The 121,896-nt window shown below is 39.9% G+C and overlaps 1 protein-coding gene across 1 annotated transcript; it reads right to left on the reverse strand.

Annotated features, from left to right (window-relative positions):
* Positions 1–59,238: 59,238 nt before the first annotated feature.
* On the reverse strand, positions 59,239–121,335 carry CENPF (centromere protein F). The gene is made up of 20 exons (XM_043923436.1): positions 121,203–121,335; positions 118,412–118,614; positions 117,249–117,445; positions 110,635–110,756; positions 110,093–110,184; positions 107,804–108,095; positions 106,507–106,709; positions 99,491–99,616; positions 98,241–98,369; positions 96,243–96,365; positions 90,618–90,753; positions 85,327–88,733; positions 80,813–84,100; positions 79,497–79,649; positions 74,657–74,833; positions 74,166–74,327; positions 71,762–71,924; positions 67,853–68,323; positions 65,282–65,460; positions 59,239–60,225 (listed from the first exon to the last, which is right to left on the reverse strand). The coding sequence occupies exons 2-20, from the start codon at positions 118,571–118,573 to the stop codon at positions 60,022–60,024; spliced, it is 9,786 nt and encodes a 3,261-aa protein (XP_043779371.1). The 5' UTR covers positions 118,574–118,614; positions 121,203–121,335; the 3' UTR covers positions 59,239–60,021.
* Positions 121,336–121,896: the final 561 nt, after the last annotated feature.

Genomic DNA, 121,896 nt, shown 5'->3' on the forward strand with positions numbered 1-121,896 from the left:
CCAACCATCTCATCCTCTGTTGCCCCCTTCCCCTCCCGCCTTCAGTCTTGCCCAGCATCAGGGTCTTCAGCTGCTCTCACCGTGGTACCCGCCTCCTGGCCACCACCAACGCTCTGATCAAGGGTGTGCTGCTGGTGTGCAGAGCTAGACCTGCTTGCTCTGTGGGTGCCTAGCCTAGGACTTGGTGCTGCTCGGCTGTGCCACCAACTCCCTCGCCTGCTTCCTGACCACCAGTGTTCTAGGCAGTTCTCTGGCAGGGCAGGGCGGTCTCTCTCTACTGGACATGCTCTTGGGGCCTACCTGATGGTGCTGGCAGTCCTGAACCCCTGCCTGTCCCCTGGTGGGCACCTCTTCCGGGTTGGCCCTTGTGTGGTATTGTGAATTCTGTGTCTGGGCGTGTTTCATGCGAAGGGAGCTGCCAGCTCCTGGTTGCACTGGGAGGCTAGGAGGGGTGGGGAGAGCAGGGAGCATTTTTATTACAAAAAAAAAAAAAATCAAACTCACAGAAACAGAATAGAATGGTGGTTGCCAGGTATTTTCATTATTTCAATGAAAAGAGATTGGTGAAGAGTACAAACTTTGTTATAAAGTGAATAAGTTCCGTGGGTCTAACATATAGCATGGTGACTATCATTGATTAGACTGTACTGTGTATTTTAAATTTGCTAAGAGAATACATCTTAAGTGTTCTCACATGCACACAGACAAAAAACAAATATATAACGTGATGAGGGTGATGTATATGTTACCTTGATTGTGGGAATCCTTTCATGATGTATACAGATATGAAATCATCATGCTGTACCCTTTAAGTATATTTCAGTTTTGTCAATTATACCTCAGTAAAGCTGAGAATGAAAAGGAATGAAATATTGATACATGCTGCAATGTGGATGAACCTCAAAGTCATTATACTAAGTGAAAGAAACCAGACACAAAGGATTACATATTGTTAAATCCAGAGATCAAACACAGAATGGTGGTTGACAGGGGCTTGGAAGGGGAAGGAATTGGGAGGAACTGCTTAATGGGTAGGTATTTTACTTTGGAGTGATGGAAATGTTTTGGAACTAGACAGAGGTGGTGGTTTTACAACATTGTTATTGTGCTAAATGCCACTGAATGGTTCACTCCAAAATGGTTCTTTTTATGTTATGTGAATCTCATTTTCGTAAGTTATTTTTAAAAGCACTTATTAGACAAAAGCAATAGATGCTATGTGTAATCAAGCTTTAGATGTGAATTGCCACTCAGTTGAGCTCTAATTAAGCTTCGTAATAACCAACACAATTTATTTTCTCCAGAAATCTTGATGGGAGGACTTTCAAAAGAGTAAATCCACAGTGAGTGCCAGTCATCATTGCCAGAATATTAACACAAGAAAAGTTGCTAATTTGTTTGCAATTTAATGAAGAAACAAACATTGACAAGAGAGTGGGGAGGATTTGTTGATGCTGAATCTCTGCCACATTTGTACAGGGAAGCCTTGAAGCACCTTTATCTTTTAACAAAATGTAAATTTGCTTTTTGATTCAACACTGCTACCCTAACAAATGAGAAATTTCTCCTACTTTAAATTCAGCTGAAGATGAGAATTGTATCTTAGTGTATAATGAATGAGAGCTATTTAGAAACATAAATGTAAATGTTCTGTGGCTTATGGTCAGTCCTTTGTTTTCAAAAACTTATGCATTTGGCTTCTCTAGCTTGTATTTGTATTCTGATTGTGAAGATTATTTCTGAATCTTTATTTCATTTATTGCCATGTCATTTAACATTTGAAAAGCTGGACGATATGATTGTGGCTCAGCTGGTAAAGAATCCGCCTGCAATGCGGGAGACCTGGGTTCAATCCCTGGGTTGGGAAGATCCCCTGGAGAAGGGACCGACTCCCCATTCCAGTATTCTGGCCTGGAGAATTCCATGGATTGTATAGTCTATTGGGTCGCAAAGCATCGGACACAACTGAGCAACTTTCACTTATGATTCCTTTGGGTTTGGTTTTGTTTTGTTTGAATGCAAATCAAAATGACGTGGAAACATTATGAGCATTTCTGCAATCTGCACTTTCCTTTATTTTTAACAAGATAAATCAGACATTAATTTCTTCCTTTGGATTACAATAAGGAGGCAACATGATGTGGAGTTTTGGGGTCAAGAGGACCTATATTTGAACCTTGGCCTTGCCCCTTAAAAACTTACATTGCAGTGCACATAATAGGTAGCTATAATTATTACCATTACCCAAAAAAGCAGAAGTTTGAAGGAGAAAAGAAAGGAAATATTTGAGAAAGGAAGGAGAAAGAAAAAAATTAGGAAAGGGAAAGTGAGGAAAGAACAAATTAAAATTTCAAGAGAAGCTAATTGGTAATTTATGCAAGAATCCTGAATCTTTGCCTTGGTTATTCCTCTGATTTTACTGTTTGTTCTTCCTTTTCTTTGCTTTCCTCTCTTTGGGGATGTTACATAAAATATCTCATCATTTTCCATCTCCTCTTGGGTAATATTTTATGAATACACAGAATTCATTAGTGGGATAAAGGAGCAACAAGCCAGTGAGGTAAATATAACTAGATCATAACATAATGGAAATCTAGTTGTTCAAGCCCAAAGACTTGACTTTACAACTTTTTTTCTGACTGTTAAAATCACTATTAATACATGACCCCACAGAAAGTTTAAAAACACAGGAAAGTATTATGAAAAAGTTAAAATCACAGTAAATATGCCCACCCTGATATAACACAGGTAATTTTTTTTCCAGTCTTCTTTCCCCCTAGTCTTTGGTCTCAGTCTGTAATGTAATACTGTCTTCTGATGTTTTAGTTTCCATTATGTCATGAGCATTTTCCATGTCATTTTTTCCAAAAATACCATTTTTATTGTGTAGATGTATCTTAGTTCCATTTAACATTAATAAAACGTTAATAGCACCTTCTACCCTAACCCACCCCCTCCAAATGCATCCCCTCAGAATCCTGACAGAGCTGTAAAAGAAAGGTAATACGGGCTTTAAGAGCTGGGTATTGTTATATGTGTCTTAATTTTACAAGTAAAGACTAACAGTATATCTTAAAAATCCAAAAAGTTGGGAAATATTGAGAAATAATACAGCCTTCTTCCCAATTATTCTTTTACTCTTATTTTACTACACCTGTCGTTTCAGCATCAACTTCCATTGAAGCATAAGGAAAACTCTTCCCCTCAAGTTCTTTTTTGACTTAAATTTGTTGCTTGCTTTAGCAAAGGCAAGGCCATGTCCTCCAGAAAACAAAGAGATCATTTTGGCCACAGACCTGCTCAGGCCTTGACTTTTCCTTAGTCAGGGAGGCAATTTGCCAATGAAATTAACTAAGTCATGTCTCAGCTGACTCAAGTCAATGGTTTTCCCTCAAATTTGGTCCAACTTAGCCCAGACCTGACATAAAAATTAAAATGAAAACAAATTCATGTGCTATCTTGATCTTTGGGAGTTTTGTTTATTTCAGAAAAGAAACTGTGGAATGCACATCTTCTTAATTCTCTGGAGACAGGAAATAGGGAGAGGCATCTTAATATTTCAACTCCCTTAACTATTTTAATCTCATAAATACTATGCACTAAATATTTGTTGACAAATGAGTGAATAAATGAATAAATTTTAGCATTAAATAATGTAGAATTTAGAAACCAGGGAATAGGAGTCGATTCTTGTGAACCCCAGTGACAGGAGTGTTAAGTTGAGATAATCATAAATGTCCATGTATGTTGTAAACAGCAGAGTGAATGGAGAACCATAGACCTCAGACCACATTTTTTTAGCCATGCCAACTCAGGCAAATGACTCAAATTCAATAAACCTGTTTCCAGTAAAACTGGGATAATATGAATTTAGGAAACTGCGAGTTTTAAAATGTGGTAACATGTGTAATACACGTTGCAGATTAAATACTCTTTTCCTCAGGAATTAAAATTGTTTAAGTTTGTCAAGAACTTTTAGGTGTAGGTTAAGTTGTAATTATGTTTCAAGAACTGTTGCTGCTACAGTTTAAAAAGTAGCATCAAGTAGCATACTTGTTTGTCTTTAATTTTTTTCCCTATTTTCCCCTTTGCCGGTTTCTTAAAAAGAGAACAACTTTGACTATTCGTGACATAGATATAAGGCAGAATAATAATTGGGAGACTACTAGTATATAACATCAAGGACATTTGGCAGGTGTTGATGAAATTTTGTGTTCAAACATTAATAGTTTTCCTAAGTAAGGAGTCAACTTCAGAGTTAGAATTATGCTTCCTTAATGAAATGATTACCACCAGATAATTTCAAAAACACATTTTATTAATAAAAGTATAATGAACAAAAACCAATTGTAATGCTGAAATTGCTAAGGTGATTTAAATTTATTCAAAATAATTTTGCTTCCATTTACACCCTTACAAAGTGAATTTTTATGTTTTTCAAAATAAAGTGGAAATGAGCACCTAGACACACCCTCCTCCAAGGACCTCACCCATTTTGCAGGCATATAAACTCCTGCAGGAAATCATCTAATATATAGTAAGAAACTATCCCCCAAAGTCTTGCAACAGTTAATTCATGAATTGTACAAAGAATAGTCTTTGTGATTTTTTTTTCCAGATAGTTGCCATCATTTTTTCCTCCTGATGCCATTCCCCCATCATACAATGGAATCGATTTTTTGTGTCATTCCCCCATGGAAAAGTGGAATTTCCCCTTCCTTCCCTTGAAACTGGGCTAGATTAAGAGACTGGATTGACCAATAGAACACAGAGGAATGAAGCTCTGGGACTTTTGAAGCTAAGTAGTAGGTTGGTACACAAGTAACTGTGCTTCTGGACCATGAATTTTAAATCATTATAACCAGGCTCAAACACATCTTTATTAATCAAAATATATTTGATTATGTTTTGATTATCACATTTTGCCAACAAGAAATAAGTTTGTTTATTCCTATAGCATAAAAATCCATGCTTTGGAATTCAACAAACTCTTGGAAAGCATTTTCTGCCTCCTGCTGGATGTGGACATGTTTTCCGTGCAGAAAGTTGTCAAGATGCTTGAAGAAGTGGTAGTTGGTTGGCAAGAAGTTAGGTGAAAATGACTGAAGAGGCAAAACTTTGTAGCCTAGTTTATTCAACTTCTGAAGCATTGGTTGTGTGACATGCCATTGGGCATTGTCATGGGGAAGAATTGGGCCCTTTCTGTTGACCAATGCAGGCTGCAGGCATTACAGTTTTTGGTGCATCTTGTCGATTTGCTGAGCATACTTCTCAGAGGTAATGGTTTCACCAGGATTCAGAAAGCTGTAATGGATCAGAATGGCAGCAGACTACCAGTGACCATGACCTTTTTTTGGTGCAAGTTTGCTTTGAGAAGTGCTTTGGAGCGTCTTCTCGATGATCACTGAGCTGGGAATCACCAGTTGTTATATGAAATCCACTTTTTGTCGCATGTCACAATCTGATCAAGAAATGGTTGATAGTTGTGTAGAATAAGAGAAGACAGCACTTCAAAACGATGATTTTTTTTTTTTCAGTCAGCTCATGAGGCACTCACTTATCGAGCTTTTTCACCTTTCCAATTTGCTTCAAATGCCGAATGACCATAGAATGGTCAACACTGAGTTCTTCAGCAACTTCTCATGTAGTTGGAAGAGGATCAGCTTCGATGATTACTCTCAATTGGTCATTGTCGAATTCTGATGGCCAGCCACTCCATTCCTCATCTTCAAAGCTCTCGCCTCCTCTGCAAAACTTCTTGAACCACCATTGCGCTGTACATTTATGCCAAAGGAATCAAACTTCTCATATGGTAGCTGGTTTCCCCTAGAGCATTTTAAGAGAAAGCAAAAGCATACCAAGCTGTAAAGTTTCTAATTATTAAGTCAGTAAAAAGGTAATTGCAGTTTTGTGTTGTTGGAATTTTGCCATCTGATATTGAAACGCATTCTTAAATAAGTGTGGTTATGTTATACATCATTTTAATGCGTGTTTCTAGCCTTTTGTGTTTTGCTAATGACTTATTTATTACTTGGTGTTTATTTTGTATTTATTTTAGACTATAGAGGGCTTCCCTGGTGGCTCAGCTGGTAAAGAATCCACCTGCAATGCAGGAGACCTGGTTTCAATCCCTGGGTTGGGAAGATCCCCTGGGAAAGGAAATGGCTACCCACTCCAGTATTCTGGCCTGGACAATTCCATGGACTGTATATATAGTCCATGGGGTCGCAACGAGTTGGACACGACTGAGTGACTTTTACTCACTTAGGCCAGTCAGATTCTTTACCAACTGAGCTACGAGGGAAGCCCTGAGACTATAAAAATGATGTGAGCAAATAAGAGTGACTTTTTTATTCAAGTTCATTAACCATTCCTGGGCCAAATGCATTGTTGATGTTGAGAGTTGTCTCTGTTGCCTTATGACCCATTTTGAACTCAAATAAAAAAATGTGTTCTGAGGTAATGCTCAAGTGAAGGTAACGTATATTGTCATGTCTCATAAATGTATTTTTTATCATCATTAAATATTTATGCATTTGTATCTTTTTGTATTGAATTTTTTAGCCTTAGTTGGTGTCAGTAAATTAGAAATTAAAAGTCTAAAATATTTAGACATTTTTCAGCCTGACATGTCACTGATTAATATAAATATTTAGAGTTTAGAAAGCACTAAAAAAATGGCAACTTTATCTAGAAAACAAGGTAAACTACTGCATAGTTACAGTTGGTATCTGTTATAACTAATGTAATTGCAGTCAATTATCCTGTCAGTATTTTTTCTTTTTTTTCTTATGGGAACCATAAGAAAACCATGTGTTTTTATTTTCTGATAATCTCATTTTATTGTTCTACTTCAGAGGGCATTTGACTTCATTTTCAAACTCATATTAAGAATAGATAAGTTCTCAAATAAACCTGAGATTTGGGGACAAGATGGTGGCACAGAAAGAGCTTGAATTCACCTCCTCCCAAATAAACACCAAAATCACAGCTGCCAAAAAACCATTGCATAAAAAGATATTCTATATCTAAAGACAAAGAAGGTGAAGAACAAACCACAGCAAGAGGGTAAGAAGGGCATACTCACAATATTATCAAATCCCATACCTCCCAGGTGGGCAACCCACAGACTAGAGAAGCCCCCAGGGCACTTGACTTTGAAGGGCAAAGGGGCTTGAGTCATAGCTTGAAAGAAAAGCTATGACACACCTAAACAGCATTTAAACACCAGAGACATCACTCTGTCGACAAAGATCTGTCTCGTCAAAGCTATGGTTTTTCCAGTAGTCAGGTATAGATGTGAGAGCTGGACCATAAAGAAGGCTGAGCACTGAAGAATAGATGCTTTTGAACTGTGGTGCTAGAGAAGACTCTAGAGAGTCCCTTGGACTACAAGGAGATCAAACCAGTCAATCCTAAAGGAAATCAGCCCTGAATATTCATCGGAAGGACTGATGCTGAAGCTGACCATCAATACTTTGGCCATCCGATGCAAAGAGCCAACTCATTGGAAACAACCCTGAGGGTGGGAAAGATTGAGGGCAGGTGAAGATGAGGGTGACAGAGAATGAGGTGGTTGAATGGCATCACCAACTCAATGGACATGAATTTGAGCAAACTCCAGGAGATAGTGAACAACAGGGAAGCTTGGTGTGCTGCAGTTTATGGGGTTGCAAAGAGTCAGACACTACAGAGCAACTAAACAAAAACACAGACATAAAAGGAGAAGTTGAAAGTAACACAATAGTGCGGGACTTTAGCATCTCTTTTACATCAGTGGACAAATCATTCAGACAGAATAAGGAAACACAGGCTTTAAATGACACAATAGACCAGCTCTACTGAATTGAATAGTCCATTCAAAGGCAGCAGAATACCCATTCTTTTCAAGAGATCATAGAACATTCTCCAGGATAGATCACATCCTAGACGAAAAAGCAATCCTAGGTAAATTTAGGAAGATGAAGATCATATCATGCATGAATTCTGACCACAGTGATATGAGATTAGAAATCACCTGCAAGAAAAAACTTCAAAGAAGCAAAAACACAGATGCTAAACATGCTACTAAATAACCAATGGATCACAGATTAAATCAAAAAGGAAATCAAAAAATATCTAAAGATAAATGAAAACAAAAATATCACAATCTAAAACCTATCAGTTCAGCTCAGTCGCTCAGTCATGTCTGACTCTTTGCGACCCCATGGACTGTAGCACACCAGGCTTCCCTGTCCATCACTAGCACCGGAGCTTGCTCAGACTCATGACCATCAAGTCAGTGATGCCATCCAAACATCTCATCTTCTGTCATCCCCCTTTCCTCCTGCCTTCAGTCTTTCCCAGCATCGGGGTCATTTCCAAGGAGTCAGTTCTTTGCATCAGATGGCCAAAGTATTGGAGTTTCAGCTTCAGCATCAGTACTTCCGATGAATATTCAGAACTGATTCCTTTATGATTGACTGGTTTGATCTCCTTGCAGTCCAAGGACTCTCAAGAGTCTTCTCCAACAAGTCAGTTCAAAAGCATTAATTCTTCATTGCTCAGCTTTCTTCATGGTCCAACTCTCATATCCAGACATGACTGCGACTTCACTTCGCTTTACTCTGCTTTACTGGAAAAACCATGGCTTTGACTAGACAAGCCTTTGTTGACAAAGTAATGTCTCTGCTTTTCAATATGCTATCTAGGTTTGTCATAGCTTTTCTTTCAAGAACCAAGTGTCTTTTAACTTCATGGCTACAGTCACCATCTGCAGAGATTTTGAAGCCCGAGAAAATAAAGTTGGTCCCTGTTTCCATTGTTTCCCCATCTATTTGCCATGAAGTGATGGGACTGGATGCCATGATCTTAGTTTTTTGAATGTTGAGTTTTAAGGCAGCTTTTTCACTCTCCTTTCGTCTTCATCAAGAAGCTCTTTAGTTCCTCTTCGCTTTCTGCCGTAAGGGTGGTGTCATCTGCATATCTAAGGTTATTGATATTTCCCCTGGCAATCTTGATTCCAGCTTCTGCTTCATCCAGCCTGGCATTTCACATGATGTACTCTGCATATAAGTTAAGTAAACAGCATGACAATAAACAGTCTCAACATACTCCTTTCCCAGTTTGGAACCAGTCCATTGGTCCAGGTCCGGTTCTAACTGTTTCTTCTTGACCTGCACACAGATTTCTCAGGAGGCAGGTCAGGTGGTCTGGTATTCCCATCTCTTGAAGAAAATTTCATAGTTTGTTGCGATCCACAAGTTATGGGTTTTGGCGTAGTCAATAAAGCAGAAGTAGATGTTTTTCTGGAACTTTCTTGCTTTTGCTGTGATCCAACAAATGTTGACAATTTGATCTCTGGTTCCTTTGCCTTTTCTAAATCTAGCTTGAACATCTGGAAGTTCATGGTTCACATACTGTTGAAGCCTGGCTTGGAGAATTTTGAGGATTACTTTGCTAGCATGTGAGATGAGTGCAATTGTGCCATAGCTTGAGCATTCTTTGGCATTGCCTTTCTTTGGGATTGGAAAGAAAACTGACCTGTTCCAGTCCTGTGGCCACTGCTGAGTTTTCCAAGTTTGCTGGCATAATAAGCATCATCTTTTAGGATTTGAAGTAGCTCAGCTGGAATTCCATCACCACCACTAGTTTTGTTCATAATGATACTTCTTAAGACCCACTTGACTTTGCATTCCAGAATATCGGGCTCTAGGTGAGTGATCACACCATCGTGGTTACCTGGGTCATGAAGATCTTTTTTGTATAGTTCTTCTGTGTATTCTTGTCACCTTTTCTTAATATCTTCTGCTGCTGTTAGGTCCATACCATTTCTGTCTTTTATTGTGCCCATTTTTACATGAAATGTTCCCTTGGTAGCTCTGATTTTCCTGACGAGTTCTCTAGTCTTTCTCATTCTATTGGTTTTCTATATTTCTTTGCATTCATCTCTGAGGAAGGCGTTGTTGTCTCTCCTTGCTATTGTTTGGAACTCTGCATTCAGATGGGTGTATCTTTCCTCTTCTCCTTTGCCTTTTGTGTCTCTTCTTTTCACAGCTATTTGTAAGGCCTCCTCAGGCAACAGTTTTGCCTTTTGGCATTTCTTTTTTGGGGGATGGTCTTGATCACTGCCTCATATACAATGTCATGAACCTCTGTCCATAGTTCTTCATGCACCCTATCAGATCTAATCCCTTGAGTCTATTTGTCTCTTCTACTGTATAATCATAAGGGATTTGATTTAGGTCATAATTGAATGGTCTAGTGGTTTTCCCTACTTTCTTCGATTTAAGTCTGAATTTTGTATAAGGAGTTCATGATCTGAGCCACAGTCAGCTCCCGGTCTTGTTTTTGCTGATTGTATAGAGCTTCTCCATATTTGGTTGCAAAGAATATAATCAGTCTGATTGCAGTATTGACCATCTGGTGATGTCCATGTGTAGAGTCATCTCTTGTGTTGTTGGAAGAGAGTGTTTGCTATGAACAAACCTATGGGACACAACAAAAGTAATTCTAAGAGGAAACGGTATAGCGGTACAGTCTTACCTCAGAAAACAAGAAAAAATCTCAAATAGACAACCTAGCCTTACACCTAAAGCAGCTAGAGAAATGAAAACAAACAAAACCCAAAGTTAGTAGAAAGGAAAAAATTCATGAAGATCAGAGCAAAAATAAATGAGGTAGACACTAAAGAAAAAAAAAAAAATAGAAAAGATCAGCAGAGCTAAAAGCTGGTTCTTTGAAAAGATAAACAAAATTGATAAAAATTTAGCCAGACTTATCAAAAAAAAAAAAAAAAGCAGGGACCCAAATCAATAAAATTAGAAATGTAAAAGGAGTAGTTACCACTGACATCACAGAAATACAAAGTAGCATAAGAAACTAGTATAAGCAACTACATGTCAATAAAATGAACAACCTGGAAGAAACAGGTAAATTTTTAGAAAGGTACAATCTTCAAAGATGAACCAGAAAGATAGAGAAAATATGAACAAGCAAGTTACAAGTACTGAAATTGAATATTTGATTCTAAAATTCCCAATAAATTAAAAAAAAAATTCCCAATAAATAAAAGTGTAGGACTAAGTGGCTTCACAGGAGAATTCTGTCAAACATTTAGAAAAGAGGTAACACCTATCCTTATCAAACTGTTAAAAACAACTGCAGAGGAAGGAACACTTCTGCATTAATTCTATGAGACCTGATACTGAAACCAGATAAATATATCACCAAAAAAAGAAAATTACCAGCCAATATTACTGATGAACATAGACACAAAGCTCTCAGCAAAATACTAGCAAACTGAATCCAACAGTACATGAAAAGTATAATACACCGTGATCAAGTGGGATTTATCCCAGGGATGCAAGGATTTTTCAATATACACAAATCAATCAATGTGATATACCACATTAATAAATTGAGAATAAAAAACAGAGATGATCATCACAATAGAAGCAAAAAAAACTTCTCCTAAAATTCAACATCTGTTTATAATTTAAAAAAAAAAAAAAACTCTCCAGAAAGTATGCATAGAGGAAACATACCTTGACATAATAAAGGCCATATAAGACAAACGCACAGCTAACATCATACTCACTGTTGAAAACCTGAAAGCATTTGTCTTTAAAATCAGAATCAAAAGAAGGATGTCCACTGTCACCACTAAAACCTATGAAACTATGCTTTATTCCACATAGTTTTGGTAGTCGTAGCCACAGCAATCAGAGAAGAAAAGGGAATTAAAGGAATCCAAATTGGTAAAGAAGAAGTAAAACTGCCATGTTTCCAGATGACATGATTCTATACATAGTAAAGCCTAAAGATGCTATCAGAAAGCTTTGACAGCTCGTCAATGAATTTGGTAAACTTGCAAGATATAAGATTAATACACAGAAATCTGTTGCATTTCTATACACTAACAATGAAAGATCAGAAAGAGAAATTAAGAAAACGATCCCATTTACCATCACATCAAAAAGGACAAAATATCTAGGAATAATCCTAACTTAGGAGACAAAAGACACACTCCAAAACTGTGAGACATTGATAAAAGAAATTGAAGATGATGCAAACAGAAGGAAAGATACACCATGTTCTTGGATTGGGGGAATCAATATTGTCAAAATGACTGTACTGCCTCAGGCAATCTACAGATTTGGTGCAATCCCTGTCAAATTACCAATGGCATTTTTCACAGAACTAGAAAATGTTTAAGTTTGTATGAAAACACACAAGACCCAAGTAGCTAAAGCAGTGTTGAGAAGAAAAATGGAGTTAGAAGCATCAAGCTCCCTGACATCAAACTATGCTCCAAAGCTGCAATCATAAAAAGCACAGTATGGTACTGAAACAAAAGTAGAAATACAGATCAATGGAAGGGGATAGAAATCCTTTCAATAAATGGTGCTGGGGAAACTGGCCAGCTGCATGTAAAAGTATGAAACCAGGACTTCCTTGGTGGTCCAGTGGTTGAGAATTTGCCTGCCAATGCAGGGGACACAGGTTCCGTCTCTGGTCTGGGAAAATATCACCTGCCAAGGAGCAATTAAGCCTGTGTATAACAACTACTGAACCAGGGCTCTAGAGCCTCTAAGCCACAACTGCTGAGCCAGCACAGCATACAATAGCTGCTGAAGCCTGAGCATGTGGAGCCCAAGCTCCACAACAAGAGAAGCCCGTGGACCACAAGGAAGAGTAGCCCCTGCTTGCTGCAACTAGGAAAAGCCCATATGCAACAATGAAGACCCAGAGCAGCCACACAAAAAAATACCTTTTTTAAAAAAAGAATAGAATATTCTCTAACACCATATACAAAAATAAACACAAACTTGATTAAAGACCTAAATGTAAAACCAGATATTGTGAAACTCCTAGAGGAAAATATAGGCAGAACATTCTTTGACAGAAATTACAGCAATATTGCTTGGGTCCACCTCCTACAGTAAAGGAAATAAAAACAAAAATAAACAGGACCAAATTAAACTGAAAAGCTTTGCACAGGAAAGGAAATCATAAAATAAAAGACAACTTACAGAAGAGGAAGAAATATTTGCAAATGATGTACCTGACAAGGGATTAATCTCCAAAATATATAAACAGCTTATGCAACTCAATCTTTAAAAAACACCACCTAATAACCCAATAAAAAATGGCAGAAGATCTAAGTAGATATTCCCCCAAAGAAGACATTCAGGTGGCCAACAAGCATATGAAAAGATGCTCAACATCACTAATTATTAGAGAAATGCAAATCAAATCTGCAATGAGTTATCACCTCACAGAGGTCAGAATGACTATCATCAAAACGTCTGCAAAAGTAACTCCTACAGCTCAATTCCAGAAAAATAGATGACCCAATCAAAAAAAATGGGCCAAAGAACTAAACAGACATTTCTCCAAAGAAGACATACAGATGGCTAACAAACACATGAAAAGATGCTCAACATCACTCATTATCAGAGAAATGCAAATCAAAACCACAATGAGGTACCATTACATGCCAGTCAGGATGGCTGCTATCCAAAAGTCTACAAGCAATAAATGCTGGAGAGGGTGTGGAGAAAAGGGAACCCTCTTACACTGTTGGTGGGAATGCAAACTAATACAGCCGCTATGGAGAACACTATGGAGATTTCTTAAAAAACTGGAAATAGAACTGCCATATGACCCAGCAATCCCACTTCTGGGCATACACACCAAGGAAACCAGATCTGAAAGAGACACGTGCACCCCAATGTTCATCACAGCACTATTTATAATAGCCAGGACATGAAAGCAACCTAGATGCCCATCAGCAGACGAATGGATAAGGAAGCTGTGGTACATATACACCATGGAATATTACTCAGCCATTAAAAAGAATTCATTTGAATCAGTTCTAATGAGATGGATGAAACTGGAGCCCATTATACAGAGTGAAGTAAGCCAGAAAGATAAAGACCAATACAGTATACTAACGCATATATATGGAATTTAGAAGGATGGTAACGATAACCTTATATGCAAGACAGAAAAAGAGACACAGATGTACAGAACAGAATTTTGGACTCTGTGGGAGAAGGCGAGGGTGGGATGTTTCGAGAGAACAGCATCGAAACATGTATATTATCTATGGTGAAACAGATCACCAGCCCAGGCTGGATGCATGAGACAGGTGCTCGGGCCTGGTGCACTGGAAAGACCCAGAGGGATGGGATGGAGAGGGAGGTGGGAGGGGGTATCGGGATGGAGAATACTTGTAAATCCATGGCTGATTCATGTCAATGTATGACAAAAACCACTACAATATTGTAAAGTAATTAGCCTCCAACTAATAAAAATAAATGAAAAGAAAAAGTCTGCAAATAATAAATGCCAAAGAGGATATGGAAAAAAACAAACCCTCCTACACTATAGTTGGGAATGTAAATTGTCACAGCCATTATGAGGAACAGTATGAGGAACAGCCATTATGAGGTCCCTTAAAAAACTGAAAATAGAGCAACAAAATGATCCTGCAGTCCCACTCCTAGACAAATACCTGGAGAAAACTCTAATTCAAAAAGATAAATGCACCCAAATGTCCATTGCAACACTATCTACAATGGCCAAGACATGGAAGCAACCAAAGAGTTCACTGACAGATGAATGGATAAAAAAGATGTGATGTAAAAAAAAAAAAAAGTGATGTAGATACACACAGTGGAATATTACTCAGCCATTAAAAAGAATGAAATAATTTCATTTGCAGCAACATAGATGGAACTTGAGATTATCATACTAAGTGAAGTAAACCAGAGAAAGACAAATATCATATGATAAATGTTTTTATGTGGAATCTTAAAAACAAATGATATAAATGAGCTTATTTAACAAAAGAGCACTAGACTCACAGACATAGAAAACAAATTTATGGTTACCAAAGGGGTAAAGGGGGGACAAATTAGTAGTTTGGAATTAAAATATACACACCGTGCTAGTGGTAAAGAACTCAACTGCCAATGGAGACATAAGAGATGCATGTTCAACTCGTGGGTTGGGAAGATCTGGAGGAGTGCATGGCAACCCACTCCAGCATTCTTGCCTGGAGAATCCCATAGACAGAGGAACCTGGCGGGCTACAGTCCACAGGGTCACAAAGAGTCGGACATGACTGAAGCGACTTAGCACACATATGTATAAAATAGATAATCAATAGAACCTACTGTATAGCACAGGGAACTATACTCAATGTCTTGTAATAACCTGTAATGGAAGAGAATGTTAGGGTAGCTTTGGCACCTAACGATTCAGATTTTTTTTTAATTAAAATAATATTGAAATATAGTTGATTTATATTGTAAATTAACTATATATATTATACATATATATGAATCCAGTTATATATAGTTTATTCAGTTATATACTTAGGGATTCATATATATAATATAGTTGATTTACAATATTTCAATATTGTTTCAATTAAAAAAATAAAAGCTGAATACTTAGGTGCCAAAGCTGCCCTATGAGTTTGAACTTTGGAGGAAAAAAAAAAGAGAATAGATAAGCCTGGGCTTGATGAGGTAGGTTAATCTAAGTATATTAAGTTTGCATTTTTGTAGTCACCTCACAGTCTTAACGTCTTTCAAATCAAGGTTGAAAACTAAACAGTTGTTTTAATCTGCTGTTTTCCCAGATAGTAGAAAGAACTTCCAAGCTTCCTTTTCTTTTATGTTTTAGTTTTTTTTTTTTTTTTTAACTTCTGCCTCCAAAATCTTAAACCATTTGGACACTGTGCTTACTGCTTTAAATACTTTAGGTCTTGGTAGAGGTGCTGTTTGTCTCTACAAATTTCTTCTCTGTCACGTGTGAAGCACAAGAGAGAATGAACATATAACTCTTGTTTTGAAATCCATCTGAGGGTAGATCCTCTTCAAAAGCTTAGAGTCCAACTTTGAAGTTTACTTTACTTCAAAAGCTTCGCCTTGAAGTGTGTTATAGAAAGAAATGCACACCAAGACATCCTGAATTTTAAGGTTTATTGAGAATTACTTCATGTAGAGAAAAATAAAAACAAAATAATAAATAAGGGAAAACCAGCCTGAAAGTAAACTTGAAGAGATGTAGAAATAAATTTTTTCTTTATCCAAAAAAAAAAATTCATATGTTTAGTTTGCATAAGTTTTAGCATACTTTTTCGTCAAGGCTTATTCTACTAATAATTTGATTTTTCATTCTAAACAAAATAATGTTGTAAACAGTTTGAGTATTTTTTTAATCTAATAAAATTTAAAATAGTATTAAATAGAGACCACCACTTGGAGTCAAGGGTAATAAAGAATAGTGCCATTTCTCTTTGTCATGTAAAAAGTTTAAAGTGTTACTTTATGAAATGAGGAACAGAAAAAGATGTAGTATAAAAGATACCTGTCATTTTATTTTCTTTAGAAGTTTCACTGAAACTAAGGTACTTCCTTAAGGATAAGGTGTTTTCTGTTTTATTCACTGATGTATATATTTCACTAGATTAATGCCAGCCACATTGTAGGTACTCAAAAAATGTTTACTAAATAAATGAATGCATCACTAGTGAACCAGAGAGGATACAAAGCCTCAGTATTTTTTTTCCTTTCATCTGCAAATTCAGATAATAATGCATTTTTCATGTGACTAGCACTTTCATACCCTTCAAACTAGCAGTTCCATTCTTAGACATATACTTTTAACTATAGACAATCTTGCACATGTGAACAAAAAGAATTTTTGTAGCAGCATAAAATAATAATAGCCAAACTGAAAACAGCTAAACCATACCTTTAATGAAGAGCAGATAGATAAATTGTAGTATAATTATATAAATGGAATAATTTACAGCAATGGCAATTAATGAATAAAATCTACATATTTTGGCTAAATTTTTATAATATTAGATTTAGAGATATAAGCAAATTCATAAGGACTACTACTACTTTGTTTTAATTAAAGTTTAAAAGTAAATCAAACTTAAAATATTGAAGTATTAAAAAAAATTGAAGTATTTGTAAGTATTAAAACTGAAAAGTAAGGCAAGGAATGATAAGCACAGAAGTTCAAAATAGTTTCAACAAGATGGGAAGAAACAAATGGAGAAAATAAAGAAGCATAATAATGAAAGTTGTATCATAACCCTTGAATTGAATCCTGGATAGGAGGATACCAGTTATATTATTAAATGAATCCAGAGGCTAATGATTAAACTATGTAATAAACAAGGATGGTCACTAACATCAGGGCTGTACACTGACCATGCTAATTTAGAAAAGAAAAAGAATATTTTAGTCAATTAAATAAAAGTAAATGGTAAGAGAATGAGGGAGTGGAGGAGGGAAGAGGTGGCAGTATCCATAGTGACTTCTTTACTGTGACCAATAGATGTATTTAGTGAAACAGTCATTCATTCTGGGTCACATTCTTTAGACTGTCATCCATAAATAAGAGTTAGGATCAGTGTTATAAATAGCATACAAGCAGAAGTGGAAGGACTGTTAGATCAAACTATTTATGAATGTCCTATGCCAGTAAGTGACTTAAGATGTGTCTATTTGTTCATTTCCTGGTCTCTTTTTTATTTAATTGACTAAAATATTTTAAATGGAAATTTATACATATTTATGCCTTTCAGGCACCGAAAAATAATGACTCTTAGTTTCTCATTTCTAGTAAAGTAATAAATCCCACAATCTATTTGAGGTGGAGAGAGAGGAGTTTCAGATATCTGCAGCTGACAGTGAAGTAGTCATATGCATAAAGCCATGGGATTTTAAAAAAAAAAAGTGGTAGCATCGATAGGTCCTTCTATGTCATTGAGCTTCACTGGGGTAAGTGAACAAATAAATACAGAACTGGAATCAGAGTTGTATCATTAAGTTTTCCACCGTTCACAGCTTTGTGGCAGCCATCTCCCATAGCAAAAGAGGGAGAGGAGTTAGTGACTTAAATCAACTTATAAGTTCTGTCAAAAGTAAGAATATAATCATCTATTTGCAGTCCTTAAGCTTTTTGGCTTGTTCAGTAGATCTCTGCAGCTGGGTTGTTTATGCCTTTCCTGAGAGGACAACTCTTTACAGCCAGGCACAAAGAAAAGCAATTTTAGAACCAGCAATGACAACAATGCTATGTAAACGTTAATTTAGTAATTTTCTCCTATAGATTACCAGTTTTAGCATAGAAATGCATTACGCACTTACAGAAATATAAAATATCTCCACTGAACATTGTAAGGGAAGACGGTAAGGAAAGCACAGAATGTCCAGGGAGTTTACAAAATAGTCCAGAAGTGGTGATACAAAAGTGTGACGGCTGGCATTCATGGAAACTGAAAGATAACCTAAGAGAGAACTCCTGCGTTAAAGAGGAAATCTTAAGGAAAATTTTTAAATGCTAAGAACTGAGTAACACTGAAGACACTGCGTGCCAGTGTCTGTGGGACACCAGTAAAGCAGGGCTCAGAGAAATTCTGCACATGCTGCTGCGTAGCACAGGGGACGCTGCTCAGTATTCTGCAATGACCCACATGGGAAAGGGCATAAAAAAGAATACAGTATATATGTGTGTGTGTGTAACTGATTCACTTTGCTGTACTGCAGAAACTAACGCAACATTGTAAATCAATTATATTCCAATGAAGATTAATTTAAAAAAGAAATGTTATCACTTAAATAAAAATTTTAAATAAGGGAGCTATATGTCCAAATTGAGAAGAGATAAAAAGCAATGAATAAGCCCAAAAGAAAAAGGAATTAATTGACTGCTATAAGGGCTCAATGAATTAGAAAACAAAGGAATCAAAACATAATAAATTACACAAAAATTAGATTCTTTGACAAGTTTAATAAGATGGGACAAAAGGAGTTAAAATATATAATAAAAGGGAGAAATAATGTATGAGAATGTAAAAAGTACTTTAAAATAATAAAAAGATAACATGAAAAAGCATACACTGGTAATCTAGAAGAAATGGACATAATTTTGAAAAAATAAAAAATTGCCAAATTGGAAGAAATAGAAAGCTTGAACAGATCCAGAAAATTGTACAAGTGAATTCCACCCAGCATTAACGTAACAAATGACCTGCTACAGGGAAAAAAAGTTGTTCGGAAAAAGACAGTAAGTAAAGTAGTCCTCTTTATCTTATGAGGTCAAAGTAGTCTTGATTCCAAAATTGAAATATAAAAGCAAGAAGAAATGAAGAGTATAGAACTATTTCACTTAAAAATGTAGATGCAAAAGCATCCTAAATAAAATATTAACTGAATAGAATGGTTTATTTTAAAATATAGTACTACATAATAATAAAATGAAATTCAGTACAAGAACACAAATAAATCTCAAAGAAGTCGATGTGATCCACCACATTAATTATGGAAGAAAAACCACATGATAAACCCAGAAAACTTTCTGATACAACTTAACAAATTAATTTCTAATTATTAGAAATTAGTAACAGAATAGAATTCCCTTGACCTTATAAAGACTATTTACCAAAAACCTCTGCAAATATCATGGGTAAACAGAAACTTCCTATTGATGTATGTTAGTTAATTCTTTGGGTACAACTCCTTCTAGGCATGATAGAGAAGCTGTACTAGACTTGCTGGAGGAGGAAATTGCAGCCCACTCTGGTATTCTTGCTTGGAGAATTCCATGGACGGAGGAGCCTAGCAGGCTACAGTCCATGGGGTCACAAAGAGTTGCACACGACTGAGCAACTGAGCATGTATGCACCAGACTTGCTTTCACAACAAATAGAGCTGTAAGTAAGAAAATTAAAATCAGTAACAAAACAGATAAGATATGTGAGTGAATTCTTTAAGATAAGAAAAAAGAATGTCCTTAGTATACTGAAGTTTTGCTTCCACAGTGGTTAGTATAGCATCTGGCATAAAATACATACTCAGTAAATATTTTTAGAATGTATGACCCATTGGTACTCCAAAGTCTTGGCCAGCAAGGAAAAAAAAAAAAAAGTTCTTGTAAGTATTGGGAAAATAATACAGTTTAGCATCATATGCATATGATTTCATCTTTTTATCTTTATAGAGAAACCTCAAGCGAATCAATATAATGCACAAACTAAGTGTTTAATTGTTGTTCAGTTGCTCAGTCATGTGCCACTCTTTGCGACCCCATGGACTGCAGCACACAAGGCTTCCCTGTCCTTCACCACCTCCTGGAGTTTGCTCAAACTCATGTCCATTGAGTCCGTGATGCGTCCAACTGTCTCATCCTCTGTCGTCCCCTTCCCCTCCTGCCTTCAGTCTTTCCCAGCATCAGGGTCTTTTCAAATGGGTCAGCTCTTCACATCAGGTCACCAAAGTATTGGAGCTGGAGCTGGATCTTCAGCAGCATCACCAGTCCTTCCAATGAATATTCAGGGCTGATTTCCTTTAGGATTGACTAGTTTGATCTCCTTGCAGTCCAGGGGACTCCCAAGAGTCTTCTCCAACATCACAATTCAAAAACATCAATCCTTTGGCACTCAGCCTTTTTTATGGTTCAACTCTCACATCCATACATGACTGCTGGAAAAATCATAGCTTTGACTATGCGGACCTTTGTTGGCAAAGTAATGTCTCTGCTTTTTAATATGCTGTTTAGGTTTGTCATGCTTTTCTTCCAAGGAGCAAGCGTCTAGAACTAATGCAAATTTCTATGATATCAATGTACATAAATTGTGTTCTCCTATGCCAGCAATATCAAATTAGGAAATATAATGGATACTAAGCTACACATCAGTTAGCTTTTGTTCAGCTACATATACGAGAAAAAAAAAAGAGTCACTTACAGCAGTCTAAACGTAGGTTTGCCAGTCCCTTCTCCAGTGGACCTCGTTTTGTCAGAACTCTTCCACCATGATCCTCCTGTCTTGGGTGGCCCTGCATGGCATGGCTCGTAGCTTCCTTGAGTTACACAAGCCTGTGATCCGTGTGATCATTTTGGTTAGATTTCTGTGATTTTGGTTTTCATTTTGGAGGCTATGACACTATAGTTCTTGCTTCCTGATGGGAAGGTCTGTTGGTGGGGAAAACTGGGTCTTGCTCTCATGGGCAGGGCCATGCTCAGTAACTCTACTTATTTAACATATATGCAGAGTGCGTGTGTTAGTCACTCAGCCGTGTGCAGCTCTTTGTGACCCCACAGACTGTAGCCTGCTAGGCTCCTCTTCCATGGACTTCTCCAGGCTAGATAGTGATATTTCTTCTGGAAAACTGGAATCAAGATTGCCAGAAGAAATATCAACAACCTCAGATATGCAGATGATACCACCCTAATGGCAGAAAGTGAAGATGAACTAAAGAACCTCTTGATAAGGGTGAAAGAGGAGAGTGAAAAAGCTGGCTTAAAACTCAACTTTCAAAAAACAAAGATCATGGCATCCAGTCTCATCACTTCCTGGCAAATAGACGGGGAAAAGCGGAAACAGTGACAGATTTTATTTTCTTGGGCTCCAAAATCACTGGATGATGACTGCAGCATGAAATTCAAAGATGCCTGCTCTTTAGAAGAAAAGTTATGACAAACCTAGATACTGTATTAAAAATCAGAGACATCACTTTGCCAACAAAGGTCCATATAGTGAAAGCTATGGTTTTTCCAGTAGTCATGTATGGATGTGAGAGTTGGACCATAAAGAAGGCTGAGCAACAAATAATTGATGCTTTTGAATTGTGGTACTGGAGAAGACTCTTGAGAGTCCCTTGGACAGCAGAAGATCAAACCAGTCAATTCTAAACAAAATCAGTCCTGAATATTCATTGGAAGGACTGACGCTGAAGCTCCAATACTTTGGCTACCTGATGTGAAGAGCTGACTCATTGGAAAAGACCTTGATGCTGGGAAAGATTGTAGGTGGGAGGAGAAGGATGACAGAGGCTGAGATGTTGGATGGCATCACCAACTCAATAGAATTGAGTTTGAGCAAACTCCAGGAGATGGTGAAGGCTAGGGAAACCTGGCATGCTACAGTCCATGGGGTTGCAAAGACTTGGACACGACTGAGTGACTGAACAACATCAAAAGGGGTTACAACTCAAAATCAGAAAAACAAACAACCCAATTAAAAAAGGGGAGGAAGACTTGAGTAAATATTTTTCCAAAGACATACAGGTGGTCAGCAGGTACATGAAAAAATGCTCAATATCGTGTGATATTGTACTTACAACTTGAGATGGTAGCAGGATCAAAGGGAAATACATTGTAACAGGAAATGACATGTTTAGAGGCAGAGATGGAGCAAGCAGAAAAGGCAAAAGTGAAGCCCTAAAAGAGACTGGGACTTTGTGTGTGTGCTCAGTCGCTAGGCCGTATCTGACTCTTTGTAACCCCATGAACTATCACCCACCAGGTTCCTCTATCCATGGAATTTTTGAGTCAAGAATATTGGAGTGGGTTGCCATTTTCTCCTGCAGGGTATCTTCCTGACCCAGGGATCAAACTCATGTCTCCTGCATCTCCTGTGTTGGCAGGAGAATTCTTTATTTACCACTGAGCCACCTGGGACATAGTGTAACCAAGAAGGAGGACACACAAAATGGAATCATGAGTTCAGATACCAGTTTTGAACTTAGCAAGGACAAGGGACAATTCTTACCTAGAAAAGAAGTGGGAAAGCTAAGACATGCCAAGTGATCCAGAACTCAATCTTATCTATAAAATTGAAGCTGAGGTTACTATCAAGAAAGAGATGGACAGAGATGAGTTAAAAACATTAAAAAAGCAGGAAGTCCTTTTGAAATCTTGCTACCATGAATATTTCATCAGCTCTGTCTTGATATTTGAAAATGAATATTATATCTAGGGAAATATTGAGAGGCTGAAATCTCACCCTATGGTTAGGACCCTGCAGTTCCCCAAGTTGAGTTTGCAAACAACCACTTCATTCATTCAGTCTGCATTCTGGCCAATAGGGTTGGATGCCCTTGTCAGGCAGTGGGGGAAGAAACTGTTTTGCTTTGTTTTACTGCTTGTGCTGCCTAGGGAGAGAAATGATTAGTAAAATACGTTCAGTAGATTGATGAATGTTTGCACTTATTTTGACCACATGGATGAGACCCTTAAAAATAAACCTGAACTCTACCCTCAAGGAAATATATTTGAAGCCAATTTGATTTTATCTAAAATAATTATAATAATGTATTTGAATCTTAGTAGTGACAGCTTCCTCAAGATTTCCTAAAAATATTGATGTGCATTTAACCATTTTCTATTAACCAACTCAGTAGCGGAGGACTTTCTGAAGTGAATGTGGTAGTGTTTTAAAGTTACTCAAATTGTGGTAGAATCAGGTTTTTGAAGATTTGCCGTAACTTTTTTTCCTAATACTATCATTCTACACATAGAAAATGTCAGCATCCTGATGTTTGGTTTTGCATTATTTTACATGATAGGTATGGGGGAGTGAAATGTGTGCAGCGTATGAAAATGGAATCACAATCAACATACTTTGATAGTGCATTAAATGCAAAAAATAACCTCAGATTCTTCATGAGGTCTCAGTTAGTATAGAACTGATGTTTTCAGTGGTTGCTTAAATTTTAATTTGAATGACATAGGGTAGGCAGTGAATATTGTCTTAAGGAAAAAGAAGTTGAAATCTTTTAAATCAGTTAATCTTTTTGACAAAAAGCAACTCTGTAGAAATAAATGAGTACCTGTAATGATCCATGCTTCCCCTCTCCTAAGACTCACTTCAGAATTGTTTTCCTTTGTAATAGCTCCTCTTCCCTATGAGTGTTGATTTTCAACTGATTGTTGCTCTCTGGGTGTTCTCTTAAATGTTAGCTCCTGGCATTACTTTACAGTCACTCAGACTCAGCCAAAGGTACAAACTCAACCCCTTTCTAGAGGACATTGTGACACATTTTTTTGAGATTTATAACTGTATGTTAAATTTTTATTTTATTTACCATGTGCAGCAGTTGCTCTCCATGTATGTTCCCTAGTGAACAAGGGAGGCTCTTTGAGAATAACTCCAAAATTCTATCTAGGTTCATGACTTTCATGCATTCCCTCTTTAATTAGAATGAATATAAAAGAGACAATTAAGCACACACAGTAAAAGAACCAAATGGCTGTGTTTGTGCTGCTTTTCCCTTTATCTCCCTTTTGTGTATCGTCAGTGCGCCATTGTTGTTGTTTGGTGGCTACATTGAGTCTGACTCTTTGCAACCCCATGGACTGCCACAGGCCAGGCTTCCCTGTCCTTCACCAGCTCCTGCAGTTTGCTCAGATTCGTGTCCACTGAGTCAGTGATGCCACCTAATGATCTCATCCTCTTCTGCCCTGTTCTCCCTATCCCCTCAATCTTTTCCAGCATCAGAGTCTTTCCAGTGAGTCAGCTCTTCACATCAGGTGGCCAGAGTATTGGAGCTTCAGCAACAGTCCTTCCAATGAATATTCAGAGTTGATTTCCTGTAGGTACTCCTACAGGAATTGGTTTGATCTCCTTGCTCTCCAAGGGACTCTCAAGAGTCTTCTCCAGTACCACAGTTCAAAAGCATCAGTTCTTTGGTGCTCAGCCTTCTTTATGGTCCATCTCTCACATCTGTACATGACTACTGGAAAAATCTTAGCTTTGACTTTATGGATCTTTGTCAGCAAAGTGATGTCCTGGTTTTTAATATGCTGTCTAGGTTTGTCATAGCTTTTCTTCCAAGGGGCAAGCGTCTTTTAATTTCATGACTACAGTCACCGTCCACAGTGATTTAGTGATTTAATGCTCTGTATTCAGTAGCATTTTGTATTATGTGATATACTTCTTCTTAATAATACACCAAAGACATCATATTTAGCAAGAAAACAGCTAACAGAAATTTAAATCCAGAAAGTTATATAATTTTTTTTAAACTTAAATGGGCTGCTTGTGCCAGCAACTAGAACAGCTAATTCTAGAAACCCTGCTACAATTTGAGATAGAGAACTGTGGTTGGTTCTTCACTGCTCCATGTTAGTTCATAAATCCAAACCAGTTCTCAAATAATACAGCAAATGCAGTACACAGATCTATGAGTTAAAAAAACAGAGACTTCTGGGAATTATTAAATTACCAAATAAATATAACCAGTCATATACCAGGATAGGAACAGATAGAATACACTGCTCCTTTTATTGTAGTTCGGTATCTTTCCATGATTACTTTTTCTGTGTTTTCCATGTTATTGTTTCATGCTGTTTCAGCACCATTTGTAGATCCCTATCAGGCTAGGAATGACTGGTTCTTCTTCCTCTGGGCTGATCCAGACTCTCACACTTCTGAACACAATCTGCACAGAGGTGCTGGTGAGGCTGGTGAGGGTGGTGTGGAGGTGAAGGTTTGATACGTGGCCGAGAAGTAAAGTTCAACATTTTAAAACTTGCTCTCCTGTGATACCGAAGAGCTGACTTTTTTGTTTTCTGTGTTATGTGATCCAAACACTACACCTTCTTTTCCTTACCTCAACCCTACTCACCCATCACAGTCTAGGATTTTTTTTTTCCCTTTGGCCTTGCTGGGTCTTCACAGCTGTGTGGATTTCTCTAGCGGCAGCGAGCAGGGGCTGCTTGCCATTACCTCGCATGGGCTTCTCGCTGCGGTGGCTTCTCTTGTTGCAAAGCTCAGGTTGTAGGTGCAAAGGCTTCAATAGCTGCAGCACACGGGCTTAGTAACTGCGGCACACAGGCCTAGGTGCTCCTTGGCAGGTGGGATCTCCCCCAAGCAGGGATCAAACCCACACACCCTTGCATTGGCAGACAGATTCCTATCCACTGTACCATCAGAGAAGTCATAATCTAGGATTCTACTATTTTGAAATCTCTTGCCTAACATATGTGGTCACATTAGACAGTTTGTATAAACTGAGCCATGTGAAAGTGTTCATGTTTTACTGACAAAAATGGCCATTCTATATGATTCTAGACTAAAAATCTCTATTCAAATACCATGTTCCAGTACAGTGAGATACATTGTTAAAAGAAATGTTCCTTTACAGCCTATCATATATCACTATATCACCTTTTCCCACAATTCAATAATTATCATTACTTTTATTTTATACCTACATCATGACATGGTTGGTATTTCAGATTCTATAACTTGAGATGAAAACTTTCCAGTCCACTGTGCTTAATCCAGTCATCTACTTATCTTTATTTCTCCTACGCATCTTTCATGTCACACTAACAACTGTCTCAGAAAATAGACAGGTAGGGGCAAGTATGAATCAAGGTAATTTTCTGGATAGTTTATAGTTCGTTACTTTTTATTATTAATAAGGCTGAAGCTAGGTTTCATGATTACTCTAGTACCTATGTCCCGTTTCCCTGGAGAAAATGGAATGCCAATTACAGATACAACAGTGAAATAGATATCTACATGATCATCCATAAAACTTCCCAGACCTTCCACAGCTATTTTTATCCAGTCAAATACAGTATACGTGATTCTGTGAGGCCTGTAACACAAACCAAGCAATGTAATCCTCCAAAACACGTTTCTGAGGAAACTAGATATGCTGTGAATTCTCAAGAGCATTGTGTTGCAAAATTAATACTACATATTAAAAGCACACAAGTGGCTGAAGGCATCTTGGGAAACAGGAAAAATAAGCCATTATCCTAAAAGGAAACTTATGTCTAGATGTTTCTTTCTTTACTGGGGCCTAATGTTTTGATGCATTTAGTAAATTAGCTTAAAAAGGACATTTAGCTCTCACAGAGACTATTTGTTTTATTGAGAGTACTAAGAATTCTGCACCTTTAAAAGGAGTTCTTATCTAAGTACTTCCAGTGCTTTAATTTTATGTCTCTTGTGAATTTCACAAAAATAACAGAAATGTCATAAAACAAATTTTGTACATTTCTAGTTTTAAGAGAATTTCTAACATTCCCATGATACTCCATGTGAAAATTGATTTATAAAATTTTTTTAACAATTAGAGACATCACACCAGGATGAAAAAATTTCCAGAATTGAATATAACTTTAAATTTCCTTATTAGCACAGGAAATCATGGACTGACTGATACTTCACTGAATTTTTTTCATTAAAACTTTTATATTTTGATCCTTAAAATTTGTAGCATCTCTATAATTTCATAATTTTGCTTCAAATCAAACTCATTGATAAAAAATTTCATATATTTATTAGTTGTTACTCGTATTTCTTTCTGTTTTGTCTGCATTTCTCTTACCCATTGGGAAAAAAAAAAAAAACCGTTCCTTTAAAAATTCCTGTGAGTGAAATGGTCAAAGACTTCAAAAGCAAAATTGAAAGAAAAGTTATACCTGGGAGAAAATGCCTGCAATACAAGTAAGAGAAAAAGTATAAACATTTGGACATTAGAAGAAATACTAAAAATCAATTCCACATTTGGAAAGATGAAATAGATGTACTTTTTCTCTATTTCTCTCACCAAGAACAGTTACAAAAACCATGGACATTATGTATAAAAATATAAATATAATTATATAAATATGAACATATTAAACCATTTATTAATATTATATATAGAACAAATGTAAGAAGACTCTGAAAGATGGAGAGAAGAGAGCAGATTGGCCAAGGACTTGGGACCCAAGGAACAACACACTGGCGGGTTCTTTGGCTTTTCTTTTTGCCTCAGATAGGCAAATGAAGATGAAGAAGCTGCCAACTTAGAAATTCCAGTTGGCACAGACTAGAGAAGTCTCAACAAAAGCCTGCTGTTTCTAGTCAAAGAATCAGGGGACGGACTTCCCTGGTGGTCCAGTGGTTAGGACTCTGCACTCCCAAGGCAGAGGGCCCGGGTCTGATCCCTGGTCAGGGAACTGGATTGTGCTTGCCAAATGAAGATCCCGCACATGGCAACATGGGTCCTCCGTGCCACAAGTAAGACCTGGGACAGCCAAGTTAAAAAAAAAAAAAATCTGGAGAGGAGAAAACCTAGCAATAGAGAAACATTTTGGACAGTAACCATTCTATTCTGAAAACAATACATGGGTGCTAAGTCGCTTCAGTCATATTCTACTCTGTGCACCCCTGTGGACTGCAGCCTGCCAGGCTCCTCTGTCCATGGGATTCTCCAGGCAAGAAAAGGGGAGTGGGTTGCCGTGCCCTCCTCCAAAGGATCTTCCCAACCTAGGGACTGAACCCACATCTCTTTGTCTCCGGCATTGGCAGGCAGGTTCTTTACCGCTAGTGCCACCTGGGAAGCCCCTACCCATGCTAGAAAAGGGCAAATGGGGAGCTCAGAATTCAACCTTAACAAGGCACCCAAACACTTCTCCACTGGCATGGCATCAAAGGCACTCTAGTAGAGACTCAGGACATTCACCATCACCCAGTGTTAATAAGGCCACCATGCCATGGTGTCAGTGGAGACCATGTGGAGGGCAGAAACTTTCATCCCCATCCAGTGGTAATGAGGAGGCACCTCTCTCATAAGATCCAGAGTCTCATAATGCAATACAGAAATGTCTAAGTTTCTGTTGAAAGTCACTTGCCATACGATGAATGAGGAATTATCTCAAACTAAATAAGAAAAAGAAAATTAATAGATGTCATCACCAAGATGACAGGGATGTTAAAAGTATCTTGACAAAAATTCTTAAACAGCCATGATAAAGATGCTAACAATGAGCAATTATGAACATGCTTGAAACAAATGAAAAAAAAAAAAAACCCTCAGTGAATAAGGAGAAAGTCTCATCAATGGAATATAAAAACAATGTAAAGAACAATGTGGAAATTTTAGACCTGAAAAATGCAAATAACCAAAATTCAAAAGTTCAGCTGAATAAACAAGGTCCTACTGTATAGCACAGATGAATAGATATGCATTACTATGTATAAAATTGATAAACAAGGACCTACTAGATAGCACAGAGAACTATGCACAGTATCTTATAATGAAAAAGAATCTGTAATGAAAAAGAATCTAGCCTATAATGAAAAAGAATCTCGAAAAGAATATATATATATTTACATACACACACATACATATATATATAATTGAATCACTTTGCTGAATACCTGAAACGTTGTAAATTAACTGTATTTTCAATTAAAATAAAATTTACATGGAAAAGCAAAGAAACTATAGTAGCTAAAATAGTTTCATAAAAATAATGTGGATGCAATCAGTCTACTTGATTTCAAGACTTATTATATACCTACACTATTCAAGACTGTGTAGTATTGGGAGAAGGATAGATACATAAATCAATAGAATAGAACAGAAAACCCAAAAGTAGACCAACATAAATATGCCCAACTTATTTTTGACAAAGGTGAAAAATCAGTTCAGCAGAGAAAAGATAGCCTTTTCAATAAATAGTGCTAGAGAAAAAAAAAAGAAAGATTTTCAATTTAGGTTTCCCACCTTACACAAATATTCACTCAAAGTTGATCATAGACTTAAATATGGAAGATAAAACTATAACAAAATTTTAAGAAAAATATCATAGAAAAATCTTAGTCTAGGGCTAAGCATAGAGTTCTTAGACTTAACAGGGAAAGCAGAAAAGAAAACATTTGATAAATTGGTCTTCATCAAACTTAAAAACAGTTCTCTGTGAAAGACTCAGTTAAGAAAGTTAAAAGACAAGCGACAGAGGGGAAAAAAATATTTACAAACTACCTATCTATCACAGGACTATCATCTAGAATATATAAAGGGACTCTGAAAACTCAGCATGGACAAAAGATGAAGTGACACTTCACCAAAGAAGACATACAGATGGCAAATAGATATATGAGAAGATGCTCAACAGCATTAGCCCCTAGGAAAATGCAAATTAAAGCTACAATGAGATATCACTACATACCTATCAGAATGGCTAAAATAAAAAGTAGTGCCAACACCAAATGTTGACAAGAATGCAGAGAAACTGGATCATTCATCCATTGCTGACGGGAATGTAAAGGGTCATTTTTGACCCTATTCCCCAAAAAGAATAACCTCCTTGATCCTCTCTGGAAAGTAGTGCAGCAATTTCTTTAGTAAACATTAAGCTACTATCTGACTCAGCAATTGCATTCCTGGGCATTTATTCAAGAGAAGTAAAATTTTATGATAACACAAAAACTTGTACACTAATGCTTATTATAGCTTTATTCATAATAGTCAGAACCTAGAAATAACACAGATGTCCTTTCAGGGAGTAATTCAATAAATTGTGGCATAGCCATACCGTACCTTTTTATTACTCAGCAATAAACTACTGGGGACTTCCCTGGTGGTCCAGTGGTTAAACATTTGCCTTCCACTGCAGGGTATATGGGTTCAGTCCCTGGTCAGGGAACTAAGATCCCACGTGCTGTGGGGCAACCAAGTCCATGTGCCACACCACTCTGGAGTCCGCATCACAGCTAGAGAGAAGCCCACCCACCACAAACAAAAATATCCCACATGTTGCAACAAAGATTCCAGGTGCCACAACTAAGAGCTGACTCAACCAAATAAATAATTTTTTTTAAAAGAAGAAACTATTAACACACACCAAACTAGATGTATCTCTAGAGAATTACGCTGAGTGTTTTTTTTTAATCCCCAAAGATCATATGCTATGTGAGTCCATGTCTCTAATATCCTTGAAATGATAAAATTATAGAAATGGAGAACAGATTACTGGTTGCCAAGGGTTAGGGAATGGGCTTGGAAGGAATGTGGCTGTGGTTGAAAAGGTAATATGATGACTCCTTACGGGGATGGAAATATCACCTGTCCTGAGTGCATCAATGTCCATACTCACTGAGACATTGCACCATACTTCTGTAAGATGCTGCCATTGGGTGCAGTGGAGCAAAAAGTGCATTAAAGCTCTCTGCACTGTTTATTACAACTGCAAGTGAGTCTGCAGTTATCTCAAAGTAAAATCATTAATTAAAAGGAAAAAAATCAATGAGAAATTACTATTAGAGGCAGTTCTGCCAGCTTTTCCTTTAGAATTCTGGTGTTGTCTGCTTGGAAAGTGTCTGCTCTGTTCAAGATTGCAAGAGTGCCCTATTGCATCTAATGCTTTGATAGTTTTATTTTTAAAATTTGGAACTTTCCTCCATTTTGATGTTTTAAAATTCAGCAAGTCATGGCATTCCTCCTTTTGGATCAAACCGCAGGTCTCTTGATAAAATCCTATATGCACGTATGCTGTTTTTACACCACACAGCTTATCTGCATTCTCTTAAGAGACGGGATGACATTGGCCTGTCTGTATTCTTTCTTGCATACCATGAACTGTGCTGTTGGCAACTATGATGGGTTTTATAAATTCTCAAAGGGAATTGCTAATTTTTAAAAATCACCTTACTTTCACACAAGCATTTTCACAAGCAAAACCTAAACACATAGTTAGAAAGTTAGTTGCTGACACTAAAAGTAAACTAGTAGATCTTCAGTTAAACCGCGTTGCACCCGGGTAAGCGTGCCCCATGCAGTAGCACCGTGAAAGTGAGCTACAACCTGCACAGCCTCAGTTGGCTGCACTTTTAGTTCAGCCTCGTCACGCTTTTGTCCATTGGCTCTCTGCCAGTTTACACTCCCAGGTGCTGCAGACCATGGCTCTGCAATGGAAGAAAAGCTTTTGGGCGAAGGGAGGAAGGTTTACTAGGAGAGACGAGAGGAAAGGCTCATCAGGAGAGGAGAGTACCTGAGCAGCTGAGCTTTCTTCTCAAATACCCTGACCACACATTTCACTGTACTGAGATATGGAAAGAAAGGCCCTTTTTCTCATCCACATTCCTCCATCTCCCGAGTTCCAGCCCTCTGAATCTAGAGTAGGACTCCCAGTGACCAAGTGCAGAAAGAGAGAAAGGGTCATATAAGGAAATGGACCAGGATGAAGAGGCAACGGAAGGGCTTGCCCTGCCTGAAGCCACGGGGCTCCCTGACGGTTGGAATAGTTTCTCTGGCACTCTTCAGCCCACAGTTCAGAAGGACAGCCTGGAGAGATCAAAGAAAGTACAAAAACCCCAGGCTTCTAGTAAGCAGCAGAAACATGTGATTGTCATGAGCCAACTAGTGACGGAAGATTTGGAGCCCTGCTAAATGTATTATGGCCTTCAATTTCCATAAGCACTAACCAAAACATCTAAACTCTAGCTTAACTATCTAGCTCCCTTGAGAAAACAAGAAAATGACATCACATCAAGTATGCATAGTCGAAGAGAATAACTGTCTTTGACAAACAGACCCAGAGAGTGTCCTCAAAATGTTTAATCATGAAGAATGATTATAACAAGGAGTCGCGGAATACTACTATCCCCACAGCTCAGTTTCCAAATGATTCTGAATAGAGAATCTTATAGGCGGAATGTCTTTATTCAGCTTCACTTGCCCCCTGCTAAAATGAATGGGTACACAATTTAAACAGATAAATGTCAATGGAAAATTTTCTAAATAAAAATATGGGTTTTTCATCCAGTTATCATAGACCTAGCAAGAAATCTTCATTTCTAAAGTAATTCAAATATCATTTCCGGTAAACCAAACACTGAGAATCTTATATTGATGTTTTGCAGATTTAAAACTAAGAGATTTGTGTGTGTGAGGAGAGAGTATTCCAGAAGTTGAATTTGGTTGAAATAACACCAGCACCTTTGATTTAGATGGTGCTGTCAGTAATAAGAGTTCAAAGTGCCTTCACAGGGAGGTGCTTCACGTACCAGTAAATCCAGAGATTACTGAGGTTCAAGCCACTCCTCACATTTGTAGTTTGATTTATGTCATCCTCTAGAAACTACTTGCAGTGAGTGTTACTTGAAATAAGCAAGGAGTAGAAATATTTTTTATTAAATTTAAGATTGAGATTTGGTGGGGAGGGCAGGTATTTATTTCCTCATAATGGGATTACATCCAATAATTAGGTCCTAGTCACTGATTGCAAAAGTCACTATGTGCAGTTTCTAAAAGTTTACTTCCAAAGTACAAAGTCTTTGTCCACTGTTTTTCTGTGGCTACAGTTACTGTTACTGGTAGCGCTATTAACGATGGCTGCCTTTTTGAGCATTTATGATAGCCAAATAGGCTTCCCAGGTGGTGTTAAGTGGTAAAGAACCTGCCGGCCAATGCAGGAGACATAAGAGACACAGGTTCAATCTCTGGGCCGGGAAGATCCCCTGGAGGAGGACATGGCAATTCACTTCAGTATTCTTCCCTGGAGAATCCCAGGGACAGAGGAGCCTGGCGGGCTGTAGTCCATTGGGCTACAAAGAGTCGGACAGGACTGAAGCAGTTCGGCACACGTGCACAATGGTCAAATAGCATCGGCCTTGTGAGGCAGGTATTATTATACCCACTTTAAATATAGAGAAATCCAAGCCTTGGATAAATTGAATAACTCCTCAATACCACAGAGTTTATAAGAAGTAGTAAGATCTAACCCTGATCTGTCTGCCTCCACAGCCTGTGTTTGAACCGTTCAGCTAGCCTACAGTTCTGAATATTGTCTCCCCTTTCTGTGTGATGCAGGGGCTAGGGAGCACCTCTCAGCACCAGGCATTAGGGATGCCTTCACATTCCCTGAAACACATTACACTGGTGGGTTTTCTCTGGACTGCGGTGGAACGATTGTTGTTGTTGTTCAGTTGCTAAGTTGTGTCCGACTCTTTGCAACCCCATGAACTGCGGATTCAACTGTGGAACAATTACCCTTCCTTAACTGAACATTGCCTGAAAACACTGAATGTATCACTTAGATAATGCATCACCTTTATGGAGTTAATACTCACAGCGAACACTTTTAAGGTACCTGCCAGGCCCTTTTCTAAACACTATAAATACATAAATATCACCTAGTAGTTGGTACCGTTGTTGTCCCAACTTTATAGCTGAGGGACTTTCCTGAGAGCGTGCAGCTAGTAAGTGGCAGAGCCGCGTTCACACAGGCAGCACTGAGGGTCCCCTAGTGAATCTGAGCAGGACCCGGATGCTCAGCTCTCCTGGGCTCCAGGGAAGCTACTATGAACCAAGCAGACTGACTTCCTGGAGCTACTAAGTCTGGTATGAAAGGTAGAAATGGATCCTATCCATGCACGTATGATTACAAACTGTAATAAATATATAAAGAAAATGAAGCAGGCGCTGAGAAAGCATAACAGGGACCTGTCTTGCACTGATCAGGCCAAGCAGGCCTCTCTAAGCCAAGACCTGGAATGGAAGAGGAGCTGGGCATACGGAGCCTCCACGTCCAGAAAGCAGTGTGTGGAGGCAAAACTGAGGTTTGGACATTCTGACAACATCAGCTCATTTCCTTATTATTTTAAAACTGTAAGAACATGCTAAACTGTGGCTTGTTCTATGTTTATTCTCCCCATTAGCTGACAGCAAAATAATAGATCGAAGATGTCCCCACAGAACTTGCCGAGAGGGTACCCAGGCATCCCTTCATCAACCCCTAATCTACCACCCATCTTGAGACTACAACAGGGTTGGAGTTGAAAAGGTTGAGAGCAAGAATTTCTCTGAAGAAGCTGTCATTCTGCATCTACTCCCTCAACCTGTCTCTTCCACAAAGGGGAAGAAGAGGGATCTTTTACCCCCACACTTTGAGATCTAGTGGGGAGATTCCAGGAGACCACTCAGTACACTGCAGTCTGACTCGGCTGAAATATCTGAAGTCAGGCTAACAAGCAGCGTTCAGAGAAAGTGAATGTGAATTGCACTTTACACAGGGAAGGATGTAAGGAGAGATCCTTTTCAACCACTATGGGTCTCCTGGGGGCCAGACTGGAGCCATCTTCAGAGAGACCTTGCTCTCAAGAGGTTTACCACAGAGAGTCTGGTAAGGTGGAAGGCCCAGTGCTCCAAGTCTGAGAGTTTGTACTGTAAAGTGGCCAACCACATCCCACATCACAGTGCTGGTCATTATCGGAGATTCCTGGTGAGGAGAGGGTGGGGGCGGTGAGCATGCTTTCTTAGAAACCCACAAGATGTATTGCAAGAGAAAGATCTAGATCTACATTTATTTTTGCCAAGCCTCATGAACACCAAGGACAGACTGTAAAAACAGCAATCTCTGATCCTGTTTGTTTCCTTAATGCCTTCTTCCCAATTCAGAAGGAATGAGAAGGAGTCATAAGCCTGGCCTAGTGAGCAGCATTTAGAAATGGTAAGGCTATGGAATAGAAGCATCCCTGCTTCCCTTCCCAGTTAGGATTCAGAAGCTGAGGGTGATGATTAAATTGTTTTTCCTCATTAAGCAAGTATGTAGAGTGCTTTCAATGTGCCATGTATCAGTATGATCCCGTGCTTGGAAATATCAGCAAACAGACCAGATCTCTGCATTCTTCTGGGGGTGGGGGTAGGGAGACAGGATAAGAGAACACAGTAATGTGATGAATAGGTAAATTGTATATTATGTTTAAAATGATTAATACTTGGGCTTCCCTGGAGGTCCAGGAGTTAGGAATCTGCCTGCCAGTGCAGGGGACACGGGTTTGATACCTGGCCTGGGAACTAAGATGCCACATGCCAAGGAGCAGTTAAGCCCATGAGCCATAACTACTGAAGCCCACAGACACTAGAGCCCATGCTCCACAGCAAGAGACGCCACCGCAATGAGAAGCCCGTGGACCTCAACTAAAGAGTAAACCCCGCTCACCACAAGGAGAGGAAACCTGTGCACAGTGCAGACCCAGAATAGCCAAAGATTTTTTTAAACAGTGATTAATGTTATGTGTAATTTGATCAAACTAAGGGCATTAAGAATGCTGAGTCAACAAACTATAAATGGAAAGAGTGGAAGCAGAGAGAACTGGTAGGAGGCCACTATCATAAAATGGGAGATCGTGGTGGCTAATAGCAGCAGTGGGGGAGGTGAGAAGTGATCAGATTCTGGAGATATTTACAAATAGACATCCTGACTGGTAGATGTGAAGTGTGGGGAAAGGGGGAAATGGGAGGAGAGGTAAGTTCCAGTTGATTCCAAGGTTTTTGACCTAAGCAGATGGAATTTTGGAATTACCCAAAACAGACACAGGGAAAACTACTAGTAGAATATACTTGGGATTAAAAGACAGTCTTGGGCTCTGTTCAGTCTGAGATGTCCATGGGACCATCAAGTTAAAAACTACCTAGATAATTTGGTACATAGAGATGTAGGCTGGGGCTCCAAATTTAGGGGTAGAGACCAAGAATTGTCTACAACTTGTAATAAGGGCCCCAACATAAGAGACAAACCTAGACAGCATATTAAAAAGCAAAGACATTACTTTGCCAACAAAGGTCTGTCTAGTCAAAGCTTTGGTTTTTCCAGTAGTCATGTATGGATGTGGGAGTTGGATCATAAAGAAGGCTGAGCACAAGGAATTGATGCTTTTGAACTGTGGTGTTGGTGAAGACTCTTGAGAGTCCCTTGGACTACAAGGAGATCAAACTAGTCAATCCTAAAGGAAATCAATCCTGAATATTCATTGGAAGGACTGATGCTGAAGCTGAATCTCCAATACTTTGGCCACCTGATGTGAAGAGCTGACTCATTAGAAAAGACCCTGATTCTGGGAAAGACTGAAGGCAGGAGGAGAAGGGGATGACAGAGGATGAGATGGTTTGATGGCATCACGAACTGAATGGACATGAGTTTGAGCAAGCTTCAGGAGATGGTGAAGGACCGGGAAGCCTGGCATGCTGCAGTCCTTGGGGTCACAAACACTCAGACATGATGGAGCTGCTGAACAACATAAAGAAAAAGCAGCCTATTGTAAAGCACCATGAGTGAATTGTGAAGTATCCGGAACCCAGGTAGAAAAGAAAAGGAAAAGGAATGAATTTGCTTAAAACCAGAACAGAACTTTCTGCCAAGTCTTGTTGTTCAAAAAAAACCTTACTACATAGATACTCTTTAGTAATTCAGAAAGTTTTTTCAATAATTGCTGTTTTTTAAAAGATATTCTGGGTTTCTTTTTCTAGATTTTTGTTTGTTGAATTCTTAAAATGGGAAACACCATGTATCTTCCATACTGGGGAGAAAAGAGACTGCCTAGGGTCAGGGGTGCTTGAAAATGTGATAGAACCTCTCTATTCTCAGCATAGAAAAGGCTCTCCTATTAAACTTCCCTCTCTTGTTCATCTATTCATCTTTCCTCTTGGTTGACATAATAATCTGTCAATCACATAATCAGATGATTGGCCCTGGAAAGGTAAGTGGCCCACTGACCCAGTTCTCTTCCCAAAGAGCACCCAGGACACCAGCTGAGACTCAGCCTGCTTGTCCAGGAGACCTTTTTGCTCATACCTTCCTGATAAGCCTTCATCGGAGCCCAGTTAGCTCTGCACCTCTTGACAACATAACTGGCATGACATTTTTCTGGTGGAAGAAAAGAAATAAATGTCTAAATCAGTGTCATCAATAAAGCCAAATATAATGACTTTTCTCCCTGAAGAGTTGGAGTGAAGTCCTTCTTCAGCAATTTTTTTCAAATTTAGAGTACCACATCTCTCTTAAATATAGACAAAATTATTTTTTATAGAAGAGTGTTCATTTCTTTATGCCAACCAATCAGTTAATATTTTTGGAGTCCCCTCTGTCTGTAAAGTGTTAATTATCTATGATTTCAGAACTCAGAGCTACATTCCTACCGTTGTTCCTTGGTGAACCCTCTAACCACAATAAAAAAAGGAAATTTGGTCTCCCTCTCTGCAGTCCAGACAAAGAAAATTGCAGCCAGAGGTCAGAGGAATGGACTAAATGTCACTCTGACCCGAAAGTTTAGAAAGACTATAAAAATGCCATTATGAAAAATAAGGGGCCAAGAGAAATCATGGTATGATATCAAACTGCTAGGTATAGCCCTGGGATGATCGTGTTCCCGTAATGGATGGACCTACAACACAGATGTATAGACAGTCTGTTCAGCTGTTCAGTCTGTTTCACACTGAAGGTCAGAACTAGACTGGTCAGTCCTTCACACCCTATGGCTCTAACACAGTGAGTGATCAGGTTACAGAAAACAATGGAGTGAACCCCCCAAAAAAAAGATGTAAGAATAAACATAGCCTAATAAAGGAAAACATTTGTAATATACTTAAACTCAGGATTTCGCTTTGACTTAGAAGGCAGTAGAAGAACTAGTTCCAAATCAGGCTGAGAGAGTTGTTTATTTTGCTTTGCTCAAGTCAGAGCTAATGATCCTAATGACTTTAAATGTTCCTAAATTATTCCCCAGACTTGGTTAGATTTTGTGTTGGGGCCATAGTTTAGACAGCAGACACTGATTTGTGTAGTATTCAATCAATCCAGCTCTCAGGTTGCCAACATTCTGGCCCACTGTCCATACAGTGAGGGTTGACATTCATACTCCCACCTCTAAATTATTTCACAGTCATAGCATTGCTTCAGATTTATCAAAGTACATTTTCAGAGTTAACTGTATAGGCTTTTTTTCTTTTTTCATTTCTTTCTTTCTTTCATTTGTACTTTTTGAGCCATATGTAGTATCTTTCTGTAACCCAGAAAATTCAACTGACTAGACCCTCTTTCTCTAGAACTGTGCTGTGCAATAGAACTTTCTGCAGTGAGGGACATCCTCTGTATCTGTATTGTCCAAAACAGTAGCTACTAGTCACAGATGACTTGATGTGTGACTGGCCTGTCTAAGGAACTAAATTCTTAATTTAATCATTTTAATTACATTTGTATTTTAAAGAACCACATGTAACTAGTAGTGACTACGTTACTGGACAGTGCTGTTGCAGAAAAACAGAGAAGGTGTTGTATGTTACTAGCTTATAGACAGAGACTGCCTTTATGTGCAAATGTGTCTGCAAAACACAGTGGTTCTTCCCATACTCTAAGCAGAAGAAACCTATCTTTTATTATATGGCCTGTGGTAAGCCATAAGCAGAACTGATATGGGACTGCTGACAAGGTAAGAAGGAGTGTTAATTATACCAAACAGTGGATGGCTTGAAACAATAGGAATGTATTGTCTTACAATGTTGGAGGCCAGAAGTGCAAACCAAGATGTTGTCAGGGCCATGCTCTCCTATCTCTAGAGGAAAATCCTTTCTAGCCTATTCTGGCTTCTGTTGTTTGCCAGCCATCCTTGGTATTCCTTGGCTTGTAGATGGCATTTGTGAGTCATATGGATAAGGTCCCCTGTGCATCTTCATATTGTTTTCCCTCTGTGTCTCTGCCCTAATTTCTCTTTTTTATATGGATACTAGTCATAGGGACTAGGGCCCACTCAGTGACCTGATTTTAACTTGATAACCTCTGTAAAGACCTTATTTCTGGGTCAGAGACTTTCCCAGTTTTCCTGTAGATACCATGTTTTCCCTAAGGAAAATAAAGGCAAGCTCTGTTTTCTAGTCTTTTAAAAGATTTAAAATAATGATATAATAAAGACCCTATTTCTAAGTATGGGCATATTCTGAGGTACCTGGGATTAGAACGTCAGCGTATCTTTGCCAGAGGGAAACAACTGAACACAGAACATTCACTGTAGCGGTCATTTCTTTGTGTGGATGTAAGTGGATCCCTGAAAGCTGACAAGCCCCCTCTTTCATTCTGATCCTTTAAAGGCAGCAGGTACAGATCCTAGCAGCCCCACATTTCCATGTAACCAGTATTGACCACATAACTCTGAGAAGAAGATATTGAGAAGCCTCATCTGCTCACCTTTAGCCTTCTCTAGTGTCTTCTCTTTTCTTGCTGTGTACAAGTTTCACCCTAGACTAAGGAGAAAGTGACTTTGAATGGAAACCGAAGTGTCATTCCCCAGCTTTGAATGGAAACCGAAGCGTCATTCCCCAGCCTTCAAACGAGACCAGCTCTATGATCTGGCCTGCACTGTGTTGCTCTCTGAACTCACCACTGTTCACAGCTTTCAGGAAGTTTAGATAAGGAAGGCTTTCCCTTTAAATTTTTTTCTCTAAGAAGTGCATCCTTGCCCTTCTCTCTTTTTGTCTGTTGCCTCAATTCCCTCTGTTAAGTCAGTCTGATGTGTCTATTGCTCTTTTTGTGTCAGGCAACATGCTTCTACTACCCCTTCACTCTATACCTGATGCTTCAGAAAACCTGTTAGGTCAGTCAGAAGCAAAGGGCACAAATTTCCCCCAGATTAAATCTGGTCCAGGTGGCAGCTCAGAGGAAAGCCATAGGCTCTAACGAGCTGGGCTATGGAAAATGTCCCTGGTGAAGCTGAAGACCCATGACTGCTAGGAGGGCTGAGGGGGAGGAAGAGGATTTGCATGAACAAGAAAGTCCAAGGGGCTTCCCAGGTGGCCATACAGGAGAGGCAAAAGACCTGGGTTCGATCCCTGAGTTGGGAAGATCCCCTGGAGAAGGGAATGGCAAACCACTGCAGTATTCTGGCCTGGACAATTCTATGGACAGAGGAGCCTGGCAGGCTACAGTCCATGAGGTCACAAAGAGTCAGACATGACTGAGCAACTGAGCAAAAGAAAGTCCAAAAGCCACAAAGGGAGGGAAAGGGTGTGAAGGGATGGGGAGATGAGGCTTGTCGAGGCAGCTCAGTGGGGGCTTTGAGAAGCAGAGCAGGACACGAGGTGAGGTGCTGAGGGAGTCACTGTGTTGTAGCATGAGTGAAAGCTAAAGTGACTCAGTCGTGTCCCACTCTTTGCCACCCCATTCATTCTGTGTACTTCTCCAGGCCAGAATACTGGAGTGGATAGCTCTTCCCTTCTCCAGGGGATCTTCCCAACTCAGGGATCAAATCCAGACCTCCCACACTGCAGGCAGATTCTTTACCAACCGAGCTATCGGGGAAGCCCAACATGCGGAAAGGGAGGTGAAAAAATAAAAAAGAGAAAGGCTGTTCAGTCAGCATCCCCAAGGACCGAGTAAGATGATGTCAACCAGACTCTTGATAATACTTCATCAGTGGATAGTTGAGTTGAGTTAGACAGTAAGCTTCTTGAGGGCAAAAAAGAGAGACTATCTTATGAGCTTTCTATATCAGCATCTAGTATAGTCCCTCGGAGAAGGCAATGGCACCCCACTCCAGTACTCTTGCCTGGAGAGTCCCATGGACGGAGGAGCCTGGTGGACTACAGTCCATGGGGTCGCTAAGAGTCGGACACGACTGAGCGACTTCACTTTCACTTTCACTTTCATGCACTGGAGAAGGAAATGGCAACCCACTCCAGTGTTCTTGCCTGGAGAATCCCAGGGACGGGGGAACCTGGTGGGCTGCCGTCTATGGGGTCGCACAGAGTCGGACACGACTGAAGCAGCAGCAGCAGCAGCATGGTCCCTGGTGCATGGAAATTGTCCATTAACTGCAAATGTGTTTTATTTCACCTGCATGGGGTTAGAAAGTAGTTTCAAAAAAGGCGATTTCCAGTGGACATAAAAGTCATTGGACTGTAGTTCACAGTGGCATGCCTGCTTAGGCTTACCACAGTCTGCACCGCTCTCTGTGATATCTCCAGAGAGTCCATTTTACTCCCCCTCTGTGGCCACTGTCTGTTTTGATCGATAAATGTCACTCCCATAACAGTGAAACATCATTAATAGCATCTCTACATGTAGGTCACCTGCCAATTCCCCACAGGCCTTTGAGACTGCCACCTCTCTCAAACATTAGCCATCTCTCCATCTCATCCACAGGTGCTCATCTGAAGTGCCTGTCTTCTTCTGCTGTCCTGTATATCTCCAAATATTTGTCTTGTTGACATCTTTATGTAACCTGTAGAACATGGCTTTTTTAATAGCCTCATTCCCCTGGAAAGCTCTAAGTAATTTCTATTTCCAGCCTTTAAGCTTAATCATTCCTCTAATCCTCTTCATTGTTGGTTGTTAGTTTCCATGATCTCTTCCCAGAAAACCCTGACTTTGCTCACTTCTCTGGGGCTCCATCCGCCCCCATGGTTGCTGTTTATTACTGGATTTGAGTTCTAAATGTTTGGGTACTCTTTGTTTACCTAAAATTTAGGCAAAATAAAATAAGAGGAAGTTTTATTGCAGAAAAATATTCTATAGATTAAAAAAATTACTCACTTTCCTAAAGAAACTTGAATAATCAGCAGATAAGAAAGAAAATCAGAAACATAAATTTTTGGACCAGTTTTCTAAGGGTTCTGCGTAAGCCAAGAAAATATCTAAAGTACTAGGAGCTCCATCTTAACACTGAACTCCTGTGGTGGCCAGAATTTGGCTGCATTTCAAAATAATAAGCATTTGGTTCAGAAGGCTGTTTAAAGGAAATAAAAAGGCATAAAATCTCAGTCATTCAATATGGTTTGTATTAGAATAAATTGATTACCCAAAACCTAACGTGATTAGAGCTCTGCCAAGAGGCTGGCAAGCAACCGCTGTTGACATAGTCCAAATTCTAATCAGTTACTTGTAATAAGTGATTATTTAATAACCATTCACATTCATCTTTGCTTCTTCAGCCAAAAGAAAAGGAGAAAAAAAGAGAAGAATCCTCAGAGGGAACAGAGTTCCAAGCTCTTTTTTTCTTATCTTTGTGAGTACAAGAAAATGTATCCATATGCAAAGAAAAATTCAGTGTTGTCAGTCAGACCCTACACAGTGAAAATCCAAGTCCCTCTGTCCATCCCTGAAACTCTTAAAGAGCAGTTGACTTACTCAACGGTCCTTAGAGTAGAAATACTGGATGAGGAGATTTGGTGTCATGACGCTTCTCCTAAAGAGAAAATTCTTTTTTTCTTCTGTAACCTGTATAAAAGCCTGAAACTGCAAAGCAAAAATTCAATTTAAAAAATGTTCCATTCTTTCTTGGTACTTTATTGAATGATGAATCCATTTCATCAAGCTTCTGAAATTCCAAAAATGAACTTATCAGGTATACTGAATAATGATAAGCATGGCAAATTTAAAAAGAAAATTCGGAACATGTTTAAGACAGTGATGCTTTACTAATAGACAGTTAACTTAAAAAAAAAAAAAGTTTCTGTTAACCAGAGTCTTGAACAGAAAAAAAAAGCAGCTTTTTTTTTTTTTTTAACTTCATGTTATCACTATAAAGACTATTTCTCCTCATTTCTACCTTGATGAATTTTGGTAAAGACATTTGTAGTTAGCTTTTGACTTCCTAGTATTTTATTTACTTCACAAGACACCCTTCAGTTGTTCAGGTTGCCATCCGGTTGTCCTTTGTAACTGTCTAAAATATGATAGAATTGTCGAAGCTATATGAAACTAGTTATATAAATCTTGAAAGTCAGTATTACTTGCTCTCTGATGGTATATGTTTTCAGCCAAAAAGTTAATATAAAGAAAAGCCATAAATGCCATTTGCTGGAGAGGTCAGACATAACCACGCCTGTTTACCTGCACCAGCGCCGATGACAGCCTCTGTGATGTTACGGAAGTTCCATGGCCACTTGCCCTTGAGCTGAACTGCGTGAGGTCTTAATGTAGACCCTTCCCACCACCCTACAGTACACACCTCTGCCCTGGAGAGCGCTGAGAGCAGTCAGCTACATCTCACCCTTTTCCCACGCTTTCCTAGAAGAGCTGAGCTGGGACAGGCATCTTCAGCTTGGGTCAGGAGAGACCCTGTGAGAAGGACCCTGAGAAGGGTAGCTTTGTCTGGGTCATCTCTGGTATTCCCTGAGAAGAGCTCATGTCTGAGAAAATTGCTTCCGCATCTTAGGTTCCTCAGGTGTTCCTAATCTTCTAGCATTTGCTTTTTCATCGCAAATGGAAGGCCTTGCAGGATGCTATGCGTATCAGCCCATGTGTGCGTGTGTGTGTGTGTGCATGTGTGCATGCATGTGTCTGTGCGCGTTGCTAACTCTGTTTTCAGCCCATACATGTGTGTGTTATTGCTAACTCCATTTTCAGCCCATACGTGTGTGTGTGTGTGTGTGTGTGTGTGACTTAGTCACTCAGTCATGTCCTCATGTCCAACTCCTTGTGATAAATCCATTTTCAGCCCATACCTTCGTGTGTGTGTGTGTGTGTGTGTGTGTGTGTGTGCACGCACTTAGTCACTCAGGCTTGCCCGACTCTTTGTGATACCTTCCTAGCTCTGTTAATTGGCAAGCAAAGTCACCATGGCCACTTGTCAAGGCTGCTGTCAGGACCTTCCGGGTCACACTCCTGCATTGGCAGACTTCTCAGCCAAGATAGGGAATTTGGAACGAGAGACCTCTTTTTTCTTAACTTTTAATTGAGGCTAACTTCCTTCAAAATCTTACTGAGATTCTAACCCATGAAGCCCTCTCCTGGCTTCTAATTAATCCCGTTGACTCAATTAGTTCATCTTATTTAGAGATTATAGTCTTAAAATGTTGCAATGAAAAGGAAAAAATATCCCTGTAGCCTCAAATGCCTTGTCTGTCTCTGCAAGGGTACAAGATTTTAAGAAATCATCTAAAGTTTTGTACCTCAGTGTTCTCAACTGTAAATGGGTATTTGAGTATGTTATTCCTCCTTTATTCAAAATTTATTTCATGCTCAAACACTGGGAATCATTGATGGCTTTTATAAGCTTCTAGGGGCATCTCCAATGGCCCAGAAGGTAAAGAATATGCCTGCAGTACAGGAAACACAGGTTCAATCCCTGGATCAGGAAGATCCCATGGAGGAGGACAGGGCAACCTACTCCAGTATTCTTGCCGGGAAAATCCCATGGACAGAGGAACCTGGTGGGCTACAGTCCACGGGGTGGAAACAGTCAGACACGACTGAGCATGCGTGCCCGCTTAAGCTCGTCTTTCCTTGAGAAGCTGATAGTTCACTAGGATTACCCCAAAGTATCCCTATTTCTCTTTCTTGCTTTTACTCCCTCATTCTGTAAATGTGTTATGAGTTCATATTATATTGCAAGCATTATTCTAGGCACCAAAGTGGAGAGAAGAGAATGAAGGGAGAGAAGGAGAGATAAAATTCCCTAACCTCATGGAATTTACTGGGGAGACATAGATTACTTTTTTGAAAAAGAAGATCTAAAATATTAAGCAGGTAATAGACACTGATAGCATAGACTGTGTTAAATCTAAGGGAATTGGAGGGAGAGAGGCGTGTGGATATCTGGCAAGATTTTCCCCAGCGGCTGTTGCTGCTGCTGCTAAGTCGCTTCAGTCATGTCCGACTCTGTGCGACCCCATAGATGGCAGCCCACCTGGCTCCCCCATCCCTGGGATTCTCCAGGCAAGAACACTGGAGTGGGTTGCCATTTCCTTCTGCAAAGCGTGAAAGTGAAAAGTGAAAGTGAAGTCACTCAGTCGTGTCCGACTCTTAGCGACCCCATGGACTGGAGCCCACCAAGCTCCTCCATCCATGGGACTCTCCAGGCAAGAGTACTGGAGTGGGCTGCCATTGCCTTCTCCTTCCCCAGCAGGGATCATAGCAAATGCCAATACTGAAACAAGAACACCTGGCACTTTAACAATCAGAGAGGCCAGACCAGAATAAGAGGGTGAAACTAGGAGATGAGGGCCAGAGCACAATGGGCTCCTGCTCATGAAGGCAATGGAGAGGATATTGACATTTACTGCAAGGTAGAAGGGAGCTCACTGGGGATTTTTAGCAGAACAATGACATAATTCTACTTTCTTTTAACAGAAAGGCAAGGACAGCATCAGAGAACTTTATAAAGCAACTTAAAAAGTCCAGGTGAAAAATAATGGTATCAGGGACCCAAATGGAAATAGTCATGATAGAGATGGGAAGAAATTTGTTGTTGTTCACTCACTGTCATGTGCGACTCTGCAACCCTACGGACTGCAGCACGCAAGGCTTCCCTGTCCTTCACTGTCTCCCAGAGCTTGCTCAAACTCATGTCCATTGAGTCATTGATGCCATCCAACCACTGCATCCTCTGTTGCCCCCTTCTCTTCATGCCCTCAGTCTTTCCCAGCATCAGGGTCTTTTCCAATGAGACGGCTCTTTGCGTCAGATGGCCAAAGTATTGAGCTTCAGCTTCAGCATCAGTCCTTCCAATGAATATTCAGAGTTGATTTCCTTTAGGATTGACTGGTTTGATCTCCTTGCTGTCCAAGGAACTCTCAAGAATCTTCACCAACACTGACAGTTTGAAAGCATCAATTCTTCCATGCTCAGCCTTCTTTATGATCCAACTCTCACATCCGTACATGACTACTGGAAAAACCATAGCTTTGACTATTCAGACCTTTGTAGGCAAAGTAATGTCTCTGCTTTTTAATATGCTGTCTAGGTTGGTAATAGCTTTTCTTCCAAGGAGCAAGTGTGAAAGAAATGTTTAATTTCGTGAGAAGAAATGGTTGGATGCTTTATATATTCTGGGACCTCTTAGTACACTGTGTATACTTCCATTGTATCATTTGTACCAAGCTGTTCTGTGAATGGTGCATTTATCAGGACTGAGAGCTGCTGAAAAGAGTGGTTTTGTCTTTCCCCTTTGTACCTAAGCAGAATTCTCTTAACTTTATTTATTAATTACTTAATAAACATTTTCTGAAAATTGAATGAACCTGGATCAGAATAGAAAGCTCAGAATTGACCCACACAAATAGAGTCAACTGATCCCTGAAAAAGGAACAAAGGTAATACAATATAGAAGAGATAGTCTTTGCAACAAATGGTGCTGGAACAACTTGGATTCATATGGATAAAAATAAAAATCTAAACACCATACACCTTAACAAAATGGATCACAGACCTAAAGATAAAATGGAACACTATAAAACTTATAAAAGAAAGCATAGGAGAAAAGTCTATGTGCCTTTGGATTTGGTGATAACTCTTTAGGTACAACATCAAAAACATGTCCCATGAAAGAAAGAAGGGTAAAATTAGACTTTACTGAAGTTAAAAACTTCTGTCCTGCAAAAGATACCATTCCATAACAACAACAAAACCTGAGAAGCAGAGTAGTTAGCAAATCAGTAACGGCACACACCAGCACTGCTCTCAGCACAAAAGTTCTCAAGGGAGAAGCTTTGCTCTGACCTCAGAATAGCCAACTTCAAGCCAAAGTCTCTGTTTCTAAAGCCCATCTGCACGCATGCTGAGCAATGTTGAAAGGAATATTTAAATCGATTCTGTCGCTCCCACTGGGGCTTCTCCTTCCATGCCAAGAACAAGAAAGACCCAGGATCACTGCTTCTTGGGGGAGATGATTATCATAATGTCCTGCATTGCCCCCTCCTGTGATTTGGAAGGTCTCACAAGAGTGGAACTGACTTAGATACTCCCATTCCAACTCATCCCCTCTTTCTGGGATGTGAGGAGACAAGGAGGCAGAACCATATCAACTCTCATCTGCTGGAAATGGAGATTGGTGGACTTTTTTTTTGTCTTGAGGTATTAGCATCAAGCCTGGTAAATAGATTGTTGCAGAAGGAAAACAGGATTTCTAGAACATGTCACTAATTCAGACACATTTGGTGGAAATTTTAAAAGGTGGAAAACAGAATTTTAAATATTTCTATTACCTCCATATATACAAGAGAACCTGTGTGGTCTGTCACACAGGGTCCAACCAGGATGCAGAAATGACACCAACTATTTAAACAGAATGAATTTAATAAAGAATTGTTCATTAGATATTGCAGAACTGAAAAAGCAAACAAAAGGACACAAAGTATTTACAGAGGTTGCAAGTGCAATAAGCAGTAATTATTCCTAAGATGAAAGGAACAAAGGAAAGAGGTGAAAATTATTAAAATAAAAATATCTGAAGGAAAGGCCTTGCAGGTGCAGGTTCATTCAGGGAGGTTAATGAGGCTGGTGAGTGTTGGGAATGTTGTAAATTGAATCCATTTGGACTACCTGTTCTTCCCAGATAATGTAGACAGATCTCAACCTAGAGTACGTAAGACATTTTCACAAGTGCCAAATTAATGAAGAATGGATACATTAAGTTTTACTATACCTGCAAAGTTACATAAGGCTTGAAACTTCTAATCCAATTCTCAGAATTGTACTAGTGTGGTGAAGGTGAAAGTCACTCAGTCGTGTCCAACTCATTGCAACCCCACAGACTGTAGCCTACCAGGCTTATCTGTCCATAGACTTCTCTAGGCAAGAATACCAGAGTGGGTTACCATTTTCTTCTGCAGAGGATCTTCCCGACCCAGGGATCAAACCCAGGTCTCCTGCATTGCAGGCAGACTCTTTACCATCTGAGTCTCGAGTAGAGGACTGCAGAACCATTCCAAGTCAATACAGGAGAGCATCGCTGGTCAGAAATGTGAGGGTGGAAGCTACAACCATTAGTTAAATCAGAGTTGGAATTGGAGTAACCGGACTTTAACTCTATATTAACTTCTTTAAATAAGCAGAGGCTTTTTGACTATGCCTGAAAAGTAAGTGTGTATGTGCAGAAGGAAGACTTTAAACACTGGATAGAGCCTTGGAGTGGCTTCCATGAGTTCACAGTTGTAAAATGCATGTTGGCAGCTAATAGCTGTGAGACGGTGGTCCAAGGTCTGCCCAGCCAAGAATTAAGTCCTCTCAGGCAACTGAACTTCCAGTTCTTGAGCTGTAACTGTAAAAACCTCCAGTGCCGTCTGGGCGTGTTCTGATGCCCAGCCTGTATTCCTCTCCTAGGCTTATCCTTCCCCATCTGCTCCGTGTTCCTCCTTGACACCTTTTCATTTCCTTCCCTCACTGTCCGTCTTTCCGCATTTCCTGCTCATCACCGCCAGTAGTACATTCATCATTCCTTAGCAATTACTGGGAGATGGTCGTGGTATCTAAGTCAACCAGCCTTAAATCCCGGGGCCCATTTACTTCACTCACTTAAAAAGTTATTTCAGAGACTAGAAACAGTTAAAGTGGAAATTTAATATGTGAAACCAGAAAACCAAAAAAGACTTATCTTTTTGAACTTAAAAAATCTATAACAATAAAGAACAGAACTGAGAGGAAACCTTAGTGGCTAACTCTCTAGCTGGGTGTGTGGTTAATAACTCTTCTCTGTTGGTGTGTCATGAAAAGTTACATGAGGAAAAAAACGTTTTCTTAATATCTCTATTTCTGTTAAAAATAATTTTTGAGTTAGGGTGAGTTTATAGACAATATTTCTATTTTAAAAATTGTTATTTTTTTATATTGACTTAAAATATACTTTGTAGTATTTCTCTGGTGGTGCATGCTGCATTCCCAGTGCAAGGAGCATAGATTCAATCCCTGGTCAGGGAACTACTACATGGTGTGGCCACAAGAATAAAATAAATAAAAATAAATACAAAAAATAAAATATATTTTGTTTTTGCAATGACCACCATGGATTCTTCATCTGTGTTTCTACTTGATCTTCAGTGGGTGTAACTAACCTCACTATTAAATGTCTCTGTAAACACTCAGTCTGTCAAGTGATTAATTCTCCTCAAAGCAACATAGTAGGGCTCTCACCCACTGTTACTTCAAGGGAATACCCAGGAATGATTTGGAAAGGTTGATATTCATACTCTAATTTGGTTCTGGTTTTCATAAATTGAATCAAAGTTGAGGATATAGGTTGTACACATAAAGAGAAGGAGTCTGGGAGAAGGAGAAGTTCTTAAAATTCTGACAAATTCTATCTGAGGATTTTTTTTTTTTTAATGTAAAGCCCTATTTGTGTAAAAGACACACACAGCCGTGTTTGAGAGCTACTGAGAGAGAAGCCCTTGAGCACACAGAGGCGTTGGCTTGGGGGAAAGCCTGGTGAAGGAGGTGGAAAGCTTCTGTGATTCTGTCACCAGAAACACTTGAGTGTTCATTCTCTGTGTGTCTGTCCCCACAGTGATTCCATTAACACGCACACACATACATCTCTCTGCAGCTGACATCCTAATCATGGCTACCTTACTGGTTTCCCTAGTGAAATTGCCTGGTCCATAAGGCCAGAACAGAGCGAAGGGATATTTGACCCGCGTAGAACTCAAGATCCAATTTTCTGGATGTGGCTCATACTTGCTACTTCTCCCAGGGCTGCAAATGATCATTTCCAGGAAAAAAAAAAAATGTGAAGTTATTATTCACATTGGTCACATGCTTTATTTTTTAAAGCATCATTCTGAGGAGCTGGAATGCAGGTTTCAGGACAAAGTGTGAGATGTAGAGAAAACAATTTCTTATTCAGAATCTCAATGTCTTCATCTTCAAAGTGATAAGGGAGACCTAGATAATTAAACTATACTGTCATAATAGAAGTTATGGATGCCCTCAAAGGGCATTTGACTTTTGGACTTTGTAGCTATTGTAAATACCTGATGTTGAGGGAAATCCCAATAGTCAGAGTAATGAATGACTTTCAAGATGAGCATTAAGAGGCACTGCGGAGCCTTCCCTGGTGATCCAGTGGTTGAGAATCCACCTTCCAGTGCAGGGGACGGGGGTTTAATCTCTGGTCAGGGAACTAAGATCTCACATGCTGTGGGACGACTAAACCTGAGTGCTGCAAGTAGAGAAGCCACCACGGGTCACACCTACCGAGCCCTCGTGCTCTGGAGCCCATGCACCCCAACAAGAGACGTCCGTGCACCACAAGAGAGAGCCCACACACAGCGAGGACCCAGCACAGCCAAAAACAAAATAAAAAGCGTTAGGAAATGATGGACTTTCTTTATGTCCTCCCCGGTGTAATTTAGGTTTCAGACAGGTACCCTATGCCAATCCCAGCAGAAATGCTATTCATGACAGACCTGGAGAAAGCAGGATTGTTAGGCATATGAGTTTTGAAGGGCTCTCTTGCTCAGGTAGCAGACAAAAGACAAAGTATGAAGAGTGCAGGAACTGGCTAACAAAAAATCACAAAACCGGCTTTGCAATTATATCAGGAAGCTTGTGGTTAGAGTAACAGAATTTCCTCCTGAAAGTTACTTTAATAGCTTATTTTCTGACATGATGAGAAGTCCAATATTGGTTCAGAGGCTTGACATAGTTGTCAATGACCCTCCTTTGTGATCTGGCATCTGTGTTTTGGAAATGCTTTATTTCTGGTCTCAGAATCAGTAACTATAGAGTGGTCATCATAACTAATCTCTGGCAAAAAAGAATGGAATGACCATAATTGGCTTATGCTAATTTCATTCCTTTCCTAGGGATGGGACCATATTTTCTGAGCAAATGCTACCCAGTATCTGAACAAAAGTAGGTTACATTGGCAAGAAAGAAAGTGGAAGTGACAGTTGAGTAGGCAATCGACCATCTCTAACACAGCAATGAAAATTTTCTGTCTGGGGCTAATTTTGTTTTTAACTGACTAAATTTGCTTTAAAAATATTAATAATTCTTCATTGACTACAACCTTCATTGACTACAACATTCCAAATATGTTTGGAAGATCAGTGTGAGACTCTGCAAACCAATATATTCTCAATGAGTTTATAACTTCAAGGAGGAAAAAATTCTAATTTTGTTATACTTGTTGAAACAAGATTTAGGATGCTAATTTGGGCTTCTGGTTTTTGTAACAGCAGATTGGTAAGTGGAATCTACAGTAAATCTTCTCAATAAGAACTTGTTTTAACTTCTAGGAATGATGGGTATCTTCCATTTATTTGCTCTGCCATTAAAATCTGTTATATGCAAGCCCATGAACATCTGGCATTTCAACTTGTCTCACAGGTTGAATACCTAACCTCTGAAAGAACCTCATTGGGCAGAGCCAAGGTGTAGCTCGCTTACCTGCTCCAAGTCGTGGCTGTTTCCAAAGAAAAATAAGACTCCATACTCACCACACCAGTTTACAAATCAGCAGTAGCACTTCTTTCCTTCCCCACAGGTCTATGATTTGGAAGAAAATGACCACCAGGGTGCTATGAATGCATGAGTTGTGGGCTGCCCATAAACAGCATGGAGACAAAGCATTGCGGGTGGACACAGGGCACGCTCGTGACCCTCTGCTGGCCCACATCCAGTAAGACGACCATTCAAACAACAGGCAGGTGGCAGCCAGGACAACGGACAGCCCAAGAGCTAGCAAGAAGGCAAGGGCTCTCAGCCAGCACACGCTACTAGATAACACAGCTTCGATTTCAACACCCAGAGAATCAGCTCACGTTTAAAACTCAGAAATATCCCAATATTTCCCTAAAAAGTCTGTAACTGTGGACTGCCATTTTCCTACCTCCTTGCAGAAGCAGCATTGGAGGAAATTTTAAGTGGGAAAAATTGAAATTCACTGTGATTACAAGAGTGTAACTTTTACTAGAAACCATTCCTAACTGAAGCGTTAAAGTTAAATACAGCACATTTTCTTTAGGTGTGTAGTAGTCCTGAGCCCTAAAAAAAGAACTCCCCCACCACTGGGTTCGGAATAGGATCCTAAAAAGAACTCATCGGGATGGTGTTTGACTTCGTGGTCTCCTTTACTGTCTACTAGGGGGTATGTGGTAATATATGAGGAGCTTTGGACTGGAGATCAGTCTAGAACCCCAGCTTTGTTTTGCTACAAACTTTGTAACACTTTTGGCTATTTTGGAGAGTGTCTTCTTGAATATGCCAAAATAGGGCCCACTCCAGTATTTTGGGGCTTCCCTGGTGGCTCAGACAGTAAAGAATCTGCCTGCGATGTAGGAGACCTCGGTTCAGTCCTTGGGTTGGGAAGATTCTCTGGAGAAAGGAATGGCTACCCACTCTAGTATTCTTGCCTGGAGAATTTCATGGACAAAAGAGCTTGGCAGGCTACAGTCCATGGGGTCACAAAGAGTCAGTCACGACTGAGCGACTAATATTTTTCACAAAATTATTAAATATCAAATGAGATAAAGCATTTGAAACTGCAAGGATTCCACTTGACAAGTATGGTTGTTTGTATACATATAAACGTTACCCTCTGATCGCCTTCAAGGTGTCCTAGAGGAGAGGAATAACAAAGGACAGTCATCTTATTCATCTCCTACGGTCTTTGTTTTGAGGGGATGAGGGCTGGTGGGAATTTTGTGTGCTGAAATTCAATCTGCAAGTCAACAAAAATGTATTAAGTTTGGGGATATGTGTGTTTCCTTGTGATTTTCTAAAACATCAATAGAACATGTACATTTACATACATAAATACATCAACATCACGTAGGACGACCTTGCTGCAGCATCGGAATCAACACAGAAGCAGTCCCTTTGGCTTTCATACCAGGAAAGACTGCTGCTAGAGATGTGGCAGATGAGAATCTGCACACCTAGGAGAAGGAAATGGCAACCCTCTCCAGCATTCTTGCCTTGAGAGTCCCGTGGACAGAGGAGCCTGGTGGGCTACAGCCCACGGGGTCACACAGAGTCGCGCCTGCACACGCACGCGCACACGAAGCAGCCAAGCCCCTCGCACGGGGAGGGGCCTGGCCGGCCTTCTGCCTGCGTTGCAGGGCTGCTTCAACGCCAGCTCCAGCAAGAAGAAGCTGGTGTCATCCAGACGGTGAGCACGCGCTACGTGGGGAGCAGCATGCCGGGGCCCCATCCCACCTGGGACCCGCAATAAACGTGTGCGACTCACCTTAAAAAAAAAAAAAAAAAAAGAATCGACACACCTATTACTCTCCAGAAACCACTAGACAATTCTGTCCAACACTACACAGGGTGGAAGAGCGGGACATACTAGAAAAAGAATTGAGGCGTAGAAAAATGAGTTTCTGTAACCCAAAGCTTAAAATACATTTTTTTCCCAGTAAAACAATGCTATGAGTGGAGGTGCGGATAGTTGAAACAAAAGTATTTCTCATTTTTAATTCATTATGTGTGAGCTCAGTTGACTTTCTAAGCTTGAATTAGGCACAATTCGTAATGTTGTTTCTGTAAAGAAATGTATTTGAGTTCCAAATGGTCAATTTATATGAACTTCAGCAGCGCAACTCATTTGTAATTAAAATTGCAGCAACTGTTTTCTTTGAGTATTTTTTTTTCCCTTTGAGTATTTTTAATGAGCCAAAGAAAAACCAAAACCAGTGGACAGTATACTTGCAAGATCAGTAATTCAACAATACGAACAAGTCTACAGTGATTAAACTCATTTGCAAAACAAGCATTAGTGGTTTTGAGAATGGTGAGAATTTTGTAGGACAGAACTTCATCTGAAATTAATGTGTAGTGTTGGATGGACAGATTTATCTAACAGTTGTAAACTGAAATTTTAAAATCACCTGTGTAATTATCTGTATGTATATAGAATTGCTGTTTGATTGTTGTGTCCGAATCTTTTGCAACCCCATCGACTGTAGCCTGCCAGGTCCCTCTGTCATTGGGATTTCCCAGGCAAAAACACTGGAGTGGGTTGCCACTTTGTTCTCCAGGGGATATTCCCAACCCAGCGATCGAACCTGGGTCTCCTGCATTGGTAGGCGGATTCTTTACCACTGAGCCACCAGGGAGCTCATCTACAGAATAACCAACAATTTATTAAGTGTAAAATCATTTGTATAAGTAAATAATAATCAATGAATTTAATTATCATGACAGCATCAGGAGGTATTGTTGTTGTTGTTTAGTCGCTAAGTTGTGTCCAACTCTTTGCGATCCCATGGACTGCAGCACACCAGGTTTTATTCAGTTCAGTTCGGTCTCTCAGTCATGTCAGACTCTTTGCAACCTCTTGGATTGCAGCACGCCAGGCTCCCCTGTGCATCACCAACCCCCAGAACTTGCTCAAACTCACGTCCATCAAGTCAGTGATGCCATCCTACCATCTCATCATCATCTGTCGTCCCCTCCTCCTCCTGCCTTCAATCTTTCCCAGCATCAGTGTCTTTTCTAAGGAGTCAGTTCATTGCATCAGGTAGCCAAAGTATTGGAGCTTCAGCATCAGTCTCTCCAATGAATATTCAGGACCGATTTCCTTTAGGATTGACTGGTTTGATCTCCTGGCAGTCCAGGGGACTCTCAAGAGTCTTCTCCAACACCACAGTTCAAAAGCATCAATTCCTCAGCACTCAGCTTTGTTTATGGTCCAACTCTCACATCCATACATGATAATTACTGGAAAAACCATAGCTTTGACTAGATGGACCTTTGTTGGCAAAGTGATAGCTCTGCTTTTTAATATGCTGTCTAGGTTTGTCATAGCTTTTCTTCCAAGAAGCAAGCGTCTTTTTAATTTCATGGCTGCAGTCACCGTCGGCAGTGATTTTGAAGCCCAAGAAAGTAAAGTCTGTCACTGTTTCCATTGTTTCCCCATCTATTTGCCATGAAGTTATGGGACCAGATACTATGATCTTCATTTTTTGAATGTTGAGTTTTAAGCTTCTTCACTCTTGTCTTTCTCCTTCATCAAGAGACTCTTTAGTTCCTCTTCTCTTTCTGTCGTAAGGGTGGTGTTGTCTGCATATCCAACGTTATTGGGTATTTCTCCCGGCAGTCTTGATTCCAGCTTGTGCTTCATCCAACCCAGGATTCCCCATAATGTACTGTGTGTATAGGTTAAATAAGCAGGGTGACAATGTACAGCCTTGATGTATTCTTTTCCCAATTTGGAATCAGTCTATTGTTCCATGTCCAGTTCTGTTGCTTCTTGACCTGCACACAGATTTCTCAGGAGGCAGGTTAGGTGGTCTGGTATTCCCCACCTCTTTAAGAATTTTTCACAGTTTGTTGTGATCCACACAGTCAAAGACTTTGGTGTAGGCAATGAAGCAGATGTTTTTCTGCATTTCTCCAGACTCTATTACTATTCCCAATTTTACCAGAGGAAACTGGGGCATAGTGAAGGTCAAACTTGGCCCAAGGTCACATGGAGAGCCCAGGCATTCTGACATTTGACTTTCAATGTCTACATTATATTAAACGTGCATTTTAAATAGTGCTTATGCATTGAGTTGGGGCTTCCCAGCTGGCGCTAGAGGTAAAGAACCTGCCTGCCAATTCAGGAGAGAGAAGAGATGTGGATTCCCTCCCCGGGACAGAAGATCCCCTGGAGGAGGGCATGGCAGCTCACTCCAGTATTCCTGCCTGGAGAATCCCCATGGACAAGAGGAGACTGGTGGGCTGCAGTCGATTGTGTCTCAAAGAGTCCGACATGACTGAAGTGACTTAGCAGGCACACATGCATGCATTGTGGTAGTAGTTATAAGTTTTACAAGTTGAAATTTATAGCTAGTCTCATTTTAACGTTTTGAAAATTCAACAGAAGGTAACACAAGCCAGATGCCATCATCCTAGACTGAAGGACAGACATCTGCATTGCACAAAATGGAAAAGCTACTTCTATCACAGGAATATTTGTGCTATCAGAATTATTCTGGAACAGCCTGCTCCCAGAGAGGCACAGTATAAACAAGAGGGTGGCCTCTCTGCTCACGAAACCGAGTTTGAAATACTTCAGCTCTCTGAGCCCATGTCATCTTTTATCCGAGGAGGATGATCCCCATTTTGCAAGCTTGTTGGGAGAGCCATCGTTATTATTATTAACAAGCTCTCTCCAGACGTGAGTCAGAAGCTGTGTCTCTTACTTAATCTTAGCCTATGAAATGGAGATCCTAATGCCTACCTCTCAAAGGTGTAAGGTCTGAGCAAACATGTGAAATCACTTTGTGAAATGAATACAACTTTCCACACAGTGTTTTAAGTAGCTGAGCCATAGCTCAGGTGAATAGTGCCTTTAGACACACAGCTCTACCTGGAGGTAGCATGCTAGTTTCAGGTTCTCAGGCTTTTCTCATTAGAACGACCTGGTTCTTCTGAAGCTCCCCAAGGTCTACCCCCTCAGTGTCCTCTGGTCAGTAAGGCCCATTTCTCTGAAGGGAAGGCAGCTTATGTGAACAGAAGTAGGAAAAGAACATAGCTCAACTATCCTCAATTGTCAATTAATTGGCAACTACCGATTCCAATGTCCTGCTGAAGAAACACTTGTATCCACTTTGTCAGCCACACAAGGGAAATAAAATACATGCCAACGTATTTCATTCAACTCCTGATTGTGGTATAATAAACCTCTGACTTAAGAAAGGACTTCCCTGGTAGCTCGGTGGTGAAGAGTCTGCCTGCCAATGCAAGAGGCGCGGGTTTGATTCCTGATCCGGGAATCCACATGCTGCAGAGCAACTAAGCCTGAGGACCGTAACTACTGAGTCTGTGCTCTGGAGCCCGGGAGCCGCAACTACTGAGCCCACACGCCGGAGAGCCTGTGCCGCCCAACAGGAGTCACAGCAGCGAGAAGCCTGCACACCACGGGGAGAGTAGCCCCTCTCGCCACAACTAGAGGAGAGCCCACACAGCAGCGAAGACCCAGCATAGCCTCAGTAAATACACAAATCTTTGTTTAAAAAAAAATTGGTCATAGTTTACTTCCTACTTAAATTATTTTCATAACATCTTACCCTAGCCTGAATGGCTTTGGGAAAGCTAACTTGGAAATTCTAAGATCAATGTTCTGAGCCATCCTAAGAGTAGTCAGAAGTCTTTTCAAACAAAGATAGTTGGCAAGGGAAACGGATCACTCCTTCTAGAGTTAGGAGCCCCTGGGAAGAAGTATACTACTTTCCAGGTTCAAACAAATCTTAATTTGATAGTTCCAACAAAAGAAATAGATTGGGATTGAATGAGAAAAATCACAAATATTGAGAGAAAATTAGTATGTATACAGAGTTGAGGGGTTACTCTTAGAAACTTGGGCTACAATTCCAATGTTGGTTTTTATTCCCTTTTTATTGAAGATGCAGTCCCTTTGGACTCCTGATAACTCTCAATAATACAAAGGGCCATCTCAGTTCCTACAGAATATTCAGGATGAAAATAATCATCTCAGTTGAGCCTGTCATTGTACAAATGAGAATCAAATACCTAGATCTCTGGACTTGGTCTATTTTCCCTTATGATTTGTCAACCAGATCTTATTTGTGACTCAACTGGTTTATCAGGTACTTCAGGGTTGGGACTGTAGTGTATTGTTTTCATGCTATATGCAATGAGACGGAAATGGCAACTCACGCCAATATTCTTGCCTGGTAAATCCCATGGACAGAGGAATCTGGCAGGCTACAGTCCACGGGGTCGCACAGAGTCAGATACAACAACTAAACCACCACCTATATGCAACTCAGCTCATAGTATAACAAGTATTGTTAGCTTAAGGAAAAAAATATTTAACATCTTGGCTGTCCATGTATAAGACTGTGAACAAGTCTCTACAATTATATAAATGGAAGACATGCTGAGAATTTTCCGTAACAAGGAGCAGCAGCTACAGTCCACCTGGGAAAAGATCAAGATGCTTTCATACCATGGAATATTACTCAGCCAGAAAAAGGAACTGATTTTGTTTAATCGGGTCATTTGTAGAGACATGGATGGACGGAGATAGTGTCATACAAAATGAAGTCAGTCAGAAAAATACTGTATATTAACATAATATATGTGAAATCGAGAAAAATGGTATAGATGATCTTATTTGCAAAGTAGAAATAGAAACACAGAATATACAGATACCAAGGGGGAAGGCGGGAAGGGTGGGAGGAACTGGGACACTGGGGTTGACACACATACACTATTGATATTGTGAATAAAATATAGATAACTAATGAAAAACATACTGCACAGCTCAGGAAACTACTCAGTGCTCTGCGGTGACCCAAATGGAAAGGAAATTCAAAACAGAGGGATTATGTATATACACATAGCTGATTCATTTTGCTGTACAAAAGAATACTACATTGTAAAGCAAATATACTCCAGTAAAAAATAGAAAAAAAAGAAAAAGAAAAAAAAAAAAAAAAAAGGATGCTTTTAAGAACCCACGGAACCACCCAGCCAGACCTACTGAGTGGAATCTTCCAATAACTGCAGACAGCCAATAAAGTTGATGGCCTGATATTAGTAATATCTCCTCTGGGCCATGCCCTTGAGCACATGGCAGCCTTGGGATGACTTATGATAAGGATATTGCACCAGATCACAACCCCGAGCAACTGAAGAATCAGGGGGAAAGACAGGATATCACTTTCAGTAGATGAATACTAAGTAGCTTCATATTATTGAAGCATTATCCAACATAGAGGCCACCTACCAAAGGACAATTTTAAAATATAAATGTTAGTATTTGTCAAAGTTTATACATAAATCTGAACTAAAAGTCAACAGCAAATTATCTTTTACAAGTTCATGTCCTGGAAAACTTCTTTACCCTGATTCGAGGACACAAGGACTTGTTCCAAAGTTTTTGAAATTGATATGGCTCAGAATGCCTGCATATTTACAAAACTCTGTCATCCATAAATGAGCTGGAAAATACCACATACTTGTAACCTTGTTGATGAGATTTAATGAGTACACACATGTGCTAGGCACTGGCTGGACGTATTATATGCCTACATAATCTTCATGACCCACATTCCAAACCATGTCTTTTTAATATAACTGAATGTGTTTTCTAAATGTAGTAGTATCATTTGTTAAAATATGTTTACTTTTACAAGAGGCTGTTGAAGTTAACAAGAAATGGTACCAAAGTTCATAATATATTTATATTTAGAAATCATTTGTACATAAAACAAAGGTGAATTGAATTTTTTATTAGAAAAAATGCCATATTTTATAGATCACCATTTATGAGAATCCTACCAAAGCACTCCAACAAACTGGCCTTGAAGAGAAACAGCACAATGACAGAAAACTCAAGATACTGTACCTTTGAGGAGCCTGCAGCCAGGCTGACTGAAAATCAACACACAACTCCCACCACACCACACACAAGTATGAACAGGTTATATAAGTAAGCCAAGATTTAGAAAACAGTGTGGAAGAGGAGGAACACACCCACACATGTATCTGTGTGCATGTTTTCCTTAAAAACATGTAACAGGATTTCCTTCATTTTACTCAACTCAAAGAAATTCTTGATCTAAAATTATTCCATGTCTAACATTATACAAAAGAAATATCATAAAGCAAAAGTTTACATTTTCCTGGGAGCTGTCTGTTGCAAGTAAGAAAATGTTACTTGAATTTTTTAGTGTAAAATCCACATAAAAACAGGAGTTGTAATACAGTGCTTGCCATTTAAAGTGTAACATTGCCAAAATGCTTTATACGGGACTATTTTACATTACAGAAGAGGAGTATCAATGTAGAGGTAATCAGTGCTTCCAAACTTTTATAATTCTTCTACAGGGGAGATCTAAACAGTCAAATGTATTTCGATTTAAAAGGAGCTGCTTTCTTCCCTCTGGTAAAGGTGCCGACTGATGAACAAAGACAAGCGCACAGTCAGACTGCGTTCTGCTCAGCAGCCGCCGCCTTCCAGGAGTCCTGACACGCTCGGGCTCTTTACTGGACCCTACAGTCCCCACCACCCCCGGACTCCAGGCTGGCTTCTGGGCTGGGGGCGTGGTGGCCTCGCTTGGCTCTCAGGCCCTCCCTGGGGCTGCCTGCTGGACTTCTCTCAGGAAGATTACTGATGGAGAGAGATCTGGCAGTGGGATCTCGGAAGGCAGTGCCTGAATCCACTGGGCTCTGTTGAGAAACCTTGACCTGCAACACAAGTATTGTCATTAGAGGTTTAAAATCACATTCGCATTTCTACAGCATGAAAAATAAAGTACTTATTTAGGTCATCACATTTGAAGTTCAATTCTTCTTCTAGGAGTTGTACACAGTATGACGATTTCTTCTACCCTGAAAACAGGCCCCCACCTAAAAGAGAAGCTAGAGAAAAGGTTCGGACACCACCTCTTGAGCCACCTTGCAAAGCTTTCCTTGACATCTCTAATGACCAGACACTCGTTCCCAAGGCCACCGTGACCGTCTCAGATCAGAAGGTAAGCTCTCTGAGGGCAAAGACTGTGTCCTTTTTACCTCTGCATCCACAGTGCCCAAAATATGCTTGACTAATAGCAAACATTCAATATTTGCCTAAGAACCCAAACCAGCTTCCATTTATCTTACTTGAGCCTCTATCATTCAAATAAACGTATTCCAGTGAGTCTTAACAGTTTCATAAGGTGGAAGCTTTATTAACAACATTTAAAAGACCTAGAGCCTCTTCCTCACATAACAACATTTTAATCATTCTCCTTCCATTTAAAGTCCAGAAAAAAATTTTAAGTTCCCTTTTCGATGTCCTGCCTTTTAAGAGAAAGGGGGATCCCCCTTTTAAGAGAAAGGGGGATCTCAAAAAATGTGAGACTTTAAGTAGATGAGAGGGTAATGCAGCTGGTAGGGTTGAGATTTTTTTGAGTTTTCTATGGTAGTGAGAAAAAATATGGGGTCAGGAGAGAGAAAGAGCAAGACGGATGAAATACATGAAAACGTCACAACCAAAGTGAAAGGGCAAGAGTAGACGGTTCAGGTAGGAAGATCTTTAAAAGAAAAAGAGGAAGGACTCTTAGCTAGGGTTATATGTGCTCAGTACCAACTCTGAGAAGCACCTATGGGACAGACCACTCCCTGCCCAACTGCCTGCCCGGGACTGCCTTCTGAAGCAGAAGAAGAAAGAATGGAAATTATTTCCCTGTGTATATTCTTTCCATAGGAAGTGTGTGGTTTTAAAAGGCAGCTAAATACTTTTCATTACAAAACATAGTAAATCTGGCCAACAGATCAGATCCCTGGAAAGGTTGCCTCTACCTCAGATGATGTGCAGGACACTTAAAAAGGAGTGGCCTTGAAGGATTAGGACTTAATGGAAAATTACTGTCCATGAAAATTTGAAGGAAAAAAACAAGAGTTTTACTGGCACTCTTTTCTTTCCTTTTCTTTTTTTTAAAGTAGAAAGTGATACAGAAGACAGACATTTCCCTTGAACCCATGAGCTGCAGGAGAATCAAACCTTTAGTTGCACCATTAAAAGACAGAGGACCCTCTTACACTGTTGGTGGGAATGCAAACTAGTACAGCCACTATGGAAAACAGTGTGGAGATTCCTTAAAAAACTGGAAATAGAACTGCCATATGACCCAGGAATACCACTTCTGGGCATACACACTGAGGAAACCAGATCTGAAAGAGACACATGCACCCCAATGTTCATCGCAGCACTGTTTATAATAGCCAGGACATGGAAGCAACCTAGATGCCCATCAGCAGATGAATGGATAAGGAAGCTGTGGTACATATACACCATGGAATTTTACTCAGCCGTCAAAAAGAATTCATTTGAACCAGTCCTAATGAGATGGATGAAACTGGAGCCCCTTATACAGAGTGAAGTAAGCCAGAAAGATAAAGAACATTACAGCATACTAACACATATATATGGAATTTAGAAAGATGGTAACGATAACCCTATATGCAAAACAGAAAAAGAGACACAGAAATACAGAACAGACTTTTGAACTCTGTGGGAGAAGGTGAGGGTGGGATGTTTCAAAAGAACAGCATGTATACTATCTATGGTGAAACAGATCACCAGCCCAGGTGGGATGCACGAGACAAGTGCTCCAGCCTGGTGCACTGGGAAGACCCAGAGGAATCGGGTGGAGAGGGAGATGGGAGGGGGGATCGGGATGGGGAATAAGTGTAAATCTATGGCTGATTCATATCAATGTATGACAAAACCCAAAAAAAAAAAAAAAAAAAAGAAAAGCAAACTATGGGCCAAGATGGTGTTTTCCATCACACAGTGAAAAGAATACTGGTTAGGAATAATGTATTTTCCACACAGAAAAACTATAAATATTGATTTGATATTTTATGCATTACTTAAGGGGAGGTGTTTTATTTATAATGAACAAATACACATTTTTATCTTTTGCTATTCCTTTCATAACTATGCCCTGTCAATAAATAACACCAAAGTTATAAGTTCTTAGAAATACAAGTTTAAAATTTAAAAAAAAAAAAAAAGACAGAGGAGGTGGGGAGAGAGACTGCATTGGGGAAAGAGAATGTGAGCTAGTAAAACTCCTTCTGAAACCCAATAGAATAGCCAAAGTTCACCCTTTGGCCTCCCCTTCCAGACTCAATTTCTTGATTCTGAATTGAGGAAACTGTAGTTGGTAATCAGAGTTTTAACTTCAGATTTGATCCTCATGTTGGTTAGTTAGCCTCAGACTTATACATAACTAGATGAGGTCAGACTTCCCAGGTATTTAAGATATTAAGTGCACCCGCCGTACCCTAACTGTCTTACAAACCGTGTCTGCAGCCACAGTGGGGAGACAGTGGGCATGCAAATAGCTCATTGGAAAAGAAACTCATAAGTAGGAAAAATGGTTAAGATCCCACTAAATTGCTGACAGGCCCTGTGGTGATGGCCTCACAGTCATCTCATACAGTTAATGGATGGTCCTCTGGAGCTAACTCCCAGAGACAAAGCAGAGACTGATCCTCACCTATTCTGCATCTTGGCCATGTTCCCCTTTGAACTTGTCAGCTGTCACTAACAGTTCTGTTAAATGATCTAGGAAATCTTTCAACACTCAGCCAGTGACTTCAGGTGAATATTCATAATCTGAAGTTTCTAAGCAACCGCTTTAGGAAAGAATAACTTGCAGTCTCTTTTTTCAAACGGAATGATGAAATATGCTCAGCAGATGAGGCAAGCATTTTATAAGGTGACTCAGAAAATGTTGAATGACATTAAAAATCAATAGGCTGGGTTTTGAAGGCTTGCATCTAATCACAAGTCCCCTATAACCTCCTTTCAAGAGGAACCACCCCCCATTCATGTGCACAAGTGCACAAAATTGCTTAGCAGTTCATAACCACTGGTGCCTACTGCAGCCTATAGCTCCTGTGCACACAAGTCTGCAGGAAGCCATGGTTACTGCTCTGTCCTCAGCAGATGTGACAGCAGTGTGGAGAGCAGGCCCCCTAGCGTGCAAAGCTCTCTTAGAAAAGAAGCTCCAACTCCACATGACAACTGCTTTACCAGCAGTCCTCACAAAAGAAGGAAAAGTGACCCCTACGGTAATCTTAGGAGGTGATTTCCTAACACACCTTTAAACATCTATTTAAACATCTATTATTATTGTAATCACTTTAGGACATTAACAGCTCCATTAATTTAGAAGATATCTGTATTAGACATGAGGACACAAGTAAACTGTTCACATAATCAGCAACATCACAGAAGTCATACTGGAAACAGCCAAATACTTCATTTCAGGAGTTAGGCTGTGCTTAATATTAATAGCTTTGGTCAAGTCTGGAAGCTTCACTCTTTAAAAGTACTAGTTACTTTATGGAAAAGAAACTGTTCTTATGGTCCCTGGAGAGTTAGGACCTACTCCAATATACTCTTCAGTGTTTTACTGTTACCAACATTCAAAAGTTAACTCCAAACATGAGTGTACAGTAAGAAAGAAAAATTAGAGAGAAAGGTGGGAGGTGGGAAGACTGATGGGGAAGGGAAAGAAATTTGCACAAAATAGCAGAATATTTCTAATTCCAAGTCATAGATGGGCCCATTTTAATGAGTGAAAGAAAATCTCATACCCTTCTCCCTCAGCCCCCAGTGAATAAGATCTTTATTATAATGTAAGTTATAAACAAACTTAACTGTAGATATAAACTCCTTAATCCTTAAAGCTCTTATATATCAGCATAACAAACATTTGCTTAAATGTTGTTGCTCTGATGCAACTAATCACCAAAGTCTTTGTATTTGGTATCTAAAATCCTAATGAGGAACACGCCTGCCCACTTAAAAAGTATTACCTTATACAAATAAGGGTTACTACACCTTCAAAGTTTTGTTGGCTGGATCAAGGTTATCTGATTGAATACTTAAACTCTAACCAATAAACAAAGTAAAATCATAATATTAAAAACAAAAATTCTGTAAGTTATTCCAGAAACTTCCAACAAGAGTCCTGTGATCCCTAGTTTGAGAAACAATAGGAAAAGAGCAAGACTGGAGCTGAGAGACAGGTGTTAACCCTGGGGAGGTTCAATCTTACGAGTCTTACTTTCTTCGTCCTTTTATAATAACTACCTAAGAGAGTTCAATAAAATAAAATAAAACTGAGTTACCTAAAATTCATGTACTTTGCATACATAAACGGTAGCTGCTGCTATGGCTGTGAAGCAAATACACTCTCTGCTTTAAATAACTTGCCTGGGCTCTTTGCGAGGTGCAGAGAGGCCCCTAGGATTCTAACCCTCTCTCACTTCAACAATCAAGAGAGACACCCACCAGCAGAGCTCCTTTCTTCAGACATCTGCTGAAATACGCGCTTTTCACAGAAAGTCGAGGGGCAGTAAACACTAAGAATCACAGCCGGGGGGCGGAGGGGTGAGAGGGAAGCCTGTAAACAAGCAAACACCAGGGCCTGCGCCCCGTCCTTCCACAGTTCCGCCGAAACGTTCTAACAAACCCTTGGAGCTCCGCTCTGACAACACCACTTCCCATCAGACTGTTTATAAGCAGCCTGCTGGGTCAAGGATGAGATTGTGCGGCAGGATAACGTGACGTCTATCCTTGCATCTGCTTGCTACTCTCCTCACTACTGACTTATTTATACCACGGGGAAAAGGTCAGACTTTGAAGGGCTCCTGAGTCAGAGGGTTCAGTGTCAAAGTCTTGCCCAGATAACGCTCTCATTTCCTGGATTTCACACAGTAGATACATGTTCACGGAGTTTACCTTTTGTGATCTGCTGCCACCAGCTGTTGGATTGGAGGTTTCGGTGAGATTTTCTTTGTCGAGACTTAGTGGGGATGCTGCTAACTTCTGGGCAGCAAGGCGGGGGCTGGTCCTGGTTGCCATGGTTGTCCTCCGCAGGATGTAGGGGCTCGTCTTTCCGGTTGGGATGTCGGCAAACCCTAAGGGCACAAAAGTGACCATCAGCACTGCTGGCTGCAATTCCATCAGCCTCTCCAGGGGGAGTGATATTCACAAGTGACATTCACCAGTGAGCAAGGATCCACTTCCTCCTCCGCAGTGGGCGGCGGCCCCACTTTATTCACAATCACCCTGGGAGGCAGCAAGCTGAGTAAACCCCTCACAGGTTTTTTTTTCTTGTTAGAAACAAAAGAAACAACATGGGGGAAAGGGGGGTGGGGGTGGAAATAACATTCAAGGAAAAAACTTCCTGCTTCTACAGAGAACAAACCAGCAGGCCTTCCTGTAAGACGGATGGGTGGGGGAAATAAGGGGTAAAATGGAAAGGGGCAGGCACAGGGGAAGGCCTGCTCTTGTGGAAAGGGGGAATTTGTGAAGTCACAACAGCTACTTGCGGGGATACTCTCACGTAGAAAGACTGGATGGGAGGAGAGTCTGGGTCTTGCTAAGAGTGACTTCACTCGGCATCATCTCCCCACATAGAGGGAACTGACACAACTAGTGATGGCCAAGAGGAGAACGGCAATCCCAAGGACACTAAAAGAAAGCGTGTCACACACGCTCCAAAACAGCCTTAAAGCAACTACATTAACTACAGGAGACTGTGCTTTTGTTTTTAACCTTTACCTACAAATAAAAGGCGGTCATAAAAAAGAGCCAACTAACTATTTGGAGGTTGGATTTCTTAGCTAAGGGTTAGAATTACTCAAAATTGTGCTTCTCAAACCATCTATGGCAAAAAAAAAAAAAAGTTTTCTTTCCCCAAATCATCTCCCAGAATTTTTTCTTTTTAATTGATTAATGGTATTATATTAGTTTCAGGTGTACAACACAGTGATTCACAATTTTCAAAGGTTACATTCCATTTTACTTATTATAAAATATTGGCTATATTACTGGCTCTATTCCCTATGCTGAACGATATAGCCTTGTTGTAGCTCATTTATTTCAAGCGTAGTAGTCGGTACCTCTTAATCTCCTGCACCATCTTGCCCCTCCCCCTGTCCTCTCCCCACTGGTAACCGTTTGTTTGTTTTCTGTATCCCAGAATCCATTTTTAAAACTACACTGCCATTGGAGTACAGTTGCTTTACAATTTCTACCGTAAGCAGAGTGAATCAGCTCCATGTATCAGATGCGCCCTCTCTTTGGAACTGCATTCCCACTTAGGTCACCGCAGAGCACCCAGCACAGAGTTCCCACACGTGTGCTGTATACAGCGCGTGCCGGTCTAATCCATCAGCTGCGTCTGACTCTTTCTGACCCATGGACTGTAGCCCACCAGGCACCTCTGTCCATGGGATTTCCCAGGCAAGAATATGGAGTGGGTTGCCACGCCCTCCTCCAGGGGATCTTCCTGATCCTGGAGTGGAACCCTGGTCTCCTGCATTGGCAGATGGATTCTTATCATTCATAAAGAATATCATTTATTCTTTATCACCTGGGAAGCCCATGCGATACAGTAGGGTCTCATTAGTTACCTATTTTATACATAGTATCAACAATATCATATGTCAAAATATATATATGTCAGTCCTAATCTCCTAATTCATCCTGCCGCCCCGCTTTTCCTCTTGGTATCCATATGTTTGTCGTCTACTTCTGTGTCTCTATTTCAGCTCTATAAATAAGACCATCTATAGCAATTTTTTCAGATTCCACATTTATGCGTTAATATATGATACTTGTTTTTCTCTAGTTCTACAGGACAGAAGAGGGGTAGGGAGTAATCTCTCATCTGCTGTGGAATGATACTTTTGTATAATACAATAAGAATGAGTACAATAAAAACTGATTATGTGCTTGGATACTGCAAACAGCAAAATAGCAAATGGCTAGGAAAATTTTAAATTCTAACTCAAGATTTCTATACATCGTTTTGGTCATGGGACAGTAACGAACATTCCTAGACTGGCCCCAGTCTCTGGGCTACACGTTGAGGGAACACTGGGGTTAAAAAACAAACAAAAAACATGGTAAGTAGCTCCAGCCAGGAGCCAGCATCATGGGGCCCCATCTTTCAGCTCCCTACTACCTGGGTCACACAACACTAAAGGTGGGGAACTTGAAGGGTTATCTTGATTTGGGGATTTTTCAGCACAGAAATATCGATTTCCAAACAGTTTTTTGACAGTCATTTTTCAAATCTCCTAGTATTTTTTGTACTGTGACATAAGTAATTAGATCTGTCATTCTCTCATGAGAGAAAAGAAAGTATATACCTTACCAATTTAACAGTGGACTATTGCTTCTGAAGATTAATTAGGACCATGGCATAATAACCCCAAAATACAAATGCTTCTTTTCTTTTTGTATGTGAATTTTTTTAGAATTTTTTAAAAGAACACAAATACTTTTAAAATTATGTCATACCTTTCTTTACAACTTCTGGAAGCCCCTCTGGCTCAAACTCAGCATCTTCTGCATCCTCTGCAGGGTGAGTACTTTTGATGGCTTTCCTGCTTTTTTTAGAAAATGTCTCTGGTGTAGAAGGCGTGGTTTCTCCCCCATCCTCCCGAATCCCACTGGACCTTTGCCTTTTGCCTGAAGATTTATTTTGGCCAGATGGTAACTTCTTTTCAGTGGCAGAAGGGACTGGGGATGGTCCTGGAGCAACTGAATTCACCAAAGGAGAACTTCGAAGATTAAGTTTAGATTGTGAACTCAGACGAGCAACTTGTGTTTCTAACATCTCTTTGGCTTTCTCTAACTTCTCATGGCTTATAAGCAGGGAACAGTATTTATCCAGGTATTCGTCTGCCTCCTTGGTTTTTTCTTCAAGGGTTTCTTTCAGTTCTTTCATTTCGGTTATTAATTCATCGACATTACCATCCACAATGGTATCTGTCAAAAGTAAAGTGACAAGTCATTTGTAATGTGACACTTCTCTAGTTAACACTGGGCATCATCAAACAGATAACGTTAGACTTGCTCTTGATTTTTTTTATTTTGGAGGAGTGGGGGAAGATGTAGCTACAGATGTTCTTATACTTTAAACAGCTCTTATTTGGGAGGGACTGTATCAAAATACATATTCTAGTGAATAACATTATTGTTTACTTGCTAAGTCATGCCCGATTCTTTTGAGACCCCACAGACTGTAGCCCACCAGGCTACTCTGTCCATGGGATTTCCTAGGCAAGAATACTGGAGTGGGTTGCCATTTCCTTCTCCAGAGATTGAACCCGTATCTCCTGCTTGGCAGGCATATTCTTTACCATTTCACAGGCAGATTATTCAGCCTACAGGGGAGCCCACATACTGACTGGGATAGTTTAAATATAACCCATCAATAGCTCAAACTCATATTTCAGCCAATCCATCAAACTTTCTTGTAGTTATCATACTACATAAAACAAATTAATTTATTACACCCTCTATATTTATCTGTCCGTTCTTTCATGAACAGTAAAAGTCGATAGAGAATATAGAGTCACTGTTGTAAAGGCTTTGGGAGACAGTTCAGCTGCTCAGTCGTGTCCGACTCTTTGCGACCCCATGGACTGCAGCACGCCAGGCCTCCCTGTCCATCACCAACTCCCAGAGTTTACTCAAACTCGTATCCCTGGAGTCGGTGATGCCACCCAACCATTTCATCCTCTGTCGTCCCCTTCCCCTCCTGCCTTCAATCTTTCTCAGCATCAGGGTCTTTTCTAATGAGTCAGTTCTTCTCATCAGGTGGCCAAAGTACTGGCGTTTCAGCTTCAGCATCAGTCCTTCCAATGAATATTCAGGACTGATTTCCTTTAGGTTGGGTCTCCTTGCAGTCCAAGGGACTCTCAAGAGGCTTCTCCAACACCACAGTTCAAAAGCATCAATTTTTCAGCACTCAGCTTTCTTTATAGTCCAACTCTCATATCTATACATGACCACTGGGAAAACCATAGCTTTGACTAGACAGACCTTTGTTGGCAAAGTAATGTCAATGCTTTTTAATATGCTGTCTAGGTTTGTCATAACTTCTCTTCCAAGGAATAAGCATCTTTTAATTTCATGGCTGCAGTCACCATCTGCAGTGATTTTGGAATCCCGAAAAATAAAGTCAGCCACTGTTTCCCCATCTATTTGCCATGAAGTGATGGGGCTGGATGCCCTGATCTTAGTTTTCTGAATGTTGAGTTTTAAGCCAACTTTTTCACACTCCTCTTTCACTTTCATCAAGAGGCTTTTTAGTTCATTTTCGCTTTCTGCCATAAGTGTGGTGTCATCTGCATATGTGAGGTTATTGATATTTCTCCCGACAATCTTGATTCCAGCTTGTGCTTTATCCAGTCCAGCATTTCTCATGATGTACTCTGCATTTAAGTTAAATAAGCAGGGTGACAATATACAGCCTTGACGTACTCCTTTCCTGAACACTTAGGATTATACAGTGGAAGACATATAGATTCAAGGGATTAGATCTGATAGACAGAGTGCCTGAAGAACTATGGACGGAGGTTTGTGACATTGTACAGAAGGCAGTGATCAAGACCATCCCCAAGAAAAAGAAATGCAAAAAAGCAAAATGGTTATCTGAGGAGGCCTTACAAATAGCTGTGAAAAGAACAGAAGCTAAAGGCAAAGGAGAAAAGGAAAGATATACCCATTTGAATGTAGAGTTCCAAAGAATAGCAAGGAGAGATAAGAAAGCCTTCCTCAGTGATCAATGCAAAAGAAACAATAGAATAAGAAAGACTAGAGATCTCTTCAAGAAAATTAGAGATACCAAGGGAACATTTCATGCAAAGATGGGCACAATAAAGGACAGAAATGGTATGGACCTAACAGAAGCAGAAGATACTAAGAAGAGGTGGCAAGAATACACAGAACTATACAAAAAAGATCTTCACAACCCAGATAATCACGATGGTGTGATCACTCACTTAGAGCCACATATCCTGGAATGTGAAGTCAAGTGGGCCTTAGGAAGCATCAGTAAAAACAAAGCTAGTGGAGTTGATGGAATTCTAGCTGAGCTATTTCAAATCCTAAAAGATGGTGCTCTGAAAGTGCTATACTCAATATGCAAATAAATTTGGAAAACTCAGCAGTGGCCACAGGACTGGAAAATGTCAGTTTTCATTCCAGTCCCAAAGAAAGGCAATGCCAAAGAATGGTCAAACTACCACACAATTGCACTCATCTCACACACTAGTAAAGTAATGCTCAAAATTCTTCCAGCCAGGCTTCAACAGTACATGAACCATGAACTTCCAGATGTTCAAGCTGGATTTAGAAAAGGCAGAGGAACCAGAGATGAAATTGCCAACATTCATTGGATCATCAAAAAAGTAAGAGTTCCAGAAAAACATCTACTTCTGCTTTATTGACTATGCCAAAGCCTTTGACTGTGTGGATCACAATAAACTGGAAAATTCTTCAAGAGATGGGAATACCAGATGACCTGACCTGCCTCCTGAGAAATCTGTATGCAAGTCAAGAAGCAACAGTTAGAACTGGACATGAAGCAACAGACTGATTCCAAATTGGGAAAGGAGTACGTCAAGGCTGTACACTGGGAGACAGGCAGCGGCTGATGAAAAGACAAGTCCAAAGAAGTGCTGAAAACCGTGTGGAGGCAATGGAGGGTCTGATTGACAAGGGTTTGAAGGACACTATATGCGAAGATGTCTCAGTCACTTGTAGCTTCCTGGTTGGTATTGATTCCGTCCTTGAAGCCCCAGTCCATTCTGACTACTCTTCTCAGTAGGGAAGACTATTGACCCCTCACCCCTTCCAAGCTATGTATGGTCCACAAGAGCCATGCGTACTATATTTGCCGTCATCTATCCATACAGAAAAAGCATTCCACTCTAGGGGTGTATGTGGCGAAAAGTGACAAAAAGCGTTGTCATTACTGTTTCGTTTTACCTACACACCCAAAAATATAGTCCCCAACGTTTCTATTTAGTAGGGCCAAGGACAACCAGAATCATCTGTTCGTAAATTACCAGTGCCAGCTCAGAGGCCAATCTTCCTTTGATGTAGGAACTATGTAATGGACATCCACATGAATAACTCTTCTTGGAAAGGCTCATTAGCAAACAGGGCTGCCAGGTTTTTGAACGTTTTATAGAACAGAAGGTGCAGTCGTTCTATTTTTAAAATGCAGGCTTCATTCTGAATCCCATTAGTGACCCCAGCCTGAGCACAAAATTCAGAAACTGGGAAATGGCTCACTGCTCAATCTGGGCGTGCTGTCTCAGAACAGAGCACCAACCACGCTTCCCCCACAGACACACCGGTGTGTGACTTCACTAGTGGACATCGGTCAGGGCTGGTCCACGTGTGCCCACCCACCTGCTCTCTGCTTTTGCTCTGCAGCTTCAAGACGAGACAGTTCTTTCTGCAACATCACCTTTTCCTCTTCCAGCTGTTTACAGGATTTCATCAATAACTTTATTTTACTCTGGGCACGATCGTTTTCCTTCTTCAATTTATCTGCATGTTTTAGATTTTCCATCTACAAAACAAAAGCAATTCCACTTAAAAACCTTGAATGGCTTTTCGTGAGCATATGGAAAAATATTAATGAGATATAATTAAGAATTATATGCTATAAGTTTAAGAACAGGACAAAACATCTAAAGATGCATAAAATAATTCCTCGTCTCTGTTCAGTGTCCTAAGTCCCCCCCAGTAAACACTGTGTCTTTGTCCTACTAAGTAAGTAGCCCAATATATCTGTGTTTATCCAATGGGAATCACACCCGGGAGGTAGGGGCCGAGGGTCCATGGACATATTCCTGGTGGGCCAAACACTCCAGATGAGAGAATTTTGTTCACATTTGTGATTCTGTGCTCTGGCACAGTTTCAATACCTAAAATGACATTTGTTGAGTCATACCAAATGAAGGCCAGAGATATGGCTCACAACACTAATTTAAAGCCAAATGATATTATGGTTTATAACATAAATTTAAATGTTATAGTAACTCAAACAAAAAGTGAATAGAATGGTGGGAGAATTATGTCATCAAGCACTTCTTAGTAGTGCATGTTCATAGTTCCTTAAGCACAATTGCAAAATCAAAAAAACAAGTTCTGAAAATGATTTATAGGCAAAACTTGATCTGAACAGATATAAAGGAATTTACAGTCTTTATTTATCCCACCTTGTGAAAATATTCATACATTTTGCTATAAAACTATGAATTTGATTATGAAGTATCACCCCAGACTCTGATAGAATATTATGTGATATGTGGCATATGCATTGCATTATCTAATATCTAAGAAATACAGAACTCTAAAACAATCTAGCTCTAAGAAGTTCTGATAAGAGATCATAAACATATAAAGGCAGATCAAACTGTCAAAAAAAAGAAAGCAGCAGCTTAGCAGCACATTGATGTTACAAACAGATTTCCCTCTGTACATTTCACCTTGAAATAATTTTATCAGCAATGTTGCAATAAATCTGAACTTTCAGAATTTTCTGATTCCAAACATAAATGGATTAGAGACAGATTTAATTCAATTTCAACAATGCTTATCAACTTCAATAAAATTATGAGATTTGAATAGACTCAACTAACAATGTACCATTTTGTACATATATAAATAGACATTCCCCACAGTACAACTGTCAAAGATTTAAAAAAAGGAGAAAGCAAGTAAATTAAAAAGTAGACCTGAAGCTATTTCTTTCTGTTACTAAACCTAATATCTCTCATTTTGTAGCAACAGGACATTATTGATCATTAATGTTATTTTAAACTTAGTTTGTATTTCCTTGGTATATTTCCTTCACTGTGATAATTGTATAAGACTATCAACATAAGAAATCTATACCTAGTTATCATAATTTTTCTGAAAGATATTTATTTTCCAGGTTCCTATTTTACGTTCTGGATGGTATTCGTTTTATGCAAAGTATTTGTGGGAATCAAAACAGCCTCCTTCTCCAGGTAGAATTACTATAACTTCTATACTCTTAACAATGGAACTTTCCAGGTGGCACAGTGGTAAAGAATCTGCCTGCCAATGCAGGAGACACAAGAAATGTGGGTTGGATCTCCAGGTAGGGAAGATCCGCTAAAGGAAGAAACGGCAACCCATTCCAGTATTCTTGCCCAGAAAATTCCATGGACAGAGGAGCCCGATGGGCTACAGTCCACAGGGTCACAAAGAGTCAGACATGATTGAGCAACTGAGCCCACACACATAGTCTAACAATACTGAGATTAGGGTTCACCTTCTTTTTTCTAAAGAAAATAGTTTGATGGTCCCTGCATCGAGAGGAAGAGGAGAACGTATACATATGTATGGCTGGCCAAGTGCTTGGCTCACATTGAACACCAAAGTCATGGGAAAGTAGGTTTGATCACAGTAGTGAACCTGAAGACCAATCACGTAAGACTTTCACTACAAAATCATCATCTATGTCTGGAGGGGCCTGCCGTGATCTATTATTGGCTTGATCTTCATATCCCCCTCAAGAAGTCTCTGACATCCTCTACTTGAGAGGATTCACTGAGCGATGGATAAAGTCTACTCAGGCTATGGAACTGCATGCTGTCCTCTAATCTGTAGAAACAACTCAGCAGGCAACTGATGAATGATTTATCACTACAAAAACTTTTTTCATGAAAAGTAAAATGAAAACACTTAATTTCATATTATTAAAATCACTGGTACATGTATTAGTAACAGTAATAACTTAAGTCATTCTAAGTTATGAAGTAAGGATAAGTGTACATACCTCGGTTTTCTTCAATTCTTCTAAAAGCTCAGTGGTCGCTTTCAAAGAATTATTGAGTTCTTCTTTACTGGACTTTAAGAGGTCTATCTCCACCTTCTGTGAGCTGAGACATTCCTCCTTAGAAGTCAGTTTCTCTCTATATGTCTGGATTTCCATTTCATGCTAGGGCATAAAAATGTTACTTTAGCCAGGAGGCTCAGGTAAAAACATCATAAGGGAAACAAACAGAAAAGAAAACTGCTACTCCAAAGATCATGGTTTTTGGAACTCTCTCCAAGATGGAAATGTATTTTTTAAAAACTCAAGGCATAAAATAAGACATGTGCAAACAACTGGGGGAAAGAAAGGGAAGTTAATAGAATGAGACCACTCACAAAATTATGAAGCATAATTATAATACACAACACTGGCTTGCTTACAAAAAATGCCTCATCACCACCATCAACACATACTCTACAGCTTGCCCAGTCTCCAGACCACACACTTTTTACCTGTTTGTTTGTATCCAGAAGCAAAGCCTGATGTTTGTTTTCAGCTTCCTGAAGCCGTAGCTGATATTCAGCTATTTCTCCTCTCATTTTCCCTTGCTCTTCCATCTGGTCTTTGTGTACACAATCCAAACTCTTCTTCAATTCACTATTTTCTAGCATGAGCTCCTTCAGTTGACCCTAATGAGAAAAACAATAAAATTATGGGAAGATAATTAAGAACCTGGACATATATATTTAGGAACACTGAGTATGGAAGGGAAAAAAATCATTTACAGGCAAGACAAAATCTATACAGAATTAGGGCTATAATCCTTAGCAATGTACAGTTGATGTTCTACAGCCACAGATTAAACATCCACAAATATAACCAACTACAAAACAAAAATATTCCATCCCCACTCCACCAAAATTCCAGACAGTTCCAAAAAGTCAAAGTTGAATTTTCTGTGTACCAGGAACTTTCCACACAGCATTTACATTGTATTTACATATCCTAGTAGGTTACTTGTTGTTGTTTAGTCGCTCAGTCCTGTACAATTCTTTTCAACCTGATGGACTGGGGCCCACCAGGTTCCTCTGTCCATGAGGACTCTCTAGGCAAGAATACTGGAGTGGGTTGCCCTCCTCCAGAGGATCTTCCCGATCCAGGGATGGAACCCAGGTCTCCTGCATTGCAGGCGGATTCCTTACTGTCTGAGCCCCCAGGGGAGCCCAAGAATACTGAAGTGGGTAGCCTGTCCCTTCTCCAGGGGACTCTCCCGAACCGGGGTCTCCTGCATTGCAGGCAGAGTATTTACAACTATTTACATAGTATTAGGTATTTTAAGTAATCCAGTATGGGCTTCTCAGGTGGCTCAGTGGTAAATAATCTACCTACCAATGCAGACACGGGAGACTTGGGTTCAATCCCTGGGTCAGGAAGATCCCCTGGAAGAGGAAATGGCAACCCAGTCTAGTATTCTTGCCTGGAATATCCCAAGGACAGAGAAACCTGGCGGGCTACTGTCCATGGAGTTGCAGAGTCAGACATGACCTAACAACTGAGCACATGCAAACTTAAAGTACTCTGGGGGATGTGTGTAGGTTACATGCACATTTTATATGCCATTTTATAGGAGGGACTTGAACATCTATGAATTCTGAAATCTGGAGGGCCTAGAACCCATCTCCTGTGGATACCAAGGGATGACTATAATTCACTTTAAAAGGTGACTTCACCTCTAGGGGCAATTTCCTTTGTTCCAACCCCAGGTCACCTCCACAAGGAACACGGGATCTCTGAAACCTCAACTTCACAACTAAGATACCCTGGACCAAACCTTCCTTGGCTCTCTGGGCTTCTCACTTTTTTAAGTACTTCTATTACAGTAATTTCTTAACCTCATCACCAGGACCACCAACACCTTTACACTCAAGCCCCTCCAGACTTGTGTTTCCTTCCTTGGCCAGCTTCGGTGCATCTTCTGTCACTTTAAGAATTTCCTGTCACATGCTCCCTACTCCTCTGCCCCTCTCTCCCTTCACGGGGCAGGACTAGAAAAACCGCAGCCCTGGAGGCATCTGGCTTCTCTGTGCCTGATCCCAAATAGCTGTTCCTACATGTGTTTATATACATGCTGTGTCCACTTTCTCATCAACCACTCCTCAACCCACTCCAACCTTTTATCCCAGCTCCTCCTGAAATAGCATTATCAAGCTCCATATTACAAATCCCATTCTTTAGCCCTCATCTCTTTCATCCTCTGAGCAGAATCTGATGCCGCTGACCACTCCTTCAGTCCCGAGACAGCCTCCACTCGTGCCTTCAGGAACAGGACGCTCTCCCGGTTTGCCTCCTCCTGTCGTCCCAGTTTCTTTGCTGGCTCTTCCTCCTCTGTCTCACCCTGCATGCTGGGGGTCTCCTGGGGGTCACCTGGGCTGGGCCCTGAGCCGCCTCTTCTGCACCTTCTCTTCTCGATCTGTATGTTCTACCATCCTGATAATTTTTAAACACTACCTATATTGCGAACTAGCCAAATTCATGTATCTATCCTTTCAATCACCAGCCTCTTGTATTTTGTGTCATTTTAGATTGTGAAGGAAAGTTATGACAAACCTAGACAGCATATTAAAAAGTAGAGACATTACTTTGTCAACAAAGGTCTGTCTAGTCAAGGCTATGGTTTTTCCTGTAGTCACGTATGGATGTGAGAGTTGGACTATAAAGAAAGCTGAGCGCCAAAGAATTGATGCTTTTGAACTGTGGTGTTGGAGAAGACTCTTGAGAGTCCCTTGGACTGCAAGGAGATCCAACCAGTCCATCCTAGAGGAGATCAGTCCTGGGTGTTCATTGGAAGGACTGATGTTGAAGCTGAAACTCCAATACTTTGGCCACCTGATGCGAAGAGCAGACTCATTGGAAAAGACCCTGATGCTGGGAAAGATTGAGGGCAGGAGGAGAAGGGGACGACAGAGGATGAGATGGCTGGATGGCATCACTGACTCAATGGACATGGGTTTGGGTGGACTCTGGGAGTTGGTGATGGACAGGGAGGCCTGGCGTGTTGCAGTTCACGGGGTCGCAGAGTCGGACACGACTGAGCGACTGAGCTGAACTAGTTCTTTACCACGTTCTCCTACTGCTCCAACCTTCTTTTATATTATTTTCCATCTGACTCCAGCCACAATGGCTTCCTTTCAATTTCGAAAATGTCCATAGGTGTTTATAATTTCAGAGTTTTGTTTTTCTCCCCCCTTTAAGGCTGCTCCATGTCTTTGCAGCACACAGGATCTTCAATCTTCATAGCAGCATGCGGGATCTTTAGTTGAGGCATGTGAACTCCTAATCACGGCATATGGGACCTAACTCCCTGACCAGGGATTGCACCCAGGCCCCTGGCTTTGGGAGCACGGAGTCTTCGTCACTGGACCACCAGGGAAGTCCCTAATTTCAGAAATTTTGTCACACTGCTCTACAAGCTTAGAAGGCTCTTTCCTTGGTCATGTTCTTCACATGGTGACTTCTTGCCTTGCAGGTGGCATTCTCAGACCACCTTGTCTAAATCAGGTTGTTCCCTACTCCTATACCCAACTTCTCAAACATTCTGCAGGGAAGAATTGTTTCCTTTATCATGCTTAACAGTTGTTTTTTAAAAAATACTAATTTATTTATTTGGCAACACTGGGTCTTCATTGCTGCACATGGGCTCTCTGGTTGCAGCAAGGAGGGGCTGCTCTCTAGCTCTGGTGCCCGGACTTCTCACGGCAGCGGTATCTCCCATTGCAGAGCAGAGGCTCGTAGTTGTGCACACGGGCTTAGCATCCTCACCGTTTGTGGAATCTTGTTGGACCAGGGGTCAAACCAGTGTCCCCTGCACTGGCAGGCAGATTCTTAACCACTGGACAAGTCTTATAGCACTTGAAGAGTTCATGATTATTTTATACATTTCCTATGGGGTGATTTATTGTGTCGCGATGGTAAGCTCTGTGAGTGCAGGAACCTCTGGATAGCTATCCTTTGATTTTAGTAGTGTTTACAGAATGAATAAAGCCATTGCAGACCAACGCACTCATACATACGGCCTTCAAGCTGAACACTTAGCATTTTTTTTTTTAGAAGAGCCTATAAATGAAATGCAAGTAACAATATACTAGGGATACTCTCAGACTGCTCAGTCCCAAGCAGATTTCAGCTGGTGCAGGACTTAGATATCATTCATAGGAACTCCTTCCACACAGCATTAGCACAAATCCCATGAACCAATTGCTGAGATTAAATGCCAAAGCTTTTCCGTTTTTTTAAATACCATATTTAAAGAAAAGTACAGGGCTTCCCTGGTGGTTCAGTGGTTAAGAATCCACCTTGCAATGTAGGGGACATCCATCCCTGGTCCAGGAAGATCCTATAAGCCGCACAGCAACTAAGCCCAAGAGCCTGGACTCTAGAGCCCATGCTCCACAACAAGAGGAGTCATGGCGGCGAGAAGCCTGAGCACTGCAACCGCAGACTAGGCCCCGGTCTCCATAACTAGAGAAAGTCCACAGGCAGCAACAAAGACATAGCAAAGACAAAGTTAATAATTTTTTAAAAACCTACCTTATTGGAAAGAAAAAAAAAAAGCACAAATTCCCTCCATTTCTTATACAGGCTATTCCAAATGTCATTGCAACTTTATGTATTATTCTGGGTCATAATCACAATTATATTTTGCTATCCTTTTCTAAGAACTACTTGGGGATGAAGTTGCACACGGACTATATGAACATAGGAATTTTGCCATCTGGCTGCATGGTAGCTGCTACCTAAGTCTCGTTGTTCAGAGATTCAGGAGAAAGCACATGAATCAGCAATGTCTATTACGGGACCAGCGGCGGGAGTGGCAGCCCAAATGCTATAGTTCTGCCACCACCCACCCTAAAATAGCAACTCAAGTCTGCTCCAATTTTACATTTGACTGTGACTCTCTGTTACTTTGTTAGTTCTCTGCAAGATCAGTGCATCTGTCTCTAGCAACACTCTAGCTTATAATCTGGAGCAGGCCAGGAAAACAGCCTACTGAAAGCTACATGCAATCCATTTCTGGTATGACTTAATATAGTTAGAAGGGCTGTCTTCTATGAAAAACATATCTGGGCTCCTTGACAGGTATTTTCATGTATTTGGGGACCTCTCTGGACTCCTTCAGGGCTCATGACAGTGCTGAATGGCGAAGATTACTGCAGGTCTGACCATGACATAGCTTTGGGTTATTCTTTTCAAAAGATAAAAAAAAGTTTGATACATTACAGAAGGTCTTACCAAAACAATGAGAGAGTGCATAAGAATTATTAGAGTGTAATGAATCTGTCTAGAGAAACTTACTTTGCTGCTCTTTATTTCTTCCAACATTAAATTTAATTCTTCCGTTAGCCTGTTTTTCTCCCCACTAAATTCTTCTTTCAGTTCCGCCGTTTCTTGTATCATTGCATGCCTTTCCTTCTGAAGCTCAGTTTCTTTCACAGTCATTGTGTTTACCTGAAATTTCATCTTTCATTAGGATCTGCTTATGATTGTCTGTTTGATCGTATTAATCACTGTGATACAGCATATTCGTGACATTCACATCACTCCAATAATAAAATAAAACCCAGCTAATCCTCCCGGTGCTAATCCACTCAACTAATATTCTCAAAACTGACTGGTAAGCTTACCTTTTCTTCTCTGCAAGATTTAACAAAAGACAGCAATAAGGAAAAGAATGACAAAAAAAGATAATATTATCAAATCTTAAAATCCTTCATAGAGGTAATGATTTGAATTAAACTTAAACATCAGAAAGTATTTACAAGGCAGTGACTTAATCTATCAGCCCTTGGATCTCTTATGTATTCTCCAGAGCCATGCTAAAATACAAGAAACAGGATGACGGTTTGTTAAAACCAGTTAAAGCAGGATTGTTTGCATCCATCCCTACACCAGACTGAAAGAGCCTGGTAAAGTTTGTCTAACTGTCTCTCCATAACTGCTGTCACTTACAAGCTATGCAAAAACTTGAAATTCTTGGAAAATATTGAGATATGATTGACTGTATTTTCTGGACAATCTACTTGTTCAATAAAAACTTAATTTGAAGGAATCACTTTTCTAGATCAGTAAGTATAGGGAAAATTTTTAATTTTTCTTTAATAATTGAGCTTCTTGATGGCAGATCTTCCCTTTCATCATCAGCTAACAAAACAGGAGACTGCCCAAAGAGAAGGTACAAAAGAGGGGGCTGAAAGCACAAAATCCCTAGGGGGGACATGCCCTGGGAGCCATGAGGGTTCTATTCTACTGATTCTGACTAATACATGTTACACTCTCTACAGCACTGGTACTCAACTGGGGATGGGGATGGGGGCTACTGTTCTGATGTCCTGCAAGAAATGAACCAGGCACAGCCCAGAGCTGCTTCCCTGCCCAGGCGTCACCGTGAAAACTGGGCCAATCCACAGAAGTACCCCCTGGAAGTGTGCGCCAAAGCTAAGAGTCACTCACTGTAGGAACCAAGTCAGTATCCCCCCCAGTTCAAGACCCCCAAACTTTTTACAAAGTTTGAGCCAATACAGCAAACACTGTCCACAAGGAAACAGAATTCACACAGTGGTTGCCCCTCCTCCTGACAACAGATTCAAATGTAAAGACATAAAGCCACTTACTTTTTCAACAAAGGACATATTTTCCAATTTTGTCAATTCAAGCTCTTTCTCCAGATTCCTGGAAGAATTCTGCAGAGCTTCTAAGGTGTCCTGCAAAGCATCATTTTTGGATTGCAGCACATGAATCTTCTGCTCCAACTCCACCATCAGATTTTCCAGGTCTGCCTTTTGCTTCTTCCAAAGTTGCTGTTCTCCTTCCATCTGGGACAGTTTAGAGACAAGCTGCTCTTGGTCCTGAGTCTGACTTTTTAGTATACCGATTTCTTCATCCTTTTTCTCTAGTTTCTGTTTGCCATCTTCAACTTCTTGAATGAGGTCTTTCACAGAAGACTGCAAAATCATGTAATTACTTTTGGCATCATCAAGGCCCTGCAGCAACTGAGCCTTCTCACGTTCAAGAGAGTCTACTTGACTACTCAGGCTCTGTTCTTTGACCTTCCAGGTCTCTTGGTCATCACCCAAGGCTGCCACTTTCTCATTTAGCTCTTCTAATTGTGTTTGCAGCATCTCCACTGCAGCTTTAGATTCTTCCTTCATCTGTACTTTTTCTTGCTCTTTTTCTCGCAACAGATTTTCAAATGAAGAAGTTAATGTTTCTAATTCAGACACTCGACTCTGCTCTTTCTGTAATTCTTTAGTCAGATCCTCTTTTTCTGATCTTATATTGACAAGGTTTAATTCCAAACCTCTCAGATTTTGGTCCATCTCCTCCATTGTTGCTTTCAGGGTCTCTACTTCTGCTTTGGACCTCTCAGCCTCAAGAGCCACGTGCTCTTGGTTTTCTCCTGATAGCTCGAGTTTTCTTTCAAGGTTCTCAACTGTATCCTTCAGGAAATCTGCCTGATGCTCACTTTCCTTCAGTTTTTCTAAGATATGGAGCTGCTGCTTTTTATCAGCATCGAGGCAGACTTTCAGCTTTCCAATGTTATTTCTCAGCTGTTGTACCTCCTCAATGGGGGAGTCCAGCCTCTGTTCTTCAACCTTCCAGGACTCCTGGTCAACACACAAGGTTGCTATTTCCTCACTCAGCTCTTTCAATTGTGTTTGCAGCATCTCCACTGCAGCTTTAGATTCTTCCTTCATCTGTACTTTTTCTTGCTCTTTTTCTCGCAATAGGTTTTCAAATGAAGAATTTAATGTTTCTAATTCAGACACTCGACTCTGCTCTTTCTGTAATTCTTTAGTCAGATCCTCTTTTTCTGATCTTACATTGACAAGATCTAATTCCAAACCTCTCAGATTTCGGTCCATCTCCTCCATTCTTGCTTTCAGGGTCTCTACTTCCGTTTTGGACTTCTCAGCCTCAAGAGTCACATGCTCTTGGTTTTCTCCTGATAGCTCGAGTTTTCTTTCAAGGTTCTCAACTGTATCCTTAAGCAAATCTGCCTGATGCTCACTTTCCTTCAGTTTTTCTAAGATATGGAGCTGCTGCTTTTTATCAGTGTCCAAGTAGACTTTCAGCTTTCCAATGTCATTTCTCAGCTGTTGTACTTCCTGGGCAGGAGAGTCCAGACTCTGTTCTTTGAGCTCCCGGACCTCCTGGTCACCATGTAAGGCCGCCACTTCCCCCCTCAGCCCTCTCAGCAGTGTCTGCAGCACCCCCACGGCAGCGCTAGACTCGTCCTTCGTCTGTGTCTTCTCTCGCTCCCTTTCTTCTAATAGGTTTTTCAGTGAAGAGAGTAGCATATCGAATTCAGACACCTGACCTTGTTTTTCTTGTAGTTGTTTCAAAAGATTTTCTTTTTCAGACCGTATTGTGACACGGTCTAATTCTAAATCTTTCAGGCGTTCAGTCATCAATTCTATTTGTGTTTTTAGGGTCTCCACCTCTGCTTTGCAATTCTCAGCATCAAGAATCACCAGCTCTTGGTTTTCTTCTGCCATCTGCAACTCCCTTTCAAGGGTCTCAACCTTGTCCTGAAGCGAGTCATTCCTCCGCTCGCTTTCCTTCAGCTTCTCCGAGACATGGAGCTGCTTCTTTTCATCAGCCTCAATGCGGACCCTGAGCTTCTCGATGCCTTTTCTCAACTGGTGCACTTCCTCCTGCGTGGAGCTCAGCCTCACGGCAACCTCACCTTTCTCCGTCAGTGCAGCCTCCAAGGCCTTGGTGACAGTCAGCTTCTCATGCTCCGACTCGCTCAGTTTGGTCTGCAGGCTTTCAGATTCCCATACAAGTGAGTCTTTCTCTTTATTTAGTTGTTCAATTTGGTTTTCCAGCTCACTTCTTACCAGAGACAGTGCCTGTGAATCCTTTTCCAAACTCTGAAGCTGCTCTTGGAGATGCAGACACTCACTTTGATGAGATTCAAGCTCTCGTATTTTCTCCTTCATCTTTTCAGACATCTGATCTAGCTCTTGATTTTCTTTTGACAAAGTATTTAACTCTCCACGAAGCTGGTCTCTCTCACTTGTGACCACTGAGAGTCCTCCCTCAAGACAGGTTATAACTTTTTGTTTATTTTCATTGTCTTTTTCTAAATATAGTTTCTCTGTTTGAACTACCTCTAAGCTGGCTTCCACAGAGAGAGCATGATGCTCCATGCTATCCTTCTCAAATTGAATCCTCTGTAGCTCATTTTCCACCTGGAGACATTTCTCTCTCCAGTTGTCAGTCACCTTGGCTGCATCATCTTCAATACCTTCATGCGGCAATTTGCTTGTACCCACTTCTAAGTTAGAAGTGAGACCTCCTGAACTTTCTTCTCTCTGGTTATGACCAGAAAAGGATTCCAATTTTTCATTTAAATCTAACTTTTCTTTCTTAAGGTCCTCAACTATTTTTTCCAATGCCACACATGCTTCACTCTTGGTAGTTAGTTGTACTTCCAGTAAATGGAATTTTGAGTCTAACTCTTTGATTTCATTTAGCAAATTTTCAACTTTTTGGTCACGTTCCTCTATGCCATGAAGTAATCTCAAATTCTCATCTGATGTCTCTTTTACCTTCAGCTCGAGACTCTGAATGGTTACCTGATTCTCCAGAAAATCCCTAGGCACCGAAGCATTAGGCCCAGAAAGGGACAGTTCAGAAATGCATTCTGAACAGCCCTGGGCTGGATCTTCCACTGGGGTCTCATGACTGGTTTCTGAGGACTGCTCTCTGGACCATTCTTCTGTAAGTTTGGTTGCACCAGTCTTTGTTATTCTCTGCATCTCTAGACTGAGATCCTGCTGAACATCTTTTTCATAAATCTGATGAATCTCATGCCTTGGGGGCCTCTCTTCAGTTCCTGAAGTATATTCTTCTGATTCTCTTATGTCACAGCTATCGTTTCCACCCACAACAGCCTGTAGGTGCAAAATATAATAAGAATGCATCTTACTTTTCAAGAAGAATCAGAATAGGCTTATTATTTTTTGGAAACTAGATACTTGTCTCTGCTAAACACATCTCTTCAAATGGCATACTGCCTACCAGATTCACCTCTCTCCATCTAAACAGTCAACACAAGTAAACAAACACTCAGCAAGTGCTCTCCATGTGCAGGGTCCTGGGTATTTATCAAGAAGACAAACCCTTCAGCTCAATTATGTGATCATCTAAATTGTGATGTAGTTATATTTCAAAATTTTTTTGTTAGGAATATTCTAAGTAGCCAAATTTGAAATTTTCTTTGGGATTATCAAATAAGAGGCTAACAAGTTCCAAATAAAACGGTCAGCTTCCATCTTCAGCATTTACGACACTCTTCGATAAGAGAAGGCAGTAAGGCTTCATGACCAAATCCCCAGGTCAAGGACTTAATCACTTAATATAAGCGGCTTATATTATATCACTTTATATTCTTGGATAAATCACATGTTTGAACCTACCCTTCTCTTATCTGTAAAGTGGGGATCTGCTACTTTGACCACAATTGCTATCACCTCTCCACCTGCCTTCTACCACCTTACAGAGGTACAGGGAGGGAATTAAGTGAGACTCACTGACTGTACACCATTAGTAGTTTAGCTGGTAGACTAGAAAAGACAAAGGTGTAAGTAACTAAACAACTTTTTATTCAATTAAGAAAAAAGTGTCTCTTAGAATAACTGATATCAAATCATAGATTTGTACCCAAGCAAAGTATTAGAAAAGTATTCAGAATTACATAAAAAACACCAATATTTAGTTTCATGACTATAACTCTGTAACATTAAAAACAGTCTGAAAAGGGTAAGAGAGGTAAAAATACCAATCACCTTACCATTCCTAAGGTTCAGTTTGAGATTCAATATGCTTTATTAACTCACAAAGTGAAAACACAGACATCCTCAAGAAGATAGTCTGTGACTCTATAACATGATTTTCTCTAGGAGACTTTAAAAAAACCTCTGTAAAGAGTGTTTAAAGATAATCAGGATAGAAACTACGCCCCAAGTTCTGGCTTATTTTTTCAAAACTGTGGTATATTTTTCTCTTATTTCCTTAAACCCTAAAAATATTTTAATTTGGATTTAATGTCAATCTCAACAAACACTGCGTGCCTTAGGCACGCGATTAGAGAAAGAGCATGTCAGTCCCGTGTACTTACATCTTCTATGTCGGCGCCAAGCAGAGACCGGGAGCTCAAGTCCAGACCCTGCAGCTGGAGCCGCGCCACCTCGAGCTCAAGTGTCAGACGCCCGGTGTGTTCCTTCTCAGCCGCCAGCTTGGACTCCATCTCGGCTGTCACGTCGGTCAGCTTCTGCTGCCACCGTTCATTTTCCGACAAACACTGCTTCCTGAGGTAGGCGAGCTCCTCCCTCGAAGAACTCAGTAACTCCTTGAGCTCTTGGATTTCCTTGTTTTTCGTAATCCCTTGACTTTGAATTTTCTCTTCCAGCTGCTTGAGGGACTGGAGGTACGTCTGACAGAGGGTCTCAGGTTCTCGCGGGCTCCTCAGGGGGGCAGAGGGGATTTCCTTCTCGGTCAGATTTTCCTCCTTCTCCTCCTCCAGACTACTGCAAGAGACTTCCTCCACAGTGGACTGGTTTGCCGAAACAGTCCCTTCTAAATTATTCAAGAGGGACGTTTCTGTTGTGTGCTCTAGAAGATCTTTGTAGAAAGAGGACTCTCCCAAACCCGCGTCAGCAGGGCTGTCAGTCACACAAGAGAAGGACAAGGACAGTAAATGCTCCTCCCCGCGTCCTGGCACCACCTCCTTCACCAAGTCGCCTTGAGAGCTTCTCAGACCCATGGACAGGACGGAATTTTCAGCCTTTAATGTGTCAACGTAGGACTGCAGCTCTGACATCTTAGAGCTCATCAGACAGTGCTGATCATGTAAAATTTTGTGTTCACTCTGTAAAGATGAAAATTTCTCCTGTAATTCAGCAAAGTGCATTTGAACCTCTTTGTTTGACAAGGTCAAATGCTCATAGAAATTATTGTCATCCAAAGGATTTAAGTTGGTAGACGTCTGCTCATCTTGTTGTTCACCAAATTCACCTTCTGGCGTTTCTTCCACTAACTCGCCTTGGAGAAGTCCATTTTCGTCATTTAATGTTTTAACTTCATTTACTAGTTTCCCTACCTCTTCTGCCATTTTACTAGTTGCTGTGATACATTCTGATCTTGAGTCATTCAGCTCACATATGAGTTCAGACTTTTCAACCTGCAGGGCTTCACACATTTTCTCTAACTCATTCAGCTTGTTCATGGCTGTCTGTAGAGAGCACTGCAGGTGGGCATTGTCCTGCTGACTTGTCGACAACTCATGAAGCACTGAAATATACTTTTCTTCTGGATCTATTTCAGAGTCTCCAAGGCCACTGATATCTTGTGACCGAGCATCTTGTTGCAAATCTTCAGTTTCTAATTCCCTAGTCTGTAATTCGTGCTGGAGACACTCTTCCTTTTCACTTTGCTGAAGTTTTAATCCCATGTTTCTGACTTTAGTTTCTACTTGCGCCAGTTGTGCATTATAAGTGTCTAGAGAAGTATCTTTTACATCAAGATCCATCGGAAGTTGAACGTGACATGTATTTATCTCCCTCTCTCCTTCTTTCTCAGAGTCCTGAATTGGTTCCAATTCTAGACATTGATACTCATGTTTCGTCTTCATTAATTCCATCAGGTGCTCATTCTCTTGTAATAAGGCATTAACTTCCTGTTGCATCTTATTTTGTTCTTCCTTTAAACTCATGATTTCTTGCTTTAAACCATCGGCCTCCCTCTTGGAACTGTTTTGGATATCTGTAATCTCAGACTGCAGGGCTTGCTGCACTGTCTCCAACTCCAGAATTAAATTCTGGTTTCTTTCTTCAGCTAATGCTAACTGCGATACAAATGCTTGGTGTTCTCTTGCAAATGTTTCCTTTAGCTGTCCTAATTCATATTTTCTGTCTTCACAAACACCTGTGCACTCACTCAGCAAGCATTCTAATTTAGAGTTCTTTTCCTGAACCGCTTTATATTTTTCACTAAGATCCTGAAATGCATTTCCTGTTTCTTCACATCTTTGTAGTAAAGTAAGTCTTTCTTGTTTGTACTGATTAGTTAACTCTGAAATGCTTTTGTCTCTTTCATCTATACAGTTTGAAACACTCTCGGTTTTTTGGAGCAAGTTCATCTTCTCTTGAGTTAAGGTGGCATTAATTTCCTTGAGAGTCCCATTCTCTTGGGTCAACCCTTCAATGTCCTTTTTATTTAGAGAAATAATGGAATTCAGTTCCTTTTTCTCCAAGCTCAGGGATTCAGACAAGAACTGTAGCTCCTTTAGAGATTCCTGCAGTAAATGGTTGTTCTTTTTTAACTCTCCAATCTCTGCCTGCTCCTTTTCTAATTTTTCATTCAAAAGTTGCAACTCTCTTTCCTTGCTCTCCAGGGCAGCTAAAGTTTCAGCAACAACATTCTGATGAACAGAAGTGTCTTCTTGTAACTTACTAATGCGTTGACTTGTTTCAGCCACAAAACTTTGATGCATCTGTTCTGCTTTCATGAGGTTTTCTTCAATTTCTCCTTTGATCTGCACCAACTCTTCACACTGCTTCTGCAGATCTGAGTTCATCTGCTTTTGCGACTCTAAGGAAAATTCGAGAGAAACGACTCTATTTTGCAACACGGATGAACTTTTAGGACTTTGGTCTGTGGCTACACGGCATCCGCTCCTTTCTGAAGGCACACTTTCTTGCTCTCCAATTATATTTGTGAAGGAACTGTTCAGTGCAGACTGCTGTTCAAAAGCCAAACAACTTCTCTGATGAGGCTCACTTATCACCACAGAGGAATCTCTAGATTTTAGCAGATCCCTGAGGCTCTCAGATTCAGCATGCAAGTCTTGGTAACGCTGGTCTTTGTCCATGATTTCACTTGACAGTAACTGAAGCTTATGTTCTAGGTCTTCCACTTGCCCAGTGAGGTGAGAGATTTTCAAACACATATTTTCTATCTCCTTCTCATGTTTCTGATCTGAGAACTCAGCTTTCTGTTGCAGTTCTCCATAAGCTCGTTTCTGCGTCTCTGCCTCCGCGGTCTTGCTGTCGATCACATTTTGAAGGTTCCTGATCTCCACGTTTAGATTTTCTCTTTCCATCTCCAGGGTTCTTACCCTCTCATTATATTCATGACTTTTTATCTGTTGTGTCTTAAGACAAGTTTCCAAGTGATTAACTTTACTCTGCAAGCTCTCCTTTTCTGATTCCATCTGATTTAAAAGTTGTTCGTTTTCACTTTTCCAGCGAGAAAACAGAGTTTTCTCTTCTTTCAGTTCTTCATATTCTTTCTTCTTTAATTCCAAAGCGTTCAACAATGCTTCGGATTCTCTTTCTGTTTTGCTTAACTTTTCGTTCAGTTGTTCAATGTGATGTTCCCTTTTCTTCAAAAGGTCTTGAGAACAATCTCGCTGCTTTTCCAGGTCAGCCAAGGCAAGCTTCAGTTTCTCTAAAGTCAAGGAATTCTCTTGCTGATTTATCTTTTCTTGAAGATCTCTTAACATGGTTTCCTGAGAGGTATTCTTAGCTATTAAAACAGGAAAAAATATATTTTTAAGTTGTCACGGCTTTAATAAATATTTATTCTACAAGAATTCTAAACTCTAAAAAAAAAAAAAACAAAAACAGCTTAAGTCATGTAAAAACTGGCATTACTGCTTGCATACCTCCTTGAAAGTAAACCACCTGACAATTATCTAAGCTCATATAATGAGAAAATGGTCCTTTTCAGGATGGTAATACATGTGTTTATCTTCTTTATAAGCAGCATAACAAAGTGCTATTGTATAAAACACCAAGGGGTTATTCTCCTAAGCACTTGAAACTTTCTTTTATTCTTTTACCTTGTATACGCTTATGTATATGCATATTTTTGCCCTCTGGAAATAGCTATTCAAGGAGAGAAAAGTTCGAGAGGAGCAGCACCAGGATGGAAACATCCCACATCACTGTGCAATATCCCCGATATCTCAGAAAGGTGAGTCACTTCTTCGCCATTTTAGTCAAAAATGCATAGGATCAGGCTTAAGGACAGAGTATGTGTTGCTACAGGGAATTATATTGAAGTATTCTGTAATAACCTATAAAGGACAATAACTTAAAAACAGCTATGTGTGTATATATATGTGTATGTATGTATAACTGAATCACTCTGCTGTACAACCAAAACTAACACAACTTTGTAAACCAACTATACTTAGATTAAAAAATATATTTTTTTTTTCCAAAGTATATATGGTTCTATATATCAGCAACCCTCGAGGCATACACAGGAATATCAGTGAGGAGCAATGGCCCCACACCCCTGCCCCTCAGTCAGGGTGGTGCCTGTGAAGATGAGAACCATCAGGAAGCTGTCAGAGACTCCATCACTGCCTGTTCTCTGCTTAAAAACTCCCCTCTGCCCACAGGCCTCTCCCAGTTGAGAATAATCACATTGCTTTCATTCAACAATGGGAAGCCTTCCCAAGAACACCGAGAAACAATAAAAGTTAAGAATCTCAGTAGTCGATGAGAAAGGTAGCATGTATTATAAACTCAGGTGTTATACCAGCTGGGCAGCAATTCCTCTTTTTAGCCCGCTCATCTCCGTCTACCTACTGAGAGTGGATGGCTGCTGCGGACAGCGCCATAGAGGCTATTTGCTTGTGAGAGCCCCAAGCAACGCTGAAAAAAATCCCTAACTCTTTCTTTTCCTATAGTTTTCTTTCAAAAAATCTGAAGATTGATATTTCTACCTCCTGCCGTGGAAAATTGAAAGCTGTATGGGGATATTAGAATTTAAAAAAGAAAAGAGTCAGAAGTGCTCAGGTTAAAAGAAATCCAAGACGTGCAAACACCCCAGGGGAGAAAATAAATCTAAATAAAGACACATTCCACATACAAATAAATGTGAAACAAACAGTGGAATAATCTGGTGTACATAGCATCATCCTGTGGCTATATAGAAAGTAAAGAAATAAAATCATTCAGTCAAGTAAGCCATCCAAAAACAATGGTCACTAAGGGCTGGGAAAACATGCATTTAATATAGAATTTTCCATTATAAGGGAAATGGTAATGGGTGAGAAGATGAGCCGTCTGGATATAACTAGCAAACCCACTTGAGACACAAAATAGCACGCTGGGGAGAGACAGCACCAACAATTTACTTTTGTGTGGAAAATATTTACCCTTCTGGTTTCAAAGTACTGAAAACCAGGCATTTGGGGACTCAGTGTGTTCCAATAAAAAAAAAGTCCAACTATCATTCTGGAAACTAAAAAGTGGAAAAGCAAAAACTTTTTTTCCACATCAGCTGCTGAAATCTCTCTGGGAGAAGATATGGAAAAATTCAAAGAAGTTTCTAATGACATCCACCCTCCCTCGAGGGAACATTAGCCTAGAGAAAGAACTCTAAAATGCCACTCACCCTTCATTTCTTCTGCAAAATTCTGGCTCTGACTCAAACACTGCTTGGCCTTCTTCAGTTCTTCCTCCAGGTGGCAGACTTCTCGGGCCCTCTGCTCAGACTGACTCTTGAGGAAGCTGTTTTCCCTCTTCATTTCCTACAAGACAGGTTTAGTTAGTTATCTTACTGTCCTGGCAGATGCTCAAACAACTCAGCCCTTCTGCCTCGGTGGGACTTCTGTCTCATGGGACCATGTGTGCATCTCACTTGCCCTTCAAGCAATGAAGTTAGATAGTTTTATTTCAATAAAATGATATCATAAATAGAAGTCAGAAGCACGAAACCTAAGAATTGATGATAATCTTTTTCCTTCAAGAAGTTTACTTTTTGAAGCATTTGCTCATAAGAAAAACCCTTTTTACAAGCTCCCTAGAGGCACAATCGCTCCAAGTTTCCATCACGCCTAAATAATCAAAAATATCTTTGCTAAGTTCCGAGGTGCTAACGAACCAAAAAAATTCTTGTGACGATTTTTGATGTTTTGTTGTAAAACCATCTTAAGTTTCACTGTTCTGTGGGAATGTCTTTATGAGTAAAATTACCTTTAAGAAATGTTTATTAAAATCTGCAATGTACAAGATGTTGGAATGGGCATTATGAAAGGTGCAGTTACAAATTAAGACAGAGTCTCTGCCCTCAGGACAGGTACCTGCCTGAGGGGGCTATCACTTAATACATGGCAGGATGTGTTATATGCTTAAGAGAGGTGAAGTGTGCTATGAGAAATGAGATGGCTGGAGCATGGAAGGATCAGTTCTCGGTGGAGGAATCTAAGGCTTCCCAGTGAAGACAGGTCCTTTGGTGGGTACCTGACTAAATGAAGAGCCGTGCATTGATGTGCCATAGAATAGCAGAGACACACACACAGCCTCATTCTATTTTCTAGGGAGATCTATTTTTCTTAGTCTTAAAACAAAGCAATATTTGTCTGCCAAATAAAAACGCTTCTTGTTAACCATGTGACTTGCATAATCAATATTATAACTCCTCTATCCATATTCCTCAACCTGCTGTTCAACCTTCAATGATATTACAGTTGTTAATTATTTCAACCTATATTATACGGCACCTTCTGGATCACTGGGAATTGGCATGTATCATTACAAACTGACGGAACTAAGCAACCCCATCCTTGGAGTGGTGTGGGGAGGGGAAACTCATAAGCCTAACTTTAAAAGCACACAAACACACTTAAAAAAATATTCCTCTGAGAAGTAAAGGAAATTTTTGAATTCTTAAAGAAACAGTTAAGACCCATCCTCCAAAACCCTACTGCACCGTTAGAAAACAGATGGCCCTGGCAACGTGGTGCTGGAAGCCTGCCTTCAATTATCAGTCTGGTTACTACCAGCAGATGGGTACTGATGTAGCAAAGCCAAATTCAAGAAGAGGGAGAGTCTGGCTGGTACAAAGTACTTGAAAACTTGCTGGCGGCTGCTGTGTTCGTGTATATATGTTCATTTCATCATCAAAATTTAAGAGCCCGTTGTCATTGTATTTCTGTCTCCTTTGTCTTGATCCTCCCTCCTTTCCATGCGCTCAACTGAGTAAGACTCCATCAAATTAAGAGATCCACCAGAACTAAAGGCCCACACCGACTCATGTCAAGACTGACGTTCATACCAGTCATTATGAAATTCTGCACAGGATGAATGATCACTAAGGTGCAAGGATGTGATTGACTTAAACGAGCATCATTCAGCTAGAGAATGTGTAATCGCTTGTTTGCTCTTCAGACTCAGAATAATCACCACTCAAATGAGATCACAGATGTGAAAGGAAAAATACCTTTACTCACTCTAAGGCAGGCAATGGGGCATCAGTAGTAGTGTTTCTTCCTAAAATTCAACAGCAGCTAGATTCTGTGTGTTCAATGTTCAGATCAGCTAAATAAGCTCAACATAGGAGAGTAACTAGAATGTAACCATCTAAGTTGCATTTTGCAACTTGTATTTTTTGCTCTAAAAAAATCATTGAATCAAAGGGCATCTACATCTAGAGGTGTAACAAGAAAACTGACAAGACTACATGCAAAGCTGGGTGCATCCCAGCAGGAGGAGGGAAGGTGAAAAGAAGAGGAAGGAGGGACCCCAGGAGGGAGGGGGACAACTGATGTTTATGTGTCTGTTCGTCTATCCATCATGTCCATAACTGGAGACATTTAAGTGAACACTAAGCCCAGTGGAAAGATTAACATGCCTTTATTCTGGCATTAGCTCCGTAAATATTTGTTTCAAATGAAGAAACATTCAGCCAACCCCAGGACCCTGCAGGCTTATCATGCTATGGCTATAGCCAACCCAAGAATTTTAAAAGGCCAGAATTTAGAAAATGAATATCTGAAAATGAAGCTGTAGGCTGCCATCCATCAGCAATTAGTTTTCTGCACAGCTTACAGCCACTTAAGACTTGATTGGGTAGCTCATTACCAACAATGAGTTAAGCATACAAGGATAACAGTCTCCCAGGCATCTCTCGCCACCAAACATGATTCGAAAAATTGGGTACTGGCCTGGAAACACACAGCAAAAATCCCTAAAACCACAAGCCAGCATTAGAGCTTAGCAAGCAATTCCACCCAGAGCAACTCTGGTTTTAGAAGCAGCAAGGGAAGTGTCATTTCCTAGGGCCAGACAAAACACATTTCAGTTACTGTGTGGCATCTCGTGATCGCACCCATGAATGAAGCTTAATACGTCCCCTGCTGGCGTGAAGTCTATATGGTGAACCAGGGATGGATGCAAAGGATGTGTTTCTCCCCTTCCACCTCATCATTCTTGCCTGCCAGACCAGGTCCCTTAGAGGACCCCGTGTCATACAGGTCCCCACGCGCAGGAAGGTCCCCAAGCAAGTGTTCCCTCATCTTGGCTGTCAAATGATGGTTTATGATCGTCTAACCCCAGCACTATGGGGCTGGCACTAGATGTTGGATGAGCAGCCTAGCTAAACCCTCCATTCACTTTGATACTAAATGTTAACTTTACCCTTGATTGGGCCATTAAATCACGTTTCCACTACTGATAATTTCTCATTGTGAGCGGCATATTAGTTTGCTAAACATGGACAAGGAACATTTCAGTACAACTGTCACACAATTTCAGCATCCAAAACCTATAAGCGCACTAAACTTGCTTGCACTTACTTATAATTAGATACAGAAAGACACCCAGAGTGATAGACTAGAATAGGCTATAATTTTAAATGTGAAAAATCTCAAATGCCGTGTCCTTTGCTCATCACTTTCTGTGCCTATGAGTGACAGCAAACAGTGGTCACACCAAAAAGTTCTAACAGTTATCAAGACCAAAGGGCCCTTATGGATTAGGCACAGGTCTAAGCACTTGGCAAACAATACTTAATTTAAACCCTTCTGAAAAGGGAAGGGTTTTATTAGTCCTCATATGAAGATAAGGCAAGTCAGACTCAAAGGGTAAGTCATGGTCCCGAGGCCACACAACAGGTTCAGATCTCAGGGCATCTAAAGCCACCATTTTACCACAAAGTTATACCACCCGTCTAACTGGGTAGATTGTTTTTCTGATTCCAATCCCAATTCAAAATGTGAGAGCCAGCTAAGCCCTTTGAATTTTTGATATTATTCTCAAAAGAAGACACATACACACAAACATGCATTGAAGACTATTTCTAAATGAATTCCCTGGCCCCGTGCTAGACACCTCCATGACTGCCCTCATTGGACACAGAAATTTATGAAATATTGAGCACAACATGACTGGCATTGAACTCAGCACAGCTCGAGTTCATGGTGGACAGCTCCTCGGCTGACAAACCAGACCCTGCAGGGATGCATGAGTCTTCAGAAACACCTGCAAGAAATGTCCAGCTCACTATGCAAAGCGTTTGGCCAGGCAAACCGTTTGAAAAGTGTTTGGACCCATTTAACCAGACGATCGCTTTTACAAAATGTTTCCACCAGGCAGCCAGTGGAGTCGCAGGAGAGTTCCTGGCTGAAAGGGAAGCTCAGAGAGGGAAGAGCTCGGTGCCAGTCTGCCTGTGGAAATGTTAGCAGAAGCATCTGTTGGTTGGTCCCCACTGGCCAAAAGGCAAACATTTGTTTTGCTGAAACAAACGCTTCCATTTAAAAACGTTTGCTGATGAAACCATCATCTGATATGAAGCTTTCCTCCACTCAGGCGGCTGGGGCTATGGCCGCCTCTCTCCAGCAATATTACCCCTCTGAGGCTATAGCTGCTTTAACAACCCCTTCTTTGCCACTGACAGATGTTCTGATTCTAGAACCAATACACTTTTTGAAGCTGAGAGGATAAATACATTTAGACTTGTCTCACCTGGATAAATCACTGTTCCTTACAGAGAACTTAAAAAGAAAAAAATCTATACAATCTAACAAGTAATTTTAGATACGTAAAAGATTTAATATTTAATATTTTATAAAAATATTTTAAAAACTAATGAAAAATAGTCTTCCCTATGATATTTGATGGAGAAGAGACGTCTACTGTTCTGTTATGCTTCTTCATAAAATTATGATGCTGTCTTATGGCTCTATTCAAATTGTTTCAGCCTATTAACTATCCCTAGGTGGATTTTAATTAAGTCCTTTAAAATAAACTCCAAGCAACTAAAGAAATTCAGAGAGAACCAAATTAAAGTAAGTACAGATAAAATCTATTAGTAGAAGCAATATCAAGCTAATCCTTGTATCCTCGTCACTGGGAAACCTCATCCACCATTGTGTATCATGACCATGACTCTACGAAGACACCATCACCCATGCCTGCACATGTTTAACATGAAGGTGTGTGTGTGATTGCTGAAGCCAGAGTAATACAATTTTTATTGCTTGATGCTTTTGTAACAATGTTAAATCTAGAAACCCTTTCTCTTTCAAAAAAATTTTATTTAAGTCTATCACTTTGCACAAGGTTTTTGATACTTGATTCAAAAGCCAACCCTTGGAAAGAGGACTTAAATCATACCTTCTATCACCAACTTTGTTACTTTTCACTTAGAAAATCCCTTGCGGGACTTCCTTGGTGGTCCAGTGGTTAAGAGTCTGCCTGCACTGCAGGGGACACCGGTTCGATCCCTAGTCCAGAAATATCCCACATGCCATGAGGCAACTGTGTGAGCCTGTGTGCTGCAACCACTGAGGCCGAGTGCCCTAGAGCCCCTGCTCCATAACAGGAAAAGCCACCATAACTAGAGAAAGCCTGTGCAGTGAAGACCCAGTGCAGCAAAAATTAAATACATTTTAAAATTAAAAAGAAAAAAAAGAGAAGAAAAGAAAATCCCTTGCTTTCTTCCATCCTTCCACCTCACAGGTGGTTTAAATATATCTTAAAATAATAAACAGTAGTACCAAATGGTCTTACTACAAGTCATGTTTTCCTATAATTGGTAGATGCATATTATTAAGTTACATCAGAATAGAAAGTGAAAAAACCACTTACGTTCTATGTCATAGACTATATACAAAACACTTTGTAATACTTCCGGCAAATAAAAAAGAAAAGAAAAACACTGCTGGAAAATGGTGCAGAAATTCTCTAACCCTGGCACTTCCTCATGCACAGAAGCGAATAAATGGTCTCTGCTCCTCACCTCACTGTTTCTCCTCAGCTCGCTTTCCTTGGTCTGACTTGACTGTAAGGCCTGTTCGGTTCTGCTGAAATTTTGCTTAAACTCTTCCAATTTTTTTTCTAGCTGTTGCTTTACGGACGTGACCTGCAAGGAGAAAACAAGGCAAAGCTTCGTTTTTGTTTTTACTTTTCAAGTAGCTATTCACTCTTAAATAATAAGAAGGTCATGGAATATAAGAACTGAAGCAATCTATTTTGGTTGAGACATACCATATATGTTATAGCTTAACATGGTCCTAGAAGCAGAACTTAAAATACCATCATGTTAACCCATGACATCACTTGGCAATAGCATATGTTGATGAATAAGGCTGGGCTTGGGGAGGAAACCACGAAAGAAAGAAGTTAACCACAAGAAATAAAACAACTAAATAGTAATAAACAACTAAAATTTGTTTAAAAAAAAAAAATGAGAAACAACAACAGCAAAAGATGGGAAAACAAACTGAGAGTACACATTTGCAATAAATACAACAGAATAAAAATGATATTCCCAAAATACAACACATAAAGCATATCTATGATTCAATGTACAAAAAAGCAAGCCCATTTAAAAATGAGCAAAAGACAGAAACAGAAATTTTATACAAAAGATATAAATGGCAAGTCACCCTGTGAAAGAAATAACCTCAGTGGTAATCAAGAAAGTGTGAATTAAAACAATAATAACATTTTTCACTCTTTGGCAAAATTTTTAAAATCAGGACTGTCCGCTACTAGCAGGATGAAGGTAAGAGGCCTCATACCTGGTGTCAGGTAAACTGCTACAACTTTCCTGAGGGCAGCTTGGAAGCACCCTGTCACACGTGAGAAGATATATGCCCTAGAGGCCATCAATGTCACATGCAGGAAACTGTCCTACAGAAACATCAGCCCCACACGTTTACCTGCCCAGTGATACTACCAATGGTACTATACAAACCTCAATACCCATCAGTAGGGAAAATAAATAAACTACAAAACATCTGACAAGGACAAAGCTCAGACAGTTTTCCTTTTTTAACAAAAATTAAAACAAGCAAGAAAAAAAAACAATTATACATCTGTAAATGTTTATTGTTTTTTTAATCTTGGAGGACAGCCAGTAAATAATTCATAAAAATTTATCCTGGCACAGGAGGATTCTGCTAGTACAGAAACCCAGGTGAGAGATAATGTATATTAGAGCACATATATACAAGTGCATGCAAATACACATATGCGTAGATATACACAAATACACTCAAGTGTGTGTGTGTGTGTGAATAAATAAAGGCACAGTCAGCAGAGTTTTAAGGGATTACTTTGACATATGAGAGCAAAGAGGAGTTGAAGACGACGGGAAGGTTTTGACCGAAGCAATGTGAAGAATGGAATTGCTCTTTACTGGGACAAGGAAGACAAAGCAAAGAACAAGTCTGCAAAAAGCTGGAGTTCCAGTGACAGCACGTTAAGTGTGAAATGCCTGTTAGACACGTTAGTGGGAATATCGGATGCACACCCCAAGTCTGAAGTTCAGACCAGACACCCAGGCTGGAGATTTAAACATGGGTGTCATCATCACATGGAAGATTCAGAAAGCCATAAATCTGGATGAAATCATTTGTGCAGTGGGTGTTAAAAGAGTAAATTATAATTTTCAGCACTTTGACTGGGGGCATACTCACTTAGGAGAGCTCCCGTGTGGTGGCATGACCAAGAACCACCGGAATATCAGAGACGCCCACAGACCCTCAGATCTGAGATCCCCACTCCGCGTCCCCTTTCTCTAAATGAGAACACCTAGACCCAGAGAGATTCAGTTTGCTCTCCACTTTAATAACTAAAGAAAGTGAAGAAAGTTTTTTTCCTTTAAAGGAATCCTATTTCTACTGTGGTACAGAAATGACCCGTTATTTTAAAACGCGGGGGAAAAAAATATAAAAAAATAAAACGTGGGAGAGGAGGTTACAGAGGAGGGAGACGTAAGTTAGCACCCTACTTTATCCAGTTCAGCCTGCAGGATGTTGTGTGTGTTCTTAGCTTGCTGTAGCTCCTGGGTGAGCTTGGCTTTCATCTGAGTGCACTCCTGGTCCAGGGTCTGGAAGGAACGCTGCTGACGGGAGAGCTCCTAAAAAGTGAAAGACAAATGCATCCAACTCGTTAACAAGGGAGAGCCCAGGGCGAGACCCAGACATCCTCCAGGCACTGCTCTTCTGAAAGAACAGGAGAGCATGGAGCCAGTCGGCATCTACTTGATGACCGACACAGGCAGCCCTAGCACCGGTCCCGGGCATCAGATCCCGGTCTCTGAGCGGAGGACGAAGCACTCCACCAGGAGAACACGTGGAAACTGGCCCGCTGGCACCTCATCCCCATCTTAAATGAATCACCTCTGTTCTGAGGTACCCAGAGACAAAAGGGTAGAGCTGAGAGCCAACCGATCACAACCCCACTGAGAAATCAACAGACTCAAAAATGGGGCTTAAAACATCAAACACCATACACCACTGACCATTGAGAATAAGAGTAAGCAGATGCCACCAATTACCTTTGATAACCACACAGGGACCCCAGATTAACAATTCCAGTAACTCTCACTGAAAGACTACAGACCTACTTCCAGGCTAACTCACCTGAAACTGATACCAAGATTTATTCAAGTGCATCTTCAGCCCTAACTTGTCTGCCAACTTCTTCCCCCTAGACATTAATCACCTTTTTAATGTATTTGGCAACTCACAAACTTTAAAAGCAGCTGGAAGGACTTCCCCTGCAGACCAGTGGTTAAGATTCCACCTTCCAATGTGGATTAGGTGTAGATTCAATCACTGGTTGGAGAATATTCCACATACCACAGGGTATGGCCAAAAATTTAAAAAACAAATAAAACTTGTAAAAAAGTGAAAAAAAGAAAACCAAAAAACAAAAAACCAAACAGCTGTAGAATGTAATATAATTTCCCTTACAACACAGAGTGTTTGAAATAAGAAATACGATCCTTTTCTACTTGGTATCAAATTTCAAACAAATCAGAAAACAGATTAAAAAAAATTCTAAAGCCCTTCTCCAATCAAAAAGTGAAAGATGGAAAAGTATGAAGGAAAGTATAGTAACCTTTTCCACACACAGCATTTCCCCTCTAGTGGAACATCCCAAATGATGACAGACACTCTTCTTTTCAAATGATCAAACTAGGAAATGACCACAAGAGTCTTCTGGACAAACTCCTCATGAATCCGTTTACCTTACCTCTTGGAATTCTTTTTCTTTTTCCTTGATTTTCTGTTCCAGAGAACATCTGGCACTTTCTGCATTTTGACGCTGACAACTCAAATCTTCAGTCAATTTTTTCAGTTTTTGTTCCAAAGCAGTACACTAACAACAAATTAAGACGTTCAATACAAAACAAAAATTATTCTTGGAAAGAAGCAAACATTCTGAACTTTAGAAAAATTAGTCCCACGATCTGGCTCAAGTTTAACATTGTATTTTGACTTTTTTATATCATACAAAGTTGGGGCTAAAACAATTAGCCAAATACCAAAACTACTACAACTATTTCAGCACACGTAAATTTATATTTGGGAAATATCAGCAAGGCTGTAAACCTGCATTAGGCTATTTAACTAAACTCTTCATAAGTTGTGCCATAAAAGTAATCAGTGTGTCTGAGTAGTCAGCCACCTAACATTTTGTCGTACAGAAATGAGAGGTTAAAACATGGTGATGTCTACCTGTGTGAATTAGAGGCGGCAAAATAACCAGAGGGTATCTATTATCCTCATACGTAGTCTGTTTCAAGCATAACAGATTTTGTGTGAAATTTTAAATATTAATATGCATCTTTCCACAATGCTCCCACTATGTTAAATGTTTAGAAGTTCACAGCACTCCAGAGAGTATCACAATGAGTTTTTAACCAAGCTGCCAAAGGCAACACAAAGAATACTCATTTGCCTTTTTACATAGCCAGTTATCTTTTTTTTAAATTGAACTATAGTTGATTTACAGTGTTGTGTTAAATTTCAGCTATAGAGCAAAGTGATTCAACTACACACACATGCACTCACACACATATTCTTTTTCAGATTCTTTTCCATTATAGATTACTATAAGATATTGAATATAGTTCCCTGTGCTGTATTATTTATCCATTTTATATATAGTAGTGTGTATCTGTTAAACCCAAATCCCCAATTTACCCCTCTCCCCACTTTCCCCTTTAGTAACCATATATTTGTTTCCTATGTCTGTGATCTTTCTGTTTTGTAAATAGATTCATTTGTATGATTTTCTTAGATTCCATATATAAATGATATGTGATATTTGCCTTTGACTTACTTCTAATCTCTAGGTTCGTCCATGTTGCTGCAAACGGCATTATTTCATTTTTTTTATAGATAGCTAGTTATCTTTAAAATAATTTTCAAAACATGAACTACATTGAAATTTAGGATGCTCTTTAAAATTAAATCTTCAAAGTGTTAAAACTCATTCCTCTAATTCTTCCCTGTGATGTTCAAATCCTAGACCTGCCCTACAAAACAACTCTAAATTCCCAGGAAAGAACAAGAACAACTCACATTGCTGGGGGAGAATTCCTGGTCCAAAAGAAATGTACCCCAGTGTGGCAAATCTCTCCACTAATATATTTCTGAGACTCATTATAGACCCATTTAGAACTATTAGAAATTTAACAAAGAGGAAAAGAAAACACTATGTAAAATTTCTCATAAGACCTGACACCAATGATTAACTAACCATAGATGAAAAGATAAAGCTGGTCTGATCTTGCAAATATCAGAACTTTCAAGATTCTGAATTTAAAAAGTAAAATATTGAGCCAGTAATTCGAACTAATTCACTGCTTTGAACATTAAGATACCTCTGTCATTATCCTTATTGTTCTTGAATTTTAGGAAGTGGCAACCCACTCCAGCATTCTTGCCTGGAGACCCCCATGGACAGAGGAGCCTGGTGGGCTACAGTCCACGGGGTCACAAAGAGTCGGACACGACTGAGCGACTTCACTATCATAAGAAAGAGTATGAAAGAAAATTATTTCTAACAATAATAAATATGAACTCAGCAAATATGTCAAGCTCCATGCTAGGCACTGGGGATACAGCAGTAAGCAACTAAGACAAAAATCACTGCCTAAATGATGGTCTAAAATGTTGACAATTCTCAGGGTGGGGAAAAACCCATGCACGGCAGAATCAATGAATGAATCCTTGGCACCCTCTGCTGGCACTCCCTCAAACTGCAACCCACAAGATCTCAGAATCAATGATCCTTTCTTATTATTGTACAAAGAGTTGGTTTAAAAAAAAAGACTTTGGGAGTAATTTATATTTAGATTTTTTTAAATGTTGGTATTTATGATGCACCATCCATATACAATACAAGTACCTGGCCACTAGGTATCATGAATGCTCCATAATACTCTAAATAAGGGTTCAGGGCTCTAGTCCTTTAACAGTATGTATATAGAGAGTATATAACAGTACGTATATAGAGACCCTAGAGACTCAGGGTCTGGGCCTGAGTTTTTAGCCATAAAATATGAAGCCCAAATTTGCTGCCCAGCCCCAACACTCTGTTTCTACATGAGTTCAAACCTTGCATCCCACATGGTGTGTAAATACTTGGAAAAGAAGCATACTAGAAATAGCATATATTTACTGAAGCACGTGGTTGACTTTGGCTAAATTAGCTCCATTTTATTTAATACGTAATTCTAAAGGTAGATCAGGGAATAGCATAAGCAAAGAATAATTTGATTTCAGCAACATATTGGACAAGGTCATACTATCTTTAGAGATAAGATGGACAAAAATAGACTGAATTTTCATTTAGGTGGGTTTATAGTTTATGAGAAAAAAATGGAATCCAGAAAGCACTGAATAAATGAGTCTTAAGAACCTGGAGGGAAGTCTCTAATAGAAAGAGAGCAAAAGCTATGTTCTCAGCACTGTCCTATTCAAAAATTTTAATTCATGATCTGGTAAGTGACCTCATGATATATGCTAGAGAGAAGGATCTGGTGATCCTGTCACACCAAAACCAACAAAGCAATATGTAAAAGTCAGATGCTCAGTATCTTTGCGACCCCATAGACTGTAGACCGCCAGGCTCGTCTGTCCATGGAATTCTCCAGGTAAGAATTCTGGAGTGGGTAGGCATTCCCTTCTCCGGGAGATCTTCCAGATCCAGGGATTGAACTTGGATTTCCTGCACTGCAGGCAGATTCTTTACTATCTGAGTCACCAGGGAAGCCCTCAACATATGAAAGGAAAGTATAATGCTCATACAAAAGAAGCCTGAGTTGGCAGAAATGAAAATGAAAATGAACTACATTGACTAGGAACTTGATATAACAATAACGACTATTATAAGTTCATCATATGCCAGGCACTATGCTAAAGCCTTGAGAAAAATCATCACAAACTTTATAGCAATCCTATGAGAAAGGCATTATTACTAACATTTTATTGATTAGGCAACTGAAGCTCAGAAGTTAATTAAACAGCTCCAAAGTAACACAATTGGGATGCAATAGAACCAGGGCTTGAATCCAAGTCTAACTTAGAAAATCAAATTACAAACCCATACTGCACAAAGAGAGTAAATATACAGATCAAGGGAGATCATGTTTCATCATATATCTAATCCATAGTTGTTGAGAATTTTTCCGTGGAAACCACTGCACTAGAGGAAATTCTAAAAATGAACCAGGACTACCAACTCCAGGAAGATGGAAAAGATGAACATTTCAACAACAATCCAAAACCCACATATTTTATTAAAACAAACATAAGAAAGTTCTGAAAAGAAAGAAGGAAGATTAACAAGAAACTTTGGGACCCGAGGAAAAGCATAATAGTACTGAAAGAAAAAACTGTTAACCCAGAATCCTATACCCTGCTGAAATATCTTCCAAGAATAAAGACATTCCCAGACAAAAGAAAATTTAGAGGATTTGTTACTACACTAAAAGAATGGTTAAAGGATGTTCTTTTAAAAGAAAGGAAATGAAGAAAGAAGGAAATTTGGAAGAAAAATAAGAATATTTCTATATACAATAAATGTATATACAATAGGTTTTCCTTTTCTTCTTCAGTTTTCTAAATTATGTTTCACAAATAAAGCAAAAAGTGTAACACTACCTGATGTGGTTCTAAATGTATATATAAAAAATGCTCAAGAAAATTATACTATAAATAGGGGATGGTAAAAGGACAAAAAGAGAAGTAAACTTTCAATAATTTATTAGAGTTGATAGAATGACAACACCAATAAACTGATAAATTGTATGTATACATACATTATCTGCTGCTGCTGCTAAGTCGCTTCAGTCGTGTCTGATTCTGTGCGACCCCAGAGACGGCAGCCCACCAGGCTCCACCGTCCCTGGGATTCTCCAGGCAAGAACACTGGAGTGGGTTGCCATTTCCTTCTCCAATGCATGAAAGTGGAAAGTGAAGTCACTCAGTCGTGTCCGACTCTTCGCGACCCCATAGACTGCAGCCTACCAGTGTCCTCCGTCCGTGGGATTTTCCAGGCAAGAGTACTGGAGTGGGTTGCCATTGCTAGAACAATCATAAAAGCCCTACAAAGAAATATACTCAAACTATTGATAATTCAAAATGAAATTCTAAAAAGTGTTCAAGTAAACCTATGGGAAGGCAGAAAAAATGAAAACAGCCAAATGAGAAATGAAAGAAATAAAAAATAAGATGTAAAACTTAAGTCATGATATATCAATAATTACATTGACTATAAATGGTCTTAAAACACTAATTAATAGAGAGATAGTGTTTCTAAAAGAGATTAAAAAATGTGACCCAACTATGTGCTGTCTACACAAAACTAACATTAGGCTGTTTTTTTAATTCATAGTAAGGTCATATTTTTTAACTTAACAGTATAGATAGGCTGAAAGTAAAAAGACAGAAAGAAATACATCATGACACTTTAACCAAAGGAAAGCTGGAGAGGTTATATTACTACCAGATAAAGTAGACTTCAGAATGGGGAAAAAAAAAATTATCAGAGACACTAAGGGATATTACATGATAAAGGTCAATCCAAAAGAAGACATAACAATCCTAAATGTGTATGGACCAAACTACAGAACTGCAAGATAAGTGAAGCAAAAATTTATAAAACTGAAAGGAGAAATAGACAATTATGGGAGACTGCAATACCCTTCCCTCAACAATTGCTAGAAGCAATTAGACAGGAAATCAGAAAAGATAAAGAGAAATTCAACAAAGAACATTAATCAACAGGAGCTAATGACACTTTTAGAATATTGCTCTCAACAACAGAATATACATTTTTTCCCCAAGTGCCTGTGAAATATATACTAAGACAGACCATATCCTAGACGATAAAACAAACCCCAAGAAATCTAAAAGAACTGAAATCATAAAATATGTTCTCTGACAGCAATGGAGTCAAACAATAAATCAATAACAAAAAGAAAAATCTCCAAATACTTGGAAACTAAATTTCTGAATAATCCATGAGACGTATCCAAGTTTGAAGGGCACAGTTAAAGTAGTATGGGAAGGGAAATTCACAGCATTAAACGTCTGCGTTAGAAAAGAAGAGAAGTCTCCAGTCACTAAACTAAGTGCCCCACCTCAACAACCTAGAAAAAGAAGAGCAAAATAAACTCAAAGCAAGCAGAAGAAAATAACCGAGGGGAGAAAACAAAAGCAAAAAAAAATCACTGAAACTGAAAACAGGAAATAATAGAGAAAATCAATGAATTAAAGAGCTGACTCTTTTGGTAAGATCAATAAAAGAGCCATAAAGCTGACAAAACTCCTAGCAATATTGACAAAGAGAAAAACAAAAGACACAAATATCAGAAATGAACAGGAAATAAGCCTGATCTATAGTCATCAAAAGAATAAGGAAATAACTATGAACCCCACATACATAAATTTGACAATTTAGATGAAAGTTACTCTAAAATCACAAACTAACCCACCTCATCCAATGTGAAATAAATAATTTTAATGGTTGTCATTATTGAATTTGTAATTTTAAAACTCCCAAAAAGAAATCTTCAGGCCCAGATAGTTTCACAGAGAATTCTACCAAATGTTATAAAGAAGAAATAACATCAATTCTACACAATATCTCCCAAAAAATCAGAAGAGGAGGGAACACTTCCCAATTTATTTTATGAAGCTAGAACTACCTCTGATACAAATACCAGACAAAGACAGTACAAAAAGAGAAAACAGCTGACCAACATCCCTCATAAATATAGACACAAGAATCCTTAACAAATTATTAGTAAATAAAATTCAGAAATATATAAAATCAATTCATTTTCTCTACACTTGTCTCCATATAGCGCACTATCGATGTGCCTGGCACATCGACGTCACACCCCCATTAGGATGAAGCTCCACGAGGGCAGCGCTGTGTGTCTATTTACTCACTGCTACCGCCGCACCTCGGGTCTAGAACAGTACCTGACATACAGCAGACTGTCAGTAAGTATTTGTCAAATGAGTCAGTAAATGACTCAAATTGAATCCAGAAACAGATTCACAGATTTAGAGAATAAACTAATAGTTGCTGGGGGGAAGGATGGGTGAAGGGATAGTTAGGAAGTTTCGATGGACATGTACACACTGCTACACTGAACATGGATAACCAACAAGGACGTAACGTACGGCCCAGGGAACTCTACTCAATGACATGTGGCAGCCTGGGGGGGAGCGGAGTCTGGGGAGAATGGATGTGTGTATATGTATGCTGAGTCCCTTTGCTGTCCACCTAAAACCATCACAACACTGCTATCAGCTAGACTCCAATACAAAATAAAAAACCTGAAAAAAGGTTAAATGGCAGAAGGGTATATACTGGTTTCCATGAGTAGATCAATTCAACTCTGTCACATGTCCTAAACCTCTTTCAAAGCTCCGTGACTTTACGTGCCTCTTCTACGTATCAGGCACCTGTCAGATGCTGTATGCACGTTTACTCTTCACCACCCTCTGAGGTGTCAAAGACATCAGCGACTTGTGAAGTCCCTCAGCTAAAAACTGTGCAGTCCAGGTTTGACCCAGATGTATCAAATTCTAAAAGAACTTACTGTTCAACTGCAATCAATACTGCCTAGCATACATTAATAAGGTTCATTACTAATATTTATTTGACAAGTCTAAGCATACTCTTTCCAAATAATTGTATGAAAAAAATGCAGATTTTTCAATAACTCGTGAAAAGTTGAGTACCTTGGTTGATGCCTGGTCATATTGTGAAGTTGTTCTCACCAGTTCATCCCGGCTTTTGTTCAAAACTTTCTCTTTTTCATTTAATTCCACTTTTGCTTTCTCCAGTTGGAGTTGGAGTTCTTGAAGTTTATTCACTTGGCCTCTCATTTCTTTTTCCTGTCCTTGCAGACGTAGTTCAAACTCGGTAATCTTGCTCCTTAGTTCTTAAATCACAAACAAAACCCACACTTCAATTAACATGTATTTTTCACAAACAAATTTACAACTAAACTCAGAATGTATCACTGCTACTACACTCTGAAATCTTTGGTGAGTCAAATATAAATCAATTCACATTAAACAAAGAAACTATTTTAATTGGATTTAATTTCAATATTTAGTCTTTATTGTTATTTTTATTCAAAAATCCTATAAAAAGCAGAAGAAAATTTTTATGTTTTCACAGTAAACTTGTGGCAGGGAGGAATGCTTTTCTAAAATCATGAAGAAAACTGCAAAAAGTGTATCACATATAATACCCTGTGTTAAAATTACCACTTGGTTTTATATACCCACAAATATTTGTTTTGTACCCATATCAATGCAAATGAGTGCTAAGCAGTGAAAAATTCACCCTCCTATATTCTCTAGTGGCTTTACTGCCAGTAAAGAGCAAGACAGTGTGAACCCCCTCTACTGCCAAAATTAACAATAATTTTTTTTCATTTTTTTTCTCCCTGCATATACACAATATTGGTTCCAAAGGCACTGGCCGTGTGATAGCTCTCACCAGTGCATGCTGATGGTGATTTTCAATCTATCACAGCACTGGAAATTATCATAGTCTGCAGAGCAGATTCCAAAACACCACCTGGCACCCTTGGCCGTCAGCAGCAGCGCGGTGCGGCAGCCAAGGTTACAGGTTTGCCCCCATATGGACAGCCTGGCAGCACACAGGAAAGCCGTTCTGCAGACACATGCCACACCTCTGGCCAAAACCAGCTTGTTCACGGGCCACACAAGGAGCCAGGTGAGAAGCGCGGGGAATGTCAACAGTGACCGCTTCTCCCTGCTTCGGAAAGTCAAAGCCACTCACCCTACTTTTAAAGTCTTCACGGCACCAGCTTTTTAGTAAAATAAAGATATCTTTCCAAATGGTGATAGCTTTTTTCATTATCCCAAAGACACTATTTCTTATCACCAGGCTGGGATGTTGACCAAGGATGGGTCTAACAAAACACAGTACCACTTTCTAGGATTAAAAGTGTCTGGAGTCATGTCTGAAATTATCTCAGGAAAATTTAACCCAAGAAGTTACCTTGGTTCTGTGCTTTTAACTGATCCAAAAGATGAGAATTGCTAGAATTATCACAGAAACTGCTATTAGTATCTGTTTTCCCTATTTGCAAAGTTGATCTACTCGGAGTCACTTCGTGTTCCCCAGAAAAATGAGATGCAGAGAAATCTCTCCTAACTGGAGTTTTTAGAGTGCTGGATGAAAGACGGCTTGGGGTTTTTTCTTGTTGCCATGAGAACACAGATGAAGAAGCCTGATGTCGGGCGATGTCCCGGTGATTCATCGTGCTTTGGGGAATAGCCTGGCTTGCTTTCTGTAAAAACAGAAGCTCTTTAGAGCCCTTTAGAAGTCACAATATTTAAGACTACATACTAGACTCATAGACATAAACATGCTTATGAAAGAGGAAAGTGGTGGTGGGGGAAAGACTACTACATATAATATAGATAAACAAGATCTTACACACAGGGAACTATATTCAATATCTTGCAATAAACTATAACAGAAAAGAATATGAAAAAGTATGTGTGTGTGTGTATATACATTTATATATATAAAACTGAATCACCTTGCCGTACACCTGAAACTAATACGAGACTGTAAATCAGCTACACTACAATCAAAATGTTTAAAAAGACTACGTACTTATTTTCAAATAGAACATAAAGATATGCCAAGAAGGTATTTAATAGCACTTCCACTGTGTACCAGAAAAGAACATTCATCAAGTCAGGGGAACCACTGAGTCCCATTATCCAGTGAAATGTTCTAACGGTCAGACTTAGCACTGAAGGGTAAAGCCAGCACCAGCTGAGGTTCAATCTATTTTAACTGGGCTCAGCTTTTGTATTTATCCTGTATCCCTCATAAACTTCATAAAAACACATGTGAGTACTCACTGCCATTTTGAATTCTGAAATATGGTTTTCCTTTGCCCACCCTTGGTCACTTCCCCCTATAGCTTTGAACACAGAGACTCAAAATTCATTACTAACCAAAGAACTCTTACAAGAATCTCATGTTCCACCATACTGTTTCCCCCCAAAAAATGTCCTAAGAGGCATTTTGTATTATATAAAACACATTTGTGGATTTTCTGCTGTTTAGAATCCTTTTTGTTCTTCTCTCTATCTCCATTCTAACAAACATCAAGTTGCAGCTACAGTAGCCGAGTTAAATTTTTTATAGCAAGGGCTTTTCTCACCACGGGGAGAGGTTTAATGTTTTTGGAGACTCACAGTCCTCCACAAAATAACTCTGGCAACAGATGTCGGGGCCAGAATTGATACCAATGTGAAATGGGTAACAAAGCAAATGATATTTCCAAGACAATCAGAAGTTTATGGTTTCATTTTTATTCATGTTGAAAAGCAATGCCTTTGCTATGTACCAAAACTCTGGTGATCTCAAAACAAGGGTTAAAGGCTTAAAAAAAATTAAAATTGCTAAAACTCGAACAGGTACTTTTTGATCCTCTATAAGGCATCTACTTATACATTCAGCCTTAACCTGTCTGCTAAGTTGGGCCATCTCACCAAGTTCATATGCTGAGTGGGACTGTGCCATTCAGTACCAAACTGGAATTTTTTTTTCTTGGAATTTAAAAAAAAAAAGAAAACGAATAATACCATGTGAGCAGAAATGAGAAAGGTATATTCTACAGACACCAGGTATTTTCAGGGTCAGTCCTGTAACTAAAAGCTGGGGTTCCCAAAACATGCATTTTGTTTATTTTATTGATGTTAAGCAAATCTTTCACCCACCTCTCTCAGCCTTTTTCTCCCCTACCAAATTGGAGTTTAAATCCCTTGTCAGCTACATATTTAAAAGAACTAGAGAGGTTATGTTGACAACCTTCTCACCTGAAATAAACATTTCATTAATAATGATCCCCAAACCTCTCATCCCTGGTAGCAATCACCAAATTCCATCAGAAGGTCTGAATAGGAAGCATTTGCCTCCAGGTGCCAAAGTCAGCCAGGAATAACTCTGGTCCCACCCTCTCCAAACATATTCTTTATCATATAAGATCTTAACAGAGAAACAAGTATGTTTCCACAGTTTCTAGGGAATTTGCGGCCTATTTGATATTTAGGGATAAAGTCATCTGCCCAATCCATTGTACTCCACACTTACCTATTTTTAAACTTAAAAATATCATAACCAATGAGCCAGGAAGTCTGTTTTCTCGGTGTAAGAAAAACGGGTCAGCCCTATGTAGAGCAGATTTTTCTATCCTTGCTCCATCCTACTTATAGCAAAGTACTTCTTCAATTGCATACTCCATTAAAAGGCCCATAATTAACTTACCTTTGCCTGCAAGGCTTTTACCTCTGCCTCTAATCTTTGTCGTTCTTCAACTTCTTTATTATACTTTTCTTTTAGATCTTCATATTTGGAACCTAAACACAGACAATGAGATACAGTTTCAGTTTGATCACTGATTTTGCAAAGAATCATTATGATAGTCTAGAAATGCGTATCTTTGTACATCAGATAGAAAGAATATTTTGGTTAAGGCAACCGATACTGATCAAATTACTCAAATATCAAAATGCATGGAAACACAGGCATTTTGAATATTCCAAAACTGAATTATTTAAAAAAATACCATAGAATAAAAAAAAAAAAAAAATACCATAGACGCATAAAGGGAAAAGCTTAAAGGCTGACTGATGGCGCAACATATTTCAACAGATACACAAATATATATGTAACTAATGGCTGCTTTTTGTTGTTGTTTTTAATGCTTAAATTAGAAGCTGAATTCAAGGTTGAATGATTTCATTTCTTGGGCAGAATTAAAAATCTCAACAAAAGAGCTATTTATACAAAGGGAAAAGAATCCTTACCGCTACAATACTGGCTTGGTGTGAGCGGAGTTGCAAAAATTTTTTGTGGTGTAAGGCATGAATTCAGAGAGACATCCGCAGATTGTGCAGCTTGCTGGCTTCTTTCAAGTTCAGATTTACACCTGTGAGAAAACGACCCGAGAGGATGCCACACCAGTCACAGCTGCAGAACACCAACACCATACATTCCCAGAGAGCAACAAACTGACAAAAATACCCACCCTCTAAGAATTCCTACCACTGCATTTGTCCAACAGACACTTCATAAGAACTAACTTGCGAGACAGTCCTTTGTCTCCAAAGGAACTCAGAAAACAGAAATACAAGCCAGCCAATTACAATGTAATAAAGGCTATAGTGAAGATCTATAATAACCACTATCATAGCAAAGGAGAGTTGGGAGAGTTGGGACACATTCCAACCAAATTTTATATTCTAGGCCAAAGAAAGACACAGTGCAACCAAAAAAAAAAAAAACCCCAGAACTTAAACACAGGAGGACATTGCTATCATTGAAGCAGGGGCTCAAATCTTGAAACTAGATAACATTACATATAATATTGTCATTATATTAATAATATAGACTTTGGCAAGATCCTTTTGACCTACCTTTTAGAGAAATGAAGATAAAAAGAAAAATAAACAAATGGGACCTAATTAAACTTAAAAGCTTTTGCGCAGCCAAGGAAACCATAAACAAGATGATGAAAAGACAACCCTCAGAATGGGAGAAAATACTTGCAAGTGAAGCAACTGACTAAAGATTAATCTCCAAAATATACAAGCAGCTCATGGAGTTCAGTATAAAACAACAACAGCAGGGCTTTCCTGGTGGCTCAGTGGTAAAGAATTCACCTGCCAATGTAGGAGACATGGGTTCGATCCCTGATCCAGGAAGATCCCACGTGCTGTGGAGCAACTAAGCCCATGCCCCACAACTACTAAGCCTGTGCTCTAGAGCCCGGGAGCTGCAGCTACCGAAGCCCGCGTGCCCTAGAGTCTGTGCCCCACAAGAGAGGGCCCCTGCTCATCGCAGCTGGAAAAAAGCCGGCGTGGCAACAAAGACCCAACACACCCAAAAATAAATATAAAAGTAAAAATTATTTTTTTAAAATATCAAAAAATGAAAAAAAAAAAAAATCAAAAAATGGAAGATCTAAACAGACATTTCTCCAAAAGAGACAGATAGATGGCCAACATGAAAAGATTCTCAACATCACTCCTTATTAGAGAAATGCAGATCAAACTACAGTCAGGTTATCCCCTCACACAGGTCAGACCAGCCATCATCAAAAAATCTACAAACAATAAATGCTGTAGAGGATGTGGAAAAAAGAAAACCCTCCTGCACTGTTGGTGGAATGTAAATTGATACAACCACTGTAGAGAACAGTACTGAGGTTCCTTAAAAAACTAAAAGCTACCATATGACCCAGCAACCCCACTACTGGGCATATACCTTGAGAAAACCATAATTCAAAAAGACACATGTACCCCATGTTAGGGCTTCACCAGTGGCTCAGGAGTAAAGAATCCGCCTGCAATCCAAGAGACATGGGTTCAATCCCTGGGTTGGGAGGATCCCCTGGAGAAGGGAATGGCTACCCAATCCAGTCTTTTTTGCCTGGGAAATCCCATGGACAGAGGAGCCTGGCAGGCTACAGTCCATGGGGGTCGCAGAAGAGTCAGACACAACCTAGTGACTGAACAACGACAACCCCAATCATTCACTGCGGCACTAGTTACAACAGCCAGTTCAGGGAATCAGCCTAAATGTCCACAGACAAATGAACGGATAAAAAAGATGTACAAATATACAAGTATTACTCAGCCACAAAAGGGAAAGAAATTGGGTCATCTGTAGTGATATGGATGAACCCAGAGTCTGTCACAAGAGAGTGAAGTATGCCAGAAAGAATAAAACAAGTATCATATATTAACACATATATAAGGAATCTAGAAAAATGGTACTGATGAACCTATTTGCCAGGCAGAAACAGAGATGTAGAGAATGGACTTGTGGACAGAGGAGGAAGGACAGGGTTGGTGAATGAAGAGAGTAGTATTGATATATATACACTACCACGTATAAGATACATAGCTAGCGGGAAGCTGCTCTATACCACAGGGAACTCGCTTAGCGCTCCGTGATGACCTACAGGGCTGGGAGGGAGGCTTAAGAGGGTCAGCATATATGTATACTTACGGCTGATTCACACTGTTGTTCAGCAGAAACTACCACAGTATTATAAAGCAATTATACTCCAGTTAAAAATTAAATAAGTAGAAAATTTAAATAAATAAAAACATAGCCTTGATATACATACTATGCCTTTTATGACATTTTTTAAATGCACATATAAAAATCAAGTAACTTCATGCATGTAGAAAAGATACTGGCAGGAAACTGTCCCAAAGAAATGAAGAAAGTGAGCTAAACACAATCATTCTCAGTATGTGTGGAGCATTGGTTCCAAGACCCCTGGAGATGACAAATATCCAGGATGCTCAAGTCCCTTATGTAGAATTAGCAGTAGTACCGTCAGCCCTTCATATCGTTAGGTGTAGAACCTGAGGATGCAGAGAACCTGAACTGTACGTGTGTCCAGTATCCTTACCATTTAAGTTCTAACACCCTTCAAGAGAACGCAATTCTTGCAGCTTGCCCAGTGTCTCTGGTTTTCCCTTAACACAAGAAATAAAATGAAGCTCCTCGTACAATTGCTAATGATGGGCACCATTCTCTCTGCCAAGGACACATTAATCAAAGCAGGAAGGGAAGAAAGGAATAAAGGAAGGGCCTCAGTGCGCTAGCTCCTCCCGGATCTAAATTCAATCCGAGAAGGAAGTAATGTATGAGCTGAAAATGGTTATTCAGCAAATCAAATCACCTTCAAATTCATAATAGATAACACCTCTCCAACAAAAATGTTCTATTAGTGTAAAAATAATAACAAGAAATAAATGAATTCAATCTTAATATTTCACTCAATATTTTTGATATTATCATTTCAACGTACCATCAATGCAAAAATCATTAATAAGGTATTTTACATGTTTTTGTACTAAATCTTCAGAATTTGGAGTTCACTGCCTATTTCCAGCACACCTCCATTTACATTAACCACATTTCAAGTGTCCCATGGCCACATGTAGCCAGTGGTGACCATATTGGACACTGCAGGTCTATAGACTTCCCAAGGGGTAAAAGGTTGGTGACTCCAGAGAGAAATTTTGAAGGAACTTGCGAAATTGGTGTTTCTTTTCCCTCTCAAATTCACATCTTATCCCCTTTTCCCTATCTTTTCATTTGAAAAAGTTTATTAATTTTAAATATTATATAAAAATATACCCTGCTGTTATTTTTATAAACCTTTGTATCGCCTGTCTCCTAGGGAAAAAAAACACAAACTATCACCACTAAAAAAAAAATGTACTAAATTAAGCTCTTTTCTACTAGGTTTAATTTACCCAAGCATCTCTTCCTCAAATGTTAAAATATGAATGTTTCTGTCTAAATTATTAACATCAATATTTCTAACATTGGCACCCAAAATGTTCTTTTCAAAGAAATAATTATTCCAGCATACTGAAGTGAACTTCCTATTTCCCAAGCACCTGCTTTCCAAAACAAATGCTTCTTTCATTTATTCATTCAACAAGTATTCGAGGACTTGCAATTGCCAGGTGCTAGGAATACAGTGATGAACAAGCCAAACAAAGATAAAGTTTAGGAAAACAAAGAACAAAAGACATTTATTTATCATTCTAACATTGCAACTTAATAGCCACCTTACCACACGGATAGAAAACAAAATTAGAAAAAGATGGCTATGTACCTAAGCTATCATCCTCATAAAAAGACAAGCAGACAATCAACCCTTGGTACCTGCAGAAGGTTGGGTCTAGGACCCTCTTAAATACTAAAGGGCTTCCCATGTGTCTCAGCTGGTAAAGAATCCACCTGCAATGCGGGAGACCTGGGCTTGATCCCTGGGTTGGAAAGATCCCCTGAAGGGAAAGGCTACCCACTCCAGTATTCTGGCCTGGAGAATTCCAGGGACTGTATAGTCCATGGGGTTGCAAAGAGTCGGAGAGGACTGAGCGACTTGCACTTTCACCTTAAATACTAAAATGTGCAAAGGTTCAACTCTCATATTAAATCACATAGGTAGCATTTGCATAATAACCTATGCACATCATCCTGCACATTTTAAATCACCTCTAGGTTACTTATAATACCTAATATAATGTATATACTATGTTAATAGTTGTCAGCATGCAAATTTAATTTTTGCTTTTGGAACTCTCTGGAATTTTTTCTTCAAATATTTTTGACCCTAGTTGGTTGAATCTGTGGATGCAGAACTCATAGATATGAAGAATCAACTCTTAATTTTTAAATGTTTTACCTTTCACAAATATGTTTGCTTTGTAGGTAGAATTAAGATAACTGCAAGCTATGCCTGGAAAAAAGTTCTTGGTATCAAAATACTTATTAATTACAAACGGAAAAACAGTAATTTACAATCCAGAAATTCAGGTAACACCCTAACCAAGTGATGGTTTAAAAGTCAAACTGAATCATGTACCCTCTGATATGAGGCACTGAGAAAGGCATGTCACTAGTTCTGTGACACTCTTACCAAAAATTCACAGCCTCAATCTGACCCAGTGATTCTCTCTCCAGGATGACTTTGCCCTCCCAAAGGGCATTTGGCAGTGCCTGGTGACATTTCTGACTGTCAAAATTTGGAGATGGGGTAAGTGCTACTGGTATCTAGTGAGTGGAGGCCAGAAATTCCACATATCCTATGGTGAACAGGGCAGCCTTCCACAACAAAGAATAATCCAGTCCAAAGTGTCAACTCTGCCATTGTTGAAAAACAGCAGACAAATCCAAATGAGTTCTATTTTACAATAAAGGGGTCTAGTGCTCCTTAAAAATGTCAAAGTCACAAAAGTCAAAAAACCATCACAGCTTAAGGAGAAAAGAAAACATCCACTAAATGCAACATGGAATCCTGGCTCAGATCCTGGAGTAGAAAAAGGACATTCCTGGAAAAATGAGTGTATGGACATGACTGGAAAAATGAGAGAAATTCTAATAAGATCTATAGTTAATAGTATTGAATTAACATTAATTTCCTGTTTGGTCATTTTACCCTGGTTATGTAAGGTGTTAACTGGTTCTGGAAGTGTAAAGTTATTTAAAAACAAAACTTATTCTTAAAATTTCTAGGGGAACATTCACAGAAATTAACATGGGGCAATTTGCTAGTCTTTTTTGCTTTTAATCTTCCACTATTAGAATGAGAAGATTCCATTTATAAGCTAGGAGTGCTCAAGTCCCACTAAACTTATTTTTTGATTAATGCCTCTAGTTGTTTGGGGACTTTTTTTTAAATGGAAAAATAGTAATAAGCACTTTTTAAAAAATTGGTCAAAGAAAAAAATTGGTCAAATATGGCATTGAAATTGGTGGGTTTCTTCCCATTTAACAAGTATTTTATTGGTTGCCTTTTATAAGACAAGCAGTTTTATTTTTTTTATTGGAGTATAATTGCTTTGCAATGTTGTGCTTCGTTTCTGCTGCATAATAAAGTGAATCAGCTATATGGATATATTCCCTTCCCTCTTAGACCTCCCTCCTACCCCCACTCCCCCATCCCAACCCATATAGGTCTTCTCAGAGCACTGAGCTGAGTTCCCTATGCTCTATAGTAAAGTAGGTTCCAACCAGCTAGCTATTTCATACAAGGTAGTGTATGTATGTCAATCCCAATTTCCCCACCCCCACCTTCCCCAACCGTCCACGTGTTTCCAGGGCAGGAAGAGAGATGCAGTCATAGAGAATGAAATCAATGAGCTGATTATGTAATGCATAGGTCTCTATGCATTACAGGTCTCTCGGATGGGGATCTCGGTGGGAAAGTCTTGCAGACTTCACTTCCCTCCTCTCCAGCTGAGATTCCGTGGCACCCAACTTCACTCACTCTCTTCCACATCCTCAATTACTCCACTGTCTTCTAGCCCATCACCCTTGCCCCCAAACCCTAAATCAATCCTCTTGGATATCTTCTCAGCATTTATACCCCACATGCTAAAGAAGAAAAAAAAACCCTCATACAATGCTACAGACTGGTCCTACTATAAATTCCTGGCCTCCAATCTTAACTGCGCTCTCGCTGCTCCCCATCTTTGGGAATTCCCCAGTTCTCATTCTCTACAGCAGCTTTTCCACACAGAGAAGACACATGCCATCAATAGAAGCCACGTTTCAACTTCCCTGCATCTTTCCAGTAACCACTGTTGACAGTTTGGGTATTTATGATTGCACCCCGCTAGTAACACAGACCTTGGCACATGAGGCAGCTTAATAAACATCTATTGAATAAGTAAATGAATAAGCCAGCAACCATTTAATGAATTCACACGGCCCTGAGCCTGCAACAACATGACTGAAGCATATGAGAATTAATTTTCCCCAAATCATTGTTCATTCCACTGGAAAGGAAAAACCTTCAATATGTAATAATAACACCATGAAAAGGATGCACCTGATAAATACATATAAAGATATCCATAATAAATACTATTCCCCAAAAAGTTACCTTTTAAGTTCCTGTTCCAGCTTTTCTATTTGTTTTTTGCTCGAGTTCAGTTGACCTTCTTGGAAATTCACTTGTGACTCTTTGACTTGAAGTTCATGAGAAATCTTCTGCTTAGTCTTCTCCAGATTTTCACATATTTCCATCAAGCTTTGGTTCTCCCTTTTCAGGTTTGCACCCTCTGTTTTTTCATTCTCAACCTAGTGGGGATTGTTCAAAAGGAAATACATCACTTACTCATGAACTTACCAGACATTATCTGTGAATCTGAGTCTAATCCTGATGACTAATTTTCTGAAATATTATTGTAATAATCCAGAAGTCAATGCTTGATGAACAGAGAAATCCTAGGTGATCTCATTTTGAAGTTTATTGACAAAAGTTTTACAAAGTCATGTATTACACTGTCTTTGGTTAGGTCTACACACACCGATCCTAGAGAGGCTTTAATATGCTTTCAAGAATTAAAAAACATTAACCTATAAACCCTCTCTTAGCTACTCATTTTTAAGTTCAGCTGCCAAAGCCAGTAAGTATAAGAAATTGAAAAATTCTCCCACTAGCAAAAACATTTTAGAAGCAGCAATTGTATTACTACTCTAGTATGAAAGAGTACTATTTAAGTTTCCATTTACTAGTCCTGGAGAGATCTGGGAACTCCACAATGAAAGCTCACTGTCAGAAAGCAGTATCTAGGAGACTTCTTTGGTGATCCAGTGGTTAAGACTCTGAGTTTCCACTGCAGGGAGTGTAGGTTCGATCCCCAGTCAGGGAACTAAGATCCCACATGCCTCACAGCCACCCTCCCCCCCCCAAAAAAAGCAGTATCTATTTGGGCTGCAAAGTGTTCTGATACTGACCCCAGATTCAGAGCCAGAGACTTTTGGCCATGTTGGTGCAGAATGCAAAAGCGATGTCCAATTCATGGTCCCTAACAGAAGTGAAAATGGAATTCAGCATCCCTACACACGAGCACATAAGCAGAAATGAGGACAGAGAATGCAGAAGTAAGGTAATCACAATAAAAAAGACTCAATAGAGGAGAGGAGGGAGGATAACCACCTGCAGACAGCAAAATCACTTTTCTCTAAATTAAAAAGACCAAGAGGAAACTGTTAATCCAAATAATGAGTGAACAGTTGTAAAACCCAGCATCTCAGTGATACCTTCTGTTTTTGCTTTTGCAGCGCAGCCTCCAGGGTCTCGAGCTGGAACTGCCTCTGCTGCCTTTCTTTCTTCAGTTTGTCGAGCTGGCCTTCGAGCTCTTGAATCTTCTGAAGAGCTCTTGTAGGCAGGCCTTCCTTCCATTCTTCCAAAGCCCAGCTCATTTTGCTCTCCTTTCTTTATGACCCCAACATTTATAAACAAACTGAAAAGAATAAACAGACTGTTGATCCTACCACGGTAAAAGAAAACTTACAGTCTCAGAATCGAACTAATCTACATAACCACCTCTAAGAATCAAATTTCAAAACTTCTTTCAAAAGATAACAAAGTATAGCTTCCACCTAGCCACCCTCTGCAAGGTGACTCCCAATAACTCTGACTGTGAAGTAGTACACAATATGCTCGTTTGGTTTCACCTTGCTTTCTGTTTTCCTTATTTCTCATTTTTCACTTCTTACTAGGCTACCAGTCAGTTCGTTTTCATTATACAAGGTATGAATATTTTGCTATAAGGTTTCTGGGGAAATTGGTCTTATAGGACAAATAAGATACATAAGTTATTTTGCAAACGCTCATCTTTCTACTCTTCACGTCATTAATTCCCACTCATACTCCGTCCCTCTTCCTCCAGGAAGACTTCCCTGAGGACATCCATCATAATCTGGTATTTTCTCTCCATCAGAGTCTCTCATGATACAGGTACCTCCTCCTCCTCCCACGTGGTTATCATTTGTTGAGTCAGTGCATGAAAGAACAAAGTGTGAATGCCATACTAGCACTAGAATCACTGCAAAATGCAGTTAAGTCATTCTCCAGACCAACCGTGACCAGGAATCAGGTATATAGCCTTAGTGATTCAAATTCCTTCTCAGCTATAGACAAGATGTGTGGCCTTGGGCATGTTATTTAACAGGTCTGTGCTCGGGTTTCCAGGTTTGGGAATAATAATGGTGGTGACTCCCTAAACCTTTGGAACACTATCTCCTGATAAGCTTTCCATACATATTAGCTATTATATTAGTTCCTGAAAAACACTTTTTTGTTTGTATATTGCTACCTATGGTACCAAGACAGAAATGGCCTACCTCTTTCTCGGACATATCTTAGAAAATTTAAAACAGCTGAGAGAAAAGTATGGTAATTATTCTCTTCTCAGCCTTTGGAACTCAAACGGAAGAAAAAAAAGCATTCATTTTCCAGTTATTTTAGCAAGAGGATGAGAATCTGTTTTTTTACTAAGTGAAGTCCACAACCATTTTGGTGTTTTGTTTCAATCGACTTCATCAAGGAAATTTATCAGCATGATTAAAAATTAGTTGAAAAAAAAATTAGTTGATGAAAGTACTACGAATAATTTTTTTCCAAAAATTAAAAGAGAAGCAAGGGTCTCCGAAAGCACATAATTTCAAGCCTTAGAAAGTTGTTTTCTCTGCCATTCTCCCCTCCCCCTTAATTCTTTGAACACAGTGTCGTAAACCCCATTCCCATCTACCCAAAAACTACTTCAAGGAGTCTCACGCCACTCCAGCAACAAAGACAGTTTACACTTCCCCAATAGGCAACCTCATCTATTATAAACTAGCTAGTTCATTCAGGAGTTCAGGGGTGCCTTCAGAGGCACTATAACTCCTAAACAATTCTGCCAGCCATGGAAGGCATTACATCAAGACATCATAGCAAACAAAATATTAAAAGGAGCAATTTAAAAAGATGATACAGACGATGGAAATAAACAGAAGGACGACTGGCCAGTTAAATGCTTTTCCATTTCCAAGTCTAAGATACAACAAAACATAAATGGTTAAAGCAACCAACAGACCCAAGCTAATTTTGATTACAGGGGACTTCGACAGATTTAAGGTATCAATCATTCAACAATCTATATGGAACCACTGGGGCAACAGGACAAAAAAAAAAACAATGTAAACCTCAAGATGAAACGGGCAAAGGGGGTAGGGGGTGGGGTGATGAAGAAAAGCCCAGGATGTCAAGGTTCCTGCCAAAAGGATTTGCAGGACTACGCTCATTCCAAAAATGTTCTATCTTAACCAAGTGGAGGACACTTTCCATGCCCGAATCACTGAACCCCAAAGAAACTCTTTTGTGACGCGCACATCACGCACTGCAGGCCGGGTTCACACGTTCCCTTTATCAGAATCCCCCATCTCCAAGAAACCCGAGTCCCCGCCGAAAGTGCTACCGCGGAGCCTGTAAGTGAAAACTCTGCCTGCGCCTCCAGACCAAGCTCGGGAACAGGCCTCAAAGTCATTTATTTCTGAGTCCTCATCCCATATATAGCGCAAGCCAGGTCCACAGGCGCAGTCCAAGAAATGCGAAAATAAAAGGAAGGCAAGAGAGAAAAGCTCTCGCAACGAACAACAGGCACACCAAACCGCTGCCCAGATCAAAACCCTCAAATCCCAAGTTTGCATCTCCTCCAAGCGACAAAACACTGATGTCCACATTTCAAACAGGAGGTCTAGAAAGGCTGCCAGTGAAATACCTACTGAGCTTCAAGTCCCTTTCCGTACAGAGGAATGTTTCCCCCAAAGGGCGAAGCAAGGTCTCCTGACACTAGTGCAAGCCCACTTTCACCGGGAGCACAGGGGCGCCGAGACCCCTAAGAACCTGGCCCGGGGCCGATTCTCTAGGCCCTCGGGTGGGAGGAGACAGCGGCCTCAGCGCCCAGAAGCGCCATCCCACAGGGATCGCCGCCCAGGAGCCCCCAGCACAAGGCCCGCGGCTCCCTCACGCCCGCCGCCAGAGCTGGGACCCAAGGAGAACACTCACCTTGCTGGCAGGAAAGGACAAACAACCCTTCTGAAAGGCGAGTCCTTGTCCAGCCTCGGCGAGCTGGAGCACAGAGGCCAATTCAAACTGCCCGCGACCGCCACCCGTTTCCGATTCGAGCGCTTCCGGCCTCCCAGACTGAACTCGGCTCCAAGCCTATTGGTCACTATCAGAGGTTATGAGCCAATCGGCTTCCGCGTAGTCGAACGGCTGCCTCTGATTGGCCCTTTCGGATGGATTTAAAAATCAAGCCAAGCCCGCAGAGGGGCTGGGGCTGGTGCTACAGGGTTTTTTGTTGTTGTGGGGAGGCGGAGCCCACGTGCTTTAGCTGAGGCTGGGAGGCGTTAGGAACCGCTGTTTCCTCCAGCGCCAGGGAATGGGATGGCGGATTAGGAGGGTGTGGTCTATCGGCTACAGCCAGCGGGAGAGGGGTGCCAGGTGAAAACTTTTTAATACTTCACACGCGTATCTACTTACTTATTAAATATATAATTTAGGACATATCTACTAAAGTACTATTCTGCCAGACATTCTTCGTCCTGTGTCATTCCTAACAATTCTTTAGGAAAGTATTCTTGTTTTTATTTAAAAGTTAACTGAGGCACACAGAGGCTAAGTCTTTTGAAATTGAATCTAGAAGATGCAGGGTCTCACAGGTGATTCGAAGCATTTGTTATCTGCCATTCCAGGGGAG

This window comes from Cervus elaphus, chromosome 14 (assembly GCF_910594005.1).
Source record: "Cervus elaphus chromosome 14, mCerEla1.1, whole genome shotgun sequence".
Lineage (NCBI taxonomy): Eukaryota > Metazoa > Chordata > Mammalia > Artiodactyla > Cervidae > Cervus > Cervus elaphus.

Coding starts and splice junctions, on each gene's coding strand:
- CENPF (XM_043923436.1), bottom strand. CDS start 118,573: ATGAGCTGGGCTTTGGAAGAATGGAAGGAAGGCCTGCCTACAAGAGCT. Junction 110,185..110,634: donor ACCAAGCCAGTATTGTAGCG/GTAAGGATTCTT, acceptor GTCTGTGTTTAG/GTTCCAAATATGAAGATCTA. Junction 60,226..65,281: donor GTGGCAGCAGATCACAAAAG/GTAAACTCCGTG, acceptor CTTGTGTTGCAG/GTCAAGGTTTCTCAACAGAG.